The 144,179-nt window shown below is 40.8% G+C and overlaps 1 protein-coding gene across 2 annotated transcripts; it reads left to right on the top strand.

Moving 5' to 3' along the window:
• The first annotated feature begins 33,027 nt into the window (after nt 1-33,027).
• Marchf11 (membrane associated ring-CH-type finger 11) lies at nt 33,028-139,342 on the top strand. Of its 2 annotated transcripts, XM_028868171.2 has the most exons (4): nt 33,028-33,768; nt 34,893-35,048; nt 117,945-118,137; nt 138,857-139,342. In XM_028868171.2, the coding sequence occupies exons 1-4, from the start codon at nt 33,256-33,258 to the stop codon at nt 139,177-139,179; spliced, it is 1,185 nt and encodes a 394-aa protein (XP_028724004.1). In that variant the 5' UTR covers nt 33,028-33,255; the 3' UTR covers nt 139,180-139,342. The 2 variants fall into 2 exon arrangements, with proteins under 2 accessions (XP_028724004.1, XP_028724005.1); XM_028868172.2 differs by lacking the exon at nt 117,945-118,137.
• Nucleotides 139,343-144,179: the final 4,837 nt, after the last annotated feature.

Here is a 144,179-nt window from a genome sequence, read left to right as displayed (position 1 = left end):
CCTAGGGAGGGTCTTGGTGGGGGCGCATACATTTGGTACCTGACATATGGGTCTGCTCATATCTTCCTTTGCAGATTTTATTCTGATATTAAAGGCAGAAATTGGGTCAAGAGTGCTGTATAATTTTGAACTGTTAGTAAATAAAGATATAATGCTATGTCATTACTATCCTAAAGATCTTTCTTTTTTTTCTTAGACAAATTTCACCTCTCTCTTGCCAATATTTCATTCCATTTTTTATTTTCTTTGAGTCTTGATATTCTTTTTCTCCCTGTAAATTTTCCTAGGCTATGCTTTATATATGAAAAACATATTTCTTTTAGATCTTTCTCAGCAAAGTCTCTTCCTTGCAAATTTGTTTTGAGATTATGTTGCACCATATCTTTGAATGCAGTCCCCTAATAAAGCCCTCTCCTTAGGAGAAAGTGTGAAAGATGACTCTGGGAAATGAGATGGATGAAACTCAAGGTCAGCAATATCTCATCAGTGAAGCCTGCCTTCTGATGCGCTCACTGTGTCTGTCTCCACTTTTGTCCTTCAAAGACAATTGTAGGGACTGTTCCTCTCTACACTCTCAGAACCATCCTATAAATAATCAGAACACCTGGTGTGTTGTAGTTGTCTAATGTTATCTGAATTGCCTACCTCACAACATTTTCCCCCACAGTGATAAATAGCCGCACTGTCCTGATTCAACATTTCCATTTCCAATGAAGGATATAGAGTTGATATTAATTCAAGCATTCAGAGCAGAGTCGTCCATAAAGCCCAAGATATGGATCTAACATAGGATTTGTGCATCCTTATGCCTCACCAGAAACTTAACTTCAATCGGTATTGTATCTAAGAATGTCTATTTTATAAGTGAGTAAAGGGGAAAAGCAGGGTGAGAGTTGTGTTGTAATTCTGAAATAAAAATAGATATAAACAGAGTTGGAGATCATGAGGCGTATAGAGTTGCTTTATAAAATATATTTATGTACAAATATAAACTAATAATGTATTGAACTGACAGCTTTTTCACCTTCAGAACAGGTGATTAATTCCATCTTTCCAGAAGAACAATTTACATAGTAAAAGAGAAAGGAGGACACCAAAATATCACTTAGATTTTTATTCTCTAGAATTCTTGTTCCTTTGCTATAGAACTTGCATGGAGAATTTGCTCACTGGATATTCATAAGAGTCTGCATAGTGTTGTATTACTTGTTTTTATTGCCTAGCTCAAGTCTCAATAACACAATGTCTAAGGACAGAGGAAAACAGAAGTTTTATACCCATTTAATCACGGGCACACTGAGGGGTTAAGGAAGTTGCTACCAGGATAATTATCAGTGATATGCTGTCAAGTGTTTGAGAGTCAGCTTGCCTTATGGTGGATGGGAGTAGAGCTAAAATTTGAATCATTTGTCCATTTTTTAAAATAAGTACCACCATCATGGATGGTTCAATTTTTAAAGCCACTAAAGATAAAGTTAGAAGGTTTTGCATGTGATTTTTTCTTTTGATTTCAGTACTATACCCACCTGTACTGTGGAAATTGACAATGGACAGCATCACCTTTAGAAAGGAAGGGTCCTTGGAAAGATATGTATATGGCAGTATCTCATAGGGCACAAAGAATAGCCCCCTCCCGAGCTCTGTGATGTCTGAGGACTAGGGGAACTGAGACCCCTGTATTGGAGTTTAAAGACCTCCCTTCTGGAATGCGGTCACATGCTTGTTTGGTTAACACTAACCCCTAATTCTCTTACCTTAGTTCAAAGGTGAAACTTAAAGTGGAGGTGATCTGATTGGTCCAGTTGTGTTGGTTGTCCAGGATTGTGGCATTAGTGGCAGAGATTCTAACACTGGGATCTCATTCTCCCACGCTGGATGCAGCTTCCAGAGAAGATCACACGGCCACTTTGCAGCTTTGTTTAAATCAGTTTTCTGATATCTGATTTGTTTAGTTGCTGAGTAATTCAGTAATTTAGTTGCTGTTCAGTAATCATATACTCTTTCTAGTCAGCATGATGTCCATTCACCCTTCCCACTTGGGACCTGGCTTATTGGGATCCTGTAACCTAACATCTGTATACAACCCTTGGAGAGGAAGAGAAAAGAGAAATGGGACCTCTGCACTCATGTGGGAAGGGAACAAACCTAGCAGGTCACATTTGCAGAGACTTTAAAAAAAAAATCTAGGTGTGGACATAACAGCAATACAATTTCAGGAGTCAGAAAGGAAAAGGCAAATGCTAAGGGAGTTAGCAACACACAGGGAACTGGAGTGTGAGCTGGAGGGAGGGTCAAGTTAAGATCTATCGCAGAAGCCCTGAAGTGGAAGGTTGGGGAGATGGAAAGTTCTCTCTACCTCTGCAAATTGGGTTTGTGTGGAGTGGACACAGAAAGATTGTCAGCAAGTATTTATGTGAACTAGTGACCCCCAAACCTGTGCCCTTGTTTCATTTCAGCCTGTATTTATGTTCTTCTGTGAGGAGAAAAGAGGTTATTCTATGGAGAATGGGGAGCAGAGGGAATCTAGGACTGAGAACTCCTGTTTGGGGATGAGGGACTAAAAATGAGGGCTTTGCATGAAAAATCATGCACTTTGTGTGGACAGTGACACCTAACTCCTTTTTAATAACCAGACCTTGCTAGAAATCTAATACACTATATTCAAATCTTTTAATGAAATCAGCACTCAAAAATTTCTTGCTTGATTAATAAAAGCTGTCATAAAAATAAACAAGAGCATCTTTGTGATACAGGCTGAGAGAAACCATGGGATGTAGGGTTAATTTGAATTGCATGATATAGTGCAGCCATTGGAGTGCTGGAGGCAGATAAAGCTGTCTGCATTTCTACTATACCACCTATGATGTCTATGGCCTTGGATATGTTGCTGAATATTTTTCAATCTCCATTTCTTCTTTTTCAAAATGGAATAAAGCTCATATCTTTAAATTGATGTTTCCTTTCCTGACCTCCTGGTCCCAAATAACTGACTTAGATGCTGAATATGAATTATAAATGCCTGGCTGATAGTTTAGGCTTGTTACTAGCTAACTCTTAGATTTAAATTAACCTGTTTCTATTAATCTATGTCTTGCCACATGGTTCATGGCTTTACCTGTCCTTTAGCATGTCTTGCTTCCTGGGAAGCTGGCTGGCTTCTCCCTTGACTCCACCCTCCTTCCCATAATTCTCAGTTTGGCTTTCCTACCTAACTTCATCCCCAGCTACCAGCCTGTCAGCTTTTTATCAACCAATGAGAGTACTACATATTCACAGTGTAGAAAGGGATTGTTCCACCGCACACATAACCTTTTCAAAGTGGCTTCAAGGACTGGAGGGATAATTAATAGAAGGTTAGTTGCTGTCTGATGGTTTCACAGTGGGTCCATCATTGAGATATTGATACACCCACGTGCCAGATGAAATCTTAGGTAGTTTTCAGTGGACCCATGTGGTATTTGAATCTGAGAGTTAAAGCATGATAGGAGAGGATGGAAAACCATGTTATGAGGAGTCCCCAGTTGTATATTCATGTAAGACTTTCTATACACCAGGTTCTCAATCTATTTTTTTCAGATGTTTCTGACAGTGGAAATCATTAGCTGTTAAAAAACAGTAAACATGGTCCTAAAAGTGGAATCACAGATAATGCTATCAGGAAAATATTTTGTGTTTTTTAGAATCTGGGGGTACTGGGACAAATCTACTTTTTTCCCCCCACATGATTGCAGTAAGGGTATTTTAGAGCTCCAGAACTGAAATGTGACTTGTGGTGTCTGACAAGAGTGCTAGCGTGGGATGAATCCAAGGCGTGCTTCCTCTTTTTGTAGGTTTGTGACGAGGTCTTGAGGACAGTTAAGTTGCATTGCAGTGACAGAGCATAGACTTGTAGCTTCTGTGAGTTATCTAACGGAAAGGAGCGAGGAACATTACTGTCATGCTATCTGCCATGTCACCAAACATCATCCATCCCTATGCAAATGGAATGCCACACAAATCTGCTGCTGACTCAGCAATCCTCTTGGCTTTTGATTGTCTGGATATCTCACACTGCTAAAACGTATCCTTACTTTTTTTTTTTTTTTTTTTTTATAAAAAAGAATGGATTATCTGTTTTTTTGTGTAGAGGTCCCTAAATGCAAGCCAGCAACTTCATTTGATATCAGATTGACAGAACGGCAGTGTGGTGACACAGGAATCTGGCTGTGGCAGACTTGTAGAAAAGGGACATCTGGTTTAGCTGGGGTCCTGACAAGGGTAATCGCTTTACACATGCCTTTTGCCAAAAAGGTTGATTTCAGAACGAAACCTGAGTACAAGTAAAACTCCACTGAGCTTAAAATTTATATTGTCCAGATACCAGTGTATCACTTTGATTACTAAAAGTTCTTATATACTCTTAAAAACTAGACAAGATGAAATACAAGTTAAGGGAGATTAGCTAATAGTTTAAGAAAAATGCCTTCAAAAATCATATGAAAATCCCTGTTGCATCCAGAATCTCAGTCTACATGCAAGGGCATTTATCCAGTATTGAAGTGATTAAGTTATAGCTATGCCAAAATTTATGCAGATGCATCCAAGTTTAGTGGATTGCGGGTGATGTTCTCAAAGTGTGAAATTTCACCAACAGGTCTGATTCAGAATTTTTCAAGGCCAAATAAACACTTTCCTGGAGGCAGAACAGAGAATTTATTTACATCCTATTGCCCAGTCGATAAATAATGCATCGCCTTGGTTAACAGGCAATTACAGCAAGGAGAGTTGAATTGTTCTGTAGCTGTTTTATTCAGCTCTTAGTAGACAGGACACTAGCTCTGGTTGAGAATAGAAGGCACCTTCCTGCAAAATGCTAACACAGCTGATGCAAGCTATTAAGTGTAGACTAGCTGGATAAAGGTTGTGTAGCAGATTGTTCCTTAAAAAGACATATGTGACATGTCTTGAAAGGTCCCAATTTACCACCTGTTTTAATTGGGTGACATCCTGTTGCTGGTTAGCATTGCAAAAACAAACATTTTGTTATTTTTGCTTAATATCATTTAGTTCATCCTGGTATCTGTGCTGTCTAGTTTTATTATGTCAACTTGACATAAGCTAGAGTCACTGGAGAGGAGGGAGCCTCAATTGAGAAAAAGTCTCAGGAAGATTGGGTTGTAGGCAAGCCTGTAGGGCATTTTTGAACTAGTAATTGACGCAGGAGGGCCCAGCCTATTATGGGTGGTACCATCCCTGGGCTGGTGGTTCTGACTTCTATAAGAAAGCAGGCTGAATAATCCAATAAATCATCCATGGCTTCTAAATCAGTTCCTGACTCCAGGTTCCTGCCCTGTTTGAATTCCTACCATGACTTCCTTTGATAATGAACTGTGATGTGAAAGCGTAAATCAAATAAACCCTTTCTTCCCAATTTGATTTTTGGTCATGATGTTTCATCATAACAATAATAACCCTAACTAAGACAGTATGTGATACAATAGGGCAATTTAGTTCCACATTATGTGTCTAGAATGTGAGAGTGTGGTAATAGAAAGATTTGAAAAGAGAAGTTCTTATTTCCATAAGCTTGCTGACCAGCAAAAAAGACAAAACAGCATACTGTGCTTTCATAGGCAAAACGTGGTGAGCTAAGGCATGTTTAACACCTAACATTGCAGGACTATACTTAGAGAGTAAGTAAGAAGAGCAGAGGAAGGGTCGCTGCTCTGAAGACTTTAGGATAGTGTTGCAGGAGACAGTGAGTAAGAGTTGTAATAGAGCCAACAGGTTTGCTGAGTTACAAGAAGAGGGCCAGGCATTCTCTGTTGTCTTTCTTTAGGGGCTACCCAAACAGTTGGCAAATGGGTTGAGTGTTTTAAAACTGAGTGTAGCTAGTGAATTAAGAAAGGAGTAAGGAAAAAATAGTGCCAGAAAGAGGGAAATATAACAGAGCAAACAAGTTTGGAAAAGTGTAGACATGTGAAAGTGAGAAGTATTGAGAGATCCACAAATGCAATCAGTGTGGCCGGAATGCAGGTGGTACAGGAAGAGGCAAGTGTCAGGAAAGAGAGCAGAGCCCTCACTGAATCCTTTCTGCAGTTTTGAGAACATGGACTTTGTTCTCAAGGAAGACTGAAACGGTGTCACCGGCATGATCATTATACTTTTGTTAAGAAGAGGGAACTGGCAGGGTGGAGAAGGGAGTCTGGGAGACAGGGCGAAGTTGGAGATGACCATCAGTTAGCAGATTGCTGCAAAGATCCAAGGTTGAAAAGATGAGGTCCTGAGCTAAGGCAGAATTGATGTGGAATGACAGACAAGTCATGAATTGCTGGTCCTTAGGTGGCTGACAGGGTGGCTCAGAGAAGGGGGTGTCATCCCTTGGATGAACATCCAAGGGTAAATATAGTCAATTAGGCAGGTGACGTGTTTGGTCTTGAACCTGTGATGTTTGAGGTTTCTGATGGGCAAATGGGTAGATTTCCCAGGAAGCAGCTGAGTCAGTGAGTTCTGAGCTCTGCACAGGACTGGGGAGCTCCAGACTGACAAAGCATCTGTGGTGAGAGATGATGCTATGGTAACTTTGGAAAACGCCCTTCTTACCAGATCTGAGAAGCAGGAACCAGGAAGAAGAGAGCATTTGTATTGTTTACAGAGAGGAAGACCAAAAAGAGAGGGGGAAGGCGTTACAAGGTGAGAAGGTGGGGAATGGGGGAAACCAGGCGATCCTAAGTGGGAGGAAGTGGGTGCCTGGCTCGGTTAAAACAGCCCTTACTGAAGTAGAAACTGAAAATTGTCTGCTGTTTAGTCCCCTGAGCCCTCACCGTCATTAAAGACGTTTTAATAGAACACGTGAGAGACAGGATGAGGATGAGGGAGGAAGAGGAAGGAAATGCCTTGGAGACTGAAGGGTAGAAATGAGGGTTTAAGAAGAGGTAAGGGTGGTTGGAGATAACACTTGTGGACTGGATTTTTCTGAAAGGGGAGTCAGTGCAGCTGAAGTTAGAACAAGGCAAGGGCCCTTCCCTTCTATCTGCAGAAGAGGTTTCAGTTTATTTCATGATGCTAAAGCTACCAGGAGGGAAGGCAGACAAAAAGGAGAGAGAGAGAAAGGATGAATTAGACACTCTGGCTTCCAGAAGCAACTGGGAAGTGGAAGTCTGGAGACATCCAGGCCATCAGATTAAGAAATGCCTTGTTCCACAAGGTTCCACTTAGGAATGTACGATTGACCTCATCAGAGGTGTGGGTGTGCTTGTGCGCTGGGGGCTGGACTCGAACACACTAAGTGCTCAGGGCTTCTGTATTCAGTATGGAGTGGAAGGAAATACCACATCCTGAGAAAGGATGACTGCATGTAATTGAAAGCACAAACTGGGGGCATCAGAACGAGCATGCTTCTGGATGCAGAGTATGACCAGGCTTTATATTGGAGGTGGAGTTGTACTTGGGCCTGATGTGGGCGGAACTCAGGGAACTGGAGAGAGAAGAGAAAGATGTGGGAAAGGACATGAGCAGATGCCAACAAAAGCTTGGAGGTCATGCCAGGGTCATCGCCCCACAAAAGTGAGTAACTAGTTAGATCACAGGGAAAATGAAGGAAACGGTCTGTACATTATGCTTCAAAAATATCCTATTTTGATGTGTCTCTCACATCTAACATGATGCTACAGAGAGTGGTTCTTCGATAAATATTTGTTAAACTAGTGAGAGGATGAATGCATTTACAAAGTAGTTTGCTGTACAGCAATTTGTGAAAATTTTAAAAAGCATCTGAGGATAAACAAGGCATACTAATTTCTATTTAAAGAAATCATTGCACCTTCTATCTGTTCAGGTATGCTCTCATTGTCATGTAACAAACTGTTCCAATATGTGGTAGATTATTGATTTACTCATGGATGAAATTCTCAAAATAAAAATAAATGTAAAAAATTAAAGCTTGGAGGTTCTACAAATGAGGATTGCAGCAGGGTGTGGTGGCATTAACTAAGCTCACTCAGATGTGCAATCCCAGGAGATGGGCTGATCCGGAGATCAGAATGCTTCCTTTCACAGATACAACATGTTAATAGAGGTGGCTAGAAGGCTGGACTCTACCAAGGCCTGTTGATGGGAACCTGTGTGTGAGTCTCCAGCATGGGATCTTCATTAGTCTTCTTTTGCTGGCTTCCTGTGGACAGTGATTCTCAGCTGAGGGTGCTTTGTCTACTGGGAGGACAGTTGAAAACATCTGGGAACAGTGTTGGTTGTTGTGATCTAAAGAAAGTCCCTCCTATCACCTAATGTGTGGAGGCCAGGGTGCTTCTGGATGCTTGTAGACCTGCCAATGCCAGAACAACACCTCATTCCATTCCCCCACCCCCAGAAAATACTGTAGAAGATCAAGCACACCAGAAAACCAGGCAGTGGTTGTGGGTCCTTCTGAAGTCATGTGGACTCATCTACCAAATCATACTTAAAGAAGATCTCAACCCAAGGGTTAGGGTTTTAGGTACTACTTCACTTTTTAAATTTTTAAAATATTTTAAAAAATTATTATTTTATGTGTGTTTTGCCTGTACGGATGTCTGTTTACCACTTGCATGCCTGGTGCCTGTGGAAGCCAGAAGAGCATCAGCTCCCCTAGAACTGGAGCTGTTGTGTGGGTGCTGGGTTTTGAACCTAGGTCCTCTGTAAGAGAAGCCTGTGCTCTTAGCGGCTGAGCTATCCTCTCCATCTCCTAGACCTCACTTCTTGATGGAAGACTCTCAAGGTCACAAAGTACTAGAACATGAAGGTGGAGTATTTTTCAAAACTGTGATTTACTACACCTCTGTGATTTCCAAGGCTAGGGGAGGGCATGGTCCACTGCAGTCCTCCGGATTATTGGTTGAAAGGATGAAGTGTCCTTCATGGAGGCATCCATCTCCTCCCCATTCCTGGGGTGAGACAGAGTATGAAGACTCACCCTTACACACTGGAGGAGTGGAGACAGCTAGAGGCAACAATAATGAGATTAATCGATATGTGAGTTGTTTTCTATAGCAATTATTTTACACCACTGCACATATGTGTATAAAACACCACCTATACCTCAAATGCATGCATTAATTTTTCAAATAGTGGACATTTCAAACAACAACATTGTGGTGGTTTGAATGAAAATGACATCCATAGGGACTTACATATTTGAATGCTAAATCACTAGGGAGTAGAACTGTTTGAGAATTAGAAGGATTAAGATGTATGGCCCTGTTCCTGTCCAAGTAGGTGTGGCCTTGCTGGAAGAAGTGTGTCAGTGTGGGGTGAGCTTTGAGGTTTCAAAAGCCCATGTCAGGCCCAGGGTCTCAGTCTGTCTGTCTGTCTGTGTCTGTGTCTCTCTCTGTCTCTGTCTGTGTCTCTGTCTCTGTCTGTGTCTCTCTGTGTCTCTGTCTCTGTCTCTGTCTCTCTCTCTCTCTCTGTCTCCCTCTGCCATCTGCCTGCAGATCAGGGATAACTCTCAGCTACTTCTCCAGTACCAGGCTCGCCTGCTGCCATGCTTCTTTCCTTGATGATAATGGACTAAACCTCTGAAACTGCAAGTGTGTCCCCCATTTAAATGTTTTCTCTTCTAAGAGTTGCCTTGGTCGTGGTGTCTCTCCACAGCATTAGAACAGTAACTAAAGCAGACACGGAGAGACTAGTTTGATAAACTCATCCTGAAGCTGAATTCCTATTTTGGTAGTTACAATTTATTAACCAGTGCTGTTTCATCTATCCTCGGGAGAAAAAAAAAATCTAAATATCTGAACAGGAGTGCTCTTGTGGTTTGAATGTGATATATCTCCCAAACACTTACATGTTGAAAGCTTGATTCCCAGTGTAGCAGAGGTTGGCACTGAGGCCTTAGGGAACTAGATTATGAATATTTTAATTTTACTAAAGGTTAATTCATTGGTGAGTTCTCAATTTGTTAGTATTTTGGGGATATGGTGCTAGCCTGGTTGGAGGAAGTGGGTCACTTGGGGCCTTCCCCAGAAGGCAATATTCCTGTCCTCAGCACCCTCCTGTCTCTCTACGCTTACCAGTTAACATATGCTAGCAACTCTTTTCTACTGTGTCCTTCTCACCCTGGTGCCCTGTTTCACTACAGGCCCAGAGCAATATGGCCAAGTGACAACAAACCAAAACCAGGATCCAAAAATAAATCATTCCTGCTCATCCTTGTTAGCTTTACTCATCAGTTTGATACAGCCCAGAGTCATCCGAAAAGAGACTCTCAATTGAGGAATTACCTGGATCAGATTGACCTGTGAGTGTAACTGTGGAGATGGTCTTGATTGTTAGTTGATGGGGCCTGGGCACTGTGGGTGTCTCTATTATCTGGGAAGCTGGTTCCGGGTTGTACAAGCTTGAGGCTGTGAGCTAGCCAGCCAACAGCATTCCTCCATGGTTTCTCTTCAAGTTCTTGCCTAAGATCCTTCACTGACTTTCCTCAGCAATGGACCGTGACCTGCAAGTGTAAGCCAGGTGAACCCTTTGTGCCTGTAAGTCAATTTTGAGCAAAGTATTCTATCACAACAACAGAAAGAGAACCAGAACATGCCTTTAAACTGTTTTTCACAGTTATTTGTCATGGTGTCATCTATTAGATACTCACAGGTATGCCCACCTTGAAATTCAACTGATTCTTAGTCTAGGAGAAAGAATTGTGATTTTTAAAGTCCTTTTAATTTTTATACACTATTATAAACAAAATATCCACTTTTACTCACAAAACTTCAGCTCTTTCAAAATCTTGGCAAATTATCTTAAAGACTGCTGTAGATTAAGTGCACGCTATAAAATCACCCTGGCAGTCTTAATGAAAACTCCCACTTGAATGAAAAAAAAAAACCCATGAAATTAAATTTAAATGGTAAAGAGGAAGAAACAAAATAAAAGAAAATACATAATTAAGATCAAGATAATGTTTATGCCAAGTAATCACCACAGGTGAAATTAGTTTGGAAGAAAGATCAAAAGCCCACATTTTTGTGAGGAAGCCAAGGAATGTACTAGATGTACAATGCTGATGTTCTCATATGTGGACATGGGGGTTACATCCTCTTAACTGAGCAGACCTTTTCAAGGCAAAAGCACAGCTTCTAAATGAAGTTTAATTTCAAAGGGCCTGATGGCTCACCCTCAACTTCCCAAAGCTGCTTCACTGTCTAGTGATGTGCTCCTGAGATACCCTTGTGGATAATTTTGCCTTCATTTGTTGCTGGAGGGCTTTTCTCTAGGTTCCACCAAGCCCCGCAGTCCCACAACCCACCTATAAAATAATCACTCAGATGCTTATATTACTTATAAACTGTATGGCCGTGGCAGGCTTCTTGTTAACTGTTCTTATATCTTAAATTAACCCATTCCTATAAATCTATACCTTGCCACGTGGCTGGTGGCTTACCGGCATCTTTACATGCTGCTTGTCCTGGCCATGGCTGCAGTGTCTCTCCCTCCTTCTTCCTGTTTCCCCAATTCTCCTCTCTCCTTGTCCCGCCTATACTTCCTGTCTGGTCACTGGCCATCAGTGTTTTATTTATATAGAGCGATATGCACAGCATTCATTCTTAAAAATAGCTTCTCAGTTTGTAAAATTGCTTGATGATCTAAGAGTACCATTCTTTGGGGTAATTATATTGTGCTTGCCTATATTTGGAGCATTAAAACATGCAAGGAGGCTGGGCTTGGTAGCCCATACAGCATAATGTATCCCGGCTTTTGAGAAGTTGAGACTGGAGGTCACACATTTGAGACCAGCCTGAACTACATAGGGAGACCCTGTCTCATGACAAAACCAAATGAGTGTAAGTATAATCAAAACATTTGGGATATCTAGATATAAAAATAGGCAAATGTACCAGTGCAAACTCATTAAAACTTAAATTGAATTTTAGAAATTACCCATTTGGTCAAATATCAAAGGTCACAACAGTACATAATATAAAGGTAGTTCTATACATGCTTTTGTCTCTAGACCTTTTTCCAAGAGTCAACAACGTAGCAATATATTTTTGTTTTTCTTTTGGAGACATTCCATACACAGATAAGCATTCAGGCAGCTGCCTCGTTTTCTCAGGCAGGCGAGGACAAGACCAGCTAGCACCTTGTTTCCTTTCCCCACTATTTTGTCACTATTTCCGATGCGATTTGGAAATCACCTTTGATTGGAAAAACTAGAGATAACACATGGTTTGAACTATTGCATAGATTTTTTTTTGTTATATGATAGTCTGAAATTTATTTTACCACCCCCACCCCCATTGGCAGACACAGTCTTTTTCTGTCCCTATGAAATAAATCTTGATAAAAGCAACTCAGGGAAGAAAGGGCTTATGTCAGCTCCTGGGTCAAGGGCACAGTCTATCATGGAAGAGGAGTCACAACTGTGGGAGCTTAAAGCAGCTGGTCAACTCACATTCACAAGCAGGAGTCAGGAAGTGATGAGCATTAGTTCTTAGCTTACTTTTTCCTTTCATGTAGCCTAGGAGCCCAACCCCGGAAATGACACTACTCACAGTGGGTGGATCCTAGGATCCCCAGCCTAGAAATGAAGCCTTTCACAGTGGGTGGATCCTTTGCCATTTTTTTTTTTTTAAAAACAATCAAAACAACCACACCCTGAAAGGATAAGCAAAGGCAACCTAATCTAGATAATCTATCACAGATGTGTTCAAAAGCCTGTCTGGGAGGTGATTCCAAATTCTGTCAAGTTTATGACACTAACCTTCACATCACAGACATTAAGGTTGTCTTTGATATTGCCTTTTGCTAGTATGGAAAAATGTCTTTTGGGATACCTGTGAGATAAAGATCACAAGTGTAATTGCAGAGGCAAATGATGCATACATTTAGAAATCATTCTAGTGAGAAATTTTACAAGTTATCTGAGAGTTACATCACCAACAACTACATATCACATTCTTATTTTTCCACACCTTGCCTACTCAGTGTGCCATAAAAATTTTCCAACATCAAAGGTCAGAAATGGTATTATTTTATAGTTTGATTTTCCAATTTCTTATTTTGAGAAATCTTCTTATAGGTCAAAAATTATATTTTCTTTTCTGTGAATTACATTCATGACTGTTGCTCATATATAGAAGATTATGATTTTTTGTGTCTTTTTATAATTAACAATAAATAGCATTGATAGAAAATTTAGGGGAAGAAAATATCTTTTTCTTCTACTGGTTTTAGGCTGACATAAGACAAACAAACAAATCCATTATCTTTCTTTCTTTTCTTTCTTTCTTTCTTTTTCTTCCTTCCTTCCTTCCTTCCTTCCTTCCTTCCTTCCTTCCTTCCTTCCTTCCTTCCTTCCTTTCTTTGATGTTTTTCCTTTGTGGTTTTTTTGAGACAGGGTTTCTCTGTGTAACAGCCTTGGCTGTCCTACAGATCACTTTGTAGACCAGCTGGCTTAAAAACCCATAGAGATCTGCCTGCCTTTGCCTCCTGAGTGCTGGGATTAAAGGCATGTGACCACCACGACTAGCTCAAACTAATTTTCTTAATAAAAGTTTTAAAAGAAGTGAGACCCTTCATAAAAATGAAGATGTGAAGCAATGATGTGAACCTGCTTTTTTAAAAACTAGATAAAGAGTGTAAAGTTATAAAAATTTTTGATCAGAGGACCAAAAAAGGGGGTGGGAAGTGCGTATTGAGGGCAATGAATGGAAACCCTTGACAAGGGCATTCATTTATATATATTCATATATACTCTTGGTGCCCTTTTTCCTTTAGGGATGAGGCTGGCTCTTCTCTATTTGAGTAGGAAATTTCCTGTTTGTGTGGTAGTTTGAAAGAAAATGGTCCCCAAAGGGAATGGCACTATTAGGAGGTGTGGTCTTGTTGGAGTAGGTGTGGCCTTTTGGAGGAAGTGTGTCACTATGGAGGCAGGCTTTGAGGTCTCATATAAGCTCAAGCCATGCCCAGTGAACAGTTAATTTCCTGTTGCCTTCTGATCAAGATGTAGCCAGCACCATGTCACACCACGATGAAATGGACTAGACTTCTGAACTGTAAGCCACCCCAATTAAATGTTTTTCCTTTGTGAGAGTTGCTGTGGTCATGGTGTCTCTTCACTGCAATAGAAACCCTAGGACAGGCACCTCCTGGCAGTTCTTCGTCCTGCTTTAGAGAAATGTAGGAGAATCCTTCTTGTACTTAGCACTACTCAAGTGACTTTAGCTTAAATTACCCAAAGTCTTGGGCTAGGGCACTAACCCCATTATAAGGATTATATATCCATATAGTTGAAATTAATACTTCTATGATTATCAAACAACATTTTGGTAGTTTGTTCTTTGTCAGTTAACTTTACTTATACCATTGTGGAATTTTAAAGTGTGTTCTAGCTGCATTTGTCCATCTTTAACCATTAGTGCATGCTACTTACAGTAATGAGTTTCATCCTGATGTCTTCAAATATGTGTACAATACACTTCAATCATATTCACCTCTCCCCTTCCACATTCAAATCTTCTTGTATGAGAATCAACACTTTATATTGTTGATTTAAATTTACTGAGCATTTAGATTTAAGCTATGTTTTAAAAAGTATTGACTTTTAGCCGTGTAAACTATCAAGCATTTAAGGTTAAATCTGGGCAGATTTCTGAAGCAGGTAGACAATAAGTATACTCAAGTAAAATTCATCCTTGAAGCACTTGGCTTTGAAACAGTCTTGGACCTTACATCAGAGGAACACATAGGTAAGACAGAAGAAAAAAATAATATTTCAAAATATTCACTCTAGAAAGTGGATGTTCTTTTGGAGGATTTCATGCTTACCATTCTCAATTACAATGAAGAATAAATGAATTCTAGAAATCAAGAGGACAGCGAAGAGATGAAAATTTTAGTCATTCTGAACAGGGGTATGCCAAAGAGTACAGTGAAAGTTAAAGTGAAGACTATATGAAGAGTAAATTATAACATTCAAGGGGCTGGAGAGATGGCTCAGCAGTTAAAGGCACTCACTGCTCTTGCAGAGGATCCTGGTTTGGTTTCCAGCACCCACGTAGTAGCTCACAACCTCATGTAACTCTAGTTCCAGGAGATCTGACACCCTTTTGTGGCCTTTGCAGGCCCGGCATGGACATGGTGCATGGGCATGATACAAGCAAACACTCATGCATAAAAAAAAATAAATATTTTTAAAGAACAAATTACCATTGAAAGACCAATTTATAAAACAAATCAATGTTAAGTAAGAGAATTGAGTCTGTCTTAGAATGCAGAGTGAAAAGGCAAAGGCATGACCAAGTTGAGGAAAAGGGGGATTCTGATGGAGAACTGCTGATCTTGAAGAAGACACAAGAAATTAACACAGTAATGAGAACATTAAAGGTTTCCAATTTCTTAGGGGCAAGCTTCAGAGGAAACACAAACTACCGGTTGATTTAATAAGGAAAGGAATTCACTTACAGACATTGGTTAAGTCTCAACATCACCAAGAAAGTCTCAGAAGCAGTCTTGGAATATGGGTTTCCAGGGACTGTACAGAGACTCGGACACTGAGGTTACAGCTTGGGCCATAGAAGTGAGGCAGACAGGGATGGGAATGCTCCTGTCACACTGCAGAACCTGGCTGGCCCTTGGTTGTGGCTGCCACACTCTTTCCCCAAAGCACCTTTTGTTTTAAGGTCTGCATTGGTAGATCCAAGTGGGCAAGTGCAGATCGGGCATTTGTCTTCCAGCTGCTAGGAAGGCAATGAAAAGACACTGGGCTCTTCTCTAGAGGAGCATGGCTCTTCCCCACCTAAAGGGGTTTTGTTCCCAAACACAGCTGAAGCCTTGCATATGCCTGCAGCCTAGTAAATCACTTCTGAGAAAACTGAATACAGCAGAAGCAATGGCTTACCACTTCTAACTTGAGACTGTGGAAGACTGATTTCTTGCTGGAGTTTCTGTCAGTTGTTCATCTTATATGAAGCAGACTGCTGTGTTAAGCTGCCCACATGTCAGGGAACTTAATATTTGCCCACAGCCAGGAAGGGCCTGAACTTCGTAATATTCTGAAGGAAAAGTGTTCACCCAGCAACTAACTGCCCCAGTGGGCTTGGGAAATTTCCAATGGACGTTTTGATACAGACACAGCCATGGATGACCCTTAGTTGTGTCCTGGGAGACTCTGTGGTAGGGGCATGTAGTTGTCTCTTCCCAGGCTCCTGACCCATAGAGAGGCTGAGATGATGCTCACGACTCTTCTAACTTACAACATCCTAGAGGCTTTGTTACACAACAGAAACAAGTATTAAAAATCCAACATGCTTCATAAATGATTCTGTAATGAAGATTTAGCTAAAATTTATTAGAGAAGATGTAATCAAACTAACATTGTTGACTACAAAAAAAAAGAGTATAATATGTAGGAAGATATCCGAGTGAATGTTCCTACAGTAATTCTCAAAACAGATCACCTGTGGGTACCAAAATGTGTGTGTATTGGGGAGTCTCTCTATACATAATCAGGTCTTCAGCAGTAGAGTCTGTGATGGACACAAGCAGGGTGTCTTTTAACTTAATTTCACTCTGACCCAGTCTACTTGGATGAGTCCTCAGGGCTGCTCCCTCCTCAGTTACCATTTGCATACAATGGGCTTTTACTTACACTTCTACCTAGGTATGAGTTGAGGTTTTCACAGCCCTTCCCTGTGATTTATACTGCCCAGAAATTAGGGCCATGGTTACTTACATTTTGGCCACTTACAATGATAATGCAGAAGACACAGGTGAAGAGTGAGACAGTGAGATGGAAGAGATGCACAGGCCAAGGGGACCACTCTCCACGCATCACCACCTATCCAGCTACTCTTAAGTCTGACAAAGCCCATGGGTCTTTAATGGATGCTTCCTTATGAAATGATAATTGCTCACATCATTAGGCCCCGGCCATCAGACAACTCATTAGCATAGAAAGGCATTTATCGCTTTGGAAATTGTGGTTGTTTTAGGAGTTATACACTACAAAACAGGAACAAACATATCTCTGTATATGTATATTCACATATGTGCATATGTATGTATATATGATAATAAAACATCACAAATACCACTGAAAACTTATTAATCAAACAAAAATAAAGATGAGCTTTTATGACCTCAGTGTGGTTTCCAATGCCTTTTAGAACAATCACAGAAGCAACTGGAAGTTCCTGGAGAGAAGCAAGCTGATTGAGTTGGATCTCTGCCAAGGCAGAGAATTAAGGCCCTGATGTCCCAGAGATAAGGAAGAAGACAGACAATAAAGAATTTCCTTTTCATCCCTGTCCCCACTGATGACACCCTGAAGTGGAGCTCATATCCTCTCAGAGTGGCCTCATGCATTGAGTGTGTGACTTCGCTGCATCCTTCTCTACTGAACATCCTCAGAAGACCACCTCTCTGCCTCCCTGCCCTGTGCCTTGTTTCCACTCCTTAGAATAATATGAAAATAACTCATAAGCCCTCTGCCTGAGGCATTGTTCTGTACTAACTAAATCCAAAATAAATGGCCAGAAACAAAAACATTTTTAAGAACTAGCAATAGCTAATTAGGAAACTTAATGGCAAAATGCACACCCTAAGTTTATTGTGTTGTGTTTCATTATTGCTTAAAAATATTTTCTAATTTCCTCTGTTCTTTCTCCTTCTGAACTATGGGTTAATATATGTGCAGTGCTTCCAAGGTATGTGGTTAATACCGTGTATATGTGCTAGCTTTATTATTGGAAGGCATAAAGATAAATACATTCCTATAGTCACATTCACATAAACATATCAGACCACACATTAAAAAGGCCTCTTTTACAAGATATAAAATTTTACAATATACATGACAAAATAATTATATCTGGAGTTTGTAGAGTATCTTATACATGTTCTATGCATGACAATATGCATATATATATACATATTTAAAATGAGGAAACAGAGGCATGGTAATTTATCCATATTATAGGGTAAGTTGAATCTAATTTTGAACCTTACGAATCTTAATAGATAAAGAGGTTTCAAATCAGTCTAGGAAATGAAAAGCACAATTATTACTTCCCAGTCTCGAACTCCATTATAAATAAAATAAAATACCCTATGTGAATCCATAGGGTCTTAGAAAGCTGGTGGTCATGCCAGTTGTATAATCCAACCTGTGGTTCTGGTGCACAAGTGGGAGGTGGTCATAAACTGGTAGAAACGCTATCAGAGTTGAGAACCTCATAACACTGCAACTTAACCTCCCCCCCCAAATTTAGCTTCTCCCCAAGAAACTTCACACTGAGCAGTACTGAAGAAAGCTGGTCTGCAGGGATGTAGCAGACACTCCAAAGGCTAATGCTGGCAAAGAGCTTCTTCAGCCCTTCCTGTGCCTCTAGAGACGAGCCGACTCTGGTCCTGGCTTCTAGCACGATAATGCTGAGTCCAGTGCACCGGGCATGAACACCTTTAGATGCCAATGCCACGGCCCTGTCATCTCCCATTCCACACTTAGACCTGCCTGGCTCTGCATTACCCACCATGGAGACAGTGACACCAAAGGCAGGCATTTGGACACCATCTCACGTGCTGAACACACAGCCGAGCATCACCAAACTGGAGCAGAAGTAACAGGCCGGGAAGAGCACATCACAGTCGTTCCAGTACGGCCACTACAGCACCACAGGCATCCAGGGTAATGGCCTTGGTCGGAAGTGACGTCACAGAAAAAGCACACCAAGTTGCAGGGGTGGAGAGAGGTGCAGTGGATCTAGAAGTTGGGGAGGATTGGGGATAACCATGGAATACATAGTATGGAATTTCTCAAGTAATTAATACAAATATTACAAATGCTTATTTAAATGTAAAAAAACAAAAAGTTGTCTTTCACATGCATTGACTATTTATTGTTTCTTCTTTCCTTTTTCTTTTTCAGTTCTTGATCTGCATTTTGCTAGTCAATCTGTTTTCAGCATCACCTCTTAGAAATACAAACTTCATTCCCCCAAACTATCATCAAAATGTTTGCTTCTGTTTAGTACAGGAGTTTTAGCACAAATTGAATAAGCACGTCTCTACATTCGAGGAGATTTAAAATCTAATTCACCGAGGGTTGTAATTTTCAAAGTCTAACTTTTAGCTTCCAAAGCAAAAACCTGAACTATCCTTTGAAGTCGATCCTTGCACAGAGAGCTGAGGAAAACAAGAGACTGAAAGGCCCTGGCTTCATCTGTCTGAGATGCCTGGCCACTTCCCAGTGCTCCATACTGAATTATATCGCTTTCATTACATTTGTTGTGTGTGTGTGTGTGTGTGTGTGTGTGTTGCTGGGAGTGCACACATGCTATAGTGCATCTGTGGAAGGTTAGGACAACTTGTGTCTGTTCCCTCCTTTCACCATGTATGTCATGGATGTTGGACTTAGGTTGTCAGGTTAGGTGGCATGTGACTTTACATGCCATATTGTTGGTCCATATGCATTCTATTTATTCCGCTTTAAATTAACTTTTACTTTAGACATTTGTCTTTGTGTTGGGCATAGCCAGCCCAGTTAGTTTTAGACACTGCCCTTTTCCCTAAACCCTCTGCTCCTTCAAGTCAAAAAATAAAAAGGCAACAAAAGCCTCTAGTGCTTAAATTCTTACTGACACTTTGTTTAAACTTCTGAAACTTTTAGATTATCTTTCTTTAGTTTCTAGTGGCACTTTTTGCATGCATATACAGTGTGCATTCTAGTGTATATGGATGATCACGTGTGTGGGCATGTGCATGTGTAAATGTGTTCATGTTGATGTTCCTTTCTGCTCATTGTATTTACTAAGCAAGGTCTCTCCTGAGCCTGAAGCTTGACAATTCCCACGCATCCAGCTAGCCAGTTTGCTCTGGGGATCCCTTTGCAAGCAGTGGAATTACAGGAGGTTCCACGCCTGCCTGGCTTTTATATGGGCCTGAGAGAGTCTAATGATGGCCCTCATACTTGTACAACAAGCATTTTAATCCACCGAGCCACCTCCCCTGCCCCTTTGTGGCATTTAAAGTTGCTAAGTTCTGCTATAGTCATATCTTTAGAGAGATTCACTATTGCTTAGGATGGTGTACCTCTACCCTGATAATGCTGATGTCCTTGATGTGATGTGATGTGATTGATGTGTGTGTGTGTGTGTGTGTGTGTGTATGTATGTATGTATGTATGCTCATCAGCATCTTTAGCTTCTACACATCAGAAGCCCCACCCTACTAAATGTAGTAACAGCAAAATTAAAAAATGTCCACAAACAACAAACATTGCTAAATATCCCTAGCAGGTAGGAGTTGGGTAGAAGTCGGCAAAGTTGCTCCTGGCTAAGAGCCATGCGATGAGAATGAGTTTAGGCTTTTGTTATCACTTTTAGTTATGATTTGTAAGTGCATTCTTTTTGTAGCATGGAACCAGGCAGACCTTTTGGCGTAGGCTCTCTTTATCTGACAGAGCACAGATAGAAGCCTAGGAAATGTCATACTTACTCAATGACCCTCCACTCCTGGTATTTTCTTTCTGTCAGCAGAATCAAAAAGTAATTTTGAAGAAGTGTGGCTATGTTACTTCATGCCATCAATCTCAGAAGGTCAGGCTTAGCATCCTTGCCCCACCCCATTCTTTCTCCACCCATTTTTTAGGGTCAGAAACATGAAGAGCAAATTGAGCTCTGTTAAAGATTCCTTCTCTCACTCTCCTTCAGTCTGGTCCTTCTCCTTAAATACGATTCCTTAGGTCTCATCCTATCCCCTCATGCTATGTTGGCCAAGGAATGTTTGTTTAAGGCTTATTCATCTCCTTGAACCCCAGATTCCTCTCATGAACCTTGTGCTGTTTAAAGTAGGAGGTGGGATTCCTTCTTCTCTGTGAAGGCCTGTACAGTAAATATATTTATCTTTATAGGCTACACGATCTATCTGTTGCATATTCTTCTTGGTTAGTGCTTGGGGGTTTGAAACTCTTGGAATTCTAGTTCAACAATCTTCAGCACACCACTGACACCACCCTGGGGGGCCTGCTATTAACTTACAGTAGCCTGTACCCAATCTCGGAGCTTCTCTTTCCTCCTAAGTGAGCGTAAGACAGTCTGTGCAGGTGTCAATAGATACTAATGGGGTGAGGACACCCTAACCTACAACGTGGCACCTTGGCATGAGAGCAAACAGCAGAAGCAGAGAAGTCTGCTTGGCACCTCTTCCTCCCTGTCTTTTGTCTTCTTTCTTGAAACAAATTGTAAAAGAATCCTATGACCTTCTTGTAACTCAGGTCATATGACCCTTGTGAGAGCAATACCATCCCTTGACTTGGAGGAAGGGAGTCTGTTAAGACACAGGAGCACACAGAACAGTATGAACAGGCCTTGATTAATTCCTCCAATTTTTTAATGTCAGACTACCCTTTTGCCAAATAATTATTTTTATCATTCCTCTCCAGTTTTCTATCAGAAGCAAGCATTGAGAATATAATTTTCTGTGGTTAATTGTCTTTATTCAGAAAGTCTCATGTATCCTGCACAATTTGTACTACATAAATTTGTATCTTTTCCTTGCTTATTTATTTTGTTTTACAGGAATCTCAGCCATTAAAACAGGGGTGAATAAGAAAAAAAAGTATTTTCCTCCCACAAAACTCCAGATAACTTATCTGTCTTTTCAAAAAGCATTCTTAATGAACACAGCTCATATGTAATGCAAAAATGATGCTGGGTTATGTACATGGAATATGCTGAGAAGTGGTGGTAGCTAGTGTTTTCTACCCTAGGTGACATTTACTGGTCTTAAAGCTTTGTGGCCCATTCTTGGCCAACTGCCCCGTTTTTATTAAAGTTTTAGTTCAGTCATTCAAATGTTCAGTGTCTGACAATAATCATAAATTGTCTCCAAACCAAATTCTTCCTACCCCCAACCTCAGTGTGAAGAGAGTTTGCTTGGGACATATGGGGATGATCTTAATGCTTGCATCTTTTCCATTTCCCCCACGGCTCACCTCTTCCTACAGCCAGACCCTATTCTGGGTAAACGTAGGGTGACGAGGAATGTAAGGATGTGAGGTAGCCCTTTCTTGTCAGCTACATTTGTCCTGGCTGGGGCTGACAAGGACTATGAGCTGTTTTACCCTAGGCTCTCCTGAAAGCTGACTCTATTGTCCAGCTCTTTGGAGGTTCTCAACTTTTCCATGGCTCCCTTGACCTGTAGATGCATTGCAATTATTGATGGTTCTTAAGACTAAGGGATTTCTTAGTCTGTGGCCATTGGGAAGTTCATTTCCAGCTCTTCCTGCGGAACCTTACTGGCTGTGTCAAGGAGTTGGACAGCAGACCATATTTTTTCCTGTGTGACTGACACGTTTGAGTGAGATTACATACTTAGGCACTCCTTGACACACAACCCAGAGATGTAGGTAGATTGAAGGCAACAGCGTGTCCATAGCCCCAAACATCGGAGCAGCTGTCTTCTCTTTGGCTCACTGGCTATACAGAGCAGGAGTGAATCCCAGCTCACCATCTTCTTTACATTGGGTATGAGTCAGCCACCATTTATTCCTTTGTGTCTCCTAAGTGTAGAGCTCTTCCAAAACCTCCACTTAAAAGGCTAGGGTGAGAAGAAATCAGCTTTTCTCCCAAATACTAGGTAGAGCAGACTGGCAGTCGTGATTCTTTCCACAAATATTTATCGAGCATCTACCATGTCTAGACACTCACTGTTCCCAGAGCTGAGGATATATACAGCCTTTAACTAAATCCCTGCCTCAGGATGGATGAAATTCTACTAACAGTTCTGTCTACAGGAACCTATTTTTTCATCTTGCATTGCTTCTGATGTGGGAGAGAGTTTGAGTTTGGGCATGGAATATTCTTACATTCTGGATATTACCAATGTAGTAAATTAGCTTTCTACAAAATTCTGTCTCAGAATTTTGGTTATCGTATATGAACATGGAAGCTATGGTATGGTCAAACCTATTTTATTACTGAAAAAAAAAATGTGTGAAACATGAAAAGAAGCTTAGAAATAATGTTAATGGAAGGCAAATACAACGGAGGCTTATAAGGCTCACAGAAACAGATGCTGGGGGTACTTCAAGACAAGTCTCCTTTGCAGACAGCCAGGACAAAATTATATAGTTCTCTATAATAGAAACAGAAACAGCGTCCAAGCTTTAAACACCCTCATGCACATATCCAGTGTTTGCTTTTCTTAATCTGACTTGATTTTTAGTTGAATCATACAATCAGGTTTAATGACCACAAATGCCTTCAGAAAGGTTATCTTACCTTAGGAGGTCATGTTGCTGTTCCAGCTGGTAAAGCTGGTTGATGCTCTCAACCATGTCTTGCAGCTATGAGGTGCACAGCTCCCTTGAGTTGGTCTGCTATGGACTCACTAGTACCAAAAGCGCAGAGAGTTTGGTAATGGCACAGACTGGGAGCAGACTGACAGAGTGGGAACGTAAGTTTCTGTCACCAGCTTACTGAATGGGCAGTCCCTTTTCTCCTCCTTATAATGAAGAGAATGGTACCTGGATCCTGGCCCTGAGATGAGGCTTAAATAAATGAGCACATATGAAGCACTTGGAATGGTGCCAGACCTAGTAAATGAGCAATCAATTTTAGTTATCATCAATAAGTGCAAAAGAATTGCTCATGTAGTTGAAAGCTCATTCATTTTTAAGATGAATTTTTTGAAAATGCTGCAATCATTTTGCTTCATGTGTTCACTCTGTGAGCTTTTCCTGAATACCCATTATGGGTTAGAGATTTGCACCAAGCACTGGGGACAAACTATCAAAGTTGCGTGAGTATAAATGACCTGGCCTCAAATGATGTGTCATCCACTGGTAGAGAAAGAAGAGGAGCTCACAGAGGATTGCATGTTAGTCAAGGCACTGGCAGACATGGTGTGCACCTGCCAGGACTGGGAGAGTGGGAAGTTCAGAGGCTGTGCACAAGGACATACGGAAACTTCTCAACCTGGTTATCTTAAGTGACAGAAGTGTATAGCTGACTGTGGTGGTTTGAGTAATGAGCCACCCATTGTCTTTGACATTTGAATAATTGGTTAGTGGCACTGTTTGGGTAGGTTTAGGAGGTATAGTCTTGCTGGAGGAAGTGTGTCACTGGAGGTGGGCTGTGAGAATTGGAAGACTTGTGCCCTTTCTAGTTCACACATTTTGCTTCCTATTTGTGGTTCAAAATGTGGACCCTCACTTCTGCTCCGGCCGCCACATCTATAGCTGGCTGCCTCTCCTCCACCATCATGAACGCTAGCTGTCTGGAACCAGAGCCCAAATAGACTCTTGCTTCTATATATTGTCTTTGTCATTGTGTTTTATTACAGCAGTAGAAAAGCCTGACAGTTTGGTTATCTTTCATCTGACCATTAATATCAAATGTGTTCTTTCAAACATTGCCCAGCATCATGGCTTACAGTCAAGAATCGTGGTCCTTATGTGTGATGGCACTTACAGCCTTTAATGCAATGATACTGCAGCAGTATCAAGAGATGACTTCCTAAGAATTTGGGGTAGTATCCACAAAACTAACTAAATAAATGAAATTAGAAGTAAAAAAGGTGTTCTTTTGGACAACTAGTATACTGGCTTTATTGAAAAAGGACCTGAACATGTTTCATTGCCTTTTACGGTTCATCAACAAATGTGGTATGGGCAACACACTCATTTTTTAATGTTAAGGTCCTGACAATTAAACCAAGGGATCATGCATGCTAAGTAATTGTGCTCCCCAGAGCAATACACTGAGGCTATATACTTTTCTCAGACACTCACACCATTCATTATAAATGCCAGTTAGAGTAGAGGCTACGAGGTGGTAATATTTCTAGGAGTTAACTCAAGCATGCACAAAGCCTTTTGCTCATGAATGAAATCTCGCTGCTGAGATATTTTTAAGAGATTGGCTTTAATTTCTTTTAGAGGAGAGTAATATTATCTGTTATTTTCAAATGTTGGGGGTACTACTTACATTTCCAAATTTGTTGTTTACAGTCTGTGGTGGGCAGGGAAATTGGGCATATTTAGTAGAATTCTATTTAGTAGGAAGCATATTTAGTAGGATTCTATTTAAGATTTTAAGAAAAAAGATCATGTCATGTCACCTGAAGAAGTGGAGACATTAATAAATAAATCTGCGAGACTGTTCAGGGCATGGGCTTAGGTGATCTATTAGGGGGCAGTTTGCTCATTTCCTGACTCTAGGTTGCATTTGATTTCTTGGTAGGTAAATGGTCAAACCTTGCCCAGATGGCTTTGAGCAGGAAGTCCTTGCTTGACTCACTTGTCACACTTTCATTTCAATGCTATTCATTCTCTTGTGCCTGCTTCACAATTCCTTTTGGCCTTTGCATTTCTGCCTGCTCACTGAGCTCACTATGCATGAGTTTCTCTAGCCCCTTGATTTGATTAAACTGGACTACCTCTAACATATTCTTGTCTGTCATTTAAACCCAGCTCAAATGATCTACTCTGAGAAGCTTTACTGCAATGAATCCCCTTTTCCATACAGAACTATTTTTTTTTTTTGAGACAGGGTTTCTCTGTGTAGCTTTGCGCCTTTCCTGGAACTCACTTGGTAGCCCAGGCTGGCCTCGAACTCACAGAGATCCACCTGGCTCTGCCTCCCGAGTGCTGGGATTAAAGGCGTGCGCCACCTCCGCCCGGCTTATACAGAACTATTTGTATTTCTAGACTTTCATAACACTTTTAATCTTACAATTCTTAACATATGCAATGTATTTCATCTTTTGTTCCCATATTTTCAGTTTTTCTACTGGTATTAAAATATCAGTCAAAGGGCATAGTCCAGCAGATTTGATTTGCTAGTTGCTGATTGTATAAATGATATTTTTTAACAATCAATCTCTAATACATATTAACAGTTGGGCCCATGACAGTATCAGATATTATTTTACATTTTAAATTTTATTTGTGTGAATGTGTGTGTGTGTGTGTGTGTGTGTGTGTGTGTGTAGGCTAGGGGACAACATGTGGGAGTCACTCTCTCCTTCTTTGTGGATCCTGGGTATCATATTCTGGTCACTGGGCCTGGAAAAAGACACCTTTACCTTCTGTTATCTTGTTGGCCCCTAAATGTTATGTTTACACATGATTAATTTATGCCTATTTACTCAAGCCTTTCTACATTTAGCATTTAGGCATTCATTGTATAAGTAAAGTTTTTATAATGCTTGCTTTTGTATCATGATAACAAGTACATCTGGAAGTTCAGTTTCATGCTATAGCCTTAGCGCAGAAGAGGGCTAGGTGTGGGGGGTGTTGGAATTCAGTTGGATAGCAGTAGGTGGCAAATACAATAGTTGGTACAAGCTACAGATTACATCCAAGAAGTAGGCATAATTGGAGCTTTTTATTGGTCAAGCAGTTGTTCATTTGGGAAGAATACTTCCCTCCTTTTGAGAAGTTGGTAATGACTCACAGTAATTCTGCATTTTTATTGATGGGATCTTCACTGGCTGGTCATCAGTGCATGATGTATTTGGGGACATTGTAACTCACCTTTGGAATGATTAAGGTCTGAGGAATGGGGCAGAGGGAGGCTGTTGGGATTAGTGGTCTAGGGTAAACTTGGAGCTGGTTCTCTTCTTTGTTGAAGAGGGCCTCTAGGGTAGAGGCCTCATGAAAGAAGTAGGCACTGGGGCAGACAGATTCACATCAATGTGAAAGCCAGAAAAACTAATGTTGCTTCTTGCTTCAGGTTTCCACTCTTCTCAACAAGGTCTGACGTCCAGGTAGTGTGATTAGCAATTTGGAGAAAGGAGGGTAAAGACAGGTGAAAGAGGAAGGAAGCTTGGCAATTCCCAAGCTTGGACACACTGTCGCTCTTGAATGATTCCTAGGGACAGAGTCTTTGCCAAAACTAGTTATGAAGTGGTTGTTTGCATTAGCAAGTTTTATAGCTGACTCCTCTGCCCTCTACCCAAGCATGGTGGGGACATATCTCTTTTTAAGTTGTTACTTGTTTAAAAGTGTATTAATAACTTAAAAATAAGTTATTTTGAATTAAAGTTTATGTTAATTTAATGTTTAATTCATGCTTACTGAGCATCATAGTAATTATAGCCCTTAGAGGAAAGGGTTATATGTGCACAGATAGACTCAAATAGATTAATATGTAGAACAATGGGAAAGGCCCAAATAAAAACATACCTAATGCCATAATGCAAGGCAGAGCACTCAAGATGTAGCATAAAATCACGTTTAATGTATGAGTTTGGTAAAAAAACAAGATAATTTTCAGCTGAGCAGAATCAGAGATGGCTTTATTAGAGTTCTGGCTGCCCTGTCAAGTGACATCGATTTTACTATATTCCAGATGGCAGGTTGGTTCTGGATGCCCTGTGCATGCAGACATCCACAGTGTTTTAATTAGGCACTTTGGGCATTCACATCTCTGATGTGAAGAACTCTTTTGTGTTTTCAAGGCTCAAGACAGGGAGAACACAAGGATTCCTTACTATTTTCGCGCAATATGATCTTTTACAAACCATACACGTTCTTTAAGAGACCATTTTCTTGTATTCAAGGTCTCAGAACATTTGGGGAGGGGGCTGAAGAGGGGGTAGTTTTGGTGGCAATCAGGAAGTTTGGTTGACATTTGTTTGTTTGCAGAGTTTAGGTATCCCAGAGCCTTTAGAGATGAGACCGGGGACTTAGAGGACTGTAGTCCAAGTTATTTATTAAGTTGGTGAGGACCAGTGAAGAGATGAGACCAGGGACTTGGAGGACTGTAGTCAAAGTTATTAAGTTGGTGAGGACAGTGAGCATGGTAAAGGTAGAGGGGACCTGGCTGTCTTAGATTTGGAAGCCTTTAAGAGTGGAAACATTACCAGGGATAGAAAACCATGGGGAGATGTGGTAACCAATATTAGAAAGATGGAAAGGAAGAATACGCTCTCTTGACAAATGCTGAAATGTCAAATCATGTAAAACCCGAGGACACAGCAGGTCTGTAACAAGATTAGTCAGATTACCCCTTGTTTCTCCTTTCTCCTTCACGCTGACTCCCTAAGTCCAGTGGCATGAATTTTAAAATTGGCCATGTGCGTGTCTTTGTTGAACATGGTCAAATCATCTAAGATTTTGATTTCACTTACCCCTGGTAACAAAGGATTAAGTAGAGAGTAACTACATATGACTAAGAACATGAGATAATTTGTATTAACCCAGTTAAGAAGTGGAGAAGAATAGTTTGCATCCTATGGAAGCAATATATTTCTACTGATGACTGCATTCCCACCTGAGAATTTCAGCTTAACTAGCCTTGCAGTGCCTTAAACACAGAAGCTGGTGAATAATTTCCTTCCTAATAGACTATTTGTTTTTTTTTTAATTTTGTAAATATTTGCTGTGCACTGTTCTGTTCTAGGCATTTGCAATAGAACCCTGAGGAGGAGAGTTTCCTATAGGGAAAGACTACATCAAAGATGCTACGTGAGAAAACAAACAAGAAAAAAATGCACCATATGAATATATGAGTAGATGTTGGGTGGTGGGATGAATGAGCAGATGTTAGGTGGTGGGATGAACCAGGGAACTTGGCTAAGGTCAGACTTACAATGAGACTGGAAGATCTTGTTTCAGATGGAGGGGGTGAGTGAAGTGAGATAATGGGACTGAGTCTTTTTTTTATTTTATAATTTAATTTTACATATCAGCCACAGATTCCCCTCTCCTCCCTCCTCCCACGCCCCCATTCCCCCAGCCCACTCCCCATTACCATCTCCTCCAGGGCAAGGACTCCCCTGGGGATTCAGCTCAGCCTGGTAGATTCAGTGGAGGCAGGTCTAGTCCCCTCCTCCCTTCACCCAGGCTGAGCAAAGTGTCCCTGCATAGGCTCCAGGTTCCAAACAGCCAGCTCATGCACTGAGGACAGGTCCCGGTCCCATTGCCTGAGTGCCTCCCAAACAGATCAAGCTAATCAACTGTCTCACTTATCTAGAGGATCTGGTCCAGTTGGGGGCTCCTCAGCTATTGGTTCATAGTTCATGTGTTTCCACTAGTTCGGCTATTTGTCCCTGTGCTTTTTCCAATCAAGGACTCAACAATTCTCATTCATACAATCCCTCCTCTTTCTCACTGATTGGACTCCTGGAGCTCCACCTGGGGCCTGGCTGTGGATCTCTGCATCCACTTCCATCAGTCATTGGATGAGAGTTCTAGCACGACAATTAGGGTGTTTGGCCATCCTATCACCAGAGTAGGTCAGTTTGGGCTTTCTCTCGACCGTTGCCAGTAAAGACAGGAATAGAGAAGAAAGAGATCCTTGGAAATAACAAGTGAATTCTGGGTAGGGTATGCAGATGTCTTCAGAGGTAGAGGTAGGGGTGTGCTAAGATTTTGATAGTATACCAAGTATGACGGGAAGCATCAGTGATGCTGAGCAGGGAGCTGATGGGTTGAATTCGCACTTGAACCAGATCACCTGGCTGTTGCAGGGGATGGTTCCAGGAAGCACAGGGGCAGTCAGGAACCATGCTGCTGGGCCAGGTGCACCAGGATGGTGGTCTGAACTGGGATGGCGGGCACGGCAGTGAAAAGAAGTCATACAATTTGGTCTATATTTTGAAAGTGCGTTTGAAGGACTTTTTAACTTCATACACTAAGGTGAAAAAGGAAATGCAAAGATGGCGTCAAAAATTTTTGGTTTGAACGACACAGTGAGCAAGCAACTGGCCACTGGCATAATGGAGAGGAACAGAGGCTTAGGGGTGTTGCCTGCTTTCGGACTGGACCCACTTAGGGGGACATGGCTTTGGATGATACAGCTGGTATGTGAAGCTAGGGTTAAGTGGGGCCGAGGGAAGCTGTACGTTGTGGACCTCTCTGCACATGCACCCATGCTGACACTGGCCACAGACACTGTTCTGGTGCCTTACGAAGATATACTCCGCACAGGAGAGTGCTGGGTACGGTGTGTGTAGCGCCCCACTGTCAAGTACAGCGTAAGGCTAGGGAAATGATTTCGGGATTAAGTATAGGCTGGATTCTTAGTTTCCTCTCTTGGGTGTGTGAAGACAACTATGTGTATTCAGTCTCCATGGAGGTATTAACGTATCCTCAAAGCGCCAAAGGAACAATTTTGGAATATCTGTAAGAGTTACACTTAAAAGATTTAAAGGAGCAATTTTAAAGAGCTCTCCAGGCTATTTTTATTTGTTTGAAGGGCATATCAAGGCCACCATGCCTAGTCCAGATTCAGGATAAATCTAAAATCACTCCCACCTGTCATAGCCTGCATTAACTGCTGTCCAACCCTCTTCCCTTGAAGGGACCTCAACATCTAATTCCAGGGTGTGCACACTAGGGAAGCTGCAGAACAGACTCTTAGGGATGTACATTAATGCTACAGAAGAGCATCTGACACTTGCCTGGCTCTTTCTCATTTTCCCACCATTCTTAGATTCAGCTAGTGATGTCTAAAGGGTCCGTACTTCACAGTGAAACAGCCCGCATAGTGAAGGATGTATGTGGGGAGCATAATGATGGATTTGTTTAATCTTCTCTGTTACTTTTAGCTTTCTCCTTATTTATATAAGTTAAGAATGGTCCCATATACATTTCAACATTTACTTGCATTTGATTTTTTAAAAAACTAGGTTAATACACATCAGTTTCTGGCGACTGTGGGAGCTGTGGAGACCTTCCTCAGCTCTTCTTTGGGTGCCTCCTTCCTCTCTTCCGCTTGGGTGTTGGCAGTTCCTCTTTCCATGTCTCCCATGACTCCACACTTCTACAGCAGAGGTCAAAAGTCACAGTTTCTACTGCTCCTTGAAGACTCAGTAGGTAAAGGAAGATCCGTAACAAGACTTTGGAGATCAGGGGAAAGGGGATTTACCTCTGATTTCAATGAAGCTGGGAAACAATGTTTCCTTCAGTTTTCATGTGGTTAACAATCATATTAAGGAAATGGAATTTTTTTCCAGAAACAAGCAACTGAAAGGACACACCTAGATGCTGTTTACCTGCTTAGCTATCCACACAATCTTTGCCTTCATTTTGTCCTTTAATAACATATTTTGTAATATCTCATAGAGATTTATTAGCAATACATTGAATTACTTGGCATTAAATATAAATTTTGTATCCCTTTAAGAATTTATGATCTAGGCTTCTGAGTATATTAATAGTTATGAAAATCTTAGGAGTTGGGTAATATATAAATGTGCACAGTGTAGCTTTGACAGTTGAAGACCCAAACAATACCGATCTACAATCCCATTTCTTCAATGTGGGAAGTTCCTAGAGCCTGCAAGGATTATTTTAAAACTGTGTTTGCTGCCTGCCACTCTGCTACCAAAAATAAACTGGTCTGAGGGGACTAAGTGTGAGAGGACATTCCTGGAAGCTGTCTCATCCGAGGCCATTTGTGACAAAGCATTCGTGATTTTTTTTTTTTTTTTTTTTTTTTTGCAACTTCATCCAAATCACACTGATATATGTCAAAAGATTTGGGTCTTGTCTTTCTTTCTTTCTTTCTTTCTTTCTTTCTTTCTTTCTTTCTTTCTTTCTTTCTTTCTTTCCTTCTTCCTTCCTTCCTTCCTTCCTTCCTTCCTTCCTTCCTTCCTTCCTTTCTTTCTTTTTTGTGAAAGGCAAATAGACTTCATACCACCAAATGTGTAATTGAAAAACTTACTTTAAGCTGGTATTTTGTCTCAACCATTTCAAAATCTGTTAACTGGAGTTAGAGACACCAAACAAACCACATACTATAGACCTATTTTAAGAAGATGAAGAAAGGATTGGGAGAGAATGCAGCCTCCCACCCACCCACCCACCCCACCCCCGTGCCGGAGCCAGGAAAGCTGAAGTCAGTCATTATCTCAAAAGTCCTTTAATAGGCTGGTGACCTTGAGCGATGCGGTAGCTTGCCTATCTAATCCTGGGTCTTCAGCTATGGAGTTAGGCAAAAACCGACGTTTCCAGGGCCAGTTGCTGTGTCCAAGTCATTAAAGTGCCACATCAGTGAAAAGTCACAATTGATTTGCATAGACACCTTTCAGGGTACAAATCCACTGCCTGCCTTAAGAATCCAGACTGCCGGATTTGGAACACACTGCCAGAGTGCAGGAGCGCAGATTTCTGTCCAGTACCCTGTCAGAAAGCGGGACGCGGGCGCGCGGGGACTGGGGGGGAGTCCCCTTCAAAAAGGAACCCGGCGGGCCTCAGAAGGAGTTTGAGAGAGAAACCGGACTGAGTCAAATAGAGGTTCAAGGCTGTAGCCCCTTCTCCCGGGAAGGAGCCAACGACATTGCTACAAGGATGGAGATCCACAAGCCACACAAGCCACACAGGGGGGGCATGGCCACAGAATGTGACCCTCCACCCTCTGAGGCATCTGAAAAATTTACAAACCCAGGATGCATACTGCAGGAGAGAGGGACAGGGGAACTGCAGACTTCAAGGAGGGGGGAAAAACAGTGGGATGACAAAGGTTCTGGAGGCTTCTGTTTGAAGGCAAGGGATATGCAGAGTCCCCTGAAGGGGAAAGGACTGGGCTCCTCCAAACAACAGTAGAGTAAAAAGCAGTTACAGCATCAGTCCCCAGGAGCCCTTTCCCGCGCGCCTCTGTTCAATGGGTTCTTGCACCACAAGGATGCCTACCTCTCCCTCATCCCAACTCCCCACGCGGGTCTCCCCTTGGCCCATCGCGCCCCCACCCGGCCAGTGCCACGGAATCCCCCCCCCACTTCAGACCCACCCAGTAACGGTTTTTGGATCAGCAGCTTCCGACCCCTCCCCCTTTTCCTAGCTCACGGGAGCCGCAGTGCCGCGCGCTTCTGAGAGGGGCAATCCGCCCCGGAACCGACGTGAGCGGCCCGGGCCGGGGTTGGTGGAAGCGGCCCAGGGATCCCCCAGTTCCAGTCGGGTCCTCTTCTGCACCCACACCTCCCTCTCACGCACGACTCGTCCCCCCCCCCTCCTCCCCGCCCAGTCCCACGCCTGCTCCCTCCCAGCCTCCCTGCGCATCTCCGCGCTCCCTCCTCCTCCCTCCCCCCCCCCCTTCCGCGCGCCTGGCACGCGCAGCCGAACTCTGCGCCGCCTCCATCAGAGCCGAGCCGGCGGCTCAGCCGAACAGCCGCTTCTGCCGCCGCCGCGCCGGTCCTCCGCGTCCCCTCCCGGTCCCGCCCTCCCAGTCCTGGTGCCCCGGTGCCCCTTCCAGCCCTCCTCCCTCCTCCCTCTCCAGCCTCCCCTAGTGCTCTCTCTGGCTGCAGTCCGCGCCCGGCCCGCCACCGGGCGGGCAGGAGGGCGGCGGCGGTTCCACCATGAGCAACGAGGGCAGCAATCGGTGTAGCCGGGTGGACAGCCGCGAAGCCGAGCCTCCCCTGCCCCCGCCGCCTCCGCCCCCGCCGCCGGGAGAGCCGGCCCTGGTCCCCACCTCCCCACGCTACCGGCCGCCTCTGCCCGCTCCTCCGGAGCGCACCGCGGGGTCGGGCGAGCCGCCGGTAGAGGTGGCCCCAAGACGCAAGGGTGCGGATGAGCCGCTGCCGCCGTCTCTGTTGCCCCGCGACCAGGAGGTGTCAGCGGCCGGCGACTCCTGCGAAGGTCCGAGGCGCCTTCCTGAGGTGGCGGTCCCCGAGGCAGCGGCGGAGAAAGGCGGCCCGGGGGAGCCCGAGGCCGGTGCGTGCGGGGAGGGCGAGCGGCGGAGCACGGGAGATCAGCCCGAGACACGCTCCGTGTGCAGCAGCCGCAGCAGCAGCAGCGGCGACCAGCGCTCGGGGCATCAGCACCAGCACCATCAGCCTATTTGCAAGATCTGCTTCCAGGGCGCCGAGCAGGTAAGGCCAGAGGGACCCCAGGTCTGCAGGCGGTGAGCCTTTTCAGCACCGCGGACAGCGCACGCCTCGCTGCACTGCTTTCCACTCCAGTCCGCTTTCTGGGAAGGCAGATAAAGTGTCCTGGTGGCAGATGAAGAAGTAAATTTAACCGACACTTTCCCCCGCTACCTGATTTTGCAATCGGTTATGCCTCAGGTGCTATAATGGTAACACCATCAAGCGTTTCTTGTGAATTACTCAAAGCATTTTAGTTTATAAGTAGAATCAAATCTATAGGATGCAAAGGTGAAGTCTATTTTCTATTAATGTGTCCAGAAAGCGTGGTCTCAGACTACAAATAGGGGGTATGGGGGGGGGGAGTCGTGCTACAATACTAAAAGGATATATTTCCTTATTGCAAATTATTAATGCAAAAGGCACTACAGTTGTGCAAAAGGAAGTACATTAAAAAAGAAAGGCTATTTTAGCCAATTGATGTGCTTGCTGTTTTGTTAGAAACACATTTCAAAAATTACAAGCACCATTAGAGGCACATGAAAACTTTCATGAGAAGCATCATGCAGGGGGGAAAAGATAATGCATCGCCCTTCCAAAGTGTGTGAAAACACTGGGTTTAATGTCTTTAAAAGTAAGGAAGTTGCATAAGAATATGCAGGCTTTCAGAAACATAGTGCCCCAAGTCAATATTTATGATGCTGCATTTAGAAAAAGTAAAAGCATAATGCTGCTATGAGTTGCTTTCCGCCATGCATTTCTTCTTCAGCAATGATTAAGAATAACTGCAGAGGAAATGCATCTGACCATCCACTTAAAAGTTATTAAAGAGATTTAATAGTAGAGCTTTCTCCCAAGGGTACTGGGGGCTATGTCTTGCAGACATTTTGCATGTCAGAGGAACATTTATGTCATAACTCTAAGCACTATCTTGGAAATAGTTTTTTTTTTTTTTTAAGACTTTAGTATCATTCCCATCAGACATATAAAAATTTAATTTGGTTTTCTGGGATAGAGCTTGATGCTTGTATCTTTCTGGGGAAATCGTTTAGAAGGGGAAGAAGGAGATCTTAGGGTTTGTAAGTGGAGGCAGAAACAGGACTATTCACAGTGAGCCGTTTTCTTTTCAGGGTGAGTTGTTAAATCCCTGCCGATGTGACGGGTCTGTTCGGTACACCCATCAGCTGTGTCTGCTAAAGTGGATCAGTGAGAGAGGCTCCTGGACCTGTGAGCTGTGCTGCTATCGGTACCATGTCACGGCCATTAAGATGAAGCAGCCTTGCCAGGTAGACACAACGCTTACCCCTTCCAGGAATAATTTTGTTAACACGGGTACACTTGACTTTCGCTTTTGCCTAAGCGATCCCCTTAATGCTACTTAGGCACATTTAATGCAAGTGAGCCCACAATTTAGAATCTGTAGGCTGTGCTTAGAGAAAGCCATGGCATTTTATCTGAGATATTCAAAGGACATGTTAACTAAATGATTTCCTTGATAATTTGTTATTTACTGATCAAATGATAGCCAGTTCCATTTCTTAAAGACTAAGTTGGTAAAGTGTCACAGAATCTACTTAATCTGTTCTGTTAATTAGAGATGCTATACAGTATATTTAGCAAACATTTTTACGTTTATTTAAACTATACTGAGCTCATTTTATGGAAAATAGATGCAAAAGAAGTGTCTACTTACTAGTGCAGAAACTTCCAGTTGAACCCGTCAGCTCAACTTTTGAGTATTCTTCCTCCTTAAGCTTCTGTTCCATATGAGTTCAATTCCGTCCATATTAATTCTTGGTGACATTCAGTTACAAAGTGGATGCAGGCATGGTCCCTGCAGCTGCTCTCAGTAATGCTGCTGAAATTATACATAGTTTCAAACTTTTGTGTAAAATCACACAGTGACGCAATATCATAGGGAGGCAAATGCCCCCCCTCCCCCAATAGGCTTCTTTCTCTCCATCCCCTTATTTTTCTTGGTGGAAATGACTCAAGTTCTTTGAACAGGTTGATGGAGTCTAAAATTCAGAATATTAAGAATGATGTTTTAGAGCAAAGTGGGGAAATGTGGAGCAGAGATCTGGCAGTAAATTCAGCAATGAGCTAGTCACCAGACATGAAAGAGGCAATGGGAAAGTAGAGAGGGCAACATGATTGAACCTAGTGGCCCTTGTTTGTATCTAAATTATCAGATCCAATTTACATTGAGCTATATAACATGCATGGCACTGTAGTGTTTCTGAAGAAACCTAGAATGTGAATTATTATTTTATTACTAAATAATGTATTTATCATTATTATTTAATAATTTAAATTTCTTAGTATTTAATTGGTACCCTATTTATTACTGTAGTTAATTTGCATCTCTGAGAGTTGCATTTAAGTTATGATTAGCAATCACGAAATGAAAAGGGAATTTCTCCACCTCAAGCTTACAAGTTACTTGAAAAGGGAAGCTAATCTAATGAGAAGCATGGTCACATTGCAGTCAGGCACAGACCTGACACCTTTTCCAGAACTTCTGACTGTGTGTGAGTTAATCGATCTACTTATGCTGTCGTGTCCAAAGGTTATGGCATGGTTGACATTATTGTGTCTATGATGAGTAGAATACATGAGAGGTAAGAGACAAGAGTCTTGTCTCCAGTAGTGAGCCTAGTGAGAAGATGAGTGGAGCTGCAGCGTAATGCTAGAAATTTCAAAAATTTAATTGAGAGCTACTATTTGTTCATTCCTTTTGAACTTTAATTTTGCAGTAAATAGAAATAGGCTCTTTATGAACACTGAACAAAGGTAAAAGTCTAGGGCAAATAATACTATTTATAGTCATTATAATTCTATAAAAAGGAATTCATGTATTTTGCTTCATTAAAAATACCATAATTATTTTAACAAAAGCAATTCCCCAAACACCTTCCCCTCAAAAAATCAAAATCCCACAAGTTAACCCAACATTACTATTGTATTTAAGGTTAGTTGTGTTAACATATCTATATCTATATATCTATATCTATATATATAGCAGGAATATATACATACACACACATAAATACATTTATATATATATCATCTGTGACATTATCTCATTATGACACTGAGATGCAAAGTAATGTTTAGAAAGAGGTTCATATGAATGCTCTGCTAGTATGTTGTTGCATCATGTATAGATGAAAGAACTTTGTAAGACTACACTCAATACATATAAAGCTTGGACCTCATTTTTTAAGGTGCTAGGAATTGAACTAGGTCCCTCATACATATGAAGCATATATCCTACCACTGGGCTGTATTCCAAGTCTGAGCTTGCTACCCTTACCTAACTGGAGTTGGTCATGAAGCCCCAAACAATGGATTTTTAATGCCCAGATGAAGAGTTTGGTTCCCAGCTTGATATTTTCATTATGGATGATCCACAACCTGAGCATTCACTCTGACTCTTAATGTGAGGACCATGGGAGTTATCAGTCATTACTTCTGTGGTCCTATGGCCTGATATAAAGTCACCTCCCCCTGGGCAGAACCAAACAGGAGGCATGTGCATGGCTCTTCATTTCCATGCCTGTCTCTCTGTTTCCTAAGCATGGGGTCTCATCTCATAGCTATGAGCAGGCAGTTCACTGGACTAGAACAGAACAGAGAATAAACAACAATATTGAGCAGGAGTATTTACTGAGCAGTTAGTCTGTGGAAGCCACTGTTCGGAATGCCTTACACACACAATATTTAGACTGATATTTAGTCTTTGTAACATATTAGTAATCTGAGTGATATGTTATCTCTACATTATGCAATGCGAAACTGGAACACATCCAGTCTCTCCTAGGGGTATATCAGCATTCTAACTCAGTCAACCTGACTTCAGGGTCTGTGGTCTTTACCACTGTGTTAGAAGTTCTTCTCTTCTCTGGAAAGTTCTGATAGCCTGCTTGATACTTCAGGGTCTTTCATGAGTGAGACTTGAGGCAAGCGGGAGCTGGTGTTAACTCCGATCTCTAAGAAGGATTAGAAAGTCTTTTGTTGTATAACATACTTCCTAAATTCTTAGTGATTAAACAGCCACTATAACTTATCTTACTAGAGTCTGTGTGTTGACTGAGGTCAGCTAGGGAGCTTTGTTCCACACATGAAATTACCTGGAACTACAATCAAGAGGTTTGGCCTTGTCAGAGCATCCTGGATGGCTTGCCCCTTTGACTTGTTCTTGGTACTGGCTGTTGACTGGGGTTCAGTCTGGAGATACTCACTGGTACCCCAGTTCTCTTCCCACATCCTGTGCTCCCAGCACTGTGGTGTCTGGGTCTCAGGAGGATACAAGTGAGCATTACAAATCTATTAATGCTCAACCTTGGAAGTGACTTGCTTTCACATCTGCTGCGTTCTCTATCTAAAGCAAGTTTAGTCCAGCTCTGATTCCAAGGAAGGGCAAACTGACTCTACTCGTGGAGTCAGACCTTTTTTAAAGAGAGACCGTCTCTGCAGAAAAACAATGTCTAACGTGACTAGCCTTCCCATCCTGATCTCTCGATTTGATCTTTATCAGGTCCATGTGGACCAGTAGGCATCATTATAACTTCCCTCCTGGGGGCTCTGAGCTGAAGGAGGCTATCAGGGCATGGAAGCTTGACTTGCCCCTCAGTGTTTGATCGTGCACTTTCCAGGAGTGTTTGTTACCGTCATGTCATGTCATCATGTTCATATTTTTTCATTGGGGAGACTGGGACAGTGATGGCCAGGACACAGGCATGTGTGCGCAAAACATGCCACAGAGTGCTAACACTTTAGTTTCACTCACTTTTTTTTTCTCATCAAGATTCAAATTCTCCCACTTGCTTGACTTACGTTTTAGTTATGCTCAGTGGTAGAATCTAGGAGAAATTGAGCAGACACATTTACACCTTAATTGCTGCATCATTAGCAGTAGGAGTGAATTAAGACATTTGAGGTGATTAAAATGCATTTACCTTCCTCCTTACTTACAGAATTTATTTATTAATACATCCAAGATGATACATTAATGGTATTTTAAGAGTTAAAGCTAATTCTGTTTTGAATCACATAATTAAGTTTGAGAATTGAGATGCATGAGCATATAAGATCACATTTACTTCAAGATGTTGGTGACATTATAAACTGATGAAGCCATGTTGTAGCTTATGAATGCTGTTGATGATATGACTCTTTGAGGGAAAAACATTTACCAGGTAATGTGCTGGGTGGGACACTTTAACCTTGAAGTAAAACTCAGACTGCAGTGCCTCCAGATAGAAAAACATACAGACATAAGAAATCCTAACAATAATATTATGTACATGTGAGTTAGCTTATATTTAATAGTCTTTACCTTTATTTGCTTAGTATGTGTATGCATTTGTGGTGTGTGTGTGTGTGTGTGTGTGTGTGTGTGTGTGTGTGTGTGTACACATGCATGTGCATATATGCCATGCTATTCTTGTGGAGGTCTGAGGACAGACCACTTATGGCAGTTTGTTTTCTTCTTCTGCCATGTGAATTTTGAAGATCAAACGTGGGTCACCAGGCTTGGTAGCAGGTGCCTTTTCCCTCTGAGCCATTTCTCTAGTAATGACTTATCTTTCAAAGGGAGATCATGGTGAAACCTATTCCATTTGTTATTTTGCACATTAACTTCATAAACATACATGGCATGCTTAGAATGGCTGCACTTTCTCCTTGTCTGTCATCATTGTTACTTGCTCAACCTGCTAAGAGATAGGGGTTTAGGCCCCCTCTGATAAGAGGTGTTTCTTGTTACCCCTCTATTGTCACTAAATTGTTACTGCCCTCTTTCGTTATAACTCTTTAAGTTTTGCTTTTAACTAATTAATAATAATTGTATAAGCTTACAGGGTACAAAGAGATGTTTCAGTGCATGGATACATTGTAGAATATGTAGAAATATGACTACATATATGTAGAAATATGTAGAATATGTAGAAATATGACTAATTGATGTATTCACCACATCAGATATTTAACATTTTTTTTTGTGGTCAGATTATCTAAAACATGGTATTTTAGCTCTTTTTAAATATAGACAACATTGTTGTTAACAACATGGGGAACCAGAATTTGCTCCCTGCATCTAGCTGCAATTTTATACACAGTGACCATGGTTTTCTCTTTCCCATACTCCAACCCCATCTCATCTTTTGATAATTGCCATTCTACTGGCAAAAAAAAATCAATATTTTGTGCATTCCACACACAAGTGAAGTCATATGGTATTTATGACCCAATTCCAGGCTTATTCCACTTAACATGAAATCCTTAAGCTTCACCCATATTGTGGCAAGTGACAGAGGTTCTTTTTTTTTTTTTTTTTTACTTTTGCTTTGTGTAAGACTAAATTGTCTTCTTTTGTATATACACATCATAATTCATAGGCATTCAGTTTGCTCTATAACCAGGTGAGTGTGAATTCTATATTCTGTTTTATTTTTCCAACATTGTTGTTCTTCACCTAGGTTTTTACTTGTTTCTAACTGAACCCATTATTATAAATTATTAATAAGTCAATATTTTTGAAAGCACTGAAATATACTGATCTCAGTGTTGCAAGCATACTTACAGTTCAAATGTCCCTCCCCATGAGTCTACTTTACATCCATCTTGAGTCTTCTTGTATTTAGAAATCTGAAAATTGAGAGACTTTTAAATGTAGTTATTTCACAGAATAGGTTTATTCAAAGTCACAGCGCCATTGTTAATTTGTAGTTTGGAATGGCCAACATCAGGTGAATTGCGTGTGGCCAGTCAGTGGGAGGTTAGGGAGCCTTAGAGGTTGTTGGAGGGTATTGACACAGGGTGGTTTGGCAGAGCATCACAAAGCAGCAGATCAACAGGGAAATAGACACCCATCCCCCACAATTTCCTTACCCCTCTGCCAATACTGGAACAGAGGAAAAGATGAATGTTGTCTACTTGGGGAAGGAATGAGGCTGGCGTGCGGGCCAGCTACTCTATAAGGCAATAGCACCCTGACCATTTTTGCTCACCTTCCTTGGTACTTTTTCTTTCAACTCTCATAATGCACTTCGGGCCACAGTTCTCAGAGCAACAGGAATAATCTGAAAGTTGCTCACAAAAGTTCAAGGACATGGAATTATTTTTCAGTTTTCAATCCTTATTACTAAAATATGGCAGCCCACCAAAATAGGTACAAATTAGTAGTATTTATCTTGGCCATTGTTCTAAAGTGCAGCTTCTAGACCCATTTGTGAGACAACTCATTACTTTCTTAAATGGGGTATGAGGGAGATACTTTCATCTTCACTGAACCTCGTAGGTAGTATAATGTACTAAAGGAAGCTGATGAATTATCATTAAAATTAACTGAGATTTTGAAAATTCATTAAGAAAATGTTAGAGTATGAAACCCATCAGCCTGGCATGCTCTTCTTGGGAAACATCCCTAGTGCTTGCTCACAATGATGTCAACATGTCCACATGTGTACAACCTTGTCTCACTTTGACTTTTTAATCTATCTGTTGCTCCTGTTGACATTTTCGTGGGTTCAGTAGCAGATGAGGGGCAGAGGCAAAGCTTTTCATGATCATTCCCAATGTCAAAAAGACAGTTTTCAGACATATATTTCAGAAGTATCTGCTGGCATAAGTTGTAGGCAACTAAAAATGTCAAGATAAACAGGAAACACCTCACAAGACACTTTCTTTACCTTAGAAATTGGTTTGGTTGCATTTGTTTGCTAATTCTCAAGACATGTGAATCTGTATTTCATTCATAGACAAGATTGATGATTCTCTGCTGAATGAAATATGTAGATGAGCTTTGTGTACTACTATAGCTGTCACGTTTACTGTAGCGCACTGTGTACTGTTGATTCTCCAATTGCCCCAAAGCCAGATGGTTCTGAGACAGGAAAAATGGGAGACAAGGTAGGAGGGAACATTTGGGACTTCATGTGTTCTGGTGCTTTAAAAAACCTGTACACGGAGAGACTAGGAGACAATGTAGATTATGTAGATGATACCTTCCAGAAATTTCTCCTTCACGTACATCTGCTTTTCCATATTTTATAGATGTTTTAAAGTGTATCTTCCCTTTCTTTTGATACTTTTTCTATTCTTTGCTATCTGTGCTGTTCACTTAGCTGCCTCTTCTAGAAAGTATCTACAGTATAAATGTGGGTGGATCTATCTCTCAAAGCAAGTTAGGGTAGCACAGAATATTTGATTAGAGGACTACAAACATAGCTCCAACATGTCTTCACTTGATACCTGGTTATTTAAATCAGAGGGCCAGAATAGAGAGTTAATTAAACTCCTAGGAGCATCATGGCTACCACCCTAGCTTGGAAAGCAGCTGCAGATTCCACATAGATGAGTAGAAATGATTGTATTCCAGGGGAGTTTCACTTAGCAACACTGGGGCTCTAATTTCACTTAATCATAATGTTTCAAGGAATGGTACGCCTTTGAGTTTTCCCCTCCTTTCATTTTAAAATGTAAAAATTGCAGCATATACAAAAAACAGTTACAGAACTGGGTCTGCTCCATTGTGGTCAGCAGTAGTTCCAACAATGAAAGGCAGGCTTGGGTGTCTCTTAGAGAATCACATGGGCAACATGGTTTTAGTTTTAATGTTTGCAACTTTAAGAAAAATCATAATGAGTTTACATCATTTAGAAGATGTTGACATTTCAGCTTCATAAAAGTATTAAATATTAAGCCGGGCGTTGGTGGCGCACGCCTTTAATCCCAGCACTCGGGAGGCAGAGGCAGGCGGATCTCTGTGAGTTCGAGTCAGCCTGGGCTACCAAGTGAGCTCAAGGAAAGGCGCAAAGCTACACAGAGAAACCCTGTCTCGAAAAACCAAAAAAAAAAAAAAAAAAAAGTATTAAATATTGACTATTGCTAAATATTCAACCCATTATTCCTTCCAAATATTTTCTTAGTTGTTTTAGACCACAGAGATGGTTTCAGTATCCCCAGAAATGGAAGACAGGGCCATAGAAGCCCTCAGTATCCTTGGAGAAAGTCATCCTCTCATCTCAGTGAGTCCTGGCACACATCTGGAGAGTGCTAGTGGGCCCATCCAGACACAGATCCTTCCAGCATCTGCCACTCACCAGGTGTCCATAGTTCCTTCTGAATATCCTGATATTGAAATCCTCTACTTTGCTTAGGGTTTTTAGACCTGGATTTCTAATGGGGCATGTATAGTCTTGAGTGAAACAAGTTTTAGAACAAATCACAGAATAAAGCACAATATTGCTTGAGATTAAATATCTTTTTGGTCACTTTGTGAGCATTCAGTGAATAATGGTGAGTGTGTGAATACATAAGTGAGCATTTTAGCAAAGCTCTAGAATTATAGCTGTTCCATTACTTCTGCAGTGAGACTTTGTCTTAAGGAATTAAAATTGCTTTCATCACCTGAGTACGGGTTGGTTTTCTGTTTGCTGGCTGTTTGTTTCCCATCTGTCTTCTTAAATCTTCTAGCAGTGAGATTCAGAATATACCTGGACAAATGTTTTCAGTTTTTTAGAATGCAACAAAAAGCCTCAAAAGCAATAAAGAGATCCATTTTTTAAAACCCAGATTTAGAAAAACAAAAGATCAAAAACAGCTTCCAGTGAGATGTACCCACTCTTTAAAAAACATAAAATGTCATGAAAAAAGATTCAGTGAAAATGGAATTGCTATGTGTGACACACTTGCTTTCTTGAGATTGTTACTGGTTGAAGGGTTTCCCATACCATTTGCTCAGGGAATTTGAATAAGTTGTTGGGAATTTCACTATGTGCTCATGGCTGTAGATGACCTGCTAAGAAAGTCTACTGGATATACATTTTTACTATGAAATCTGCCACCTGATAGAAAAACAAGGCTACATTTTTTTTTTATTTGTGGTTTGTATCATTGCAACGTAAGTTCAAAGATGATTTTTGAGTGCTGGGTACACTACTTCAGCAAAGGGGAATATAGCAATGGGCAGACTGTTTCTTCCTTGCTCATTTCCTGCTTTTACCATGTGTGTGGCTTTGCTGTGCTGTTACTAAAGGGATCAGAACAAAGGAAACTAAGCCTCCTTCTATTCTTGGACCTTTTGAGAGTAGAGAGGATGACTCGGAGGACAAACTGGGAGTGCATCGGACCATTCAGAATGGCAGAGAGTGGCCTGATGAGCAGATAATCACTACAATTACAAGGAAATGCATGGCCAGCTCAGAGGACTCTGCTGAGAACAACTGTATTGTGGTTTGTACTTTCTGTATCCTTGGATATTTGACAGCTTGTCCCCTGTGAGCGTAACTCATAATTCAACAGCTGTTTCATGTGATTTATGCAAATGAAGTCTGATATCAGTAAAGGTGGACTGCAAACTGTTGTGTGGGAGGATGTGAAGAAAACCTAGAAGCACTGAGTACAGGCAAAGGCAAGTAGGGGCTTATTAAAGAGACATTTCTCATTTTATCCATCCCTTCAGTTTGCCATGCTGTGCAAACTCACACTGAATCTCCTTCTCTGTTTCTATTTTTATCTCAAGTTAGTTCATTTTGACTGGTGACACATGGACAATATATTCTAATCAGAATAATGGAGGCTCTTTCCTTAATGTGCCTTTTGTCTTGCTTCTCCTTTTAGCCTGCTGATTATATGCAAGTGGCCAAGAGCTTAATTTGGGATGGGCTCCTCAACTGTCTAGCTCTTATTCCAGGAGGTCTCTGGGTACTCTTTTGCTATATATGGCCTCGCAGTTGTGCCAAATGGTGTCTTCCTCCTCAATAACCATCATGACACTGAGCTACAAAATAGTTCAGATGAATAGGGAACTATTTCAAGGTATTTACACAAGCTCAATGTGGTTTGTTGAAAAGAATCTAGAAAAGGGTAGCATCTTCCACAAGTATCAGGGGACTTTATATTATTGTGAAGAACATTTCAAAATCTACTGTGTTAAACTTCTCTGTGTTACATTTGTAGATTTTTACATGAATATGCATTTTAATGGCCTATTAGTTTTTTTTTTTTAATAAAGTGTGTGAAATCTTGTTGTTTGACTAGAAAAGAGGACAGGGTCTCTTCCCCCCCCCCCACAGTATTTGTTTTATTACTGGCCCATCTCTTCCTTGACTTTCTGAGCATCATCTTTCTATCATTTTTATGTGGGGAGAATAGGTGGGAAATTTCCAGCAAATCTTCTAATCCTTTGGCAAGAGGGCACAAGGAAGAGAGATGGTGGCCTTTGTCTGTATAGTGCTCCCCAAGACCAATAGTGGCCAGCCTCAGAGCCAGAGCTTCTTCAAGCTTCCTGCTATATCACTGTTCTTTCTTTCATGGCAGTCATTTGGAAATAGTGCCGTCGCTCCTGTGGGTTTCATGTTAGATATAGACAACGTGAGTAGTTTAAAGAAGTAAAAACAAAACCCAACACAGAAAATGCTAGGCTAGCTAACATGATTGCAAGGAATATGTCTGAAATTTGTTGAGTAGCTCTGGACTATGTGGTCTTCTGGCTGTGGAGTACAAAACACATAGATTCTGAAACATTTCTGAGTGATTTATAAGGAAAAGTGATGACTACCCTTTTCTTCTATAAATCTCCTCCTCTGACCTGCTACTGATGAGGCTAATGTCCATTACAGAAAAAGACTTATAAAATAATCATGTCCCCTTGTTTGAGATATGATTAAGTTCCATTCTTGAAATCTGCAAGGAGAAAAATACCATCTATCTCTCGAGTTGCCTATATAGAAATTCCACCATCAAGTCACCATGAGTGATGCAGATTATTAACGTGACAGAGCGTGGCGATAGTTTGGGAATGGATTGTGAAGATTAATAGTGTCAACTTGATGAGATTGTGAATCAACTAGGAGACAATCCTGTGGGTGTGCCTGAGAAGTATTATGTAGCTAGAAGTTTTCCTGGTTCTGCCCGGCTCCCGTGGCCCTGCGATTCCGCAGCTGCTCAGACCCAAATGAACATGCAGAGGGTTATATTATTTTTAAATGACGGCCACGGCAAGCTTCTTGTTAGCTAGCTCATATATCTTAAATTAACCCATTTCTATAAATCTATAGTTTGCCACGTGGCTTGTGGCTCACTGGTATCTTTACATCTTGCTTCTCTTGGTGGCAGCTAGCAGCTTCTCTTCTCTCTGTCTGTTTCATTCCTCCTTCTCTAGTTAAAATGTCCCCCCTAACCTTATTCTGCCTCACCATTGGCCAAGCAGCTTTATTTATCAACCAATCAGAGCAACACATATTCACAGCATACAGAATGACATCCCCATCATTTCCCCCTTTCTTTCTATTCAAAAGGAAGGTTTTAAGTTTAGTATAGTAAAATTACATATAATGGAACAGTTATCAAGCAAGAATTACAGCTATAAGATATAGTCTATTTGTATTTGGCAAAATTAAAAAAAAATTTTATCATCTATCCTATATTTGTGAGTCTAAAGTTTCATATCTAATTTATCTTTTGTCATGACTAAGGAAAACTATAATAACTATCTAGTCTTCCACTACATCAATGACCTCAGAAGGATATAATATTACTTAAGTAAATAGGAAGAGCATTGTAAGCAGCTTCCAAAAATCTGGAATTACAGAGACAGCTGCCTGCCTGGACAGTCACCTAAAGTTTCTCTGCAATGTTGGAGCATCCATCTTCATCCCATAGGCCTAGTCTCTCAGTCATTTCTTTCTTGGTGTCCTATAGAATGACAGTTTTTTTTTTCTGTGAGGCAGAAACCTGAAGGACCATCTCACCTTGCAAAGTTCAGTTGTCACCTTCCTATGGGTCCTGCATGTCCAGTCAATACAACATTTTGTCAAGCAGTCCAGGCAAGAACAGTTTCTTGCCCAAATGGCCATTTTTGCCAAGAAGAAGATAAATTCCATATGGAGTGTCTTCGAAGTCCATCTTTCTCTTTGAAGTAAATCAGTGCTGCCAGGAGCAGACATGTCTCACTGTCCAGAAAGTCTAAGTTTTAAAAACATTTTAGATGCCATATTCTGTAGGTTTTTTAAGTGTTTGAAGATAACCTACCTAATTGAATTATATCTACATATACCTAGAAAACTTAACATGACTATAAGTTTGACTATCATAGAAGAATAATTATTGATCTGTATTTCTTAATTGTAATGGACAATTTAAATGAGCTACATACACATAATACCTTAAATGAGAGTAGAAATATATATGTAGTATAACAAAATTAACTCTAAATTTGAATCAATAAACTAAAATCCATGGCAATGTAAAAACATTTTTAAACAAGTTGCTCTTAAAAAGTAGATTTATTAATCTACCCTTTTATTCTATCCTATCTATACTATCCCCTTTTCTTCTTTAGAAAGAGATTGCATTTATAATCAACCTGCTTTAAATAAAAATAAATATTTATAAACAATATTTTGGGAATTTGGGCATAGCTTCTCATACTACTTCCTGCTGGTTGAGGGTGCTGGCAATCTAAAGGGGATCCCGAGAAAATTAAGATTATGGTCAAGTCCTGACTGGAATAGTCTGCGATGCTATATTTTCTGAGCCAGTGGCCTTGAAGCTGTTTTTGGATATTGGATCATTTGGGCATCTCAGGGGGTCTTCCTTAATCAAACCATATTAGCCTAGAAGCAATCCATATGTTCTCATCTTCTGTGGAAACAAAAGCAGAACCTTTTTTCCAAAGCAACACATCCTTAGACATAAATTTTGAAATCAAGATATCTTTAAAATATACATATTGATTTAACTCAGCAGCTTTTATAATCAAATGTCTCTCTGCAGTTAAAAATCCTGAAGACAACATAATCCAGACTCTGCATGTGATTTCCATCTTTGTGTGGCTTATTTTTTATATTACCTTTACTTTCTCTTTAAAGACTTTATTTTTTAAAACTTTCCATTTCATTATATATCTATATTTCTTTTCCTTTCTCTCCCAAGCCTACATATATTTTTATGCACATTATAAACTGTTTAGAGTTTATTTAATCAGAATCTGTTTTATTGTGAATCTATTGTTTTAAACTGCAGCGTTACTAGGACTAAAATAGCAGCTTTGGCTGCTGGCTCCACTCACCTCAGCTTTCTAACATGGTGGAATTACATTTACCACCTGCTCTGGGGAAACCATGCTCACTGCCAGACTCTGGGAGGCAGTTGGTCTATGCCCCAATCCAGCAGCATGCAGCCCCCAAACCTTTTTTCCCCCTGTACTAGCAAAAGCTAAATCTGCCACATATTGTGCTGTGAAGCTTGGAGACGCTACTGTCTACTGCAGTGGGAATCTGCCATACTGCACTCAAGCCTGAATGCTGCGGCGCCTCATGGCCTGCATGAAACATGAAGCAGGAACCTGTTTTTGGCTCAGTTTAGAATTGCTTATTAAAGCCAGGCCGTGGTGGCGCACGCCTTTAATCCCAGCACTTGGGAGGCAGAGCCAGGCGGATCTCTGTGAGTTCGAGGCCAGCCTGGACTACCAAGTGAGTCCCAGGAAAGGCGCAAAGCTACACAGAGAAACCCTATCTCGAAAAACCAAAAAAAAAAAAAAAAAAAAAAAAAAAAGAATTGCTTATTAAGTATTTTCAGGTTTCAGATGGAAACTTGAGCCAACCTTTTGGGCACCATTTGTAGCTGGGAGTTTTCCTGTGTCCTGCCCAGTCTACAGCCAAATAAACACACAGAGGCTTATATTATTTTTAAACAATAGCCATGGCAGGATTCTTTTTAGCTAGCTTTTTTATCTTAAATTAACACATTTCTATAAATCTATACCTTGCCATGTGGCTTGTGGCTTACTGGTACCTTTACATCTTGAGTCTCTTGGTGGCACCTAGCAGTGTCTCTTCTCCCTGTCTTCTTCCTCCCTCTCTAGTTAGGATGTCCTGCCTAAACTTATTCTGCCTCACCATTGGCCAAACAGCTTTATTTATCAACCAATCAAAGCAACACATATTCACAGCATACAGAGCGATATCTCTATCAGTATTATCTAGATTAAGTTAGACTCTGCAAATGTCTGTGTAAAGGTACAAAGTTGAGGTTGGAGATGTTGGAGATGCCAGGATCATGGGGCCTTCTCTAAAGAAAGTAACAGGCCCTGAGTAATGATGCTTAGGAAAGAGACAATGTGTGCTGCAGGCAACAGCTGGAGGCATAGGTGTGCTGCAGGCAACAGCTGGAAGCAAGGGGATGCGCAACTCCCTTCAAGCCCAGGTGATTTCAATAGAAGCCCTGGATACTGGACTTGCAGCTGTAGGATTTGGTGTTTCCCTGCTGGGAGCTGGTTTTGCTTTGTTCTGATCTTTGCCTTGCTTCCATTCTTCCCTTTTGGAATGTAGGTGTTAATTCTGTGCCATTGTAAATTGAAGTATACAATTTGTTTTTGATCGTGTAAGAACTCACAGTTAGGATATTGTTTGGGTCTCATATATGAGAATTGCTCTTTTATCTCTTAAATAGTGTTGAAAGTCTTAAAGTCTTTGGAGACTTTTGAAGATGTACTAATTACAATTTGCATTATGTGAGTCCCATAAGCCTATGGAGACAAGGGGTAGAAAGCTGTGGCTTAAAAGTGATGTGCTTGAGCATCAAGTTGATACAAGGTGGAGTAGTGATGGCTAATAATTGTCCATTTAATAGGATATAGAGCAACATAAGAGACAAGCATTTGGGCATGACTGTGAGGGACTATTGTAATTACGATAGTCTATGGCCATGCCTGTTAGGTTAACTGAGCTGTGAAGATCCACCTTGCATGTGAGCTGTGGTCCTAGACTGTATAAAATGGAGAAAATCAGCTGAGCAGTACACTTCATCTTTCCCTGATTCCTGACTCATGATGCAGTGTGACCAGCTGCTTCTAGCTCCTGCCACCATGGGTTGCCTTCCATGACAGGCAATGCTTGTGCTTAGTGCTAACTGTCAACTTAACAACGTCTAGAATTACCTGGGAAATGGACCACTGGCATGCCTGTAGGGTATTGTCTTAAGTTAGTTGATGAATGAAGACCTGTCCTAATCACGGACAGGATGACTCTCTGGTCATGGGATTCTGGATTTTATAAAGTGGAGGAAAAAAAAAAAAACAAGCGGAGCACTAAAAGCTTGCATTCATTACTCTCTACTTTTCAACTGTGGATGTGATGTGTCCAGATTGCTTGAGCTCCTGCTTCCTTGGGCTTCCTGGGGGACTGTACCCCTAAATTAGGAGCTAGGATAACCTTTTCATTCTTAAATTGATTTTTTCAGATACTTTGTCATAGCAACAAGACAAGCAACTAATATACATGTGTTTATTTTTGGCCTGCAGGGTGATTTTACTCATGTCCCAGAGGTAACCACAGAATATTCCATCATTGTTATTTTCTACTATGCACTATATAATCAATATTTTATGATTGATTATTTTTTCATTCATTTATCAATTACTGCTTCAATATAAGCACTGCCCTAAGCCCTGAAGTTGCTAGGTTTCTTAAAGTCATGAGGCCCTCTGATTCTAGGACTGAGATCATAAATAAGAGAAACAGAAAATAATTATAAGGCCTTGTTAATTATATATTGTGTTAATAGTTCTATGGGATATAAATTGGGAGTGATGGCTAATTTTATGTGTAGGTGCACTGGACAAATTCTTAGACATTATTCTGGGTGTGTCTGTGAGAATGTTCTGGAGAGACTGACATTTGAATCTGCAGGGGAAGCAAGCAGAATGTCTTTCTGATCTGGTTGGACTTGTCCAATGAATTGGAGTCCTAAGTAGAACAAAAGGGCTGACCATCTCTTGGAAGGAAAAGGAATTCCACCTCTCTGTTTCTAGGTCAGGGGATTAATTTTTTTCTTGTCATTGTATTTGAGCAGAAGTGTAGCTCTTCCTGGATCTTACTCTATCTGTCTTTCAGACTGGTAGGCTGTCGATGCATTCTGTCAGTGTTCCTGTTTCTCAGGCCTTCAGCTTCCACCTGGGATATCAGCATCTGCCCTGATAAGTCTCTAAGTCTCTTGCTTATTGATTAATTTTCTTAGGACTTTTCATCCTCAGTTATTTGCCACAACTCTCTCAACACACACACACACACACACACACACACACACACACACACACACACACACGAGACATACACACATATACACACAGACATATGAACACACATATATAGAAACACACATATATATACACACACTATTGGTATTGGTTCTCTGGAGAGCCCCAACAAATCCCCCACACTTTTTCAGGGTTTGCTAAAATAGACCATGGAGTACTTGAGTAGAGTGGACATGGATAGAAATAAATGAACAAGCAAGCAAACAGACAAACATACAAACAAACAAATAAATAAATGTGAAAGAATAGGCAAATCTCTCAAGAACACTTCAAGTAACTTATTATGCAATTTTCCTCCCTGAAAGGTAGAACTCTACTCCTTCTACCCTTTGAGTGTGGACTATACTCAATTATTTGTTTCTGAAGAACAGAGAAATGCTATGGTAGAAAGGGGAGAAAGGAATGGATTTATGTTTGTGATGTCTAGCAAACATTGCTTTAGTCATATGATCAAGGTTTAACCCTGTTAGGCAATGATAGCATCCTCAATGACAGGTCATGTTGATAGCACATACCCTTGATATGATGTGATGAAACTATTTCACCTCTAAACCTCCATCTCAGTACAGTTATGTAAAACAAGAACACAAGACAAAACAAGCTGGGGAGAATCCTAAAAGGCGCTGGAGCATGCCTTCTTAAAGCAGAAGGAAAAAGAATGAGGAACATCTGAGACAAGAAAAGACAAAAGGGCATGATGATTAAAGAATCCAGGTTGGAGCCTTGACTAGAAAATGGGGACTAAAAAGAGACAGTAAATTATAAAGTATGGAAACTGGTCAACACGCCACTGGTGTGTTAATGTGGGGGCTGGTTCATCAACTGTACTGAGTATGCAATGGCAATTGACAGATTAACAACAAGAAAACTGCATGTAGGCTACATGTGAACTTTGCAACATTTTTGGAAACAAAAGCACTCTAAAATTTCTTAAGGAAAAGCAAAAGAACATGGAGAAATGTAAGCTCAGCTAGATAGGGGGCTTAGGGAAATTGTAGGATGTGACATCTGAGATTAGATTCTAAGTTGATGATGATGATAGTTTTGATAACCATTTGAAGTGCACTCTGAGGGGGGATGGGAAAACCAGATTCTAACTAGGAAGTAATGGGGTGTTTGAGAGAATGAAAGAAGTCTGTGTGGCTAGGAGTCTGAGTACGGAAGAGTTGGTGATGCCCTGGAGGTAGCACGGCTTTGCTGCCGTGATGAATTCATATTTCATTTGAAGAGCAATGGGAAGGTGTTAGAAGGAATCAGGTAGAAAGCTATCGGTCTTGGGATGCCAAAGGTCTCAGTTACCACACGTGGATATTTACATTATATGAGACACACGCAAATACAATAGTGCAAATGGGAAATGCCTTTGTTGTTTTGTGGACACACTGCTGAAGAGAAGGAGTGATAGCATGGGTGCTGGTGGAAAACAGTGGGGCACAGTGGTGTCTTGTACACCATGATTGCATCAAGAGTTTAAAGAAAATAAACCCATTTGAACATGCTTTGGGCTGGATGATAAGACTTTGGAATGAAGGTGGTGCTGTTATAATCTTTGTCTTAGTGCCAAGAGGTGTCTATGTCTGTGAGGAAATACGATTGATTAGAGATTATTGATCTGCATGATGATAATGTAGGTATTCCATACTATGCTCCAAATGTACTATTTTATATTAGAGAGTCAGAAAATTTGAAGTTCTGACTCTCATATGGTCCAAAGTATTTTAGATGAGACATTTTGGCCGAATGTAATTCTGTCCTGAGGAGTGTTTTAAATGGACTTGAGAAGAACCTGCACTTTCCTGTTGATCACAGCTATCTGTTGATTTATAGTGTTAGGTATACTTGCTTATGGTGATGTTAAAAGTCTTCCATTTTCTTGTTGATTTCCGTTCTAGTTGAAAGCAGATTCTTGTTGTTTCCAATGGTTAGTTTGAATTGTCTGTTCTTTATTCAGCTCTATCCATTTCTCCTTCATGCATTTTAGGGCTCTGGTATTTAGTGCCAATATGTTCTTAAGTGTTATGTCATCCTACATACTGGACATTTTATCATTATAGAATACTCTGTTTCTATGTCTTAGTCTATTTTTAGTTCTGTAACAAAATACATTATGTCTAGTAGTTTGAAAAATACTCTCATAATTCTGGAGGGTCATAATATAAGATGTAGGCAATTGTAGTTTTGGGGTCTGGTGATGGCTAACTCTACTAGAGAGTGTGGATGCTATGTCCTCACACAATGGTGAGGGGAAGAAAGTAAAGCCCACCCCCTCAAGACCTCTGACAAAGGCTCTAGTGTCATATATTAATTATTTCTTTAAATCCCCAACTTGTAGTTGCTACACTGGTGATTAAATGTCCATATATAAATTTCTGAGTGGAACTATCATTCAAAATATAGAACTTTATAATTTTGTCTCAATATTAGTTTTGTTTGATGCCCATCTGTCCACTCTGACTCTACTTTGATTGCACGTTTCCATGATATACATTCCCCCCCCCCACTTTTTTCTTTCCATCTACTTGGTCTTTGAATCAAAATTGAATCTTAGGTCTTAGAGAGACCTTATGGTTGGATTATCAAGTGTGGGATTTTGGACCTGTATGAAGTGATTCCTATAACCAAAATTTATAAAAATCAACAAATACTTCATTATACTCTGATTATAAAGTTATCAATTTAGAGTCTAAGATTCTACACTTAGGTTTCATATGTTCTGGATTATGTTTTCTTAAATTTCTAATGGACTTTCTGTGAATATGAGTTCACTTATACATTCATACAGTTGTCCTCAGCTATAATTTGTGAGGGAACTGTGTGGGTTTTTTCTCTTCCCATCACCCAGGACCTGGTATGAGAAATGAAGGATTTAGGGATTAGCTTTTACTAGTCAATAAATACACAATACTTGTTGCTATTTCTGTGTTGTTAATATCCTCTGTAGCTCCGGACTCTCCAGAGGAGGATGCCAAGTTGGCACAACTCGCCATTGTCATTATGCCATGCCCCTTTAAAATTGCCACATGTCTTTTACAAGGGTTGAGATTACATGGGATTATTGTAATGTCATTGAAAGAGCATGGACTTTGGTAATATGCAGACAATGTCAGCTCAGCCACTTGCCAAGTTGAGGCTATAAATATTCATAGATGATTAATTACGTTAGACCTTGAAATTACTATTAATGCTGATTTTATAAGGTAGTGATAATAAACAGATAAAATCCAATTTTGAAATAATTTCTCTTTGGGACATGCAATTTTTTTTTCTCACTGAAAACACATAGTTTCTAAGATGAATGGCTTTGGAGAGTTCAGTCATATCATTGGATGTACCCTAGAATCTTGGCTATTTGGAGAATGAATGTTGGCTGCTCTGATGTTCAACCTAATATAATTGAGATATATTGAAGTGTCTTGAATGACTTGGCCACCGTGAACGACATGCAATGACTTAAAGAGTGGGAAATGACTTTTTTTCTGTTGCTCCTGGAGCTGTGCAAATTGATATTTGGGCTTCCAGAATCCATTTGGAAATAAATGGGTTTCATTTATCAGTGCAGTGAGATGCTGGACAGCCCATATTGTTTTTGCATCTCTGCCATTGGTAGGGAATGTGGATATAAAAGGTTCTGGAGTGTGAGGATTCCTTCTTCTTTAGAAAACTTTTAATAGCTTGAAGACATTTTGTTTGATCTTATGGTACTTGATTAACAGAAATGGAATACTTGTTTCCCAAAATTTGATGGTTCAAGGAATTATTAACCCAATACCCTCAGCTTTTAGAGTCTACAAGTGTACCTTGGTGATTAAGACTTTTATTCAGAAGAAAAGCATCAGTCATGTCTTAGGAAATGGGATATTCATTATGGATACCGGCAAGAAGGAGGAATGTTCATTCATAGGAAATTGTTCTTCATGAGCCCTTCTCTGGCTTTCTTGTGTTTTGTTGGTTGATTTCATATTGGAAAGTTTAGTCTGCATTTGAAAAGTTTAAAATCCTTTCCAAATAAATCAGTGGGTCTATAAAATAACCCAGTCTATAGAGGAAGAAACCTCCATGTTGCATCCCTTTCTAGGTTGGTGACAGATAGACTTCCCTGTGCAACTCTGCCCTCTAGTGTCTCACAGGAGCCATGGTCATAGTGTTCTTGGAATTCGGCTGGAGTTCTGCTGAGTTAGATAGGGTAGGGATCTCTGTACTTTTCTCATGTTCCTTGGAACTGAACATGACCAAGATTAAATTCATTTAAGGTTTTCATTTTAAAATAAGCATTTGCGTAAAATATTTAAAAAAATCAATGATAAAAAGATATCATCTATTATCTATCTATCTATCTATCTATCTATCTATCTATCTATCATCTATCCATCTACCTATCATCTCTATCTATCTATCTATCTATCTATCTATCTATCTATCTATCTATCTATCTATCTATCTATCTACCTACTTATCATATCTATCTATCTATCTATCTATCTATCTATCTATCTATCTAAATATCATCTATATCATATAGATATATATTATTCAACCTATTGGTAGTGTTAAACTCTTCAGGCATTTTTGGAATAGTTTTTAAGGCAATTTAAGACTAGAAAGCATGTGAACTCAAGCAGAGTGTAAATTCATTTGCATTTATTTTGGGGACGGTATTCAATTATTATTATTCATTCTGTTTCTGGGTAGGGTATGTTTAAAGAGAAGATAATTATAACACCTAATGGTATCAGAATATGTTTGATGTACTGAAAATCAAACGGATGAACAAAGGCATAAATTCTTTAAATAATGTAATTATCTGGTTTCACATGTATAAAAGCAACTACTAACCAATAATTGGAAAGACTTTATCATTTAAAAGAGAAACTGATCACATCTTAGCTTCTGTTTTTACATTTTCAAAGAAAACATTTTACTTTGCTTGGGGCCACATTTCTAAAGAGGATTAGATGAGACACCATTTGAATGTTGTAAAGCTTATGAACGATATTTGAAAATGAGGTTTTTCATTACTACTGATTATTTTACTAATGGCAAACCATCATGCTTGAGGGAGGACTGTTTTCCAGGCAGCTTTAATTCTTAGTTAACAGCCAGCTGAACATCAATTAAACTATAACTATTGAGGCACCGGCCATCCCTGAGGCTCTTTTATGGGGAGAGGATGTGTGAAGAAGAATATTTTCTATATAGTTGTGAGTCCCTAGCGATATATCCTGGAAATAACAAAGAAATCAAAGGAAAAAAGAGGAGAAACATGAATAATTTTATTTTTCTAGGTGAGAAATAAAATTTAGCTTTAGAGTTACAATATATTTTAACAACTCGAATGTTTGGTTTTAGGCAAAAATTGTTTGTCTAAATACATCTAAATTTTACCTTTTCAGATTAATGAAGCCAAAATTGCTCTTGGTTTGAGGCACCAAAAATATGATTTTTTAAGGGCAATGTTGTTGTTGTTGTTGTTCTTCTTCTTGTTTTTCTTGTTCTTCTTCTTCTTCCTCCTCCTTCTCCTTCTCCTCCTCCTCCTCCTTCTTTTAATTATCCTGGTGTGATCAGGTACTGGATGACCAGGGAATTGAACCTGTCAGTGCTCTCAACTGCTGAGCCACCTCTCTTTCCCAAGGGCAATGTTCTAAGGGATGTGTTTTGTACCTGTCCCCACCTTACTGATTGACTAACTCATGTGTCAAGAAGTATGTGGAAGCATGACAAACGTGAAAGACTGTTGTCTTTGTCAGGGAAATCCACTGCAGCTCTGGTTTTCAGGCTTGTTTAGGGGTAGCCGAGGAACTGGAGCTGAGTTTAGGTGTGCAAGTGTCTGTGAGATGACAATGTGTTCATTATGTCCATTGAACCCATTTCACTCACTTACACAACTTTTTCAAGATAGACCACTGGATTTTAATGTTGTGAACATCTGTTGATGTATTTTTTGTTTATTCATTTAAAATTAATTACTTTACATTGGCAGATAAAGATTACATATGTTTATCTTGTAAAATATGTAGTTTATATATGTATATATAAAATTGTGGGGAGGATAAATCAAACTAAATGACACATATATGCATCACCCTACTTACTTAGTATTTGTTGTGAGAATCTGTTGTATGGCTTGGGTGGTTGGTGAGGCCCCTGGCAGTGGGACCCAGGATTTATCCCTAGTGAGTGGACTGGCTTTTTGGAGTCCATTTCCAATGGAGAGACACCTTGCTCAGCCTTGATGCAGGGGAGAGGGGCTTGGTCCTGCCTCAACTTGATATGTCAGGCTTTGTTGGCTCCCCATGGGATGGGGGGTGGGCTGAGGGAGAGGTAGGGAGAGCGGGAACAGGGGAGGGAGGGGGAAATGTATGTAAAATGAAAAAAATCTTTTAAATAAAGAAAAAGACAAAAAAGAAAATATTGGTGGCTAGATATTTATCAGAAAGTAAGAAAAAAAAAAGAAAAAAAAAAAGCACTTGAACTTGATTCTTCCTAATTGAAAGTTAAATCCTTTGGCCAACACACCTGGCCCATGATGATTATGTTCTACTTTCTGCTTCTGAATTCTGCAACTTCAGATTTCACATAAAAGAGATCGTATGCTCTCTCTCTCTCCCTCCCTGCCCCCGCCCCGTGTGTGTGTGTGTGTGTGTGTGTGTGTGTGTGCACATGTGTGTGTATGTGCATGTCTGTGGCTTGTTTCACTTAACATAATGTCTCTTGGTTCATCTATATAATAATAAAGAGAAAGTGATTTCTCTTCGTTGATGCAAAGCTGAATAGTATGTCATTGTTAGCTTTTCGCAGCAGATGATTGAGTCAAGAGGAAACTGGGATGGAGTGCTGGAGACTAGGGAGTTTATTATAAGTGTTATGAGTGCTGTGGACAGACAGAGGGACAACAACATGGTAAGATAGTCCAGGCCCCAACATCAGAGAGAAGCATTGTGGCAACATCTCTAAACATATTCAAGTCCATGTGGCAGATGAGGGAGCCTCTTTTTATACTTTTTGAAGGATGAAGTTTACATCAAGATCTGAAGCCAGATTCTCTGAGTCCCAGGCAGATGGGGACAAATGTGACAAACCAGAATTCTTTGATGTAGACTGACGTCCCAGGTGAGTGTGACAGAGGTGGGTCCACTATGATTGAGAGACAGTGTCCACTATGGTACCTGGTGGTATCTGTGAGATGAGACTTGCACAGAGGCTGTTTTCTAGCATTACATTCTTCTAGTCATTGTTTATAGATGCCACATTTTCTCTGTCTATTCATGTGCAAAAGATGGACACAGGTTGATTCCCTATTTGGTTGCCATAAATAATGTTACAATGGACTGTGTTGATGCAAGTAGCCCTTGTAGATACCCAGCGAGTTCATTTCTTTTGGCGTATACCCAGTGTTAAGACTCTTGGGCTATGTGGTCATTCTATTTTCTACTTATGGAGCAGTCTCCATGCATTTATACAGCTGTACCATCCTTCATCACTGTGTGGAGTTGCCTTGCCTCTGTATTCTTCCCACACATAACCTTTAATCTCTTCGATAATAGTCATTCTAACAGGTGTGACATAATAACTCACTATGGTTGCCTTACATTTCCTTGATGACTAGAAATGTTGAACTTCTTTTCTTGTACTTTTTGGCCATTTCAGAAACGTTGATTTTGGGTCTTTTAAAAGCAAGTTTTATTTCCTTGCTACGGCCTTGTGTGAATGCACGAATTACAAATGCTTTCTCCTATTCTGTAGCTTGTCTATTCCTTTGCTGTATAGAGTCTTTTAAATTTCAGTGTAGTTCTTATTTATCTCTTTGTTTCTGTTGTCTGTGCTTTTACAGTCTCATCCAAACAAACCAATGCTTATGTAAGCAACTCATAAATTCAGTGGGTCACACACAAAAAGAAGACACGAAAGGAGAAGGCAAGGGGAGCTTGTTGAGAAGAAGGATGTCATTGGGGGAGGGTAAGGTGAGAGAGGATGATGGGGTGACAATGACTAAAATTCTTTGTATACGTGTTTGAAATTGCCAGAGAATGAAAAACCCTTTCTGACTGTTGAGTTTGATGTTACCTATGAGAGAGCCATATCTATCCTCTGTGGCACTAAGATACTTCTTTCTGTGCTTAGCTTCTGACTTTTTAGTGTAGAAGCATGCTGCACTACATCTACTAAGACAATCATATTATTTTCCATTATGTTAATGTGGTGTGCCATATTTATACCCTGCATATGTTGAACTTTTCTCACATTACAAAGATAAAACACACTTTATCTTTTGGATATGCTGTTGAATTTGGTTTTCTGGTATTTTGTTAGTGATTCTCATGTCCATATTCATCATGGATGCTGGCAGTTTTCTTTCTTCATAGTATCTTTGTATTACTTTAGAATCTCAGCAATGTCAGCAGTGAGTTGCCAACACTTGACTTTGTCATAGAGTTTTAAAGGATTGGCAATAGTATAAATATTTGATAGATTCAACAGTCAAGCCATCAAGTCTTGGGCTTATTTAATTATTTATTTGGCTACTGATGCAATATCTTTACTAGTTCTTGTTCAATTCAGATTTTCTATTTCTTTGTAATTCACTTTTTGGTGTGCTATGAGTCTACGAACTCACCCATTTCTTGGGTTATCCATTTGTTGGTACATGATTACTCAAAGTCATCCTTTAGCTTATTTGTCTGTCAGTAGCATCTCTTGTAACACTTTTGTTTCTGATTTTCTTTTGATCCCAATCTATCTAGTATTTTTTAATTTAGCTTATCCTTTCACAAAAGAATTCTTAGTTTATTGGTGTTCTATTGCATTGTTCTACTTGGATTTATTTATTTTTAATAAGATATCTATTATTTCTTTTTCCTACTATTATTCTATATTCCTTTCTACCATTTGGGCTTAGTTTTTTTTTTTTTTTGGTTTTTCAAGACAGGGTTTCTCTGTGTAGTTTCGCCTTTCTGAGCTCATTGTAGCCGTGCTCAACTCACAGAATCGCTGCTCTGCTCCGATCTGATTAGCGTGCGCACCACCGCTTGGGCTTAGTTTGATATATTTGTAGCTCCTTGAACTGTAATGTTAAGTTGAGGTCTTTTCTTTTTTGGTAGAGAAATTTATTGTTATAAACATTTTAGGTCTCCTTTGGCTGAATCCCATATAGACACATATACTGTACTTTGTCTTATGACATTTTTGAATTTCAGTTTTGATTTCTTCTTTAACACATTTGTTATTCTATGACCATATATTTTGGAATTTTCTTAGATTCTACCACTAGTGACTTCTGGTTCTAGGTGATTGTGGTTGAAAAACACACTTGATGCTATTTTAATTCATGAAGATTGCTATGCAGCCTAAAATGTAATGTATTCTGGAGAATGTTACATTTGTCTTTGGTGTACAGCTACTATATCAAAATTACTCTATTTGTTGGTAAGGTTTGTGTTGCCAGAAGTGTAGTTGAAGTCTGATGTTTCTTTATTAATTGTACGTCAGTGTTCTGAGCTTTGCTGAAAGTGAGTTACTAAAGTCCTCATTGAATGTTGCCTTAATCTAGCTCTTTCTTCAGACTTATTAATACTTCTTGTGTGTATGCATGTGTTCTGGTATGACTGTATCTGTATTCCAACTGTTAAAACATCTTGATGACTTGATCCCTTTTATAATATGTAATGACCTTCTATTTTGTATAGTTTGTGCATTAAAGTTTATTTTAAACCCATTTAAAGTAAATGTACCCTGTGAAAAAGTTTAATGAATAACTATCTAACTGTATTAAATATAAAGGTATACAAGAAATACTTTTGCTTTATTGAAGATTAAAATATATTTCTAGACTAAAATAATTTTACAGATTATTTAGAAAGTTAAACATAACATCAACACAAATTGATGGAGTTAATTCACAGTCATATGTTCCAGGAGCATATGTTTTCAGTTCAGACAACTTGAAAAATATTCTCTATTATCCTACTTTAATAAGAAAAATGACATGACACTTATTACAAAAATAGCTCTTCCTCTCAGTAGCAAACAATAGGTAGTAAATAAAATAAACACACAGTAAAGTGAAATCAGGTTTGTATGGTCAATAAGATGTTTTCAGTAGTTAAACCTTCATCCCAAAACATAGCATACTAATTTGTATGGCAATAATACAATAGTAAAAATAATTCATGTTTTAATAAAGGGTTTCTTCTGAACTGAAAACGTCTTAATGACATAGCATAAAATTTCATTGAGCAAAGAAAGGAGTACTTAAATTAATGTGTATGTGAGTGGTGCATTCTGTGCTCTATATTAAACTCACCTAACCATCTCCAGACAGAACCTCACTGATTTAAGATTAGCATCCTTATGAGGAACTAAGAAAATGCTACACATTGGTAAAGGCCATTTCATTCTATCGTTCAAAGACAAATCCCTTCAAATAGCATACTGACTATCTATAGGTGGCAGTTTTATGATAGAAAGTTGGTACATAATTTCTTATCAGTTCTGAGTCAGAATCTGTCTAGTACTCTAGGAGTGAGAGTGCTCATTTCTCATATCTTATCAGAGAGCCTGGTAATGGAATTCTTTCTCCATGTTTGATCAAAACCAAGCAGAGTCCACAACATGATGATGCAGTGATTGGATTATAGGTGTTACCTTTTGTGGGAAATGTATTCAGAACTCATACGAAAACTGTACCTATACACGTGGACACTTATGAACTAAGACTCACTTCTTTGCATAGTAAGTGGCAGCAGAAGCTGATGGAAATTAGGCAGGTGTTTATTGCTATTAGAAAGACGTGCTATTTTTTAGGACCAAAATCATTTCAAAGATACGGTTGAAAGTCATTCGTAGTGAAAGGGCTAGAGTATGTTTGTGTATCCCACCACATTCACACTTTTTCAGGCTGAGTCAGCTCAACCTGAGGAAGAGCCTCCAATAGTACAAGCAACCCCTAGCTCCAGAGATAGCGACAGGGATGCCAACTCCCACGTAGGGAGCCCTTGCGTACCGTGCGTTCTTCAGAGTGCTCAGTAGGACTGACACACTTCACATGCCTAAGGGTGCTCGGCTTAGGAATGCATCCCCTGCTTTGTACCCAGTGTCACAGGACCAGCTGGAACTTCTGGAGTGGAAAGGCTAAGTCAACTTGGAGAAATAGAAGATTCCTATCCAATCAGAGGGCCACTATTCCAGGTTGTGAGGCATTGCCCATCACTATGAGATCGGGATTAAATCTTCTTATAGTCCACTAAGTCATTTTTAACTACACAACTAATTCAAAGAAGTATAATATCATTGACATTTAAAGAACCGAGTAAACAGACTAACCGGTCCAGTAGAGACAGGTAGGATTCCTCCTTCTCTCCCAGGCCCAGCCTACCCTGTGATTCCCAGGGGCAGTCCTGGGAGAAGGAATGGTCTGCAGACTTCTCAGACTTTTGCAGATGCGTTTACACGTGTATCTGTGCACGTGTGCATCTGTGCTATTTGTACCTCCTCATGGGAAACCCTTGCCTGGTTTGTTCTGCAGCTTTGTCTCCTGGCAGCCTTCTCAGTACATATGATCCTGCTTTTTTTTCCAACTAATGTGCTGTATTATTTAGAATGAATTTGGAAATTTAATTGCTTCTCCATTAGTGGTTCCTAATTTTCACTATTATAAAGGTAATAGAGTGAATTCTGTATACACATGGAGATCCTTGCTGCGGGGCCCCATTAGATGGGGAAGTGTTGGATTTTGCCCACCATCAGCACTATACCAGCCTGCTTTTTCCATCAGCATGGTGGGGCGGTGCTCATTTCTCATATCCTCATGGTCAAGGAAATCATAAATAGTTAATTATTGCTAAATTATTAATGTTGCATAAAAGTGATACTCTGTTATTTTAATTCTTATTTCTCTGATTAGAGAGGTTGAGCAGTATTTCCTGGGTTTATTGGCCATTAGTATACCTTCATTTTTGTAGGCATTTGTGTAAATTCCATTCTTTAAAGACTCTCTATAATTTGTTCTTTGTCAGTTTTATGCACATACATGGTAGTTACCCCTCTGATCCCATTCTCCTCCCCACAAGTCCCTTTTCCACTTCATGCCTTTTGTTGTGTTTTGTGACACACTGAGTTTAATAGGGTCTGCCTGTGTGAACACGGACTCTCTGTTGGTACATGGTGGGCATATCAGCTGTAGACATCAGCTGCCTCTCTCCCAAAATCTTCACCCCTCCTCCCATCTGAACTACTGTATATGGATGACAAGTCCATTTGTGTATCATTGTGAGGAGCTTGTCCTCAAGTTCATCTTCCTGACTACCATGGCCACTACAGTGCTAGACACCACATCCACATTCCTTGATGGGTCATGGAGAGGAGAAAGGCAATTCCCTCAGATATATCTAGAAATATCTAGGGAATATTTCTCAGGAATTGTTTACAGTACTTAAGATGATATCTGATGAACCACAACCTATATGATCACATCTAGAGAGAAGATAAGTCCAAATGTGTTGTATTTTTTCTGGTTAACACGAGGCCTACTAAATTAAACTACTTTTGTTCTTTCCTAAGAACTGGATGAGTGCATATTGGACAATTATCACTCTCCACTATAACCAGTTCTATTAATATGTGCATCCACTAATTAATAGTTTCTTCTATAGCAGTGTCTTAGAGAATAGTGCACTTGGCTTTGGACATGAACTTCACCTCAATGCTTACCATTCAGCTTTTCTACATCCTAATACACGGCACCCTGGCACCCTGTGTACTCTTGTTTAAGAGCCTCTCAGTAACACTCAGTTGATTGCAGAGTGGCAGCCATTCTTCTTAGCATGGTAGTAAGGCCTTCAGGAAGCCTGAGCTGCCAGGCTTATGTCTGCGTCTTCCATGCTTCCTATGACTGGTTATTGGGCTGGAGTTGCTCCTGCTTTCTCAGCACAGACAGATTCCTGCTTCTCTTACTTCCCCGAGGAGGCTCCGTTCTCCCTGTTGAATGCCTTCGCTCTGTTCTCCAGATGGAGCGATCCCTTCTGGGTTTCCGAGGCTAATCCAAAGCCACTGTCATCCAAGCTGTTTGCTGCCGCCATCAGTCTCTGTGGCGTCGTTTCCCTCACTTCCCTCTTAGAACCTCTCAGCACTCTATTAAAAACCATTTTATTTCCATTTTTAAATTATGCATGTTATGGGCTGTGTATATGCACACATGAATGCAGATGCCTGGGAGAACAGAAGCTTTTGGACTTCCAGGAGCTAGAGTTATAGGTGGCCATGAGCCACCAAAGTGGGTGCTGGGAACTGAACCTAGGTCTTCGGCAAGAGCAGCGCATGCTCTTTACCACTGAACCGTCTCTCTGGCCCTAAGAGCTGAACTGTGTCTGTCTTTGCTTCTGGAATTGGGATGCACTTGTGTGTGTGTGTGAGAGGGGGGGGGGAGAGAGAGAGAGAGAGAGAGAGAGAGAGAGAGAGAGAGAGAGAGAGAGAGAGAGAGAGAGAGAGAGAGACTGTGAAGCGCCCGAGGACAGGATTTGCGCCTGGATTGTTTTCCTTTTCTTGGCTGTATGCAGAGCAGAACACTGGACAGCACACTGATAACAGGAACTGACAGATGATTTGGTGTCCATACGGTATATGCACTCAGTGCCAAATAGTTATTTTTGTACAACCCAAACAATCATATTACACTCAAGAAACTTACACTTTGTGTGGTCCAAATAACATTATTGGCGATTAATCATAGTAGTAAATGGAGAGAAGGTTCATTTCAGAGATAGCACAGCCAGCTGCTAGTGGCAGGGAACACTAGAGTCGACCCCCAGCACATCTATATATCTCGTGGATTCCTTCTTAGCCAAGTAGAGGAAACAGAGTTCAGGACTGATGCCAGTTCTGCAATTTGTTCAGGGAAGTTTTCTCTCAGACTCTGGGAGCAGGTGATGAGACTTCTTGGCTGCATTTGTGTCTCTCTTTGGAGTAGGAACTTAAGGTCTGATTCTGCTCAGATGATGTTTGGAGGTCACTTATTGGGCCATCCATAGCTGTCCTTGTCTCAGCGATGATCAGATCCTTACAAGACAAAAATTGGATTCTGATCAAACCCGACTCGATTCTGAGGAAAGGTGGTTCCAGTTAGTTTTTAAAAGATGAATTATCGGGGTTTGCAACATGAGCTGTGTGGTTAAAAAAGTACTCTTATTCCAAAGAAATACTAAAGCCACATTTATTTGTGTTTTGTTCCCTGGTCTTGAAACCTGACATAAGTCTCATTATTTAACAGGAAAAGACTTTTGTTGTATGGCTGGTCAGGTAGGAGCGGTCTGCTCTGTACCGTCACCATTGTATGTATACTGGTCAGGACATGTTCATCCGGATAAATGCAAAGAAAGCATTTGGCAAAACTATTTATTCATAAGAGGACAGGGAAGTATAAATTAAAAATATAAAGCTCAACTACAAACCTCACCCTTAATGAACGAGGTACTGGAAATACAGCAATCGGTGCTGGCATCAAAACATGATTGTTCTCTTCAGTGCTACTTCAGATTGTTCTGAAAGGGCGAGATTACCATACGCGCACGCATGTGTGTGCACACACACACGTGTATACACACATACACACACACACACTACATGCATGTCAGTAGTAATTTTGTTCTTTTTGTTCGCAAATTCCAACAAAACAAAATGAAAAAAGAAACTTATTTTATTTCTGCTGCCCCCTTTTTTGGTTAATAGGGAGGTTTTTTTCTTTTCATAAGCTTACTGGCAATATCAGGGTAGGATAGGGATGTATACGGTTTACTTGTGGTTATAACTGGAGACCTGGAAGGAAAAATTAACTTTTAATTCCATTCCAGATGTGTGCACAGAAGTGAACTCTTGCATGTGTGCACACACACACACACATCCACTTGTGAGTCAAGGATGCAAGACAAAAGGCTGATAGCTTTATTCTGTGAGGATATTCAAAAATTAGAAGAGTCTGAAAAAGTGAGATGTGGTGACGGAGTGGTTGTGGGAACTAATTGGGCTTTGGGTGTCGTTAATGTGAACTGTTGAGGAGTATTTGTTTGAATATAAAGCAGCATGTCTTGGCCATTCCTCATAGAATTAAGTTCTTTTTGTCTCTAAACATTATTCTAAAGGCCCACTGATTACCTAAAGCTGTCTGTACATTAGCCCCAATGAAGAGATGGACTCCTCAGTAAAACTTAAAGAGGGAGCGTCAATCAGTGAAGTGCTGACCTTACAGGCACAAGGACCTTAGTTTGGTGCCTGCCCAGTACTCAAACAATAAAAGCTAGACATGGATACACGTTCCTGTAATCCCAGTGCTAGAGAGGCAGTGGCAGGCACTTCCCTGGAGCTCACCACTCACCCAGCCAGCTTGGTTTAATGGATAATTGATACGCCAAGTGAGGGAGCTAACTCAAAACAATGTGGCCAGCTCCTAAGGAACAATGCCTGAGGCCTCCATACACACATGTACACATGTGCTTATACACCAACTGTGGTGGTTTGAAAGAAAATGGCCCCCAAAGGGAGTGGCACTATTAGGAGATGTGGCCTTAGTGGAGGAAGTGTGTCATTGTGGGGGCAGGCTTTGAGGTCTCTTTTGCTCAAGCTTCCCTCAGTGTGACAGTCAGTCAACTTCCTGTTGCCTGAAAGATGTAGCACTCTCAGCTCTAGCACCACATCTGCCTGCACATCTCCATGCTCCCCACCATGATGATAATGGACTGAACCTCTGAAGCTGTAAGAGAGACACCCAATTAAATGTTTCCTTTATAAGAGTCACCATGGTCATGGTGTCTCTTCACAGCAGTAAAAACCCTAACTAAGACATCAACACACACAGACACACACGCAAAAACATAGACACACAGACGGACAGACAGACAGACAGACACACACATGCATGCATAAGCATATAAAATTATAGAATTGATGAGCTTGGAAAGAAGATGAGGAGGAGGTGGAGGGTGAAACCAAGAAAGAAGACCACCCCCAGGCCCACCAGGGAGACGGCCATGGGACCCTGATGTCTGAAGAGGACACCTGACACCAAAGTGTCAAGGAAGAGAAGGACAATATGGAAGAGAGGCTTGATTTAATATGATTTGAGGACTCAGAAACTACATCAACTTAACTTATCCTACAGCTACCCTAGCTAGCCAGACAGACTGCTTGCTGTGGAAGTAATTAACTTGTGTAGCATTTTCCAGTCATCGGTGATTTTTGGTCATTTAAAACCTGGCTTTTATTTTATGGTAGAAGAGACAGAGAACCCATTTCTGTAAACCCTTGGGTAGGACTGTCACAGCATCCTTCCTGGCCTTGAATGGCCACCATGTTTCACGGAGTTGGCCTGGGATTATGTTTCTGCGACATGAATGATAGAGGACACCCTCAAACCCAAACGAGCTGGCTGCAACAGTGTTTGCCAAGTCACTCACTGTGAACTCCCTCCCCTATTGACATGGTTTATTCCTTGAAAACAAGTCAGCACATGCAATCTATATTCTAAGTAGAAGATCTTTGATTGTTTAAAATGTGTTTGACTTACTTCAATTAACCTACACTACAATTTTCTGTTTGAACTCTTATCCTAACCCACAAGGGAAGATTTTTTCCTGTGCATTTTACAGGCAGCTTCTTTCTCTTCCTACCGGTGGTCACTTTTCACTTTGCTGGTTTTATATGTTGTGCATATGACATTCAAAATCCAGATCAACACTCAAAACCTCACTAGTTGCCCCCAACTTTCTACTCAGTTTGGGTGTTTGCCTAACAGACTAAATACTCAGATAAGGAGCTGAATATTACATTCTAATAGCATTTTGCATTGTGAACCTATAGACTTTCTTTGGCACCATAAGATCCCCACATGGCGCTTAGGTTTTGATATAATTTTACCTTGAATTCAGAACCACATGACTCACCTCTGTGTATGCCCCTGGTTGCTCAGTATACAGATAGCAATGTGTTGCTTTGATGAAGAATCAGAATGCATGGTTTAACTAAATGCTAAAACCCTCAAATCAATCAAGCAGGCTGATGGGAAACAAGAGGTAGGATTAAGGGATGAAAAAGAGAGAATGACAATGAACACACCCTTAATGGTTTCATGCTAGAGAACAAAGGAGTGTTAAGGGAGGCTTCTAGAGAGTGTGCTGGGGAGGAGGAAGGACTACTGGAGGCTGTGCATTAAGATGGACATCACACAGGGAGAGCACACATGCATAGTCTGGGCATCAAGAACCAATTTGCTAAATTTCATCTAAAGAGGTCAACTTAATTAATGTCTTAATTTTGGTTTAAACATATTCAACTTGAAGTTTGAGTGGGCTATGACATGTTACAATGTGACATGCTACAATCCAGGAACTCCTGCATACCTTGGTGGGTTAGTTAGGTTTGTGTCTTTACAACACAGCACTGGGGGGAGGGGAGCCAAAAAAATGGTCAACCGAATTAATATTTGTAAGTATTTATATGCATTCTAGTTCTTTATGTTTCCTGAACTCATTTCACAGCATTTTTACTGAATTTTCTGAGCAATAACCATTAATGCTTAATTGTTTTTTGTGTATGAAATGTTCTCACATGAATTAGCTCAATAGTGCCTTATGAAAATCTGGGCTATTGGTTTAATCATTAGTTTCTTTTAATAGATGGGTCCATTGGGCCTTAGGGAAGTAAAGATAAAATTCTTCTTGGTAACTTGACAAATGAAAATGAATCAGGAAATGAGCTTGGTTTCACTTAAATTCAGTTAGTTTTTGTTAACAAGAAAGAATGGACATGGCCACATCTACAGAATGCTAGACTCAACTCAGTGCTGTGGTTCTGATATGGCTTGACTATTCAACTATGTTCCTCAGTCACTGATATAGTAAAATCACAGCTTAGTCACAGGATAGCACTATTGAGAGACGCTATGAACTTTTAAGAGACTGGTCTAGAGGGAGGTCCCTAGGCAACTGGAGGTGTGCTCTCTAAAGACTTCTTCAAGCGATGTCCATTTTCTCTTATGTAAGTGTGGTCACTGGATCTTGGCCTTTATCTCTAAAGTGTGAGTTAAATGAATGTGCTCTCCTTATAAACTTGGCTTCCCCCAGTGCTGTGTGGTAAAGACACAAAGTTAACTAACCCACCAAGGCATTCAGGAGTTCCTGGACTGTTTAACATGTTTGAAGTCCATTCAAACTTCAAGTTGAATATGTTTGGACCAAAATCTCTGCATCTGACCCATCCCAACGTCAGAGACATTTTGAGTATCAACATGATGAGACAAGTGTGACTGTTTAAAGCACTCAAACTTTGACTCATGAGCAAAATTATTAAAACATTGTCAGTGTTTGCCTTTAGCTTGTGTGTATGGACTGCATATACAACATAAATGAATTTCATATTTAGCTTTCGCACTCATCTCCAAAGGACCTCTTTATGCATATGTAAAGATCCCAATTGTGAAAAGAAGGTCTCACATCTGAAACCCCATGGCCTCGAGCACCTCATTTAGGGATACTTAGTCCACCTACCCATATTCTGAAGGGGTTTTATTAGCCCCAGCTGGCCTGTAACTGAGACTCACACAAACCTCTTTACTAGTATTCTGGCTGCATACTCCTATCCCAAATGCCTCACGCCACTTTAGACCCAGACAAAATTTTCCCAGTTATTTGCCTTCCTGGCTTTGCTCTTGCTCCATTGTATAGTTAGTGTCTCTAGAATAAACAAAAAGATTGAGTTTGAGTGTGGGCAGCACCTTCATTTATAGAATACTGGCTAGGGCTTTCCTGTGTTTAGGAAGGTTTTCTTTCAAGGCAGCTTAAAGGACCAGTGGGGTCTCAGACTTAGGGCACAGAAAGTCCTTTCTGGTGAGAGAGAATGTTGATATTTAGTGACCTGGTTAGTTGTCTCTTCAAAGGTGCTGAGGACGAAGAAACCAGGCAGAGTGGACCATGGGCAGCCAGTTTGCCTTGGCTCACTGTTAGAAAGGCAGAAAAGGACTGGGGATGGGAGTCAGGTCTAACCTACTCCACCCTGCCTCCTTGGTTCCTTGACTGCACATTTGTGGATAGTGGTCTCCTGCTTCTTTTTATGAACCTGTGCTATACCAGAAATGAGAAGCAGATACAGAGCAAGGGATCAGAAGTTCTTCAGTCAGTGTGAAGTGTCAAGGACCAATAAGGAAACAGAGAAAGAGGATTGAAGACAGCATGAGCATAGAGTATTCTGCTCCATTTAAGTCTGATGCAATTCTCCTTCACACATTAAAATGTGAAATGCAGAGTGCAAGCAGAGCTTTGCTATAAGTAGAAACAACAAAGGAGAGAGACAAAGCCAATGAGAGCCATAACCGGGAACTTGACATGGCTCACCGAGTTACACTGTACACTGTGTTCCTTTGAAATGCTGGCATCTGGAACGCACGGCCAATGTGGGCCTTGAGGGTAAAGACAGGCTTTGTCAGAGTTCTCTGTGATCTGTTTTGTCATCTGGTTGCCCTAAGAGCCATCTATGTGGAAACACCATGGTTTCAGGAGGAAGATTTTTTCTCTACACTCTGTTCCCTGGGTAGAGTGGAGTCAGTTTCATTGCTGCTGTATCTACTGGAAAAACGCCACCACCGTTAAATCGTATTTCCTATTAATCCACTAATCCACCACTGCCTTCTGTGCAGAACTTGAGAATTCATGGAGCCTGGTCTCTGCAGTGATATTAGTGATGACTCTAAGATATGAATGTCTCCTATCTGCTGTTATTCTTCAACCCGTACTTAAAGTCTCCAGTGTGTACTCTGGATGGTTTGGAAGTGCCTGTTTGATGGAACACTTGGTGTTTCCTCTTCTGTTGGTTTAAGACTACATCATGCCTCCACCTTTGAGAGTAAATGGATTTTCTCAGCTTCAGAACTTGTCCCTAGGTCCTTTCCTGTTCAGTGCTGTGGCATATTTCACCATGACTTCAGGAAAAAATAATAATAATCTTGACATTCGTACACATCTACTTAAGATGCTGGAAATATAAGTACCACATAAATCTTAGTCATTTCTATTCCTATGATGCTAGTGTTCTTCCCACCTCTAATTCTATAAAGTTTTTAAAAATTGAGAATATATAATTCAAGGTTTATTAAATTTGTCAAATTCCTCATCAGTGTGAATGGAGAAAACATTGCTTTCCCCCCCTCTGACAGACTAATGTGAAGATCTCTGCCCCTGGCCATCTACTTCTAACACTGTACCTTTGTAGGTCCCTCCATGCTGAGGACAAGGCCCAGGTGTGATTTCTACTCACAGCTGCCCTAAGTGTTGCAGGCCAGGGGTCTCAGAAGGATTACCTTTCAAGCTCAGTCCCAGAAGCTGCATCTCCCATGCCCGTGATGGATCTCCAGATCTTCATTACTCTTCTAAGGGTCCATGTTATTTTATTTTATTTTGTGTGTGTGTGTGTGTGTGTGTGTGTGTGTGTTTTGGCTTTTTGAGACAGGGTTTCTCTGTGTAGCTTTGTGCCTTTCCTGGAACTCACTCTGTAGCCCATGTGGACCTTGAACTCACAGAGATCTGCCTGCCTCTGTCTCCTGAGTGCTGGAATTAAAGGCGTGCGCCACCACTGCCCCACTGGGTCTGTGGCATCTTATGGGCAGGGAGAAGACTGGCTCCAACATGGAGAGTGTCCATTAGTGGCTTTCCATCCCCAAGTCCTCTACCTGGTCCCAGCTCTTTCCAGAAAACTCCAGTGGCTGTCATATTTGTGATCTGTGTCTTCCACCTGGTGTCTGCTGTCTGGAAAAAAAAAAACCAAGAAGTTATATTGAGATAAATGCTTTAACTGTTGAACAGTTCTATGCCATTTAGGTTGTGTAGGTTTAAGGTTTTTTGCATTGAGGCCAGAGGGTTGTTTGTAGACATGCATGTGTACACATGTGTGAGGGAGCATGAGTGTGTGCACACATACTGGGTATTGATTTGGAGACTGTGCTGATTGTATAGGAAGACTCACAAGTCCACGCCCCTTCCTGTATGCAGGGTAGGCACTGGAATCACCTGTCTGTGAAGGATTCATCAGATCCACTTGTGTGAAGCATTTGGGGGACGGTGATGCCTTGAGAAACTGTAGCATCTTCATTTCTAGCAGTTGGCTGTGGTTCTGCAAAATCCATTCATCTAAGTTTTTATGTATCATCCAATTATTTTCTGAGGGGCATAAAGGGATGGTTCAAAGGTTGAGATCACTTCCTGCTTTGCAGGGGCCTGTGTCCAATCCCGGCATCCACATCTGATGGTTCACAGCCGTATGTAACTCCAGCTCCAGGGATCTTATACCCTCTTCTTGCCTCTATGCACCTGACCTCATATGCTCCCTCCACACATCCATATAATTTAAAAAATCTAAAAGAAAGATGTTTAAGCCAAGTAATTGTCAGGATGCACATGTTTCATAGGTGCTCTGTGATGATTTCCATTTTCTGACTTTTCTTTGCATCCATTTTGGCTATTTAAGGATTTATCTTTTTTCTCAACTTGGAAAAATTTCTTTTTAAATAGTCTTATTGTCTCATGTTTATTTAAAGTAAGTAGCATATGCAGTGTGACCAATGGGCTTTCCGTTGAATGTATTAGGACACTCTGGAGATTTCAAGAGATCATTCCAGTGTTTTACCATATTATGTACATTTTGTATATTTTTTCTTTTGATTTCATTTTGGACAACTAAGTTTATAGAATTTCAACTTTGTACAGATGGTAGATAGGCTTTCTCTCCCTCTGGTTTTTATAAATTTTCCATTTCACTGCACTGTGAACAAACAGTATTGTTCCTTTCTATTTTTATAACTTGCAGGGGCTTTTTAAAAAATCTAATAAATAGCAAAAGCATTCGGTAGACATTTGTAAAGAAGCCTCGTCTTTGTTTTCTGATACGCTGTTCCATTTATATGTCTGAATAGCTTTGTAACTTTATTCCTGTGTCTTGTTCCCCTGAATGTTCTCCAGCAGTAGGGTCCCTCCAAACTCTTTAGTGATCCTTATGCTGTTGCAGTTTATCACGGTTTTGCTACATAAATATTGATGTCATGCTTGTAAGTGTTAGATGGACTTCAGGTTCCTCATTCTTCAACCTCCAAGTAGCTTTTTCTTACCTGATGCTATTTGCAACGAGTCCAGTGCATCTTATTATGATCAACATTATTGAATTTCTGATTGACAAATATATACATTTATATAATGAATTTTAGGCATTTTCCTGTCTCATCCCCCTCTCTCACTAGTTCCCTTCCTCTTGGACCCTTTTTCTCAAGCTCTCCTCCAACTTTCATGTCTGATTAGTCTGTCTGATATGCAGTTCCCAAAGTTTTTATTTATTTATTTTTTTACCATTTCTGAGTTCCGTTATTGTGTTTCCACACATATCTATACACATATCTCTTTCTATAATGGGAAATTTTATTTGTATTTATATGTCTAGCCTCAGTTCTGTAATCACATTTTATGCTGTTCTTTGTTTTACTGCTTACATTTTTATGACAGGGTTTGGATTTAGTTGTGTAGTTTTTCCTGTTATTTGGAAAGGTTATGTTACATTGTAACTCTTCTAGGAACAACCTTTATAACCATAGTGCCATAGATATGCTTAGATAATTTTATCTCTTCAGACAGTATCTATTCATGCCTCTTAAGACATTTGAAGAGGTAACTATTTTCCCTACTTCTACCTTTTATTTTTACTACCTAACTTTAGTTGATCATATTCTCTATTTTAGCTAGTCTATTGGTATCTTTTATACTTTTATTGTACATAACTTCTTTTCCCTACTAGACTTATGTTTGGTGCCTTCATATCAGCTCTCTAGGGTAAGTCAGTGTAGCTCTAAGACCTTCATTTCTCTTCCCATGTGCCTTTCAACACTTTGCTAGTCACCTTCTCTTCACTGGTCAGAGCACACACCGTTTACTTTCTCTTTTAGAGCTGGGGTTCTTGCAGTTGCTTTTATTTTTACTCATGAAGTGCACGTAGTAACCAATAGGAGTCATTTTCCTGTGGTTTTTGTCTCTTGACTTCTTTGGCCTGAGGACTCTGCCTACTTCTGGGAGAATCCCACAGTGATTGGATGCCTTTTCCTTCAGGGGAGGTTTACCTTTAGTCTATCTGGTGCCAAAAAGTGTTTTCAATTTCATCAAGGTCTGCTGATTTTGTGTTTGTTGTTATCTTTCAAGCTTTTCTGGTAGCGTGGACTCTGAATGTTTCTTTTGCTTCTCACTTTATTGACTTATACCTTACTCATTCATTTATTTTCCTGCTTTCTTTGCTGTTTTCGTATTCTGAGACACGAGTTAGACATGCATTACATCTAAGTACTATTGTTTCTCATGAACTTTTCCTTCTACCTTCACCCCTTTCTTTTTAACAAAGTCTTTCTAGCTATCCCTGTCTTGTCTTGAACTCTTGCCTCAGACTCCTGAGTGTTGGCATTACAAGCATGTGTTACTATCCTGGGCTTTCCCCTGAATTTCGTAGTGTATGACATATTTCACTGACCACACCCCCCTTACTATATCTATGAGCCACTTGGGTATAGTAAGAGACACAAACTCAGCTCTTCAGGACACCGCATTTTCAGAACACTTTGTTAGTGTTGAAAACATTTCCAAGCAACTCATGTTCATTCTCTTCTTCTGCCCTTGCCCTCCCTGTCTCTTTCTCTTCTTTCCTTTCATCTTGCTGTTTCGTGATGCCTTCCATTCTTGTTCATGTCTTTGCACTGAGAGACATGTTTCAGAGGAAATCACATTTTTATCTATGCATGTAGTACGTAGTGTGATTTATTCACATTTTTTGAGTAGACATGGAAGACACATTTTAACTGAAATAATACCTCTTTTCCTTGGCCCCAAGGACTTTCAGTCTGTTCAACAGTGTTTTCAGGTTGAGCAACATAATCTCATTTCTTAAGAGAAACAATTATTTACTCTGAATCTTTCTCCTTAAATTGTGGCAGGCAGGGTAGGGAGAATTAATTTCATGTTTTATTTTTCAAACTAGGTTTCAATGATGTGCTTGATATTTTTGTATCAGCTTCCTGTTCCCATTGCTTACTAGGGCATAGATGCTTTCAGGATTTCAGAGGCTTCCAGGACATCTTCTGAAATGTTCTTTGTGTCTGTAAATTAAATATTGTCTTTCTTATTCTTGGCCTCCAGGCCAACATGTCACACTCTTTTGTTCTCTTGTGCTTTGAATACAAACCATGCATTTCCAAGCAGAGTTCCCATTTGTCTGTTACTATAACACCTTTTCCCTATCCCGGTACTTTGTTAAACATCTCTCCTTCCAGAATTAGATTTCCATGTATAAAGTCCCCATTATTGACTGTGCAGGCCCACATCCTGTAGGAGGTTTGCTGAAGAAGAAAGAGTGAAGACAGATGTGAAGTGGATGCTCTTGGAGCAAAATTAATGGAATCCTGCAGTTCTGAATTGTAAGGATAGGCACATGTGGTTGCCGGATGGTCCATGAGGTCAAGCCAAAGGGAAGGTGTCCAGCTACTCACCATGATCGTTTCTTCACCATACTTTTGCTCTTGGGCTATTTTGTCACCTCAGACAGAACTGATTTGATACTTGTTTTTGAACACAATGATAAGCCTTCCCCGTGTGTTTCAGACTCAGGATGCAATCTCCTGCATCCTCTGGACTGTTTCCGCAGCTACCTAGTAAATGGTCTGAACTTACGCTAAGGTCCTCTGGACCTAGAAAAAAGGAATCCTCTGCAGCCAGTTTCCAAATGACACTCACTGATCACAGTTGGCAGCCTCTTCTCTGACTTTTTGTGTTCCTACATTAGTGAACTTTCCCTTACCAGGAGTGCTGGCTGCTTAATGACCAGGGCTGTTTAAATTGTGCCTGTTCACCAGTATTCAGTGTCTGAAGCCCCCAAACCAGCAAAAACTGGAGTGAAGCCGAGTGTGTAGTTGGTGCAGGAGGTAGGGGGTGCTCTTTGGCACACAGTAAAGTGATCTTCCTGCTTAAGCCACCCAGAATGTTAGAACTGAAAGGTCTCTGAGAGAAAACAGCCTGGAGTGGGTGACCGACTCATTCCTGACCACAACAGGTATGCTGGAGCCTTCTTTGATAAAATTGCTGTAGGAACATTTGGATTTCTAATGTCCATTTATGATACAGAGTGAGATTGATTAGTAGTAATGAAGCTTCTCTTCTACCCTATTTACATCTCAAATTTGAAGCATATCCTGAACATTCTTTGACTCCTTTCAGGGCTTTTTGGATTATTTTCATAAAAGAATCGAGTAGTTGTCTTTTATACCTGGTTTCTTCAAGTGTTCCACCATCAGAACATTTGATTTTTTTTTTTTTTAAATTAGAAGCATGATTCTTTTCTTTTTCAAAGAACAGTTTGTCTTTTCTAGTTACTAGCACCCCATTGGTTATATTCTATGACCACCTGGCGAGAATCCCTGCAGAATCTGTGTAACAATACAACTGTATTAAAGTGTGCAAATGTCACCAGGACAGCACTCAGCATCTCAGTGTTCCCAGTGTGCCAGCATATTTTACACAGGACAAGTGTTAAAATTCAATACCTGTGCACACCCAGTCTTGATGAATCACTGGTGGTTTGAACTGATTTGTGACATGGGCTGACAGTTACTCAATATATGTATGTGTGAGTATGTGGGGGTTTATCCATCAGTAGAACAATCAATGTGAGTTGTTAGCTGAGAGGTTGACCCCGTTTTCAAGCTGAATCTGGTTATAATATTAAGATTTGTTAAAATTAGACTGCACCTCTATTTGCCGATTCAGGTAATAAAACAATCTTGGAGGGCAATGAACACTGGTCTCTCTTTTTCTCTGTAACTGATAAAACATGGTGATTTTATTTATTTATTTATTTATTTATTTTAGAAAATAGAGCTTAAAACATGAAAAAGGAGAGGAGAAGGAAATGATACTATTTTGGATAATATATCACAACTTTAACTGTATGCTTTCCCCGTATTCATTTATTTCTTTTTGGATCTTTGCTTTTCTTAGTACATGTAAAGTTAAAGTAAGTTAGAGCAGGTATAAGAAAACAGTGTCGATCCAAAGAATTATATAACTCAATGAATATCAGCTGGAGGTCAGTATTTATTGGAACCTGAAAACAAGCTGAAGGAAGACATCAGGGCCATCCTACTCATCTCTACAGTTAAAAATATACAGCTTTCCCCAGAGCTGCTGAAACTCATCACAGAAAGGGAGCATTGCTGAGCCAGCAAGTTGTTAATTTTCTTCATTAAGGCACAATGGGACTATACTATAACTGTAAAATAAATATTTTATTTGAACATCTTATCACTAAATTAAATTTGCCAAAGCAAATGTTCAATTAAACCTTCAAAAATAAGTGTTTTTCTCATTGTAAACAGTGATTTGATAAGTTGTTTAGTATTTTACTTTACAGAAAAACAAAACAAAACAAAACCCAAAGGCATAAACTCTCTGCTAGCAGTTTGCCTGATGTCAGGAAAATATAACCAAGGGAATACTACTAATAGTAAGGAAGTGATCGGGAGCGTCCTTAGCCCCTTATGACCTTAAAATATCCATAAAATGCCTTTGGAATGCTCCAACATTAAAGTTTAAGGTACAGTCACTTCAAAAATGAAGAAGGCATTATATCCTTATACACATTATATACATTATACCCTTATATACATTATATACATTGTACCCTTATACACATTATATACATTGTACCCGTATTCACATTATATACATTATACCCTTATACACATTATATACATTGTACCCTTATACACATTATGTACATTGTACCCTTATACACATTATATACATTATACCCTTATACACACTATATACATTGTACCCTTATACACACTATATACATTGTACCCTTATACAACACAGAATGCCAGCCTGTGCAAGTCTCATGCTGGTTGTGTGGTCTGTGTGAATAGTCAATGAGTTTTGGTTCCCACACTGAATGCTGAACTATGGTGCTAAACCTAAGAGTCCCTCCAAAGCAAAGCCATCTTCTCATCAACCCAGATCTGTCAAGGGATGATGGCACCTCTTCATATAAAAATGTTAGTGATGAAAGGATAGTGCCATTCTTGCTGAAGGAAAGAGTCTGTTTTGTCAATGAGAGGAACTAGGCATGATACTCCAGGGCAAGTTTAGTCTCTAAAGTTTAGGTTCCCATCTGGTACCCAAATGCTTTGTAATTTCCTGAATGAACAGATGTCAAAGTGTGCTTGCATATTTTTTCTGAACTGTTTTGAACACTAAATGCATTTTTTCATAGCCACTGAAAGATGCACTTGAAGAGGTGTGCATGCACACAGTTTGATACGTGACCAGTGACATTAAAGTTACTTCTTTTGAGGGGCATATTCTATGTGCCTTTTCCCACACAACCCTCTCCTAATGAGTCTTTCCCAGGCTGTGTCAGTATGGAGTCACACGGTTGCTGTCTGTCACTGTGACAACATACTCTGACAGAAGTGACTTTAAGGGGAGGATTTATTGTGGCTCAGTTCAAAGGTATAGTCCATCATGGTGGGGGCACCAAAACATGAGGACATTGGAGTGACTCTTCACGTAACATTCTCAATCAGGAAGCAGAGAGCAGTGAATGAATGCAACTGCTTTAGATACCCCCTAAGGACTACCCATAACAGTCAAGAATTACCACCTCAATTAATGTAATCAAGATAATAATTCATAGGCATGCCCAGAGGCTGATCTCCCCAGTGAGTTTTAGATTCCACCAAATTAGCAACACTAACCATCACTGGTGGTGATACACAGAATATTGGATATTATTTCTCTGGCTTTTGTTTCTCCTTCATTATAGTGTGATCCTGTCAATTTCAAATTCATTTCCCCCTAGTAGGCTTCAGCGTGCCTTGGAAGCTAATGGCTATTCATAAGTTTGCAAAGCTGAACGAATGTATTCAGCCACATCCTCCATCCACATGTGAACTGCCTATAGACAGCATTGTCTTTTAACCCCGCGGGTAGGGTGCTACGCAGCCGCACTCACTGTCGTCCTGGTGTGACTGGGTGCTTCTGGTTGGTGGCCTTATGAAGCCTACCTGGACTGTGTAAGAACATCTCAGTGGATGCCCTTGTCTCTCCTGCAGTGGGGCATCCAGGTGTAGTGTCCTCTAGACATTTCCACACAGATAGTTTTAGCCTTTTGAGTTTCGTGTAGCTTTCACCAACCCACTGCAGGTGGTGGATTGTCTGGTGGGTTTTGCTGATGTAATAGGCAGGGTTATGAAAGCCAGCAAAAGTTGGCAAAGCATCAGGAGCAGCAGGAGCAGGGTAGAAAGCAGGGGTTCTCAGCCTTCCTAATGCTTCGACCCTTTAATACAGTTTCTCATGCTCTGGTGAGCCCCAACCATAACATTATTTTGTTGCTACTTCAAAACTGTAATTTTGCATCCGTATGAATCATAATGCAAGCATCTGTGTTCTCCAATGGTTTTAGGTGAAACTGTGAAAAGATTGAGAACCACTTGTATAAAGGATCAGCAGCTGTGGCTAGGAAAAGGAGATGAGCTGGCATGCAGGGGAATATAGCCACTGCCACATTCTTGGGCAGGCAGGCAGGGTTTGTTGCACCTCACTACCATGTGTAGATCAATACCGCAATTTAATTGTTTCCATCTTCTGACCTCCTAAACTCCCCTCAGTTGATCCCATTTATTCAGAATTCAGAGGGCAGGTGACCTTATAGGATTGACATGTGAGCAAAAAAGATTGAGACAAAGATCCAGTCAAGAGTATTTAGCACACGACCTCTCCCCTAGATCTTTTAGCATAGCAAGCACAGTGCCCAGGGTAAAACTGGGTCCGAGTAAAATTCTGCAAAGTGGATGTGGTGCTACTCACTAGACAACCTCTCTCCTCAGCAGAACAAGACCAGATTGTAACTGTGGTATCACGACGTTGTCCAGTAGGCCAGCTACACATGCAAATGCATGTCTGTTGTGCTGACTCAGGTGTTTTACAGACCTTCTCTGACATGCATTAATCAAAGAAGTAGGTTGATGTGGGCAAACCTCAAAGTCTCAGTGGCTTCCTCAACAGAGTGACTGCTTTCTCTTCTAGTTTCATTCTGTTGTGATTAAATACTCTGACCAAAACCAACTTGAGAAAGAAATGTTTATTTCATCTCACACTTATAGGTCACAGGTCACCATTGAGGGAGGTTGAGGCAGGAATTCAAAGGGGGGAACCTGGAGTCAGGAACCATGGTCTAACACTATTTGCAGGCATGCTGTCAGGCTGGTTCACAGATTCATGCTTAGCTAATTTTCATATATATCCAGAACCACCTGCCTAGGAATAGCATCACCCACAATGAGCCAGGCCATCTTGCATCAATTAACAATGAAGACAATCCTTCACAGACATGTCCACAGACAAACCTAATAAAGATAATCACCCAACTGAGATACCTTTCAGGTGATTCTAGACTGTGTCAGTTGACAGTTGTGGCTAGACAGGACACTCATGTGTAAACAGAGGCTTTTCTCTGTCCCATCCTGTTCGGCAACTGCTTCCAAATAATCACTCAAAGGCTTATATTAATTATAAATGCTTGGCCAATGACTCAGGCTTATTACTAGCTAGCTCTTACATTTAAATTAACCCATATTTCTTATCTATGCTTTGCCATGTGGTTCATGGCTTGTTATCTCATCTTTTACACATCTTGCTTCCTCAGCAGCTGGTTGGTGTCTGCCCTTCATCATCTACATCTTCACAGTATTGTCTAACCTTATTCTGCCTTGCCATTGGTCAAACAGCTTTATTTATCAATGAGAGCAACACATATTCACAGCATACAGAAAGACTATCCCACATCCCTGTCCAATGCTCTCTGTGTTGTAGAGGTATTTTCTGTAATTTGGAGCTTTGAGGATCACCAGAAAGGAGAGAGATGATGAGCACATAAGATAATCTTTGCTATCCCTGTGTGGTGACCCGTGGGCACTCAGATCTAATTGGCCACACAGCTTCACTGCTTCAACTGACTGTAGAGAATGGCAGGTTTAAAGATGACTAATAGTCTGTGCTGAGCATGCGTGTGAATCTCAGCTCTAAATATGACTGGAGTGCATTGGAACTAATTGAATATTCATTCCACATATTATAATATTCATTAAGTCCTGCTGTCCCAGAAATTTGCATTATACTCAGTAAAACTTGAATATTTAAAGTTACTCTACATATATTGCTCTAACCTCATCATTCATTATTTGAACAAATCATGGAGAAATGCTTTTTCTCCTGATTGAGCTATGCCAGTATAAGTAGGCAGACTCCTGTAGTTATTAAAGTTTTATGATTATTTAGCTACATCTTCCAAGTTTTAATGCTTTAATCAAGTTACTAATTTGACTCTTTGTATCTAGTCCTATGAAGAGTAGATGCAAATGATAGCAGAGCCTTGACAGATCCCATTTCTTACGATTGGGACAGTTAATTGTATTACTAATGAACAGTGTATAGAATGAATTTATTTAATGCCAATACCCATTACAGTCTTAACTGTGTAGACCTCATTGTATGAGAAACTTAGAATTATTTAAAATCCTTGCCACAGGACTAAAGCCCAGGAAATAATATAGTATCATTTAGCTTGTCTTGCCCTAGGAAATTTAGGACTGCCTTATAGTACTGAGTTTTTCCATTATTATAAACAAATGATTTTTATTTTAAAATGTGTAGGTAGGGCATAAAAAGGTATCTACTAGAATGCTAGTGACAAACAGGGACTTGTAGTTAAGAACCTGAGCTTCATTTAATATGCAAAGTGTTAAAACTAGGAGTAAGGAACATAATAATTCATGTGTTATAAATTAGTTTATCTGCCAACATAATGCATGACTACATTGCTAATTAGTGGCATTTATATAGTACATTCTTGGCATTCAACTTCTTGGAATCAGTGAGCTTTATGTAAATCAAACTGTTTAATTATTGATTCCCATTTCTTTATATGCTCTATTAACCAATTTTGTGTTGCTATACCAAAACAACTAACAATCCAATCAATAATAAGCAAATGAATTGAAGATAGACATCCCCAAAGAAGTACAAATGGCTAATAACATATGGGAAAATAGCCAGCAATCTTAGCCATCAAGGAAATGTATAGTAAAATTACACTGAGATCACATTTCATCCCAGACAGGATGGCATCATCAAGGTGAGAATTAGGGAAGGAAATGATCCCTTCTCCCTGTTAGTGGGAATACAAACCATTGTAGCCGTGGTGGAATAAATTAGTATGAAGGATCCTCAGAAAACCCAAAATAGAACTACCATATGATTCAGCCATTTCACTTTGGTAATATACCCACGATTCCCATAGGATTCCATGTCTTATGCTACAAGGATTCCTATGCACTCATGTTTATTATAACCCTATTCATAACAGCCACATTACATAACTAGCCTAGGTGTCCATTTACTTATGGATGGATAATGAAATGTGTGTATATATATGTGTATATATATATAATACATACATACATACATACGTGTGTGTGTGTGTGTGTGTGTGTGTGTGTGTGTGTGTGTGTGTGTGTATGCCCAAAGGAATTCTTTTCAGCCAGAAAGAATGAAATGATGCCACTTACAAAAAAAAATGCATGGGACTGAAGGTCCTCATCCTGAGTAGAGTAAGTGAGACTCTGAAAGACAAAAATTACATATTCTGTTTGTATATGGAAGCTAGATTTCACACGAGAACAGAAGGGTAGAAAGTGGGAGGAAGGACATGGGGATGGGGAAGTGCAATGAATGGATGGTGAATATGATAGTAAAGTGCATGAGATTAAAACAGAACAAAACCAATCGTTTTATAAAATGGAAATGTGCTAGTGAAAAGACAAACATTTTAGAAACAAAAATGTTTATTTGGCTCACTATCTTGAAGGTTCAGGGAACCTTCTGTGGAACCAGGAGTTGGTGTGGGCTTCCTTGGCTGCATCACAACATGGTCTAAGGCATCAGAGAGAGAGAGTGCATGTTAGCAGGGAAAATCCAGTGGTGAAATAGGAAGCCAGAGATCAAAGACATTCCAGTCTCACTCTGTGTGTTATGGTGCTGAAGGGATAGTCTGTGTGGGTCCAGATGTATGTGCTTGCCTGCAGGAAGGCCGGACGTTGACATCCTTTCCTCTTACTTATCCACCTTACTTTTTCAGACAGGATTTCCACACTGAGCCTAGAACCCATCATTTTGCCTAGATTAGCTGCCCTGCAAGCCCAAGGAATCTGCCTGTTTCAGTCACCTGGGGTTGACTATGCTGTCACGTGATGTTACTCCCAGTTTTTTTTTTTTTTTTTTTTTTTTTTTATAAGGGTGCTGGTAATCCAAGCTCAGATCCTCATGCTCACACAATAGGCACATAACCTACTGAGCCATCACTCAGCCCTCTAGTTGACATATCAAAGTCCCCTCAGGAGATTAGCCGTGATTCTCCTGAGGGGAGGAGCCCCTTCAGCAACTTCATTTCCTTGAACTACTCATCCTTGTACAGCCTTCATCAGCTCTTACATCACCACACTGGCCTCAGTGCTTCCAAAAGGTAAGTTTTGGGTAGCACACTCAAATCATATCCAAACCATAGGACGCCTGCCCCTTTCATCTACCACCCCAGCTTCCAATCTTATTCATAGATGAGTTGCAATCATGAGTCCTTTATCCCCTCATTAATCGCTCCTGACTGTAATAGTTTGCAATACTTATTGTGCACAATGACTCTTGACTAAAGTGTTATTTAAGAAATCCAAAGCAGCAACTATATAGCAAGTGATTAATCTAAATCCAGTTGCATTCTAGAGTTTCAAGCAAGAAGTTATGTTCATAAATCAGAATGAGAAAATTCTCATGATGTTGACTTAGTATCTACAAATTTCAGGGGTAATATATCTTTGTGGGTGTCTTCTCATGGAGGAAAGCAAAAAAAATTGAGGTTCCTTTCCATGAGCTTACCTATGAAGGATTTATGTTAAATTTCTTCTCATTTATTTGGGTAATTTTTGCCGCCTCATGGTGCAGATGCAATGCGATTTCTTCCTATCTGGGCACTCTAGGCTTCCTCAAATGTTTCCTTTTGGGATTTTATCAAAGCAGTGTGTATGAAGCTGTCACAGCCAGGGTTAAGCAGCTGGATGGCCTTGGTAGAGGAGCCAGTCCTGCAGTGTTGGCAGCTTTTACAAGCTCTAAATCCATCCCTGGAGCGAGCCTGGAGACTAGATTCCTCACGGCAGGCAGCATAAGCCTTGCTGGGAAGTTAATCCCATGCCTTGGCTCCATGACACAGGGCCACTTGGGGACTGTCTCCATCACTGAGGATCCGAGGATTAGGCTCCAAACATGATTTGTTGAATATTAAATGTGCCTTCTCTTGTTCTAGAACAGCTATCTGCATTATCCCCAGTCCACACAGCAGCAGCTTTACCAGTGTGACGTGTGTGGGTCAGCTTTGGGGCCTGGTGCACATTTAAGTCAGATGGTCATGGATATTCTGTCATCAGTGCTGTCCTCACCCATGTGCTACCTCAGCATAATGTGGCCCATCAGAGTCGCCAGAGCCCTGCTGAATTGATACCGTGCAGTACAGTATATGGTTTAAACTCCATGTCACCTGAACACCACTCTTACACAGAAATTACCGATAAAAGAGAATTTTAATAATCTTAAAGCAGTAAGAACACAACAAAGCTGGCGTGCTTTGAATGAATACTAATGAATGAAAAAAAAAAATAAACCCACCACCAACAATCTAATTAGATGTGATAAACATCAGCCAAAAACCGAGACATAGTTGGTATGATTGCTGGTCTGTGCTGTCAACTCAAGTGCATTAACAGATGCTCAGGACTGGACCCTTAAATGGGTGAAGTGATTGGATAAAGAGGGGAAATGTGAGGAAAGCTGCATGGGACTCAGCAGGTCTCTCTGTTCTGAGTGGATTTGTTTATGGCAGCTGCTGCCTGCTGAAGTCATACTTCGGTTTCTATCCCTTCTTCAACATGCCCCTGATACAGAGACCGCCCAGTGCACCTCCAGCATTGGACTGAGACCACTTCCTGGCTTGGAAACTTGATTCTTTGACTCTCCAGCATGTAGACAGCTATTGCTGCACCACCTAGTGCCTATCACATGAGCCAAGTTTCCCTCCACCTTCTTGGTTTTTATTCCTATAGTGAATCCTTCCTAAAACAATTGAGATGAGAAATATAGACTTGTATCTTCTGCAGTTAATTAACTATCTTGTCCCTGAATGTGTTTGTTTTTCGAGATATAAATTAATGATCCTATAAATTCCTGGAACTTGAATACTGGGAGTTCACGAGGTAATCACAGAGCCCTTCGGAGGTCTGTGGATGTGGTAAATTTCATAGGAAATTCTGTTAGGAACTTCAGGCAATGAATGCTTCCACCCACTGGCTCCAACAGCCCCTCCTTCCTCAGTTGCTCTTCCTCTTCTCCCCTGTGAGTCATTTCATATAACTCTTCCTCAGCATTTGGAGCTCCAGTTTCCTAGGAGCAATTCCTCATTTTCTTCCATTTATTTTTCTTTAAATTTCATACTAATTGCTTTCTCTGTCTCAGCCTGTTCCCACTCCTATCCAAGGTTAATTTTCCTGCTCAGAAATTGCAACAAGCCTGCTGGATCCACTTTTCATGCTTGTCATCTCCTGCATTCAGATACTAGCCTGATTTACACTTGATAGCTCTGTAAAAACCAACACATCACAACTCTATGTATTTAAGAGGAAAGGTCTGGACTTTTCCCAGGCTGTCCAGGCTTCAGCATTTTATTTTGTTGACTCATGTATATCTGAACATTTTCTTTTCTTTTTTTTTTATTTTACAATACTATTCAGTTCTACATAATAGCCACAGATTCCCTTGTTCTCTCCCTTCCTGCCCCCCTCCCCTTCCCCCCAGCCCACCCCCCATTCCCACCTCTTCCAGATCAAGGTCTCCCCCCGAGGACTGGGATCGACCTGCTAGACTCAGTCCAGGCAGGTCCAGTCCCCTCCTCCCAGACTGAGCCAAGTGTCCCTGTATAAGTCCCAGGTTTCAAACAGCTAACTCATGCAACGAGCCCAGGACCTGGTACCACTGCCTAGATGCCTCCCAAACAGATCAAGCCAATCGACTGTCTCACCTATTCAGAGGGCCTGATCCAGTTGGGGGCCCCTCAGCCTTTGGTTCATAGTTCATGTGTTTCCATTCATTTGGTTATTTGTCCCTGTGCTTTATTCAACCTTGGCTTCAACAATTCTCATATAAACCCTTCTCTTTCTCACTAATTAGACTCCCAGCGCTCTACCAGGGGCCTAGCCGTAGATGTCTGCATCCAGATTCCTCAGTCCTTGGATGGGGTTTATGGCACAACTATTAGGGTGTTTGGCAATCCCATCACCAGAGTAGGTCAGTCCCGGCTGTCTCTCAACCATTGCCAGTAGTCTTTTGTGGGGGTATCTTTGTGGATTTCTGTGGGCCTCTTTAGCTCTTTGTTTCTTCCTTTTCTCATGTGGTCTTCATTTACCATGGTCTCCTATTCCTTGTTCTCCCTCTCTTTTCTTGATCCAGCTAGGATCTCCCGCTCTCTTTCACTCAACCCTTACCCTTCATTGCTCCCACTCATGTCCAGGCTGTTCATGTAGATCTCATTCATTTCTCTGTGTCTTTCTTGGGGTCCCATTTTCCAGGTAGCCTCACTGGTGAGTAGCAGTCCAGTCATCCTTGTTCCACATCTAGCATCTTCCCATGAGTGAGTACATATCATATTTGTCTTTCTGAGTCTGGGTTACCTCACTCAGGATGATTTTTTCTAGATCCATCCATTCGCCTGCAAACCTCATGATGTCATTGTTTTTCTCTGCTGAGTAGTATTCCATTGTGTATATGTGCCACAATTTATTTATCCATTCTTCAGTTGAAGGGCATCTAGGTTGTTTCCAGGTTTTGGCTATTACAAACAATGCTGATATGAACATAGCTGAGCAAGTGCTCTTGTGGTATGATTGAACATTTCTTGGGTATATGCCCAGGAGTGGTATAGCTGGATCTTGGGGGAGACTGATTCCCAATTTTCTAAGAAAGCACCATATTGATTTCCAAAGTGGTTGTACAAGCTTGCATTCCCACCAGCAGTGGAGGAGAGTTCCCCTAGTTCCACATCCTCTCCAGCATAAAGTGTCCTCAGTGTTTTTGATCTTAGTCATTCTGACAGGCGTAAGGTGGTATCTCAGAGTTGTTTTGATTTGCATTTCCCTGATGATTGGGGATGTTGAACAATTCCTTAAATGTCTTTCAGCCATTTGAGTTTCCTCTGTTGAGAATTCTCTGTTTAGTTCTAAAGCCCATTTCTCAATTGGACTGTTGGTCATTTTGATGTCTAATTTCTTGAGTTCCTTATATATTCTGGATATCAGTCCTCTGTCACATGTGGGGTTATCTGAACATTTTCATACCATATGGTAGCTTGTAAAAAGCATAGTTCTGTACCCATATACTAAATGAGGCCCGTGACTTTTTTTTTTTAATATGGCAATACTACTATGCTTTTCTTTTACCAATCCATCTTCACGGGTGTAGATTCTGCCAAATGATGACTCCAATGACATTGGTAATGTCACTACAAATGCCTGTGCAATTAAATAAGAATATATAGAAATGAGTCCACATAGGGCTTGAATAATAATATAGGACACTGTGGCTCCACCATGAAACACAATAAAAAAAATAAGACCCCAGGAGTTCAGAGACAAAGCAACAGGAGGCATATCCCAAGGCTTTGTGTGCCTTAATGGTTCACTTGAGCTGCTTAGACAAAGTTCTTAGACAACAGAGAGTTGTTTCCAAGTTTAGAGGTGAGACAATCTTAGACCAGGGTGAGATCTGTGAGAGAAGGGTCTCTTCCAGTTTTCCTCCTTGGCCTTCAGTAGCCATCTTTTCTTCTCTTTACAAGGTTGTTCCTATTTTGCCCCCATTTCATTCTGTCAAAGCCCTGTCTCTAAATGCAACCACAATCTGAGTTAGTGGAGCAAAGACTTCAATGTAGAGATATCTGAGAGGATTCAGTTGAGATCATCACATCATATGTGGTAAGTAAACAAGGTAAAGAGGTTGGGAGAGGGAAAGGCTTGAACTAGAGGGTATGGATTTAAGGCATGTTTCAGTTGGAAGGGATAGTCAAGTTCATGAGGAAATCATTCTCTACACAGCCTCCTGGCATCAACTGTAAAAGGACTATTCATTTTAAGAAATAAATGTAGCATTTAGATGGCATAGTACAGCCTTTGGGGATTAATGAAGCATGTCTTCTGTGGAGACATCTCTTCAGGGTGTGTGGATATGAGTGTGTGATCAACTCCTCTAAACATCCCTGCGTCATTCTCCTTTGGTGGAGAGCCTTCTCTTCTGAAGGAGGGTCAACATACCTTCTGTTGTAGCTGGCCTCCACATTGCTGTCAAGGAGGTTTAGTCTGGTGAGGAAGCAGTGCATGTATTGGCTGATGCAGAGGGAAGTCATGGCTGGGAGCATATGTGACAGCATGAGGGAGGAGAGAAAAACTACAGGGATATAGGGGAGGGGTCTGACTGGACAGTAAAACCAATGTTGGGCAGAACCAGAAAACCAATGTGTGATCTCTTCATTTGTGTAATTCTCCTCGTCTGGAAAACGCTTCCTTAAATGTCACTCATTTCTGCCAGGCTATAGAAAGGTATTAAACAAGTCTACATGGATGCTGAGAGCTGATGTGTCAGATTACTGACCAAGAAAATATCCTGGGACAGAGACAGTCAGACAGCAGGTGGCTGGACCAGACTGCCTTCCATTGCAAATGTGGAGAAGCCCAATTCAGCTCTCTCCTGGAAGGAGCCTCTTTCCCCATGTTTTGACAGTGCCTGTGAGTGGGGAAGAGGAAAAACTAATTGATGTAATGGCTTCCTTGGGGAGGCATAATGTCGAGACATCTGGAACCAGAAGTTTCCTTTAGTTGTGATTCTAGATAAGGCATTGGGATCAATGTGAAGGGTCATATGTGGGTGAGAAAAGGTGGTAGAAGCATGAAAGTTACATTGATCGTATTTTAAGACATGGCTTTGTAGTTAATATGCCATCAGACAGAGTACCTCAACTCTTTGTCTCTTGAGTTCCTAGCATATTAACAGGGCCACTGAGTACCAGAGTAAGGGTAGTGGTAACCATGATTCAAAGTCCAAAGTTTCTAGAACAGTAGTGACTAGAAAAGTACAAGTGCTCAAAAAAGTTGACATCGTTCGTATTAGACATGTGAGATCTGTAGCTATGGTAATACTGGTGGCCAGGCATTGGTGGAGCAGTTGGTGTAAAGACAGCTGCTCCAGGATAAGTAAGTTTATTTCATTAGGTGTAAAAGCTTTAGTCCTGCTCTTTGGATCTATCAATGGAGGTTGTTTTCTGAGCTATTGTAACATAGTCAAGTGGCATGATTAACAGCAATATTGCTAGTGCAACTTAGACCTTCATTACTGAGGAAACATTGAATTTATTTAAGTATCCACTCAATTGCTACCTTACTTTGTGGCTCCTAATTTCACCACTGGACCCACTAACTACCACTTTGTTACCGTATTTTAAGTCTCTGTATAGCAGTTATTGTCAGTTTTTACTTCTTGGTTTGCTTCATTCATTCATTCATTCATTCATTCATTCACTTTTCTGTTTATGTCACCAACATATATGTCACAGTCACTGTATGTGCTAAGGCAAACAGGAAGGAATGAAATAAAAAGAAATTCCTTGTCACCAGGGGCAATGTGGATTAAAAATAAATAAGTAAGCATGTAGTAAAACACTATGTCAGATGGTGGTAAGTCCTATGCACAAAAACCATGAAGTGCTCATCTGGGATGTGGCATTTAGGCTTAAATCTGTCTGGCCTGTTTGAGAGGGCTTCACTTTACCAAGGGATTATATAGCTAGGCAGAAATTTGAAGGAAGTGATGTGTGTGCCTACCTGGGTGAGACATGATCACCAGGAAGAACAAGTGCAGAGTAGATATGTTGTATTCACACCAGAATAAGGAGCTTGGTGCAGCAAGAACAAAATGTGAAGAGGGGTAGGTATACTGATTAAATTTTACCACCTTGAATTTCCACCACAGAGTTGATAGTTTCAAACAGCTACTATTTGTTTAGCTCAGTAACCTATTTATTAGACCAGCCAGTTTGGCTGGTCTCAGCCAGGCAGTTCATCTTCTAGTCTCACTAGCAGACCCAGGAGGCTGGGTCCTGGTCAGTCTTGTGGCACTCGCATGGGGTGGCTTACCTGTGGTCCATGTTGATATGTTATCCCCCAAGTTATCTGCTGTGGAATAACCCTCTTGTACACTGTAAAGGTTTGTCACTCAGATTGGTTTAACAAAATGCTAACTGCCTAGTAGCCAGGCAGGAAGTATAGGTGGGGTGACCAAACTAAGGATGATGGGAAGGACACGGCAGGATCAGAGAGTTGCCGGCAAATGCTAAAAAGCAAGATGAGAATGCCATACAGAGAAAAGGTACCAAGCCATGTGGTGAAACATATATAAGAATTATGGGTTAATTTAAGTGTAAGAGTTAGCTAGTAACAAGCCTGAGCTATCAGCTGAACATTTTATAATGAATATAAGCCTCTATGTGGTAATTTGGGAAGTGGCTTCCAGGTATTTGAGAGTTGCTGGTGGGACAGAAATTTCTGCTACAGTTCTCCCATGCTTATCCCCAATATGTCTCTTTTCCATGTTTTCTTGATCAGAGGTAGTCTTGCAGCAAGCCTGGCTACCCGAGGAGAGGAATAGACTTCTCTTAGATGTTGTTCCTAACCTCACTTGCATATATGAGTTATAAACCTTCCTGAGGATCTGGAGCTGAGGTCAGGCTTGAAGTGATGCAATCGTTGAGAAGCATTTCCAGGCAAGAGAGACCCAAGAGCAGAAGCCAAATGCCCAGGAAGGAGTCTACTGTATTTACCCGAGTGAGATCTGGCATATAGGAAAGGGCTGTCTAACTTTCCCACAATGTGTATCTGGAACACTGTGAATTTTCAATGCATATTTCTTAAATGAAGTAGTGAAAAGATAATATCTACTTGAGAGTCAAAGGAAGGGATCCAACAGAGGGTACCTGGGAGGGGTGAGGGAAGGAAAATGATGTGATTCTATTTCATTTAAAAACATTTGAAAATGAAATGAGTGAATGAATCAATGGGAATTTAAATTGCCAAGGTGAGCTTGAGAAACCAAGAGGAACCCTCCTCAGAATTTCCGTAGGAGTTCCCCCATAGCCCTTGAGTGCTGTGCAGTTGCTGGCCTTTGCTTTCTGTCCTTAGACTGACTACTGGGGTAGGCGTGCCCCTGGGTTAAAGCACTTAGCCAAAAATATATGGACATAAAACCAAGAGAGGCAAGGATCCATTTGTGGAGGGTTATTTAGTACCGTGTTTTAAGCTACTTCATTTTACTCCATTGCATTCTGTATTGCTTCCTTGAATCCTTGGATTGACTTTTTATTACTATAAATAGAAGTAACAAACCAGAGCTCTAAATGAATAATTGGTGGGATAAACTCAAGAACTGGAGGAGCCCTGAATGGTATTGTCAGAAAGGGAAGAAACCCAAGTGTGTGTGTGTGTGTGTGTGTGTGTGTGTGTGTGTGTGTGTGTGTGTATCTCATGAGACTTCAGTAGCTCCAAAGACAGTATTCATTCACCTTCTTATTTTGAGTATTTGACAACCACAAATCTTCTAATTATCATAACTCTAGGGCTTAGAAGTATTAGTCAGCCCTCCCTCAAATCCTATAGGATGTTAGAGTTGTATTCCCTGATGTTAGAGCTGTACTTCTCCATCTGGCCCCAGAGAAGACACATTAAGTTACTCAGGATCTATCAGGATCTATCTTTCCACCCTGGTCCAAGCTCAGCCCTGGTGCTTCCTCAAGGCTTTTGTCCTCTCCTCTCCCTCTTATTTTCCCCACTATCATGTGTCCCTTTCCACGTGGATTATTTCCAAAGGTCCAAGTTACAGGGACTCACATAGCTGCACCCCTCAGTTCTAGAAGCTGACAAGCAAGCCTTCCATCTCGAGACCTTTCCACTGCTGTAGTTCTCTCTCCCGGCGCTTTAAACACAATGTCTACACTACATGTTTGTCCCCTCGCTTCCTGATTGTTCTCCACTCTACTCACGGTCGACCTGTGCCCTCCATCACCTCCTTGAAACTGTTCTTGAAGCCAGCCCTGGCCTGGAAGAGGCTCTGGACATCTCCTGGTGTGACTCATGTCTTGTTGATTCTCCTCTGGAGTTCTCCTTTTCTCTCAGAATGCTCAGATTTATTTTGGTTCTGTGTTTTGCTTTGATTTTTTTAAAGTCCTGATTCTTCCTCTACTGAATATGGAAGTTCTTTGGTGTGAATAAATAACTACCTATCTATTGACAACTTCTTTTGCATATCTAATGGAAGTTAGAATCTAAATGAGTCTGTGGCCGAACTCATGATCTTCCTCCTGAAATTCCCTGGGTGCTCTCTTAGCTCCACATTTCAGAATTTTGTCCCCCTGCTCACCTGTGTCGTAGACAGCCACCCCTGGACCAGATCACCACGTCACCCTGTTCAGACCAATCACATCATCTTCTAATGGCATTTCTGCTGCTTCTCTACTCAGGCTCACATCGCATACAGCAACGAAGAAAATGTCAGTTGTTGTTAACCTCTTTAGTGGCTGGCCATCTAGCCAGCTTGGGAGAAATCGCAATTCCCTCAGAGAACTAAACCTCCTTTTGATGCTGGCCATACCTGTGTCTTTGAGCTCATTTCATGTTTCTGGTCTGTCCCCGGCCACCTGTGTCCTCCACAGGCCTCAGAACTGCTGCCGGTACATTGGTGCTCTGCCCTCTGCAAAATATTTGTGTCCTCTGCTCTTCATGGATGATTCTTACTTCACGTCTCTAGCATTTTGAGTAAAATGTTATAGTTTGGATCTTAAATTTCTTCCACATGCTAGAGACGTGATGGCTAACTTGTGACATTCTTGTGAGTGGTAGAACTTTTTAGGTGGTGGGTCTAATGAAGGAAGTTCGGTCCCTGGATACATGGTCTTGAAGGGCGTTATTGGAACTCACCTCCTTTGTTCCCCTCTCTTTGCTTTGCAGCCGTCATGAGGTCCAAACATTTCCTTTGCCATATGGCCATGTGATGTCTCACTGTCTTGCCACAGGCCCCACACCAAAAGTAAGTCAGTAGGAACCAAAGCCTCGGAAACGGTGGGCTAAATAAAGTACTTCTTTTCTCCTTGTCTAATCTCATTCCTGTTGCCATGATAAAATACCATGACAAGCACAGCACAGAGGAGAAAAGGCTTATCCGGCTCACAATTCCAGTCTGCAGTCCACTATTTGGGGGACATCCATAGTAGCAGGCCCCTGAGGCAGCTGGTCACATTACACCCACGGCCGAGGATGGAGAGCAATGGGTCAGTGGCCCCTCAGTTTCTCCGGTTTTCTACAGTTCAGAGTCCCCTTCTTAGAGAGGGGTGCCTCTCACAATGAGCACATCTTCCCACCTCAGTTAATCCAGACCATCAAACAGACATCTCCACAGGATGACCTGGTCTATGCGGCCTTTACTGATACTTTCTTCTTAGGGGGATCTAGATCGTGTCCACTTGAGACAATTGAAACTATCTGAAGTATCATGTTATCTGAAGTATTTTGTCACAGCCACTGAAAAGTGACCGACATAAACACCTTTTTTTTTTCTTTGTTTTTTAAATCAAAGAGGTTTCTGGGAATCCCAAACCCACCTAGCGTTTTCCCTTTCTCTTCCTCCAGATTTTTTGGTATGGGCTTACATTCTGACCTTTTCATCTAATTTTTTGAAATCTAGCATCCACTAGGCTGCATGCTCCATGGGAGGGCTTTTCTAATCTCCTGTCTTTGCACTAATGTATGAGTGGAGGGACCACTAAGTTGATGCAAGGAGAATTTTATTTTGCAAGATGCACGAGTTTAAATTAAAACCGCCGTAATTTCATGTGCTTTCCACCTCCCCGAGGGCCAGGCTCTCTGTTGCCTGAGAAGCACTGCTGTTGATTTTATCCCCCAGGTATATATAAAAGATAGCTGTTTAAAATGTCTACATAAATGAATCAGTTTAAGGAAAGTTTGCACCATTTTACCATAGAGCTTTAAAGATTACTGAATAAATAGGCAGCACAGATAGTCAGGAATAAATAATTCATAGCATCCCTAATGAATCATGCTATAGGAAAGTGGATGGAGTCATATTTTATTTATCTCTGTATTGTAAAAAATCAATCTGTGAATTTCCAGAGTGGTTGGTCCCAGTACTCAGCTTCTCGGTCTAGCATGTGTGAAGTGAGTGTTCTTCTGAAGGAGACAGACAGCTCAACACTCGTCTGTCTTTTGCTGTCCTGATTAAGCTGGTAAAATCCCCAAAGTTTCCACTGTACTGTTAGCACACTTGTCCTTCTCTGTAGATTTCCATCCTGTGACTTAAGTAATTGCCCTGAAATCTCAATTGCTGGAGTGACCTTGCCATTCATATTGAGTCTGTCTCTGCCTCTCTGGTTGCCCTCCTCAAACGTCCTGCCTGGGCAGCGCTAGCTCTTCTTGAGCTTGTTATTTTGTGCTTGTAAAACACCCCAGAACCTGCCACTGTCCGACCTTCTGTGATCAGAAGGAAAGGAATTTCTGCGTCACAGACATGATTTGCTCAAGTCCAGCTTCCTAAGAATTTGTCTGTACATATAAACATTTTCACACAGCTATTTCGTACAGCATGATGTTATTCCCTTGGGCTCTTTCCATGTATTACAAATTTGATATCATCATGAAGGGTAGGCAAATAGTATGATTTGTTTGTCTGTTTGTTTTGTAGTTAGAAGTTCACAGAGTAGTGTTGACTATTTTCCAAAACACCTGTAATAGTGGTTGTCTGCTGTTCAGGAGGTGGAGTGAGTACGCTCAGCCCCTTGGGACATCTGGTTTGGCAACAGGATAAGCATGGGCAAGGGCAGCTCCACCCCTGTTTTGATGAGCGCACCAGCAGGGGCTGGTGTACTGTACTGTGCCTTGCATTTCTGGCGAGAGTTAACCCCTCAGGTCCTGAGCACTGAGGTCTGTGGTCAGTGTGACTTTGTACATGTGTATCCAACTTTGTGGTGGTGTCACTCAGACAGACAGACAGAGAAAGTCTTGCATCACTGACATTGAAATGCTTCGTTTGAAGGTACCAGCTACAAGAATACCTTTTTATTTTTAAGTGCATTGATAAACACAGAAGAGATCCTTTTCTTTACCCCTTGAAGTGTGTCTCCTGTTACACATCCCACGCCAGCCAGTGCTTCCCCACTGAGCTGTGTCTGTATCGCTGTACGATTTAGCTCTTCCAAACGCACATCTGAAAACAGTGTAAGCGAACGTCTTTTTACTGACAAAGGTAACTATGGGAAAAAGCAAACATCTCCAAGTTCCCATTTAACTGGCATGTCGTTTTCATGGGAATCATTTTATTCTTGCTTCCTGCCCAATATTTTAACAATTCTGACTGCCTGCTAACAACGTGGGCTTTCTGAATATGCAATATGAATATCTTCCCTGTGTCCTGTTGCTCTTCTTCTTCTCTCTGGCTTCTGGGGTGGGGGCGGGGCTCTGGGTTCAGGTTGATTGATGAGCTCATTCTCTTCTGAGTGGATGAGGCTGTGAAATCAAGAGCCACTTGACAGTGGTCCTGCACTGGGGAGGAAGCTGGCAGCACAGAACCTGAGCGGAGCCCGAGACAGCAGAGGAAGCAGAGCTAAGTGCCCAGCTAATGCAAGCGCCACAGAGGAAATTGACGAATTAAGGAACTAGAGGGCACTCATTACAAACTAATGGCTGAAATTAGACTCACAAATTTTGTCTTAATAAGGAGATGGGCTAAATATTTCATCTTAAGTTATTCTTCTTTCAAAAATGCCCTGCACAAATTCCCATCTCAGCTTCTGTTAAAAATATCACTGCACAGCCAAGAGTCACAAGCTCACTTATGGACCTCCCTGATGTTTCCTGTACAAATGGACAAAGTAATCACAACAGCCTGAGGCACAGAGGACAGTTAAATGCTACCAAGCAGAAGTTCTCAGATGATTTCTTTAATTTTTCTAGACTGCAAGTTTGATTTTCAAAAACAATAATGCAACTTGTCAAAAGGAAATGTAAACCATAAAAAAAAAATGAGCAACCATGTTGTAGCCAATTTTTGTATTAATAGGTATGAAAGCCATTTCATCCTGATGGCAAAGTAAGTCTTGTAATGACAGGGACCCTTGTACCCAGGCTGGGGGTGGGGTGAGGGTAGGGATGGGGATGGGATTCAGGCTTACTGGAAGAAAAGTAGAGATTACTACCACACAGAACAATGATGGTTTCTGGAAGATAAACAAAGATGCATGTGAAAAATCGAGCATGCTGGAGACTGACCTTAAACACAGCCCCCGTGAGGAAGAAGCCAGAGAAGTCGCAAACTTTCCCCAATTGTCAATTTTTCCTTTAGTTTTCCTGGCAAAAAACAAGATTTCTGCTACGTTTAATTCTGGCATTAAAAAGTCTCTCTGTTAAAAAGTAAAATAATGGCTTTCCTTTGAAAATAAAAATAACCTCCTGGTTAAAAATATCAGAATAGAGGAATGGATTTCATTGTTAATGATATTTCAAAGACAGCCTGGTGTTGAGATTCTAACAAGTGGTGTTCTTCCACTGAGCCTTTATGGACTCCCACCCCACCCCTCCCATTCCATGTATGTATGGGTACATTTTGCATAATTTAGAAAGGTCGCATGTACGGGAAAAGATCATCTTGTTGAAGCTGTCCTTTGTGGAGTCAATCAGCGGTAAGGCCCAGTTCTTTCGGCAGTCTTCTGCAGTGAAGCCAGGCCTCCCGTCGGCACTCTGGTCTGCTTTGGTGATGACTGTCTCAGTGGCATAGTGACCTGGACCTTACATGTTGGTGGCCTCCTTCTGGGATGGGAGTTTCTTACTCTGTTTTGTCAGAAAGAGAAAATAAACCATGAGGCGTGGAGATGTCACTAATCCATTGATAAAGGGACTTTGGTAGATCATCTTATGTAGATGTAATTCTGAACGGTCTTACTAAATAAGAAACACAGAGCCAAATGCAGAGTTAAAAGCCCAAGAGGTCAGAGCACTAGCGAATAGCCCTTAACTTACCAGCCGCTGCCATCCTTCCCCTGAGAAAAGAGACCTACTTCCTGTGTGTCTGTCTTTTTTATTGACTTTCTGTTCTGCCTTCTTGTTGGTTGTAAACCCAACCACATGACCTCCTTGTCACAGCCTGTCTATACAGACCTCCAGGTCTCTATAGTTGGTATTGAGATTAAAGGCGTGTGTCTCTATGCTGGCTGTGTCCTTGAACACACAGAGATTCTGCCTGTCATGTGATCAGGATTAAGGGTGTGTGCTACCACTGCCAGACTTCTGCTAAATGGCTTGCTATTAGCTCTGACCCCCAGGCAACTTTATTTATTAACATACAAATAAAATCACATTTCAGCACAAATAAAATATCACCATAATCTTAAGCTATAGTGATTTTGAGGAAACAGTGTATATATGCTGGAACTGATTTTATTTTAAAGATATCACATATTGCACTCTTGTTTCCCAGTGTGCTTAGCTGTGTGGATAACACGCACACTGTTTTCTATTCACATCATTTTTAATTCGGCAGCTGCTGATGAGGTCCTCCCCATCTTCTTGTCAGACCTCAGGGAATACAGTAATTATTACTTTGTAGACTCCCTGAGTCTCCAGTTACTTCCTGTAGTGTGCACACCTGTAGCTTTTTTCCTGCTGTCCATGCACTAGCTGTGACCTTGTGGGTAGTCACCTCTCCTTTGCCCTCAGTGTTTCCTAAATGATACTTTGGACTCCGAGTATTTGAGCACTTATCTGGTACTTGATCCTCTGCAGCTCAGATACATCCCCACTTTATTTACATCTCATGTTTGTCTTGTACCATTATTGCTCCTTTCCTGTACGACATGCTATTCCTCCCTCACAACTAGACACCCGCGAGTCAGTGGTGGACGTGCACCCCAGCGGGTTTGCGGGACAGTTGTCCGTGTCCCATCAGCGCTCACGGAACAGTGGTTCATTTGTGGAAAACAGTTTTGAACGCAGCGACTGAACTGGGTGAGCTTGGTTCCCGTGTATTAACAAGGGACTCTACACTGTCACTTTTGTTTTTAGAGGGTGGGCCTTTAAAATTGTATTCATTATACATTTTAGGATTAACTGGAAAAAAAGTGAATAAATCAGTTCTGGAGAACTAGGAGGGGGATACTTTTCTCAAGTGGAGCTTAGTGGAGAAATCCGTGATGGGTATAGTGGTTTCCTGTTGCTGGGCTAGCTGTCAGAACTCATGGGGGATTTCTGGTAACTCAGTCATCTTAGCAGATGATAGCTGGTTGCTATTCCTCAGCACTTGTCTTCCAGGACAGAGCTCTCTCTGGTCTGCTCCTCCTTGCTTGTCCAAACTTTCCCTGTAGAGCAAGTTAAAAGGCCCCTCCACATCCTCTCAGTAGGAGATACAATTCTATTTTAGTCAGCTGTCTGTCATTATGATAAAATACCTAAGATAACCAGCTTATAAAGAGAAAAGATTTATTTTAACTTGCAGTTTTAGAATTTCCCATCTAGGATTAAGTTGGTCGTGTCTTTCAATGCTTGGTGGCTATGGCAAGGAGAACATGTCAGAATAAATGACTCATTTCATGGCTATGGAACAAAAGAGAGTAAAGGCCAGGGTCCCACTAAAGGAGCTATCACTTCCCAGTAGTGTCACCTGGAGGACCAGGCCTTCATTGCATGGCCTCCTGTGTATGTTGGGGGAGGGGAGGCATTCAGCATCCAAACTTCCAGTGCGTCACAGAAGGTGGTTTTTGTGATTCCATAGCACCATCCTGGAATAGAAGTCAGAGAGAAGAGGGACCTGGAGCAGAGTGGGCAGAAGGGAAAAGGGAAATGCAACTGGCTGGGGAAAGAGCGTGTGTGAGGTGGGACCAGGGGGAGTGTGGCTAGTACCCAGGGGAGATGCTTCAAAGGCATTTCAGAAATTGCCAAGGCTGTAGTCCTCAGAGGTTCAGATGTTCAGAAATGCAGAATTCTCTCAAAGACCTTTCAGGGAAGAATCTTCTCAGAGAAGAGTCCTGGAGTGCCCTCTATGCTCAAATCTATGGGACCTGTTTCTTTGTGTTCAGCCAGAAAGGCACGGAGGGGCCATGGCAGCCATTTTTGAAGCAGGACTCTGTATGGCTTCTATGAACAACAGACCTTGATGTTGTCTATGCAAGACTGGTTTTGACAACATGCTATATGGATCTTGGTATCTGTACTGAAATTTCAAAAGACAGTCTGGAAGGCTACACAGTGCACAAACCAGAGTTCTGCAGTCAACCACTGAAAGGGTGATGTGGGAAGCTGTGAGCATGATGCCAAGTAGAGACCTTCAGAAGTTAGACTTCCGGGAACAAGGATTGCTTGCTGAGGGAAGCTACCGGCGGTGGGCAAAATGAGCTTGACAGAGAGGCCATATGGACGGCAACCTGCAGAGTGACAGGGTAGGGATGCCCAAGCCCTTGGCAGCCCACACCCTAGTATACCTTGGGATGTTGTATCCCACCCACCATTGTATCTTTTTTGTTTGTTCGTTTTTTTGAGACAGGGTTTCTCTGTGTAGCTTTGGCACCTTTCCTGGAACTCTCTCTGTAGACCAGGCTGGCCTCGAACTCACAGAGATCCGCCTGCCTCTGCCTCCCGAGTGAGTGCTGGGATTAAAGGAGTGTGCCACCACTGCTTGGCCCACCACTGTATCTTATACATATGCATATCTCACTGTATCTTATACATATGCATATCTCTTTTATACTTTCTGCAGGTGCTCACAGCTGAGTTTGCTTTGAATCCCCAAAGAGACTTTAGGCTGCCCTGCTGAGCAAGACTGGAACAAATAAGACTCTGGCTATCCTTAAAGATGGGCTCCATGCAATTTAAACTGTGAAATGGGCATGAGGCTTTGGGGATAGGGTCAGAATGCTGTGGTTTTGATACTGAATATCTGCCATTCAATATGTTAAACCCATTTTAAGGTTGGATTCCAGGGTAGTACTGTTAGGTTGGATGTGGAACCTAGAGGAAGGGCATCAGGTCATTGGAGAGTGCGCTCCTTGGGGGTACTGCAGGACCCCAATCCCTTCCTCTCTTTCTATTTAGTTGTTTTGTTTTCTGCTTCCTGGCCAGAAAGTGTCCCAGTTCATTCCTTGCCCCACTTCCTGCTCCACATTGCCATCCTGTGCCTTTATCAGAGATCTAAAAGTAACAAGTCCATCTGATCACAGACTGGGGGCTTCTTTAACTGTAAGTAAAAATGTTCTTTTCTTCTTTGTAAGTTAATTGCCTCAAGTGTTTCTCTATGATGATGAAGACGACTAATACAGATATTAAATTGTTTATGAATCCACTGTTTTCTGTATCCTCAATGCTTTACTTCTGGCACCATATGTTTAGGTGTTTTCCCACATCAAGCACTTTTCCCGTTCTCTACAGACACTGACTGGGTGCCCAATGACTTAATTCAATTCTGAAATTATCTGAATGGACTTTTGTGAGTTGGACATCTGGTCAGGTTAAGGTTTAGATCTATTAAGACTGTCCCAAACTCAAGTCCAAGTTGAACTCTCTCTTACATCTCTGGCAGCCGTAGATTGGAGATCTCCAAATGCGTTCCTGAGATGTAATCTCAAGAATTTACAAGGATAGTTCGTAAGCTCGGGAAACACTTCAACTGCTTTTGATTAGGTGGTCTATAAGATACGGCATAAGGATAGTCACTGTAAAAGACAAAAAGGCAAGAGACATGGAAAGCATGTGAAGTCAGTGCCTGTGAGTGCCGCTGCAGAGTTCTCTGAGCTCTTTCTGCTCAGGTTTTAATAGAGGTCTCATTCTGTGCAAGTGATTAATTATCTCACTGGTCCTTGGTGCTCAGGTCAGCCTTCAACTCCTCTTCCTCACTGAAGATCAAAGGGAAGAGATGAAACTTTCAGCCCTCTAATTACATGGTTGGTTCCCATGGAAGCAGTTTCATCTTGAGGCTACCCAAGAACCCCCAGATCCCAGTCTTCCTATTAATATACAGAAAGACACTCGTGACTCCGTATGCCAGGAAATGGGGACAGCGAAGAGGCACATAGATTTCTGTTTATGTCACAGATGCTCCCAGCAGGGCAGTGAGGTGCAATCATTATCTCCGCTTGTCTTCAGCTGAGGACACTAAGGTTCTGAAGGTCAACCAACTTCCCGAGTTACATAGAAATGGAATAATTAGAACTGTCATCAAGCCATGACCCTTTTAAACAGCAGATCGAGAACACAGGACCAGTCACACATGTGTGTGTGCCCAAAGACATTTGCACACACATTTCACAAATACTTGTCTCCATGACGTCCTCCAAGCACAGCTTGGCTTCCAGAAGTGCAGAGGAAAAATACCCTGTGTTTTTTTTTTCAGGTGCCTCAGCTCTCTGGAAAAATACTAACCTTGTGCTGTATTGTGTGGCCTTGGAGTGGAAGGAGAAGGCACTTTCCAGAGGACATTGTGGGAAGTGGCCTCCAAGCTCTGTGAACCTTGCTTTGCAGAGTCTCCTGCACGCTCCCCACCATGTCCCAACGCTACTTGGATGAACACAGCCGAGGTTCCTTCTGTCCCCTCATCCTAGGCTCTACCTGGCTTCTGTCCCTATTCTGGCTGCAGTTCCCTTCTTCTTATGACAGAAGTCACAGCACAGCCTCCCGAGATCATTCACTCACCACTGTAAACCAGCTCCTGCCTTCCTTTTTCCCCCTTCTTTACTCTTTGCTTTCCGAGGAGGGTGTGGAGAAGGGCGTCACGGTTAATATTGTTGCCTCTATTCAACAATGTATTTATTGTTTCTGAGTTACAAGTGGTCTTATTTTATTGTTGTCAATGCAATCCCAGTTCTTCCAAACACAGATTTTTTTCTTTTCTTTTCCCCAGAGAAGTTTGTTGGAGAGCAATTTATCCTTTAATGGGGACATAACTTACTGGAAACCAATAATAGGGTGATCTGATTTTCCAGAAAAAGGTCAACAGTGCTTCCTTCAAGCCTCCCTCTCCTCTCCAAACCACTTGTTTGTTCTGGGCCATTTCCTCTGAGCATCTAAGCAGAGGGATGTTCCAGGGAGTGTGCCACCATATCTGATGATGGATAAATGCCCTGCTTAATAGACTGGTAATGGGCGAGTCACCAGGCAGAAGGCTTCATATTCATTTTGTTCTGTAAAATTCATTGCTTTGGAGTGTTTGTCAAGATGGTCAAAGCTTTCATAGGAAATAGTACCCTACTCCCTCAGGTGCAGCCAAAGTCACAGCTTAACAGCCCTCCTGCAACCTCCTTTGACATTGATGGCACAGGTGGTTTCTGTCACTTCCATGCCAGCTCCCTACATTGACAAGAAATAACTATGGATGAATTAGAACAAAAGCATTGTAAGTTCACCCAGCTCATCTGCGGTCCAGACACAGTACTCATGTAGTCTTTTTATGTAACGGACAGGGATGGCTTTCTTGTATTATTGATGGTTTGGTTTTGCTGAGGGGTCTGTCTTGTGGGTCACACAGGGTTTAGCAGTATTCATTGAGGCTGGTGGCACCATTTCTGGGAATGCCAATCAATTGTTGAATAAACTGAGCCTCTAGGGTGGAGCTGAGGCAAAATACATGCTCATCTGAGAAAGAGTGGGTTAGGAGTTGTAGTGACTTTGGAGATCCTTTCATCAGTTCCCCATGTAAAGCAGATAAGACAAAACTAAAATTTGCTCCTTGACCCAGTGTGTCTACGTTATGATGTCACTCTGTGTCAGGATACTAAGTTACAAGCTCTCAGCATCAGTCAGTTATAGTCCCTGCTCTGAGAGCTCATGATGCTGTCTGGGGAGCAGGCATATGGGTGGACAATCATGGGTCAGCAGGAATTACAGAGACATACATCATTCTGCTACTGACGTCATGGAGTCCAATTTTACAATCATATTTCTAACTGTACCTTTTACTGTTGAGATAGGCATAGGCTTGCTTTGGCAACCTATTCATCTACCCTGTGTAGCGCTTGTTTAGGCTGATAGCTTCAGCTCAGACGTATATTCTGATTCTCCCTGCTATTTACAGAAAGACTTGCCTCCACCAGGAAGCTTTTCTGGGTTGTCACAGCTTGTATTGCTGTCTACTCAATGCCCACTGGGAAGAGCATGGTCCCTTTTCATAGTTTGTGGCTCTAGGACATGATGCAAGGCTTAGTCCCATTTCTCCTTCAGTGGTCATGCTGTTCACCCTCATTGTGTGATATTTGAAGGTAGAAATCAGATGTTATGCTAGATGTTTGGACTAAAAGAGTTTCTATTTGAATATTTCTATAGACTTGTAGAGTGAGGCATGGGGGAAAACTCATAGGTCTCAACAAAGGCTAGTGATAGGTCAAATTAAAAAAAAGCTATAACCTGAGAAGTGTTTGTACCTCTGAGAAATGTTTTTCCTCCCTTGTGTATTCCCTCTAATGTTTGTAAACTAAATCACACTTACTTCCCTGTATTTCCACGTCTTGGGATTACTGGGTCTCTTATCTACTAGCAGTCACTGGCCATAGGGCCTCCACCCTCACTGCATGGTCAGGCTTTTTGTCTCGGAGGTAGGCATCTCGCTGTAGCATCCTGTGCTCTTGCAAGGCCATCAGATTCATTGATTCTCAATTATCATGTGTGTGAGTGGTGTAGCATTTAAGTGAGGGGAAGATGCCCTTGAGGAAAAGCTTCTGTCTGTTTGCTTTTACGGGAGGGACCATGAAAAGGCCAAAGAGTTCCAGAAAGGCATTCATGTATTATATTAATGTGTTTCCCATGTAAAGGGTAAAATAGGATTATCAGATCTCCTTCTTCTTGACCTCCTTGCAAGGGGGCAATGAGTTACCAATCTGCACATTGGAGGTTACAGTATCTGTGTCAGTGAATGAGATTTCTTTTGACTTCAGCTAAAGGTCATATGGTGATCAGAACACTGAATCAGGAGCGGGATGGTATAGCCATACACAGGCACAGGAATGTTTTCTCCAGAGAAGTTGTATGTTAAGGCTCTTTGTCCTTTGAACAAAGACTATAGCTAAATGCACCCTCACTCTCATGTGTGTGTGTGTGTGTGTGTGTGTGTGTGTGTGTGTGTGTGATTCTACTTAAGCTTTGCCACAACCATGTGAGATAAGTGCCGGTATTTTGTTTTATATGTTTTTTCTTTGTGGTGTTGGGATTGAACCCTAGACATTATATATGTTAGGAAAGAGTTCTATCATCGAGCCACACTGGCCTGAACTGTTATCTCATTTTAAGGGGTAGCAAGATAAGGTCCTTCTCCCGAAGTCTTACTTTTTTTTGTTTTAAGGCCCTATCTTTATTTCAGAACCCAGGAAGCATCTCTAGTATTTTTAAGGATTTTATTTGTTTGGTTGTTGTGTTCTTATTGTTACATAATTTTTAAGGTGTGGGGAAAAGGAGATGGGAAGAAAGGTCAGATTGAGCAATAAATTAGTAAATTCCTTGGTACAGAGGAAGTTGTGAAGCAGAAGAGTCACGAAGTGGGATCTTATGTAAAGACAACGAAGAGAAGGGCTGAGAAATTGTGCAACTCAAATGAGTTGGTGAAATGCTAGTGACTTAACTGTTCTGAGTCTCAGCATGTTCTCACCATGAATCCCAGCATATTCTCTCCATGAATCCCAGCATGTTCTCACCATGAATCCCAGCATATTCTCTCCATGAATCCCAGCATGTTCTCACCATAAATCCCAGCATGTTCTCTCCATGAATCCCAGCATATTCTCTCCATGAATCCCAGCATATTCTCTCCATGAATCCCAGCATGTTCTCACCATAAATCCCAGCATGTTCTCTCCATGAATCCTAGCATGTTCTCACCATAAATCTCAGCATGTTCTCACCATGAATCTTAGCATGTTCTCACCATGAATCCCAGCATGTTCTCACCATGAATCCCAGCATGTTCTCACCATGAATCTCAGCATGTTCTCACCATGAATCTTAGCATGTTCTCACCATAAATCTCAGCATGCTCTCACCATAAATCTCAGCATGTTCTCACCGTAAATCTCAGCATGTTCTCACCATGAGTCTTAGCATGTTCTCACCATAAATCTCAGCATGTTCTCACCATAAATCTCAGCATGTTCTCACCATGAATCTTACCATGTTCTCACCATAAATCTCAGCATGTTCTCACCATACATCTCAGCATGTTCTCACCATGGATCTTACCATCTTACCATGTTCTCACCATAAATCTCAGCATGTTCTCACCATGAAGCTTAACATGTTCTCACCATAAATCTCAGCATTTTCTCACAATGACTCTCAGCATGTTCTCATCTTAAGTCTCAGTATGTTCTCTGTATGAGTCTCAGCATGTTCTCACCATGGATCTTACCATGTTCTCACCATGAGTCTGCATGTTCTCACCATGAATCTCAGCATTTTCTCACAATGACTCTCATCATGTTCTCATCATAAGTCTCAGCATGTTCTCACCATGAGTCTGTGCAAGTTCTCACCACAATGGGAAGAAGAGGCTGACCCATGCCTAGCTGTCTACGTGACTGTCTTCATATTGCATTTGATTCTTAGGTCTGAAGAGTTTTGACTGGCCTATGAGTCTGTGGACGGCACAGTGGCTGTTACGTGTTTTGGAGCCAGAGAATTTGTTTCCAGGTGGTGCCTCTATCACATGACTAATACCTTGAAGCTCTTTGCCTCACAGTGTCACTTCCACTGGCCTAGGGATTCCCCAAGTAGCTTGAGCCAGTCTCAGGGAAGTCAGATTTGTTAACTGCTGTGCTTTCTAAGAGCTAGGAAATTCACATTGGTTACCCAGGGACAGCCTTTGCTTGTGTGGGCACAGGGTCATTCCTGCCAAGCACTGTTGGTCAAAATGTGCCCCCTCACCGACAGGGGTAGGAAAATGATTGCCACTCCATGGTTGCAAGAGGCATATGACAGAAGAGCACATGGGATGGGGTGCACCATTTTTGCTCATCCTCGGAAAAAAGAGAAGCAGGACTGAACTAGGCAGGAGACATCTCTGGGTCATCCTGTCACATCCAGTACCGAGGCATTCTTGTTCTTATGTGATGGTCAATGCTTTGTGGTAAAGATTCGAGCTCTAATTGATAGTGGAAACCCTCTAGCACTTGCCTATTTAATTCCTACTTTCTAACACGAAAACCCTCACTGTTTGCCCAGCAGTGTCTTTCCCCATACTTCACCCTTCCCACAGGTCTAAAGCAGCTTCGTCACTGAACTGTCTCTTACTCATCCTGATAAGATTGACTCAAGGTTACTTTTCCCGGAAGCTTTCCCTGAAGGCCACAGCAAAAGAAATATGGCCACTCATTAAGCATCATATTCATTTTCTCTATGAGTATACCCAATCTTATGATCTCCTGAGAATAGGAATTTTTCACAAAGTTAGTGATTTCTATACATATTACATACGCCAGGCATCTGATAAATGCACATTGAATGAATGATTATATTTTAGTTCTTAGAGTGGTGGTGGTGGTGGTGGTGGTGGTGGTGGTGTGTGTGTGTGTGTAAAAACTCTATGTGTATTTTTATATTTTTATATTGGTAGTGTCATCCCATAGTGTGATTCCTCAAACTTGGAACTGAAGCAAAGTTCAGTTCCATGCAATCGATGCTACAGAATCAACACTCAGCTTTATAGACCATGTCTTTCCTCTGGAACTCAGCCTCTTTGTGGTCTTCTACCTTTGATTCAGTCTCCAGGACACTATTTAGGGAAGTAGAACAAGTCATGAAGACATGAGTATACAGCTTTAATGAAATCACAGTCTTAGATCTTAGTTCCTTTTTATTTATTTATTTATTTGATATAACAAAATGCCTAAGGCTGAGTACTTTATTAAGAAAATATTGAGCTCCCAGTTTTGGAGGCTAAAGCTCAAGATCAGGTGGACCCTCTCTGTTCATCCTCTGGAGAGGCTCCCAAAGTAAATAGCATGGCATTATCAGGAGCATTTGCAGGAGAGATTGCAGGGCCTGGCTTACTCTCCTTATAACTACTCTTACTCAGAGAGCTGGCTGGGTAAGACATGCATTACCCCTCTAGGAATATAGCTTCTTCTTCTTCTTCTTCTCTCTCTCTTTTTTTTTTTTTTTTTAAAAAAACTGCTTTAATACTTTTTTTTTTTTTTACATTATAATACAATTGCATCATTTCCCCTTCTACTTCCTCCCTTCAAGGCCTCCCCTATGCCCCTCCTGACTTTCCTTCAAATTCATGGCCTCTTTTTTTATTCATATTTTATTTATTTTATTGCTGTTATATGCGTACATGTGTATTCCTAAGTACGTGATCACACCCTGCTCAGTCTTCCTCTTAAGAATTTCCAGCACATGAAAACCTTATCCAAACTGTACCAATAGCTATTATCAAGTGCCATTAACACAGAATGCCACTGAGGTCCTTATGAGATGAAGCACTTGGTTGTAGGGCCACTTCCTAGCCTCTAATCTTTCTCCTACCATATTATGCTGCCTTCCCATAGGCAAGAGACAAAAACATTGTAAAAATCCCACAGAATAGGCTGTCTGCCTTCTGCTGTCGTTCCTTATCACCAAGGGCACTATTCTGCTCACTAATAGAATACTCAGTGCACGTTCTGCATGAACTGCGATGATAAGGTAACTGCCAGCAATGGACATTCTGTGGAAAAGTACATTTGGAAACACTGAAAATTTTAGTACTCTCCTTATCAAAGGCAGTTCTTGCATCTTTGTGGAGAGAACAACCCAGCCTAGCTATAGTCTTCCATGTTCCTTAGGGTTTTTCTCAACAAGCTCCCAGATATGTGGCTATAGGACCCTTCACCTAGTCTCTTGGGGGTAGACACTACCCTGAAAGGCTCATTTGACTACTGCAATGGTTGTCCTGGTCTCTGGCCATTCATAGATGCTTCCCTGAGTAGCAGCCTATCTGATCCAAGTCTTCTGCTTGCCTTGATTCAGTCCATGGCCAAACCTCATCTCAGACCAATTCCTTCTCTTAGAGTTGACTTTGTAACTTTTCAGGCTTACATATTTCTTTTGTCCTGGCCCATATTGTGTGTCCCCTCTGCAAATGACTTGAGCCAGATTCCTTTTTGTCTTGATCTTTTCTGTTCTGAGATTTCCAGGTATTTTGAAGACAATGTTGCATTGACTTTCTGAATATTATCTAATAGTGTGGAGCCCTCATATCTGCTGGAACACTTGAGTTACCCATTCCCCTCATTCCCCTTTTTTTTTTTTTTTTTGAGACAGGGTTTCTCTGTGTAGCTTTGTGCCTTTCCTGGAACTCACTTTTTTTTTTTCTGATCATATGATGTGGGTTTAGGAATTTTAGTTAAATAAAGTGAGAGTTTACAGTCAGGACAATGTGTAGTTGGAAGTTTTCCTGTGTCCCACAGTCGCTTGGTCCCAAGTAAACACACAGAGGCTTATATTAATTATAAAGTGATTGTTCTATGGCTCAGGCTTATTGCTAGCTAGCTATTACATCTTAAATGAACCCATTTCTATTAATCTATGTATCACCATGTGTCTTGTGGCTCTATCTATGTTCTATTACATCTTGCTCCCCGCCTGTGGCTGACTCCTCCTTTCTTCTGCCTGTCTCTCTGCTTAAGTTTCCTGCTTGGCTATAACCTGTCTTACCATAGGCCAAAGCAGCTTCTTTATTAGCCAATGGCAGCAACACATACTCACAGCATACAGAAAGACCATCCCACAGCAATGGTGTCAATTATGTGCCTTTCCAGTAGCCAAGAGATTCGAATAAAGACAGTTTTCACATAAGAAAATGGGCTCAGAGATTTTCCAACTCTCTGGTTCTTATAGAAATTTCAACCCAACTACGGATTTGGAACTTTGCTTTTCTTCTGTCATCCATAAAAACTGGAATGACTGGGGCCACCTGATGGAGGATCATTTTACATGAGTGATCTGTACTATAAATATATGATAAATGGCAAGGAAACAGTCTTCATGATGATATTTTGATTCTACTTTTGTCTAGAATTGAAGTTTGGAGAGAATGGCTACCTAAAGAACAGTACATCTTAGTCTACGATTGTAATTTACGTGAGTCTTTCATTTCTTTGAGGAACAGCATGTAAGTCATGTTTAAACAGTTTGCCTCACAGCTAGGTGTTGTGACACAAGTGCCCAAGCTACTAAGGCAGGAGGATCTGGAGAGAAAAGCCGGTCTGGAATGAATGCATAACAGGTTCAAGGGGTAGCCTGAGCTACATAGCCTATAGAGCTATTCATGTATTCCTTTTCTTCATGTGTCTGTTTTGAGAAAGTGAAACTTGGGTCCCCCCATGGCACCCGTCTATTTCATCTATAGTAAGGAGTTGATTGACATGGAGTCGATGATTGAAGCCCCTCTTTCATTCTGTAAGCTGCTGTTAACATTCCCAAACATGCAGTTCTGTTTTCTGATGATTTTCTAGAGGTTGCTCTGGTTTCAGCTTTCATTTCTCTCATTTTATCTCAGCTCTAAAAAGTTTATGAAGATGCTTTTCTAGCAGAGAAGACCTGGTCCAACCCATGAAGCCTTTGCTATCTTGCAGCCTACAAAACAACTCTATAACAAAAAGACCTGAAATCAAGGGAGCATTGCATCTTCTTGTCAATCTGATTTCACAATAGCAAGTTTTCTGCCTGTATTTACAATCCCAACTCTAGGACTGCAATCTAACCCCCCTGTAAAGATGATTGAAAATAGATTGCATCTAACTTCATTTCTTTCTGATGAGGACACTCCTTAGGAGCAGATGTTCTCTCGAGTAGCCCTGGTGAGTAATCCCACCTATCTTCTTACTGCATACCCATTAGCTTATGATTCATATCTGGTCTTCCTTGTAAAAACAAAGATGACACAGTACTTTGGACTCAGTGATTTAATGCTCACCAAACGGAACTGCACTCTCCAAGTTCAGGCTGATTTCCTCTCAGCCCATGCTATTTTCCAGGAGCAAATTGGGTTCTTAACTTAGAAAATGCTTTAACTCTTTCAGATAACAAGATGGAGAGCACATCTCCTAAGTGGTTTCCTAGACACCCAAATGTGTTTTACTGGTTAGAAGTCATTTATACAGAAGGAAACTTTGGATCTTGCTTTGGTTTGGTCTCCTGTCATGCCTTGTATAAAATTCCTAGATTTTTCTTTGTATCTTGTCTTCTCAGTAGGAAGTAACAAAGCTGAGTTAATTAGTAATAATATTTTTATAAGATCACCATCATTATAATTTCAGAGAAATTAATATTATTTTCTAAGAAGAGCGACCAACATGGACCCTCTCACAGTGCTACTAATTCTGGCTGTATGTATCATCTGTATCTTTTTGGAACAAATGAATGCGCCTCTAAAGAGTCCCTGTTCAGAGAAGACATAATTTGTAATGCATGTTTAATTATTTTCTAAATTAGTTCAAATTAAAGAGATTCAGCTCCTTGAGATTAACTTCCTTATGTGGGTATATCTCAGAAGCTGTAATTTCCAGATTCACGAAGTACCTGTGGATGCCCCTGAGAGTTTGTGTCAGTTAGCTGGCACCATGCTGGGTTGCCTTTGCTGGCCATGGTTTCCCTTCTTTCAACCTTTTCTGTGATTGTTGTGATTGTGCCTGTGTCTTTCTTCTCTTATGGTACAGGCTTAACCAGGTAGAGAAAGGACGAGAGCAGACTTAGGAAGCAGAGAGGGGAATTGGGAAATACTTTAGGCTTTTAGAGACAGATCTCCATTCACTGGTGGTTTGGCCAGACCCAGGACTTCATGATGATGGATGTGAAAAGGATGATCACTTGCCAGTCACATGGATAGGAAAAACCACTTTAAGTATCCAATATTTCCAGGCACTGGTGGGTGGGTTCAGCAGTGTGGTGAGTATGAGAGGATAAGTTTCAGCTTCAACCATCACAAAAACTGTGGTCTGTGCAAGATGTAAAGACCATAGGGCTGTCTGTAATTGAAGTGAGAAATAACGGGCATTAAACAGATGCATAAGAGGAGGAGAAGGAACATGCTCAGGTCCCAAAGTGATGAATGACATCTGAGAGAATGAAATAAAATGAACTGAGAGAGGTCTCTCCTTTCCTTCTTCCCTCTTCCCTTCATTCTCATTCTCTTGCTCCCCCTTGATCGCCTTCTCTTACATTATGTAGCGATTGTGTGCCAAGCACCGAGGGTTCATGTTGATCTGAAGAGCTCTCTTGGATGGAATTTACAGGCTTCTTCTTCCCTTAGGAATGTAGATCTAGGATTACACAGAAGAACAGGGAACAGTGGTCGGCCACAAGCCCAGCTATAATGCTCTTCCAGCAAACCACAGGCGACAGCGTTGGAGTGTCACCAGAGGCATGTCATAGCACTGCAAAGAGGAGGATGTAGAGATATGTGAAATTGTCACAAAGTTCACTAGAATTATAAAATCTAACATGTTAACAGCACGATTGCAGGAGTCAGACTGCCTGAATTTATGCCTCAGTTCTAGTCCTAAATGGGATAAGACTTGGAAAATTGTTTAGCTTCCTGTCTTATATCTCCTTTAGTTTTCTTCCTTCCTTCCTTCCTTCCTTCCTTCCTTCCTTCCTTCTTCCTTCCTTCCTTCCTTCCTTCCTTCCTTGCTTCCTTCCTTCCTTTCTTTCCCTCTTGCTCTCGATTTCTTTCTTTATAAAATACCAAAACAAAAGCCAATTAATGGATGACAGGTTTATTTTGGTTCACAATTCAAGGGTATAACCCTGGCAGCAGGAGTTTGAAGATGCTGGTTACATTGTTTCCACAGTCAAGCAGTAGAGAATAATGAATGTTCAAAGTCAGCCATATTTTCCCACTTTATGCAGCCAAGGACTCAAGCCAAGTGAATGGCACTGCCCACCTTTAGGCTGGGTCTTCAGACTTCAGTTAACCTAGTTAAGACAATTATTCACCATTCTGCCCAGAAACTTGCCACCTAGGTCATTCTACATCATGTTTACCTCTTGCCAACTTGACATTGCTCACTTTTAAGCCAGAATTTAACACCTCTGTGGCTCATGGCATGTCATACAATGCAGAAACACATTGAGTCTAACTTCACTGTCTTTAACAATTCTTTTTTAAAAAACTTATTCATTTTAATGTGCATTGGTGTTTTTGCCACAGGTGTTGGGTCCCCTGAAACTGGCAGTTTTGATCTGCCATGTGGGTGCTGGGAATTGAACTTGGGTCCTCAGGAAGATCAGTTGGTGCTCTTAACCTCTGAGCCATCTCACCAGCCCTCTGTCTTTAACAGTTCTAACACTGTTTACAAACCCAAAGTACAAGTCTCATCTGATATTCAAGGCAATATTTTAATTATAAAATCCCAAATAAGTGCTCATGTATTTCCTACATACAACAGCACAGAATAAACATTCCCATTTCCAAAAGGGAAGGATGAAGGCCAATCAGTTAATAGTGGGCCAAAGTAAGATTGAAATCCAGCAGGAAACCCGAAATCTTGTCGTTCCATCTCTAGCATTTGGGGCCTGTGATACAATCATCCATCCGGGCACCAAAAAGATTAGGTAGCCCCACTGTTTCTGCTCTGTCACCTGCAGCACACACAAGCTCTCTATTGACCTTTTGGCTCTGGCATAGTCCCCTTCTTGGGATCTCCACTGTAATTTAGACTTCACCTTCACAACTTTCCATAATGGCCTCGAAGGGCTCCTGTGAGCCTGCCACACATTGCCTGCTCGCTACGTTCCCCTCAATCTCGCACATTTCACATCTGTGAAGTCTGTACCATCTTGGTTCTGCTGCCAAGTTCCATCGGTGTGAGATGTAGCCTGGCCCTGCTGGACCACAGATGTGTAGCTTCTCTGTGTGATCATGGGGAAACACGGGCCCAGGCAGTTCCTTCCATGGCTCAGGGACCCTCTTGAGCTGCATTTGGTGGGTGGAAGGTTGCTCTTGAGGCACGTGTTCTACTGTTTCAGCGCAGATCAGGGTGTTTTTCTTTAACAACTGTAGCCCTCTTTTCAGTGTTCACCCAGGCTGCAAACTTTAACTTCTTTCAGCTCTTCTCCTCCTCCTCCTCAATATTTTGTACATTTTAAATATCCATCTGTTCAATGTTTTGTTCTTTTTTACTACAGAACTGGATAAGAGGCTTAAAAACTAGCCAGCTATATGCAAACCTGAATGTTCTACTGTTTTGAAATGTTCTCTAGCAAACAGATTAGCCTATCATCTTTAAATTCAACTTTACTTATCTTCTCAAGACATTGGCAAAGTGAAGCCAGATTCTTGGCCAAAATATCACATAATTGCCTCCTCATTCAATTCCTGTAGAGTCCTTGTTCCCCCTGAAACCTCATGAACCAGGGCCCCTGATATTCACATTTCTTTTAGTGTTCTTGTCTTCTAAGCCCCCATCAGAATGGCCAATTATGCATGGGTTCTAACATACAAAGAGTTTTGAAGCACAAATTGCCAACTTCTTTCACATTTCATTTACAAAATAATTGTAGAGGTCTAAAACCTTCATGGTCAGTGAGGTTTATCATGGCAATGACCCCACTCCTGGTACCAATTTTATATCTTAGTTATTTTTTTCTTGCTGCTATGATAAACTATCCCGAAAAAAGCAACTTAAGGGAGAAAACATCAATTTTGATACACACTATGCAATCTATAATGGCAGACACTTGAGGCAGCTGGTCACATTGCTTCTGTAGTTAAGAAGGAGAGAATGACAAATTGTGCTCGGCTAGTTTTTTCCTTTCTATGCAGTCAAAGACCCAATACTAGGGAATAATGCTTCCCATAATTAGGGTGGGCTCTCCCACCACAGTTAACCTAATCAATGCAATCCCTCACAGACATGGCCAAAGACTAACCTAATCAATAAAATCTCTCACAGTCAGGTCCAGAGACTTATCTCTTAAGTGATTATAAATCCTGTCAAGTTAGTAATCAATATTAACCATCATGTCATTTCTACTTCCATTTACTTATCTTTAAAAATGATGATTGCAACTCTCTCACCATGTTGTTATGGTAATTCAATGAGTTAATGCACAAATCTTAGAACAATGACTGGCATATATTGCCCTATATGAATGGGAGTTATTATCATTAAATTATCTCCTGGATACTCAATGAGGCTAAACATCCAACAGAGGGCATTCTTTGTCCCAATTTTTAAAGGAATACTAGTTTGTTGTACAGACACAGATAGTTTTTAGGATTGTAAATCAAATATTATGGACTAAAGTGAAATAACAAGTATGGAAAGCCAGTTTAGGTACTGATGTATCATCTTTATACTCATTCATGGCATGATGCCAGTGAAAAATATACACACATAAGGGAGGGGGGAGGGAAGGAGAGAGAGAGAGAGAAGAGAGAGAGAGAGAGAGAGAGAGAGAGAGAGAGAGAGAGGAGAGTGGAGAAAGGGATTATATGAGGAAAAAAACCCTTTGAGACAAGGTCTCATTATGGAGCCCTTGTTATTTCAGAAGTTACTAAGCATACCAAGTTGGCTCAGTCTAATGGCAATTTCCCTCCTTCTCTGAGGGCTGGGATTTCAGGCATGCACTACCATACCTGCATCTCCAGAGGAGAAAATTATGTTTCGCCATTGAAAACTTATGTTTTACAAACTGAAGTCTAGTCCTTGGTTACCATGAGGTGGAAAGACAGGCCCCAAGATGGTCATCACCTGCTTTTATTGTTCTGTCTCATGGTCTCCGAGCTGAGCCTATGGGAAGTCCCCTACTTCTGAGAGAAAAGGTGCTGGCTGAGTTCCCTTCCCTGGAAGACAGAGCCAGTTTACCTCTGGGAGAACGGAGGCAACTTTTCTTTCCTTTGTACTTAACTCTAGAGATATGAGAGAGCTGTAAAGAGAGGGCAAAGACACTACCAAGATGATGTTGCTATATCAAAGGAAGCCCCTGTGTCCATGACCACATTCCATAACTTTGGCTTTGACAGTGTTTGTCATCACTAGCCATTCAGGAAAGCGATGTGACGTTTAGGATGCATCAGCACATGAGGAACATAAACTTACTGGATAATTTGTTTGTGTTGTTAATGGAGAAAGAAAGTTAATTGAGTTATTCACAGAGTGATACCAGAAAATTACAGAGGATCCGTTATAGAGTATATAGAGTTTTTTTCTCTAAGTGTAAATTTGAAAATCCCCAGCAAGAGTAAATGTCTGTGATAATAGTATATAATTGACCCTCCCAGTGCAACATAATCAAGTTGTTATTTCCTTGTAGCTTGCTCACACGATCTTAAACACATCCATTCAAACTACAGGCATTCACGTGTTAAGTCACCTTAAATTTGGCTTCAACCAGACAGAAGCGAAGCATCCATATTTCTTTCTCCTGGAAGTGTCCCTTTGCTCATTTGGCATCTCTGCCATGGAGAGGCATATCTTGTAGGTTAGAAGTTTGGCAGGGCGGTTGTGGTGCATGCCTTTAATTCCAGCACTCAGGAGGCAGAGACAGGTGGATCTCTGTGAGTTCAAGGCCAGCCTGGGTTACAGAGTAAGTTCCAGGAAAGGTGCCAAAGCTACACAGAGAAACCCTGTGTCAAAAAACTTTTTTTTTTTTTTAAAAAGAAGTTTGACCTACAGATAATGTTTAACTGAAGCTGAGTTTTATATATATATACAGTGACTTACCTTGACAATGAACTGTTTGAATTAAACTTCACTCTTCCATTACACAGACTATTGGAAAAAGAAAAATATATACCAGTGAATAAGACCATAGTTGCTGAATCCACTCACTCACTTTTGGTTATTCGGGAATCCTGCGGTTCAGTCCTATGTGCTTAGCATATGAACTTTCAGATGAAAATCAAATACACACAGACACAGACACACACACACACACACACACACACACACACACACACACACACACACAAACTACCACCACCACCACCACCACTCTGCAAACTTTAGAGTATGAGTTACTTTAGAGCCAGAGGTAGTGACGTATTCCTCAGTGGTCAAGAGTTTGTGCAGCAAGAGAATTGTGAGTTCGGTGCTGTGACTGAAAGCCTGTCTGAAAAGCAACCCCGCCCCCCAAACAAGCCCCAAATGGACGCTTTGTTTTATGTTTTGCTATTATTCCCCTGTAGTGATTGTTTCAGGCTAAGGTCATGCATGCATATGTGGCAGCATCCACTTAGGATGTGTGCCCGCTTTCTGAGCTGCTTGCTGCAGTTGCTGTGTTTAAGGCAGATTTTAATATAAATCCACAGGAAAGAAGAACAAGTGGCACCGTCACTTCCCGTTTGTTAGGTGACAACAAGCTTCAGATGCTTCACCGTTAAAGTCCTAGCAGGTGGGACTCATGTGTTCCTAATTACACCGGGAAGCTAAAGGCAAAAGCAAAAATACACTTGAAACACAACCCTGTTCACTTATAAAGATGAAATGATACATACCAGTTTATTATTATTTTCACATTTGCTAAAGTTATGAAAGGAAACTCCACGTTAAAATGAAGAATGTGTTCATCACCGTAAACAGCTGTTGACTGTGGGTTCTGTTCTTTGTTAAGTAGATGATTGTGGAACACTGTTTTAAAGGTGTGTTGATTTTTAACCCACACACAGTTCAATGATATATCTGTCAATACTGGAGGTCAAGTTCAGATTTAAAATATTACAGTTGGGTCATTTGGTTATCTGCTGTTGGGGTATGTGTGAAAAAGAAAGAGGGAAGGAGAGAATGTAGAGGGAAATTACAAGGGAGGGCTGATTCACTGTTGAAGAGCACGTACATTCAGACTTAAGGTAAGTTTGGCTTTTAAGAAAACTCAGATTTATTGAATGAACATATTGGGGTGAGCTCCTTTGGGGAAGGCTCTTCAATGAACCCAACATAGCAGCAGCCAGGCCTTTCCTCCACAAACTGAGTAGGTTCTTATGTGTTTCATTGCTTATGAGTCAACCATCAGTTCATGTCTTGTGTATTTCTCAAGCATATAAAAGTGAGAACATGATTAATTGATCTTCTTAACCTAATAGGACCACTGATGAATATTTTGAGCACCTGTACTTCCTCTCAAATACGGATACTTAGGATATTAAGTCACTCTTCATTGAATACTGTGTGCTATGATGGTTTCATGTCTCTCTAAGATCTGCCATTGGTATACAAATTCTAAATCTTGATTAAAATGCTCCATGGCTTACCCACTGATAATAACAGCCAATTTTGTCTAAGAATGTAAGATATACCATTAATAGATAAGAATAGCTTTGTGATTCTAATATGATTATTTTAATGTGTTACTTTCAATTACTGTTTGTACTGTTGATCACATATAGTTTATTTGCTATTTTTACATTCTTCTACAAGAACAAGAGAGAATTTTCCCTTTCTTAAAAACCAAATATGATAAGGGGGAAAAAAGCATGAGATAGAGGAGTCCTCATTGTGTGTTGTCAGAAGGTATTTAATTTCATGTGGGTATGTGATTTCCAGGTACCAAATATTCCTGAGCCATTCACACTCAGTATTATTATCTGGACTAAAACCATATTAAACTTTGAAAATGGTGAATTCATGAAAATAATGGAGTCAAAGACAATTCATTAATCATTATCTGCTTGTCTACTTTTTTATATCCTGGATATAATGGAGAAATTCATTTGGGGGATGATCAGGTTGAAAGGGGTCTGACATTATGAAGAGAAACACTAAAAATGTAATTTTTTTCTTCTCTTTTTAACTCTGCACAGCACCTTTTCCTTACATGCCTCTGTTTTTCTTTTAGTGGCAGAGCATATCTATAACACTGGTTGAGAAAGTTCAGATGATTGCTGTAATCCTAGGATCCCTGTTCTTAATAGCGAGTGTGACTTGGCTCCTCTGGTCAGCCTTCAGCCCCTATGCAGTGTGGCAGAGGAAGGACATCCTTTTTCAAATCTGCTATGGAATGTATGGTTTTATGGATCTAGTGTGCATAGGTAAGACCACGGTGTTAAATATTCACAAACTGTCAGTAATGCATCTCTTTCAGCACCTGCATTTTTACCAGTCATGTCCAATATACACAGAATGTTGCCGTATAAATTATTTTGACTTCTGGTTAATTATTGGGGCTGGAAGAGGAGGTTGCCACAACTTGGCTGCTTCCAGGGTAGTTTGAACGGAAAAAAATAACAGGCCAGTGTTCATTTAATGTGGCATATTTTGCAACCAAAAAGAAGATGGAGTGGTTGAGGAAATTACGTGGGGGTGAGCAATGTTAGGATTGCCATTTGTTTCTAAGGAGCAAGAACAAACCAGTGCCCTTTCCAAAGCTGAGGAAGCATGGCCAATGCCAACAGCAACATTGTGGGTTTGCAGAGATGACTGTGCCCTAAAAATCCTGCTTCATAATTGGGGCTCAGATTCCTCTGGGAGCATAAATGGCCCCTCGGAAAGTTGAGGGCATGGGATAGTTTTCCTTGTTTACTTTTCTCTCATTGTGCTTAATAAATTCAGTGTCTGGGAAGAGGGAAAGTTTCCTACTTTCCATAAATGTAGTTAAATCAGACTTTACAGGAAAGGTTATGTTTATGGTTCACTTGACCAATGGACAAGTGTTGACTCAGGCAACAATGTGTGGTGTGTGGTGTGTCTGGTGTCCTCTCAGGCACTGTGAAGGTGACAGCTGATGGGGTTGGAAGAGCACCTGGAGGAGGGCACCCTGGAGAATTTGCCACTTTGAGTTGGTTTTCAGGCTCCTGGGTTGTAAAAGGGACCAAATGGAAAGGTAGCCGTGATATAAAGCAACGGTTTTCTCCAAATGTGGTCCCCAGACCACTGGCAATAGTAGCCTCTTGTCACCTGATTAGACATGCTGATCACCAGGCCCATCTCAGACCTACTGAATCAGAAACGTGAGAGGTGGTGGTGGCATCTGTGTTGTCCACATTTTCTGCAGTAGTGATGAATACTCAAGCTAGAGAGCCAAAGGCACTTGGGAAAATGCTGTGCATGTGATCAGATGACTTTGTTTCTGATCCCCACCCCTGCTTGAGTTGGTCTGCTTCATCTCTCTATCCTCTGTCTTTCCACCCACAAAATGGAACAATAATTTCTACCATGTCAGTCTAAATAAAGGCAGCATGGAAGAACCCCATTATTAGTAGGCAATGGCATATGGAATATGTAAGCACAAGTCAAAAACACCTGAGTTAATCTCAGTCACTTGAATTAATCTCAGTACTTAGGAGAGTCTAAATTTAACTAGACATTTCTGAAGCCTCGTTGTTTTATGAAAGGAAGTTTATACACATTTAAAATGTAACCATCCTGGCTTTCCTTCCTTTCTTTCTTCCCTTGTCACTAATACAAGACCATCAAGGAAGAAAATGAGGAAATTTCAGGCTCAAAAGAGAAATGAAGGAGGCAGAGTTGTGAAGACAGTAATCTAAGTGCGGGTTTCCTGGGTAATTAGACTGATCGTACATATGAGGACTCCACAGTAAATGTGCTAATACATATGCAAGTACTTGGAAAATCCCAAATCTCTCTTCAAATTTAATCTCTAGGGCATTGCTCTAAACAAAGAGGAGTCACGAAACCCTTCTTCACACTGAATCCCTCAAGCAGCTCAGAGAATGTGTTTACCCTTCCAGTGTCTGTTATAAAATGGGGTATGCTTTTTGGTATCACAAGGGACATGCTTCCTTAGCCTGGAGGAAAGGATTTTGAAAATTTTCACCATAAATAAAGGATAAATTCAGGAGAAGATACATCTATTTACTCCTTATGTGAACATTATATGTACATCAACAGCTTCAGTTTTGTATTTTTGTGAACCAACTAAAATAAATTTAAGAAAGAAAGTTAAATACAACAAACAAACACTATGGATCACTGGGCTCAAAAGTTGGCCTTGGGGGAAGGTCGAGCTGCCTTTCCTTACCTTTTTGTAAAACTAAGAAAGACCAGATGCCTCCTAAGTAGGAAATCACTTCTGTGAGTTTCGCAGTGTGCATGCGTTGCTAAGTTATTACATGTTACTGTCAGCATTTCAATTAAGATAATTAGAACCCTGCTTTCAAGAGCACAGGCATGTGAACTAGTGATCTTGGGGAAATACGTGCTGTATTTGGGCTCCTCTTTTAAAATGTGAATATTCTCTCACTTTACAAAAGTCAAGTTTCTTAGAAACAAAAATAGTTGCCATATTTTCTACAGACATTTTAGAAAGTGAATTTTTATCTGTGTTATAAATATTGAAAACACATTCTGTTGTCTTTTGGCTCGTCAGACCCCACTCTCATCATTCAGTAATCTATTTGCAGAGTTGGAAAACTTTAAATAATTCAGATTGAACATTATTTCATTTGCCAACCTCATTAATCAGTATATTTTAGAACTGTGAAAATGTTATTTTTTTTTTACCCTAAGAAACTGAGACAGTAACATAGTAAAGGATGCCTTAGCCAGCTGAATTATGGCCAGTATTAGCCCCAGCCAACATTACAAATTAATTTAAATGTCTTTTCATTAAAGGTCCACACTAACAACAATTACATAGATTACACCTTAAAACTACTGAGAGAAGACACAGAGTCTGAATAGCAAGGAGATTTATAATTTGGAATTGAGTTTGCTCAGCTCAATTGTTGGACATGTTCTGTGTCAGACGCAGTGCTAGATGCTAGGAACACAAATGAGGTCCGTTGCTTTACTGCCTCCAGGAAGCCCGGGCCTCATGTGGACGTGGAAGTCTTCAGAATCAAAATGATGTCATCCTGTCAAACCCTAATAATTAACCAACAAAATGCTGTGCAGGGGCACTGTGCAGGAGAGCTCATGTGAATGCCTGGTGAGGACCATTTCCAAATACTATACAACCACAGCTTTGCACAGAGGCCAGCACAAACTCACACAGAAATTACCTCTGTAAGGACATCTTACCCAGCAGGCTACCTGTTTGACCTTGAACTGGTGTCTCCCTTGGTATCCATCATTGAGTATAGTTGATTTTAACCTCTGTGGCCAAAGATCGTTAGTTCAAAGCATTTTATCTACCTCCCTTCATTTTTCCTTTAAAAAGTTTTGCCAACTACTGTTGTTCATTTTTGCTTTTTTTTGAGGCCTACTACCCAGCTCTCAAATAAGTCACACACAGAGGCTTATTCTTAATTATGAATGCCTGGCCTTAGCTTGGCTTTTTGCTAGCCAGCTTTTCTTAACTTTAAATTATCCTGTCTATCTTTGGCCTCAGGGCTTTTCTTACTTCTGTAAATCTTACTCTTACTCTGTGGGTTGCTGTGCAGCTGAGTGGCTGGCCCCTGGAGTCCTCCTCCTTCTCTGGCTGCTTCTTCTTTCCCTTTTCCTCCCAGATTTCTCCTATTTCTTCTCTCTGCCTGCCAGCCCTGCCTATTTCTCTCCTGCTTTGCTATTGGCTGTTCAGTTCTTTATTAGACCAATCAGGTGTTTTAGACAGGCACAGTAACGCAGCCTCACAGAGTTAAACAAATGCAAGAGCATGTGTGTTCGAACATGTAGTTGGAATATAATGGGATGTGATGTCATGGGCCGGCAAATGGTCATTCAGTGGTGCAGGGAGTGATCCCTGCTTTGGTACTGCATGGAGGGGAATTTTCAAGGACATTTCATGGAGGAAGTGATAGATAAGCAAGCTAATGGCTGATGCCTGGTGAAAGCAGAAATGCCCCCTTCCTCCCACTGGAGGAAGCTGCACTGTTTCTCCACAGAGAGGGCTTAGAAATAGTTGGAAGGATTTTTACAAGGTTTTCAAATTTGCTTATTTTTAAACTAGAAAGAACAGATTGACAGTTTTGAACGTTCTTTTAAAAAATAATCCAGAAAAATACACAGATGATTATTATAGGGTAAAAATTAAAATGTAGCCATTTTATGAAATGTGTAAGAAATCAAATCATTAAACAGAAATTTAAAGATTTTTAGAGCCTGTTTTCTGGGCCTAGGAATAAACCCAGGGCATTGTGCTTGCTAGGAAAGTCCTCTACAACCGAGATAAATCCCCAACCCCAGAAAATACCCTTAATTGAGGGCATTTGATTACTCATTTCCTGATACATTGAATATTTGTTGATATTTTTATTATTAATTGATTTTTTTACTCCTTAACATTTAGCATCTTGCTTTTTATTAATGTTTTAAATTCTTCCAGAGGTCAAAGTTGAAATATTGAGATCATGGTCTGCCATGTAGAAATTTCCATAGATATGAAAGTGGTCCATAGCTGCACCGTTGAGTACCACAAACATAGTTAGGTTTGATTTTTTAACATGTGAATTGTGGCTAGTGAGAATGAGAAAAATAGATTTTTAAGTTTAATTTTGTTTAAATTAATTTAAGTAGACATATATGTAAGGCTGTTGAACACCATACTGGTCCAGATGACAGAATGACCAATGTATAAGTTGAAATATTGTAAGTATACTACAAACAAGTTTCACCCTGTTGGAACACATGGGCTGCAGTTCTTAACAATAAAGGGACTTAGTTCTGAGAGAGGAGTAAGGTTCAAAGGGGTTCAAAAAGACTAAGGGAAGAGTGTGTGTGAGGGAGAGGGTTGATGCCAAAAGAGAGATCGAGAGCCACAAAGTGGAGACATGCTTGGCAGCTGTCCTTTTCTGGTACCCTTTTCTGAACCTCTAAAAGAGACTTAGGAAGTTTATACATGAACTGAAATTTCAACCTACATTTGTTGTACAGCCTACATTTGTTTCTGACAAGTGAAATAGGAAAAGGTATTTAGGCATCTCTTTTAAACATTTGAGTAGATGCCAGATGATCACTATTCACAGGACAACCTGATTCTCTGAGATATGTAGTCAGAGATAGTGACTTAGGAAGAAGTATAAATTAATATAGGCCCTTGCTGGCTTTTCCAAGGAAGATTTGTGCAGTGAACTAGAGAAGATTAGAAACCCCAGAAAGGAAAAGCCAGCCAGTGTGGGGCGAGGGGGAGGGCATTGTCCAGAGGATTCAGTATTTCACATTGCCCATGGAAATGATGGAAGATCATACACCCATTGATTGTGTGATCCCGAGGCTGTGATGTGAGAGGAATATATTTATTAATGACTAACTTGGGCATTCAAGGAGATGAAAGGACATAGGGTCAGTTTATTAACTTGCACCTAAAATGAAGGTGTTTCCCCAGCCATTCCAGTTTCAGGAGTAGTGAGAATGTAAACATTGTAGAGGCAAGACTAAAGCCATGTTATATCAGTGGGATCCCCACAGCTTCATTTAAAAAGGAAACCCTCTGTCATTACATAGGCATCCCTGATGAGGGACCTTATTTGTGGTAACCGAGGCAAACAATCCTGAAATATCTTCTTGCCAAAAATTACACATCTTTATTTATGTAATATCATAGAGTTAGAAAACACATTTTAAAAAAGTCTAATAAATACCATAAGTTGGTGGCAAAACCACATCTGTGAAGGACAGGTTTTGATCTTTCCTGGGATGTTATGGAGGGCACTAATTATCGTTGTCTTCTTTGAAAAAATGAATTAACATTGTTCTTTTAAAATATTTTTAACTGTGCACAGATATATATTTTATTTGTTCTTATAAAATCTGTAGTTATCAAAAGGCCACCTGGCTCACACCCCTCTTCTTGATGTGATACTTCCTTTGTGGAAATGTGCATTCTCAATGTTTCAATGTATAACCAATCATTTTGTTCTTATAAACACACAGATCCTGAGCATTTCATTCTTATGTTCTAGAAACATGTACAACAAACAGTCCTTTCCACTCAGCAATGTGATCTCAAGACCTTTATTTGTTGGTTATACCATGATTCACTTCACCTTCATCTACTGATGGTGACTTAAGTTATTCAGTGTCACTTGCCAGGGGGGATAATGTTGTATCGGACATCTGTTTTAACTATATCTTCAGACAAGATTCTGAGAGTAGAGAGTCTGAATAGAGCAGTAGGCACGTGTGTCAGATGTAGAAGATGTCTTCAAATAATCCACTATATAGCTCTTACCATCTACAACCCACCAAAGAAACCTTGTTTTCCCGTGCCTTGGCAGCCATGCCTGTCACCACATTCTGATACCACGGGTGGCTTTAGCTATACAGAACAGTATTAGGCTCACTTTCTCCAAATCACTTCTATAATGAAGTCAGTGTGATAATTTTATCTAAGAAAATAATCAAGGCCACCCTGGGTCACACCAGTGGACAGCTTGAGCTTGTGCACAGACACAGAGGAAGTCCCCTGTGCATCCCTTCCATGTTTCCTCTCGGAGATGAAGTTCAGCACGGGTGATGGAGAGTAGTACCAGCTGACTCTCACATGCTCCGGATTCCCCAGGATGCTTAGACACTCTGGGGTCAGCTGCTTCTGCTGTTTGACACTTCACTTCCTGTGTCTGTGTAGAATCCACTTCCTGAAACTAGTTGAGGAAAACAACCCTCCTCTCTCACGTGGCTTGCCAGCTTTAATACTGATTTGTTGTTTTTATTCTCCCCATTAATTTCTGAATAAGGCGCCATATCACAGAGTGGAGGGGCTGTTGACATACTCACATGCACCTTTGTGCACACACTCGGATGTGCCCACCAGGAACCAAAAATCTCTCTCAGGGCTCTTTTGCAGTAATGACTTAGTCTACACCCTGAATGCGATGATCCCATATAAGATAATGACATGAGTTTAATATGACTATTTACACTGTGTTGCTTTTGAATGCTTCCAAGTTTATGGAATTCTAAAAAGCAAACTGAGATATGCTAGAATGTCAGTCAGATCAAAAATATTTTTTTTCTTGCTGTACCAATTACAGTCAACAATGAAACATATGCTTCTTAGACAGGAGACATTTTATCCCAAATAAACCTTTATTCTCCTAGATTTTCAATTGAAACAGTTATATTTAAATTCAAACAATTCCTGTAATTGTGATGGTAGCCCTATTGAAGTGTACTTTTCATAGCTGGATATTTATCTGACTGAAGTTTCTTGGGCACACAAACTTCTCAGAGTTACAGTCACCAATGTATTCACATTTCATTTACTCAGTATCAGAATGATAAATACAATTCAGTGTTTGGTTGACTGGATTAGACATATATTTACATTTTAAAGAGCCAAGATAATACTTTTATCTGGCTTTTAAATTTAGATTAGCATTCATTGTACAGGTGATCTTGTTTCACTTTGTGATTTTTTTCCAGGTAGAAAAGCTAAAAATAGGGGCAGCAAGATGGTTCACTGAGTAAATGTGCTTTGAGATACAGGCTGATGACCTGAGTTGAATGCTCTGACCCTGAGTAAGATGCCAGATGCTGCACTGTGGCAGTGAGTACCAGTAAAGCCAGCACTCCTGTGGGAAATGGGAACAGAGTCAGGAAAATCACCATGTAGCTCATGAGCTAGCTAGCCTTCCATACCCAGTGGCAAAATCAAGAGATACTGTGCCGCAAAACCATTGTGGTTAGGGACTGGGGAGATGGCTCAGTGCTTCCCACTTTTGCAGAGAACCTAGTTGCTTCCTAGTGCACACATAACAGCTCACCACCATTTGCAACTCCAGTTCCGAGGAATCTGAGGTCCTCCTCTGACCTCTGCCGACATGCATGTACTGCAAATACATGCATGCCAGCAATGACATTCGTACACATAAAAAAAATAATCTTTAAAAAAATGTAGGAAGGCCAGGACTGATTCCTGAGAGTTATTCTCTGAGTTCACACAATTGTGGTGGCACGTAAGTGCTCACATACATTATATGCATACATAACACACACACACACACACACACACACACACACACACACACACAGAGAGGAGGAAGGAATGGAAGCACTAAATAACCATGTGGTTTAATATTATGTTGACAGGAAAATTTAAAAGTACATTTTCTAACTCTTGATATTATGTGAACAAAGATGAATAATTCTGGCAGGAAGAATCAGTATTACCATAAATACGTTCCCTTATCAGTGATGCCCACACAATGACAAAACGTTTCCATCTAAAATGGGGCTGTGGATCATCTCCATTGCTTTGACTAAATATGAAGCAATTGGCATAAGAAAACATAATAAAGAAAACAGATATCCTGATATGGAAACATAAAATTCTAATATATCTTAAGCAAAAAGTAAGAAAAGACTAAATTCTTATTTTCTGGTGCCTTTTGGAATGATTAAAAAATTGACAATATTTTAAAGTGTTTTGTGTGAAAAATGGATCTACAGAGAAGACAGAAGGGTTAAAAATAATCACTAGAAGTTGAGACAGGTCATAATTTAGGATACAGCAAGAAAGCCTCTGTGCTACTGATTGTTCATCATGGATAAGATATGTGTGCTTAAAGCAGAGTCCAGGTCATTGTCTAGAGATCAAACATGTTAAAGCTAGGAGATGTCTATGGATACATATAAAATGCATAAGATGAACCCAAATGAGTATTATAAAATTGCCTAGAGAACCTCTGCATGTTTGCCATAATGTTAGCATCCTGTAGGGGGTGCTGTTCTACACTCATGGGGTTGGGATGTGTGAATGGAGGAGGCTCTTTCCTAGACCTGCCTAAAGTGAGGAAGGACCACCAGAGTTTAGCCTATTCTGGCATGGGCTATTTCTTTGTGGGAAGTAGACACCATAGGTACCAGCCATTCTCCCACCCCCTCCCCAGACACAAACAAGCCAGGGTGACCTGAACTGGGCAGACCTTCTACAATCAAAATCATTAGCAATTTCCATCAACAAGATGTAATAAATATGTAGATATTTTTTCTGTAAAAACCATTCAGAATCCAGATGTGATCTTTCATCACACTCCATCCTTCTACCCAGTTATCACCATCACTACCCAGTTTGGAACTTGGTCACTGGAGTTATTCAAGAACTGAACTTTGAAGTCAATGGTTAACATTCAGCAAAAGAGTAGGGTACAGAAGGCTTCCTGAGTTCTGTGTTTGGTACTCTGGGTTTTAGTTAAAGGTGGGTTATAGGAGGAATTGCTGCTTTTGTGTTCTGCTGAGTTTTGTAGGAAGCATGGATGTGTTTAAGGCTGTGTGAATCAAAAGGTATGTGATAAAGGAAGCCCAGCTTAAACACTGTTTGGCATAGTAACCACAAAAGTTGATTAGCTCTATTTCCTTTCTTGAATGTCTGTGTCACTGTAATTTTCGCCTCCAGGAAATTCCTTTATTTTTCTTGATGTTTAATGTGATCAGAGACCCACATCCTTCAGTACTACAATTTGGCTACTTAGAAGACCTTTACTCATCTGCTTTCGTATGGAGGACAGAACGTTCTTCTGTTTTTGGCCAGAACCCCTCTGGGGTTTCTACCTCAAGTCCATCTCAAGTGGAAGATAGGTTGTATGGTTCACTGCACAGTCAGAGCCTTTGCCATGTTTGACCATAACTACTGCAGGAAGCACACTCGGCTAGCTCCCTGGAAATCACTCCTTAGATGTAGTAGAATTTATTTACATGGACATATCATTATTCCTTGACTTCAAAATAGGCTAACATGCTCCAGACCCTAGGAAATGTCAGTGTTTCATTCAGAAAGTGTCTGATACAATCAGTCAGCCCTAAGCACAATCCAAGTCTCCCCTGAACACCAGCCCCAGCCTCAAATGCTGCAGAATGTGACCACAATTTGGGGAAAGAGGCAGAGTGGCTCTGGGCTGTTTGAAATGGATAAAGAAAAACAGACCTTTATACTTCATATGCTTTGAGAAGTAGGTCATTATCCATTTCTCTGGAGGTATAAATTATAGGATTTTCTATGCCTTAATCATAGTGATGTTTACCAATTTTTTAAAAAAGATTATTATCTTGGTTGGCTATTAGTGATACGGTTGCATTTTGAACCCCAGGAATTAAAGCAGAAAGGAACTCATCTTTGATACATGCCTTTCTGAGTTGTGTTGGAATGGTCTCTCGTTACTAATTAACCCCATAGGTCTCCCATGAGGGGTAAAAATAAAGATCCCAAGGAAGCCTTTGTCTTAAATGACCTTGTAAAGACCTAGTTCTTTTGAAGAAATATTAACAAAAATAAACAAACAGCAGACCAAGTGTGCTATTATTATTGATTCCCATTCTCCATAGGAAATGGAGACACTCTCAGCTGAGTCTCTCCACTGAGCGCTGTCTAGCCAGAAGGGTGTCAGTTGCCTGTTGAGACGCATGCCACTTGCATTATGTATTTACATTGTGCGACTTGAGAAAGAAGCAGAAAGTGAGTCAGCACATAGGGCCTACGGCGAGACACAACACATTGCTTGTTTTTGACTTTGAGAGTAATTGGACTCTTTTTTGCATTTTAAATGGCTAAAGACCTCAAAAGAATATTAACTTATAATACATAAAAATTATATCAAACTGAAACTTTCAATGTTCATAACATTGTATTGAGACAAAGCCACATCCATGTATATGTGTGCTGTCAATGAGAAGTTGCAATAGGGACCAGAGGGTTTGCACAGCATGAAAAATTCACTATCTGGGGGCTGGAGAGATGGCTCTGTGGTTAAGCGTACTAGCTGTTTTTCCAGAGGACCTAGGTTCAATTCCCAGCACCCACATGGCAGCTCACAACTGTCTGTAAATCCAGTTCCATACAGACATACAGGCAGGCAAAAACACCAATGAAGATAAAATAAATAATAATAAATAATCAATGATAAAGGCCCACTATCTGGCCCCTTTGCATTTTCTAAACAGGGATGTAGCATGTCTACTGCTTTGTCTATTTGCCATAGGGAGACATTCACAGAAAGAAGATTAAGTACAACCTGGAAAATGCCAGGAGAGAGGTTTCTGAGAACTGGTGAGAGGAAGGATAATCAATTTAGGGTCAGCAAAGCCTGCGTGGAGGAGAAAGTCTTGAGCTAAATTTTGAAGAAGAGCAGAAACTTGGAAAGGTCCCAGGGAAGGGACAACTACTGGGACTGATCAACATACATGTAGTAGTTCATAGTGGGACTGATCAACATACATGTAGTAGTTCATAGTGGGACTGATCAACATACATGTAGTAGTTCATAGTAGGACTAATCAACATACATGTAGTAGTTCATAGCTCTTCCTTCCTTCTTTCTTTTCTTTTTTAAAGATTGGTTTCACTCTGTAGCATTGGCTGGGCTGGAACTTGACATGGAGACCAGGCTGGCCTCTGGACCACAGTTCAAAAGACCTTAAGAAATACTTTTCTGCACATGGTTGAACATCCTGATAGTGAAGAAAATTTGTTGATAATAATAGGTGTAGAGGACAGACAGTCATGTAGGAGAGGGTGACTAAGACAGTGCAATTACCCAAGCAAGTGATTCCGGATTTCTTAGCCCTAGTAGAGAACTACCATAATGAAAAGAAAAGGGATGAATCAGGTGACAGTGATCAATGTGGTAACAGTTGGAAGGAATTGAGGCTGGGGATATAGGGAGAGCCCCTCAGCTGGGACTCACAGAGGCTGATGTTAGTTCCTGAAGGCTGGGACATCAGAAGGGGTTGGAGGAGAGAAAGATCGTGGATTCCTCTTGAAAATTTATTTTTGTTAGAATTTCTGGGGAATCCTAAGAAATGTGGCCATCAAGCAGCTGGAATTAGGAGCCGGCAGCAGAGGATAGAGGATGGAGCTAGAGATTTATATGTGATCTCTGAGACAAGTGTCTACAAGGGACATGATTTGGGCAAGATCAGCTGAAGTTTGAGGAACACAGCGAGAGAGAATGGGCAGAGGAGCATGGCCAGAGTAGGAAAGGTCAGGTGAAGGGGAGAAGAGGACCAGGCGGTGGCCCACTCAGAAATCATTCCCGGTAAGGAGAACAAAGCAGACTTGGCAGTATGGGGGTGGGGCACGGAGAAGAGAAACACCACAGCAGCAGGAAGATGGGCACAAGAGGACTGGAAACGGAAGGTCGCAAGTCGTGCCCGACAGAGGACACGGTTAAAAATGGTAGCATCTAGAGGGGGTGTGCACCTCAGAAAGATGGTGCTTACTGGATCATGCATTTTAATGGCAGAGTTAGACAGAGACAACTGAGGAGGAGAGATTTTTTTTTTTTTGTTTCAAGTCAGAAGAGAGAGTGAAGATCCAGAGACAGAATGGAACAGCCTGAAATCTCTAGACATGCAGAGAGCTGAGCCCAGCTCCCAGTGGGCAAGGTGGCCATGCGCAGGAACAACTGACCCACTCCCCTGAGAGAATGCCGCCAAGTTAGCCTCTATTTCTCTGTAAGATGGGTGGAGTGGGCATCTTCTCAGAGAAGGCACACAATGGGAAGAAGAGTCTCAGGAGAATAATAAACATTGTGGCTGGCTGCTGAGTGCATCCAGGGATGAGCCTTGTCCCAGAGATATGAAGAACCACTAAGTATGATTCAGCAGTCTTCCAAAGCCATAGTTTACTAACCTTGCAAGATACAGCTAGACAGTACATTTTATCCCAGGAAATAGGATCAGGTTCAGAGAGGTGAAGTGCTGTATCTGGGATTAGACGGGATTTTGTGATACAGAGATTTTAGGACACAGAACAGCTGTACAGCTGACATAATGAGGTGAGAGAATAGCCTCAGGATGGGCTGAGCTATTTTTTGGCTTCTAGGGAAGAAAAAACATTGCAAGCAAGCAGTGAAATTGTCAAACAAAACAAAACTGAAAATGCCTCCAGAGTCGGAAGGTGGGCAACAAGGTGAAGAAAGTGGGTAGGATATAGAACTTGGAAGTGGGGTCAGAGCTTGGAGATGATATTGCTTCCAGAAGGCAATGCCCAGGATGGAATTTTGCATATTAGTCTATAGCATCTGCACTTCCACAGGTCCTGCAGTCATAGGAAACAGACCTGTGGCGATTGTAGACATTTGGGGATGGGTATAAGTACGCATCTCTTGTAATTATGCACTGTATGTGAGTCTAAGAGAGGCATTCTGTAACTGGAGTGCTTTCTAGAATAGGTTTTATGTGCCTGGAAAACAAGTGAGACATGGCAACAGCAGCTCCAATCTTAGAGAGACCCAGGTATGTTCTATGGCATTGTGAGATGACAAAGTCATGAAAGACAAATCAGCTTGGAAAGAGAAAGAAGAAATTATATCACTTGACAGGGAGGCCAAACTCTTGCAAGAAGACCAGGAAACGTCAGCTCTCTAAGCCCCCTAAACGCAGAGACTGTCCTTTCTATGGGATACCTAGACCTTTGGGCATTTCCTGGCTTTGTACTATTTTGAGATACATTTCTCACTCAAGGGAACATGACCATTCTTTCAGATTATGGCTGGGATCCTGGAGGCTGAAGGGAGAGAGACACTTGCTTTGAGTCATCAAAGGGGCGTGGCATAGCAGTGGAAACTTTGTGTGTTTCCACAACGACTTCCAAATAAATGGACAAGAATTTTTACAAATGTATCCTAGCTGATTTCTGAATTCGAGTTACTAGGACCCATGTACCAGTCTAAGGTCTTCATGCTAGTGTTCATGTGTGACCTTCACAGAAAACCGTGAGGTGGGACACTGTTATTCTCATCTTAGGGGTGAGAAATCTGAGTAGAGACAGCAGCGAACCCATGATCATGGCCACACAGATTGGAAATGAGATCTAAGACTGGAATTCTTATTTATTACTCCAGAGATTCTGTAGAAAGACTGAGAATATTTATGTAGCAGTTAATTAAACTATCTGACTAAAATACTCTCCTTCAATGATAAACTGGAATAATTTATAAAACTTAATGTCTATGTAACAATGGAAGCTATGTAAAATACGAAGATATGGTGTAAGGAGTAAGTTTTAAGATTGGGGGAGCTGATTTTATTTTTTCTTAAAATCCCAAGGAGATTATAAATAAGCAAGTGAATATATATATATTCACTTGCTTATTTATAATTAACCAAATAAAAAGTATAGAAGTGTTAGTAAAGAGAGCATACAACATGATAACCTATACTTTAAGCCATCTCTTTGTTTCCATTGCATTTCTTACTAAAAGTTACCTATATGAAGAATCCCATCTGGCCTGGAAAGAAGGCTCAGTGGGTAAAGGTGTCTGTAGTGTCAGCCCGCTGGACTGCTTCATATCTGGAACTCACAAAAGGTGGAAGAAAAGAGCAAACTCTACAAAATCGTCCTCTAATCTCTGTACATGTGCCATGCCACCCACATACACATCCATCTTTCACAAATATGCACACACACACACACACACACACACACACACACACTCACTCCTACCTCATCCTGAAGTTTCTTATTTATCTAGGTTACAGAAAGAATATTAACAAAACCAAAGTTTGAGAATTTTGATTTCTAATTAAAAATTCCATTATGTAATCAAATAAAATATCTTGCTTGTGTCATGAAATAAAAGAATTAGACATTATAATAATGTTTAGCTGGCCCCACACATTTGCAAAATTTTCCCATCTCCTTTATGTCCTAAGGGAAATACTAAAAAAAAGCCAATAGAAGTGAAGAAACCTATTATGATTCATAAAGATAAACTTTTAACTACTCAATTATATCTTTCAGTTTAGGTGTTTTAACATATTCTCACCCCTCAAAGCTGACTAAGCAACACATGTATCATCTAGGTTTTGAAGGTTTATTAATCCTGTTTTGTGAGTTTTCAGTTGGAATTTATTAGTTGGAGAAGAAATGGAACTTGGTGTGTTTGTTGGCTTTTCACTAGGAAAAGGCCTCATCTCAGCTTTGGGTATTACCAATGGATTTTTTTTTTTTTTTTTTTTTTTTTGGTTTTTCAAGACAGGGTTTCTCTGTGTAGCTTTGCGCCTTTCCTGGAACTCACTTGGTAGCCCAGGCTGGCCTCCAACTCACAGAGATCTGCCTGCCTCTGCCTCCCGAGTGCTGGGATTAAAGGCGTGTGCCACCACTGCCCGGCTACCAATGGATTTTTATATCATCAACTTCTTGGTCAGTACAATAACCCCTTGTCATTGACCATTCATTCAGTGGTCAGGAATGCCTGGCTTTGGCTCCTGAGGTCTGAAGTTCTACAGTACAAGCATTGGGGACCAGGTGTCTGGACTCAGATTTAGCCCTCAGGCCCCTGAATGTCATATCACATTTCTAGATCTCAGAATCTTTATCCCCTCCCCAACAAATTAAAAAGCTGGATTGCACCACACCAGTGCTCTGTAACTCTGAAGTTCAGTGACTATGGCATCCACCAGGCTGTCTTCAGTTTTTGCCCCCATGATATAGGTTATTTCCCCCTTGTTACCAGATATTTCATTATCACTTGAACTGATGAATAGCACTGATGTTTCTTTCAAGTGATTAATCTGTACTCCTAATTATACATCATGGTTACCTTTATTATCTACAAAAATTCTAGGCCTATCTCTTTATTTCACTGAAAAAAAGTCTTAGCCCAGATTCTTTCCAATGATTATTGGCTAAAATTGTCAGAAGACAAAAGTATTCTTCTGCTGCAGATTACTATGATCTCCTCTTATTTGCTATACCATGGATTTATAACCTGCAGCATTTTATTATAGCTTTGGAGAAATGCTCTATGACTATACCAGTGACAGGTTTGTGCTCGAAAGTTAGTAACTGAATGGTCAAGACAGTAATCAAAACAAAAAATATAACTGATTGATGAATTGACAGACAGCAAATTTGAGATGAAGAGATGGCTTACTTTTCATTCTCTGTCTTTTTTTTCTGGTAACAACAGAGAGGAATCCACACTCTTCATTAGGCTTTAGTCCTGGCTCAGTCATTTTGTAAGCACCTGGGCTCGTAATTGTTTGATTCAGCCAAGTATTTGGTGGCCAGGCTGTCAAGAGAGTGGAGGAGGAGGATCCAGTTTCCTGGGCTGAAAACAAATTCCCTGTAACTCTTTTGCCACTAATGATCCCTCTATTCATCCCGCTTTCCCCTGAAGGCAAAGTTACTGTCATAAAATATGATGAATGACCCCTTATGCGTTTTTCAAATCTAGTTTTGAATCATATGTTTGAATTCATCTACCAGGGTTTAAAAATATTACTTGAATGTTTCAAAGAGCTATAATTGAGATTTTTTTTTTAATCCTGCTTAAATAGTGCTAACACAACTAGGTACAGTCAGTGCTAGATTCATGCATTCCATAGAGCCCACTGATGCCTTTCCCTGGAATTCAGCAAGTTGTCTTCTTCTTTCCCTAGAATCCAGCAAGGATTGATTAAGCTTTTATCCTATGTCAGGGAACAGGGTAGAAACAACATCTTCTTAAAGGAAAAAGGAAGTGGGAACACAGCAGACTAGGAACAGTGTTTATAGAAGGTACTGCTGGACAAGAGGCAAGCAACACAGTACAGATCTGTCCCATGGGAGTGGGAGATGATCAGGAGGGAGGAGGACCTGACAGATCTTGTCTACTCAGGAAACAGGAAAGAAAGTGGTCCTAGTACATCAACATGAGGGGGCATTTCTCTTTTAGGTTTTCAGTCCATGTTTGCCAAGTAGACAAAGCAGGCAATGGTCATTTATTGAAACAGCGATGGGCAGACAAGGACAAATAGAACATAAGTCAATACTTTCTGGGAAAGGATCTGTTTCACTCAGTTCAGCAAGTGAAAGCTGACTTCTGTATCAAGATGGACTTCACAGTCTGGTGTGACCATCCTTGGAGATCCAGTCTGAACAAGCTCCTCCCATCCACCTAATGAATGTAGAAGTCACAGACCACAGAGACAGTGTCATGGAACAGACATGAAATTTATGTTGTTGACCCAGGGAAATTCCATCAAGTCTTAGGATCTCCAATAGTGCAATGTTCACTTCTTAATGTATACAGTTATCTACATTAAGGGCATGCTGGCTTTTGAACATCAGTGCCTAGAATTTAGCCAGTATCTATACCAAGGCCTTTTTTTCTGTGTCATAGTGGAATTTATTGTACTTACCAGGTTTCTCCGACACACAGGGGTAATGATGAATCTGTGCTTGTTTTTGGTTATTAGAATGAGCACACCACTCTCAGATTGGCTCTAGCCAATTCTGAGACAAGCAAAGGTCTATACCATTCATATTATGCAATAGAAAAATCAACACAACTTTTATAGATAAAAGTGTGTTTTCTTTTCTTTTTATTGAAAATAGATTCTTTTTCTCCTACAACACTATATCCTGACCACAGTTTCCCCTCCCCATCTGTCTTTCCAGCTCCCGCCAGCCTTTCCAGCTCCCGCCAGCCTTTCCTCTCCCACAGATCCACTCCTCCTCCATCCCCCTTCAGAAAAGAGCAGGCCTCCAAGAGACAGCAGCCAAACTACAACCAGACAAGGCAAAAGCCCCTCTCACTGAGGCTGGGCAAGGCAAGCAGATAGGAGGAAGAGTCCCAAGATCAGGCAAACCAGTCAAAAGCACATTCGAGTTCCCTCTGTTCAGATCTGTACCTCATTTTGAAATTGAATTTTTTTTGACAATTTAGTTTCTTGAGCTCTTTATATATCTTGGATATTAGTCCTCTATTTGATGTGTAGTTGGCAGAAATCTTTTCCCATTCTGAAAGCTGCCACTCTGTCTAATTGATGGTTTCCTTTGCCTTACAGAATCTTTTCAGTTTCATGAGGTTCCATTTATTTATTTTTATTTTTTTATTTAAAACATTTTTGAATAAATTTATTTATTTATTATCTTGGCTGCAGTTTCCCCTCCCTCCTCTCCTCCCAATCCTTCTCCCCCACCCCCCCTCTGTTCCAACCCCCAATCCACTCCTCCTCCATTTCTGTTCAAGACAGGGCAGGTCTCCTATGAGCATCAACAAAACATGGCATATCAAGTTGCAGTAAGACTAAGCACCTCCCCATGTATTAAGACTGGGCAAAGTGACCCAGTATGAAGAGTAGGTCCCCAAAAGCCTGTAAAAGAGTCAGAGACAGCCACTGTTCCCACTGTTAGGAGTACCACAAGAGGATTTCTTTATATCATTTATTTGTGTATGAAAATCGCAAAACACCCATTTATGATTAGCACATTGTGGCTTACAGAGGTCTCATCTGACATCAGTTTATGGTGACTGTTTTGTTATGGTGTGTGTATTGTCTCTCTTCACCTTGCTTTTTAAAAAATAAATTTATCTATTTTTCCTCCTTCCTCTCCTCCCAGTCCTACCCCTTCTGTTCCCATCCAAATACATTTTTATGTGTTTTTAGCCTTCATGTATAGTGCAGTTCAATAACAGAAATCTCTTAGCATATGGAGAAATAACTATGACTAACAGTTATTTCTTCAAGACGTTTGTGAACCATAGCCAACGAAAGATGCCTTTTCAGTAATGGCTTCTACACTCACATCTAAGTTTCTCTAAGCATTGGAAATGCAGCTTGGGTACCAGTTAGGAAACAGTGCCAAGCGAGTGAACGTACTTCATGGCGTTTTACATTTTCTTTCTTATCATCATTGAGGGTGGCTCATGAGGACGCACGCATACACTACAGAGCACTTGTGAGGCTAAAGGACAACTCCGTGACATTGGATCCCCGTCCACCTTTAAGTGGGCTTTGGGGATTGAACTCAGATAGTCTGCTTCCTGCCATAAGCAGTTTACCCACTAAGCGACCACTCCAGTCATTAATGGAATTTTAGCAAAGTTTATCACCACCATGGAAGTTGTGGATCTTCTGAAGCAACAACACTGTTTTTTTTTTTTTTTTTTTTTTTCATCAATATCTGCCAAAAAACAAAGGCATCAAAAGTAGGCCAACTAGTGGTATGGGCTCCATCCAAACTGCTCCAAGAAGGACAAGAGAACTGTGTCTTCTGAGAACTTTCAAGGAATTCTCTCTGGACACCATTCAGAATGTACTCCAGGGGACGGGAGGACCTGTTTCCTCACATTGGGGTAATTTTTATATTTGAAGAAGTGATCTTAGAATATATTCCTAGAAAGTGAGTTTGTTCTCTAGTAAATGATCCAGACTTCTGGCCTTTCCAAGAAAGTTAATGGAAAAAGAATAAAAATGCCAAAAAAAATGAGTGGTTTTCTGTGCTAAAGCCATCTTGCAAACCTCATCGATAGTACATTCACTCCAAATGAGCCTACCTTGGACTGTAATTGTTTTTTGATTAGTGTGAACGAGCTCTCACATCACATAGGTTCATTATTGATTTTGTAATTAATAGTAATGTCTTATATTTGTATAGTCACTATCTCAGAGGAAATCCCAATTCTTTAGTATAGAGGAATTACAATTTATCTTCAAACTCTCCTGCTCAAAGCAAAAAAAAAAAAAAAAAAAAAAAAAGGGTGTTTCAGTTGAATTTTAAGGAAGAAAGAAAAAGTCAGAAAGGCGAATTCACTGACTGATGAATTCCGGAAGCTAATAATAGATGTAGCAATTAAAACCTAGTCATCTTGACTTGTAATTCTGGCTGTTTCCTGTAAACAACTGGTTGGCTGAGTCAACTCCCGTCATTCCTTTAGGAAAAAGAGCTTCAGCAATGATTTTTTTTTTTTTTTTTTGGTGAGTCTCACAATGGACAGAGCATATTTCCCCCGCTATTTTGTGACTTAGAAAACTTGGCCTCAAAGACATGTTACTTACCAGGTCACACACATTTTTAATGGGCCTGTAAATGTCTCTGCATGCTGTTAAGTCACATATACAAGAAACTTTTCCTGCGCCGAGGGGGCAGCGTGAATAGACAAAATTCTGATTTCTTTTTTCAAGGACTAGACATGTTCATCACCTGCTTGGCATTGTTTTCGCTGATGGATGTATGGAAGGGAGGGAGAGAGGAAGGAAGAAAAGAGTGAAGAGTGGAAGGGAAGAAAGAAGGGAGGGAGGGAAGGAAGGGCAGTATCCTCAAGCATCCCCCCAGCCCTCCCTCACGGAGCCTCTGCTAAGTTAGTACCCTTTCAGTCACTCACTCTTTCAACCTTCAAGTCGCTGGGCTGATTTGTGCCTTTTCCTGTCACCACAGCCTCGCCATTTTTCCCTCAGTGAAGACTCCTTTTTCCTTCTATGGTCAAATTATGACTTCTCTTCAAGGTTAGGGTAGTGACCTCTTTGCTCCCCTAAAGGTTTCAATCAGTGTTAGATTACTAATAAATTATCTGTTATCTGGGAAATTTGAATTACTCAGGTGTAAAAACTATTCAGACTGATAGTTGAATATCTGAGTCCCGATTTCTCTATTTGAAATATAATTCAAAAAAAACATTTGTAAGCCTTCCACTAATCTCATTTATCCCTTCACTCCCTACTACGGCACATTTAATAGTATCTTCACATTTTAAAAAATTGATCACATATATGTACTAAGAAAAAATATACAGTATTTTTCACTTCAATCATGCCTGTAAGAAACTTCCATTTCTTCCTACTTTATTATGCTTTCAAGACATCCATGGTTATGCCATCTACCGCTTTAAGAGTGGGGAAATGGTACTGACCTTAGTATCTACCTCTTGGGTTGTCTATGTGTACTCAGGGCCAGGATGTTGGAAGGGATTTACATTAACGACAGCTAAATTCCCCACATGTTAATGAGCTATCTCTAAAGAATGAGCACCTCTACCTAGCATGGAGTAGTTTGCCTGGAGTTACCCTATTCCTCAGAATTCTGTGTTCTCTGATAATGAGGAGTGACAGAGATGAATCTATTTTTTTTTAAATTCCTTACCTATACACAAGATAATGCTTCCAACTTTGAATTACCAATAGTCATTTTCTTTCCTTGAATTTTAGGCCTCATTGTCCATGAAGGAGCTGCAGTTTACAGAGTATTTAAGCGATGGCGAGCTGTTAATTTGCACTGGGATGTATTAAATTACGACAAAGCCACAGACATTGAAGAAAGCAGCCGAGGAGAGTCTTCGACGAGTAGGACTTTGTGGTTACCATTGTCAGCTCTGAGGAACAGGAACTTGGTCCACCCAACGCAGCTAACCTCACCACGGTTTCAGTGTGGCTATGTGCTATTACATCTATTCAATCGGATGAGGGCCCATGAAGATGTGTCAGAAGATAATGGCTCCGGGGAGGTTGTAATGAGAGTGACGTCAGTGTGACAGATATGCACAGCACCAGAGAGTGGAACCCTGCACATTTTGGAATGTAATTGCAATGAATGGCAAATCCATAGCACTTCTAACCGTACATCCATGAACTTTTTAAAATCTGTGCTTTTTATATGAACATTTGAATTGCAAATACATTTTTCTGAAAAAAAAAGAGGCTCCTTGTTTGCTTTGTGACTTGTCACATCTTTTTAAAATTGTCATACACATCATTTAACTGTACGTGGTTAAAAGAATAATGAAAATAATCATTAAGACCTAGGTATTTTTTCTTGCTTATCTTAAATACATGTGCATCAAACTTTTTGCCACATGTATAATAATTCAGGCACAGTACAAATGGGTCAGTTCAGAATGCTGCAGGCAGGTTCCCGAGTGCTAGTCTCAGGCACAGACTCCAGCTACTCCATGTAGCTCCTTGGAGCATCACCCCACACCTTGTCTGGGTTGCCAGACTTGTAGCAACAAACATCTGTCTCCAGGATTGTGAATTCTAGGGATTATGGCTTGTTTTTGGTCTTCTGAATCAGCACAGGGAATGTCAAAGCAGGCAGGAGGGCACCGATTAAGATGGTAACTTTCTAGTTATATTAAACAGATAAAGTCATCCCCAGCACATGCAGCACTTGAAAGCTCAGCTCACCGAAATACTTTAGGTGCCGTAATCAGAGAGCCTCGCAAAAACAGTCCCTTCACATCAGCATAGCCTAATAGACTATCATAATTAATTTGGTAAATAATTAGTGTCTTAAATTATCATTCTCAGATTTTCTTCTTATAAAAAACTTATACACCTGCTTAACCACCTAAACACCAACCCCACTCCTTGGCTTAATGGAGTTCTGAGGAATATTTCCTCCTACCAACAGTGAAGATTTTTCTGTTCCTCTGGATAGACTAGAAATTTTTTCCCTTTTTGAAAAGAAGAAAAAAATTTAAGCCTTTGACTTCCTTGAAACAGGGTTTTAACTAGTGGTACTTGGTAATTATCTATAATTCATCCTTGTAATGAAATGATTGACACATATACAAGGCAATAACTAAATGTACAAGGAGGTAGGCAGTCATGCTTAGGAACGTGAGTTAAACCTGCTGATAATTTGAAGTTCATAGTCAGATCTAAAAGCTTATGAAACAAAATGTTCTCTATTCTACTTTCTAAAAATAATGTTGGAGTTATTAACATTATTGTTTTGTCTTTATAAGTATGACTATAATTACTCCATAGAAAATACTCTTTATTTTGGAAATAATATTTTTCCAGTTATAATTCTGTGTCACAAACAATGAAAAGGTTACAATTTATAGAAATATGAAAAATGAATCACAAAGCCACGCAGGGGAGAGAATCCTACCATTACTTAGGGACAGATTTAGGAAGTGAGGGTATCAGGAATTCTATTCCAGTTTGTTTGTTTGTTTTAGTGCCATAGTTCTGAGAGAGGCTCCTGGATTGTTTAACAACACAGCACTTAATGGGGAACAATTTTGGTTACTGTTGGCATCCCAGCATAGAGCATTGTATTGATAATACTGCATGAATCTATCTTCAGCATATTTTAGACTGCTCCAACATACAGCAAGCTTGCCCTTTGAGGCAGTGTATACCGTGAATTTGCATCACACCCTTAGAACAAAAGGAAAACTCTCTGAAACACCTTTGTGGAACACAGGAGGGAAGAGATACATCAGGGTGAGGGTGCCCAGAGATATGGCAGCCTGATTGTGTCCTGCCGTGTATCATTGTCTACATTGTTTTTAACCATCTTCTCTGCTCACTCCCTGTCCCCACCTACCGTGTGTGTCTCTGTCCTTGTCTCTGTCTCTCTGTCTCTGTGTGTGTGTGTGTGTGTGTGTGTGTGTGTGATAGAGACAGAGACACAGAGACAGAGAGAGATACAGAGAGATAGAGACAGAGAGACAGAGCATGCCTAAATCAATGTTGTAATAAGAAAATTATGGGGTTGGGGATTTAGCTCAGTAGTAGAGTGCTTGCCTAGCAAGCGCAAGGCCCTGGGTTCGGTCCTCAGCTCTGGAGAAAAAAAGAAAGAAAATTATCAGAATTTCCACATAATATATGTACTACCCATTATATAATTTCATAGAAATAGTGGTGTGTGTGTGTAGAGAGAGAGAGAGAGAGACAGAAAGACAGAGACAGAGAAAGAGAGATATGAACTCACTGTTTTAAAGTAAATAAAATTCTTAAAATTCTTAATATCTTCATACACAAACTATTATGACAGAAACAGCTTTTAAATTTCAATACTATAATTTAAATTGAATCTTTGATGCCAAAAATATTTATAATTAGGAAACGAATTAGAAATATCTTAAATTATTATTTTCAAAATCACTTCCAAAATGATAAAAACTCAGAGCCTATGAGCAAGCAGTCGCTTCTGAATTACTAATTTGGAGTGTGAATTTCTCCAGACCAGTTGATAAGTACTGGGCGCTGTTAGCAGCATGGACTGAGGCAGCAGGAGATAAGGAATGAGGATCTGTGGCCCTGCATCACACGTGGCGGTTCCAGGTGAGCTAAGAGACGAGGCAGTCTGGAGGGGTGGGGTGTGGAAGAGTTGTCCATGGGGTGTCAGGAGAGGTTGCCACTGGGATTAGTGAAACCTGGTTCCTCAAGCCTAAGTGGTCATTTGAAAATCAGAAGAGGAGATGCAATGGCCGGTGTGGGAAGAAGGGGACATGTTACAAAAGCAGGGCCTCTGTGTGTAGGGCCATGTAGTGTGCAGGTCAAGACACGGTCCCCCCTTGCAAGGGTGACTACTGAATGTCACAAGGATGCATGAGCAGGACATCAGACTTGGCATGTTCAGTTCTGCAGCATGAGCGTGTCCTCTGCATCCACTGGAGTAAGTAGCATTAGACAACAGAGCCACCGGAGCATCATACAGGTCAGTTATGGTGCCTTCCTCTCTTCTCAGGAGACGTCAAAACCACAATTCTGGGAAGGAAAGCTGGTCACAGTCTCGTGAAATAGAAGATGGCTTCTTCATTATTAAAAGCTCCTCAAACAATAATGAAATTTTGTCATCTAGTATTTCTTTAATATAAAATTTAATTTTATATATTGCACTAACTAAACATATGCCAGAATGGCGCTTGGATTATAACTCACCAATAGAATTTTTATCTCGCACAGGCCCTGTGTCCTATCATTACTAACACACACACACACACACACACACACACACACACACACACACACACACACACACACAGGAATTCGCCGTAATAAACAAACGTCTGTTTTGATTTCCCACCTCTGGTCACCAGCCCCTTGCTTTTGCTCCATTAGAGCACAGTGTTTCTTCCTAGTCCCATTGTTTATCAGAGTCGGTGAAGCCCTTTTGTTGTTATGATGCCCAAGCATTCCTTCTACCCTTGCCTGGAGAGTTAAACAAAATAAATTTGATTTTGGACCCAAATGTAATAATTACCTGTAATATGGCAATTAATGTGTCATTTCTACAACACACTTCAGGGGCTGGAAAAGTGACTCAGCACTAAAGAACACTTGCTGCTCTTGCAGACTACCCTTGTTTATTTCACAGCTCCCACATGAGAGAGTGCAGCAAACCCAGTTTTAGGGGATCCAATGGGTTCCCTATTCCCCATCCAGGGGCACCAGGCACATATGTGGAACACATATATCCATGTGAACACACACACACACACACACACACACACACACACACCTACACACACACACACATACACACACACACACACACACACACACACATGATGATATCTATCATCTATCTATCTATCTGTCATTTGTTTCTTACTATGTTCTATTAGTTCACAAAATCCATGAGCGCTGGGCTATATTTCATTTACTTCTGCTTCCAAGATGCCTAGAAGAAGGAAAGGTACAGGATGAGTTCTGATTAAATTGCGAGGGCATGTCAACAATTGAATGTCTGTTAGAAAAAAAAACAACACACGGCATGTAGGGATCAAAGGAGATTGTTGGAAGTTTAAAAACAAATCGGTGAAGAGAAGGAAATGAAGGAGACTGTGAAATAAAAGGATTGCCTAGATGATCAAGGCTGAGAGATGATCACAAACAGTAATTCACCAGGGCATCAAAATGTATATTTCTACACTTTTGATTAATCATAAACTCTTACACAAAGTCAGTCCAACTATATAATAAAATATCCCTGATCAACCTGGTTATATCGTTAAACACACAGCTTTAAAATAATGAAGTAATGTGACAATTTTAAATTATCGCAATGTCGCGACTGGGAGACTGAAGAAGGGGCGTCTGCTGGCCAGGCTGAGTGATCTTACTGCATTCCCCCTTTCGGCTCTCACACTTGACGGCTGTCTTCCTCTTTTTCCTCACTCCTTCCCTTCTTCCGTCTCTCCTTTCTTCATCACCAGCACCATCATTATCAGCATCCACATCACATTCCTTCATTACCTCAACGAAGCTCTTTCTGATGGCCATCATTTCAGATACAAGAAATAAAATCTACAGGAGGCTAGAAAGCTTTTTTTTTTTTGTTTTATGGAACAAACCATTCAAGAATCATTCCTTGGAAAAGCCTTACGAATACCCTTAAGGGATTTATGCCTAAAATAAACTTGTAGTCTTTAGAAATACAGTAAGATAAGTCTTTCCACAAGCTCCTAGTGAATATGATCAAAATATATTGTATGTATGCATGAGATTCTCAAAGAATTAATAGAATATATGAAATATTTTAATGTGCCTATATTTATCATTAGCACTATGCACCTTTTTATCCATTTACTCATAATTTTATATTTAAAGTTTATCTATTGAAGAGTATTTCTCTCTCTCTCTCTATATATATATCCACTTACTGAATTTTAGTGCTATATTTTTAAGCATATCTATCTACCTACCTACCTATCTATCTATCTATCTATCATCTATCTACCTACCTATCTATCTATCTGTATATATGTGTAGATGCATACATATCTATATACAC

This window comes from Peromyscus leucopus, chromosome 11 (genome assembly GCF_004664715.2).
Source record: "Peromyscus leucopus breed LL Stock chromosome 11, UCI_PerLeu_2.1, whole genome shotgun sequence".
Taxonomy (NCBI): domain Eukaryota; kingdom Metazoa; phylum Chordata; class Mammalia; order Rodentia; family Cricetidae; genus Peromyscus; species Peromyscus leucopus.
This window is presented reverse-complemented; position numbering and strand designations above follow the sequence as displayed.

Coding starts and splice junctions, on each gene's coding strand:
- Marchf11 (XM_028868171.2), top strand. CDS start 33,256: ATGAGCAACGAGGGCAGCAATCGGTGTAGCCGGGTGGACAGCCGCGAA. Junction 33,769..34,892: donor GCTTCCAGGGCGCCGAGCAG/GTAAGGCCAGAG, acceptor TTTTCTTTTCAG/GGTGAGTTGTTAAATCCCTG. Junction 35,049..117,944: donor AGATGAAGCAGCCTTGCCAG/GTAGACACAACG, acceptor TTTTTCTTTTAG/TGGCAGAGCATATCTATAAC.